Source organism: Melanostigma gelatinosum (assembly GCF_949748355.1).
Source record: "Melanostigma gelatinosum genome assembly, chromosome: 1".
NCBI classification, from domain to species: domain Eukaryota; kingdom Metazoa; phylum Chordata; class Actinopteri; order Perciformes; family Zoarcidae; genus Melanostigma; species Melanostigma gelatinosum.
In genome coordinates, this window is record NC_136634.1 from 14,545,018 (window position 1) to 14,688,786 (window position 143,769).

General features: G+C 43.3%; 9 protein-coding genes across 10 annotated transcripts in view; 7 read left to right on the forward strand and 2 right to left on the reverse strand.

Moving 5' to 3' along the window:
* The first annotated feature begins 5,322 nt into the window (after positions 1 to 5,322).
* On the forward strand, positions 5,323 to 9,485 carry LOC306782556 (armadillo repeat-containing protein 10-like). Its single transcript, XM_079275976.1, has 6 exons — positions 5,323 to 5,932; positions 6,227 to 6,372; positions 6,589 to 6,723; positions 6,818 to 6,994; positions 7,156 to 7,227; positions 7,366 to 9,485. Exons 1-6 carry the CDS (start codon positions 5,671 to 5,673, stop codon positions 7,615 to 7,617), a joined length of 1,044 nt encoding a protein of 347 aa, XP_079132102.1. The 5' UTR covers positions 5,323 to 5,670; the 3' UTR covers positions 7,618 to 9,485.
* Positions 9,486 to 10,816: 1,331 nt separating this feature from the next.
* Positions 10,817 to 27,218, forward strand: LOC306775606 (DENN domain-containing protein 5B-like). Its single transcript, XM_079266065.1, has 21 exons — positions 10,817 to 10,949; positions 15,080 to 15,189; positions 15,987 to 16,695; positions 17,294 to 17,481; positions 18,421 to 18,918; positions 19,084 to 19,315; positions 20,239 to 20,389; positions 20,863 to 20,953; positions 21,056 to 21,175; positions 21,277 to 21,429; positions 21,587 to 21,665; positions 21,758 to 21,833; positions 22,084 to 22,212; positions 22,314 to 22,435; positions 22,701 to 22,846; positions 22,941 to 23,059; positions 23,497 to 23,681; positions 23,857 to 23,939; positions 24,479 to 24,605; positions 24,853 to 25,027; positions 25,932 to 27,218. The coding sequence occupies exons 1-21, from the start codon at positions 10,841 to 10,843 to the stop codon at positions 26,113 to 26,115; spliced, it is 3,786 nt and encodes a 1,261-aa protein (XP_079122191.1). The 5' UTR covers positions 10,817 to 10,840; the 3' UTR covers positions 26,116 to 27,218.
* Positions 27,219 to 28,286: 1,068 nt separating this feature from the next.
* sinhcaf (SIN3-HDAC complex associated factor) lies at positions 28,287 to 34,483 on the forward strand. The gene is made up of 6 exons (XM_079277834.1): positions 28,287 to 28,397; positions 30,875 to 31,002; positions 31,121 to 31,220; positions 31,319 to 31,442; positions 31,594 to 31,744; positions 32,371 to 34,483. Exons 2-6 carry the CDS (start codon positions 30,875 to 30,877, stop codon positions 32,663 to 32,665), a joined length of 798 nt encoding a protein of 265 aa, XP_079133960.1. The 5' UTR covers positions 28,287 to 28,397; the 3' UTR covers positions 32,666 to 34,483.
* A 2,886-nt stretch (positions 34,484 to 37,369) lies between these two features.
* kxd1 (KxDL motif containing 1) lies at positions 37,370 to 39,610 on the forward strand. Of its 2 annotated transcripts, XM_079277521.1 has the most exons (5): positions 37,370 to 37,479; positions 37,768 to 37,873; positions 38,000 to 38,152; positions 38,238 to 38,284; positions 38,378 to 39,610. In XM_079277521.1, the coding sequence occupies exons 2-5, from the start codon at positions 37,776 to 37,778 to the stop codon at positions 38,629 to 38,631; spliced, it is 552 nt and encodes a 183-aa protein (XP_079133647.1). In that variant the 5' UTR covers positions 37,370 to 37,479; positions 37,768 to 37,775; the 3' UTR covers positions 38,632 to 39,610. The 2 variants fall into 2 exon arrangements, with proteins under 2 accessions (XP_079133647.1, XP_079133648.1); XM_079277522.1 differs by lacking the exon at positions 37,370 to 37,479 and having other exon boundaries at positions 37,489 to 37,873.
* Positions 39,611 to 40,079: 469 nt separating this feature from the next.
* ergic2 (ERGIC and golgi 2) lies at positions 40,080 to 44,119 on the forward strand. The gene is made up of 13 exons (XM_079275717.1): positions 40,080 to 40,588; positions 40,692 to 40,800; positions 40,887 to 40,933; positions 41,013 to 41,080; positions 41,241 to 41,281; positions 41,468 to 41,569; positions 41,720 to 41,812; positions 41,899 to 41,954; positions 42,112 to 42,210; positions 42,297 to 42,394; positions 42,489 to 42,651; positions 43,179 to 43,258; positions 43,400 to 44,119. Exons 1-13 carry the CDS (start codon positions 40,483 to 40,485, stop codon positions 43,466 to 43,468), a joined length of 1,131 nt encoding a protein of 376 aa, XP_079131843.1. The 5' UTR covers positions 40,080 to 40,482; the 3' UTR covers positions 43,469 to 44,119.
* Positions 44,120 to 44,522: 403 nt separating this feature from the next.
* Positions 44,523 to 118,881, reverse strand: magi2b (membrane associated guanylate kinase, WW and PDZ domain containing 2b; the record flags this gene model as incomplete). The annotated part of the gene is given in 23 exon segments (XM_079274031.1): positions 44,523 to 47,495; positions 48,523 to 48,661; positions 49,267 to 49,410; positions 49,516 to 49,735; positions 50,506 to 50,779; positions 51,256 to 51,441; positions 52,529 to 52,768; positions 54,023 to 54,215; positions 54,623 to 54,738; positions 54,858 to 55,050; positions 56,229 to 56,260; positions 61,599 to 61,767; positions 62,421 to 62,950; positions 67,994 to 68,176; positions 68,841 to 68,962; positions 70,112 to 70,169; positions 77,140 to 77,219; positions 77,691 to 77,827; positions 77,830 to 77,921; positions 80,373 to 80,597; positions 89,452 to 89,571; positions 102,918 to 103,034; positions 118,584 to 118,881. Coding segments are annotated over 23 exon segments (4,551 nt in total). The 3' UTR covers positions 44,523 to 46,812.
* LOC306781089 (uncharacterized protein) lies at positions 83,750 to 89,085 on the forward strand (the record flags this gene model as incomplete). Its single annotated transcript, XM_079273771.1, has 3 exons — positions 83,750 to 83,802; positions 83,900 to 86,528; positions 89,049 to 89,085. The coding sequence occupies exons 2-3, from the start codon at positions 84,007 to 84,009 to the stop codon at positions 89,083 to 89,085; spliced, it is 2,559 nt and encodes an 852-aa protein (XP_079129897.1). The 5' UTR covers positions 83,750 to 83,802; positions 83,900 to 84,006.
* A 4,838-nt stretch (positions 118,882 to 123,719) lies between the features above and the next one.
* On the reverse strand, positions 123,720 to 133,338 carry LOC306777972 (guanine nucleotide-binding protein G(i) subunit alpha-1). The gene is made up of 9 exons (XM_079269286.1): positions 132,870 to 133,338; positions 129,750 to 129,792; positions 128,581 to 128,722; positions 127,437 to 127,594; positions 127,184 to 127,312; positions 126,635 to 126,764; positions 126,359 to 126,512; positions 124,901 to 125,093; positions 123,720 to 124,807 (listed from the first exon to the last, which is right to left on the reverse strand). Exons 1-8 carry the CDS (start codon positions 132,985 to 132,987, stop codon positions 124,903 to 124,905), a joined length of 1,065 nt encoding a protein of 354 aa, XP_079125412.1. The 5' UTR covers positions 132,988 to 133,338; the 3' UTR covers positions 123,720 to 124,807; positions 124,901 to 124,902.
* Positions 133,339 to 140,273: 6,935 nt separating this feature from the next.
* LOC306786082 (muscarinic acetylcholine receptor M2-like) overlaps positions 140,274 to 143,769 on the forward strand; it is a gene marked incomplete at its 3' end in the record, with an annotated part of 5,456 nt that continues 1,960 nt past the window's right edge. Inside the window, exons 1-2 of the mRNA XM_079280721.1 lie at positions 140,274 to 140,327; positions 143,570 to 143,769. The exon at positions 143,570 to 143,769 is cut by the window's right edge and continues 23 nt beyond it. Coding sequence (XP_079136847.1) covers positions 143,622 to 143,769 — 148 coding nt within the window. The 5' untranslated portion in view covers positions 140,274 to 140,327; positions 143,570 to 143,621. The remainder of the gene's footprint in view (positions 140,328 to 143,569) is intronic.

The window sequence follows — 143,769 nt, forward strand, 5'->3', positions numbered from 1 at the left end:
TCCAAAGAATGTGTAGATTGCTTTTTCTAAGGACATTTTTATGAGTTTGTGTCAGACAAGATGACAATTGTATACCAGTAATGGCAGCAGCAGAGAGTGCAAACTGCCAAGTAAGATAAAGAACTATTGAGTCACACTCCAGTCACTGATGGATTTAATCCTGAGGAACAAAGTGTGCAATGTAAAACTATGAACCAGTGAAATACACAAACCTTTTTCTTTTTATTGATGAAATCATTTGAATACAACATACTGTGCACAGATGCAGGTAAAACCAGTCTTAAACTTACATTACCATCAAATCAATCATCAATATAATCATCAAAACTATTTCAAACTGTACAGTTGGCGCTCATTCAGTGAATAACTTTTTGAATTGAAATCAGTGGAGTTGAACCGCGGTTAATCATGTGTAACTTCAGAGGTGACTCGTGCTGAAAGCTTTTATCACAAACGGAAACTTTACTGCAACCAGAACAGCTAAAGGGGATCGTTTCCTGTGTGGGTTCTCATGTGTACCTTCAGATCTCTGTTGCGGACAAATCTATTACAGCAAACTGATCAGCTGAAAGGCTTTTCTCCTGTGTGGGTTCTCATGTGGTTCTGTAAAGTTGAACGCCGGTTAAAAGATTTCTTACAGACTGAGCAGCTGAAAGGTTTTTCTCCTGTGTGGGTTCTCATGTGGTTCTGTAAAGTTGAACGATGGTTAAAAGATTTCTTACAGACTGAGCAGCTGAAAGGCTTTTCTCCTGTGTGGGTTCTCATGTGCATCTGTAAATTTGAGCGCTCGTTAAAAGATTTCTTACAGACTGAGCAGCTGAAAGGTTTTTCTCCTGTGTGGGTTCTCATGTGGTTCTGTAAAGTTGAACGCTGATTAAAAGATTTCTTACAGACTGAGCAGCTGAAAGGCTTTTCTCCTGTGTGGGTTTGCATGTGTATCTGTAAATGTGAACGGTCGTAAAAAGATTTCTTACAGACTGAGCAGCTGAAAGGCTTTTCTCCTGTGTGGGTTCTCATGTGTATCTGTAAAGTTGAACGCCGGTTAAAAGATTTCTTACAGACTGAGCAGCTGAAAGGTTTTTCTCCTGTGTGGGTTCTCATGTGGTTCTGTAAAGTTGAACTCCGGTTAAAAGATTTCTTACAGACTGAGCAGCTGAAAGGCTTTTCTCCTGTGTGGGTTCTCATGTGGTTCTGTAAAGTTGAACTCCGGTTAAAAGATTTCTCACAGACTGAGCAGCTGAAAGGCTTTTCTCCTGTGTGGGTTCTCATGTGGTTCTGTAAATGTGAACGCTCGTTAAAAGATTTCTTACAGACTGAGCAGCTGAAAGGTTTTTCTCCTGTGTGGGTTCTCATGTGGCACTGCAAAGTTGAACGCTTGTTAAAAGATTTCTCACACTCAGAGCATCTAAAATGTTTTTCACCAGCGCTACATCTTGAATCACTGACCTGGACTTCATCAGGTTTCACATAGTTTAAACCTGACTGAGGTTCTCTGGTCTTCTTCCCATCACCACCCTCATCAGTGTCAGAAGAGTATCCAGTCTTCTCATCAGTATCTGGTTCTGGATGTCTATCTGGATCCAAGTTCCGGTCTGGTTCTGGTCCTCCACAGTCTTCTCCATCAGCTTCTGTTCCCATCTGTTCAGTTTGTCTTTGATGAAGCTGTGAGGACTGAGCTTCCTCTTCTTCATCTTCACTCTTCACAGGAGTGAATGAGAACTTGACTTCAGCCTCCTCCAGACCTTGAAGCTGCTCTCCTTCCTGACTGGTGCAGAGTTCCTCCTGTTCTTCTTTAATGTGTGAGGGCTCTGGGTCCTCCTGTTCTTCTTTAATGTGTGAGGGCTCTGGGTCCTCCTGTTCTTCTTTAATGTGTGAGGGCTCTGGGTCCTCCTGTTCTTCTTTAATGTGTGAGGGCTCTGGGTCCTCCTGTTCTTCTTTAATGTGTGAGGGCTCTGGGTCCTCCTGTTCTTCTTTAATGTGTGAGGCCTCTGGGTCCTCCTGGTCCAGACTGGAGCTCCACTCCTGCTGCTCAGAGGGAACCTCTTCTTTAACCAACAACAGCTGCTGGACGTCTGCAGGAAAACAGTAAACACACACAGAGGGGTTACAAAGACATTTTAGAATTGAGCAAATAGTCTCCTGGACATACACTTCCAGAGTATCACTAGAACCAGATAATACAATAATGTAATCAACTTATGTGACCATGAACATATGAACCATTTTAAGCTGCCAAATCCATGTGGTGTTATCAAAGAACAAACTTGTACTTTAAGTTCAACTATTTCCTGTCATCTAGAAGCTGAGAGAACAAATCAGCATACCTGCAAACTCATAAGAGGTGAAAGAGGGGCTCCGTATACACATCTCTCCTCAGTGTTTTGTGAGCCCTGTATCTTTACACTTTATTTGAACTTGTCCAGCACAGGGACGCATTCTCTTCACCCACACACAAGCCAGGGTTGGGCCACATTGTGTGTGAGAGTCCTGGAGTCTCAGGGATGGGGAAGGTGCTGTTCCTGCAGGTTGCTACACAATATCCCACCGACTAACCCGATTCACAACACAACTAGTTATAAGTTTTAAGCTACCACCTGCGTGTCAGAGCTCCCTCTTCGTACGGGGAGCGCGTGAGTGCCTCACCCGGAGATTCAAACCTTTGCTCTATGACACACGCAACACGATTACAAATGAACACACACGTGTTCACAAATTTCTCAAACAAAAGGTAAAGGAAAAAGCCCCCCTCCTTGTTCCAGAGGAGAAGAAGCATGCAGAGGAGAAGAGGCACCCCAACCCCCCCCCCCCCTCTCTTTCTTCCATCATTAATTAAGCAGGGCCGAATCAGCTGGTTGAAGTTTAAATCAAAAGGAATTTAATATACTAACAAAAGAAAATGCAGTTAAACTGAATTACACTATCAGGAGTAATATTTCATGAAATAGAGGCCCCATCCGCACCACAAGACAGACTGGTGTGTCCGCCTCATGGTCCAGATGAGGTCTGATTATCTCCGGGGATTCAGTTTCTTTGTCCCTCCAAAGTCTCTGAAATGTCTCATATTACACATTCCTTAGCCCATCGATCAGCTCAGTGATTGGCTGAACCCGTCGGACTTCAGTCGGCCACTTCCTTGACCAATTCACCACCCTTCTTGAAGGTATAGAAGAAAATCATCATATAACTTTGAATTGAACTTGAATTGAACTGAACACAAGTTACATTACGTGTTATTCTGGTTCTCAGCATCGTTTTTGGGAAATGACTATCAGGGCCAGACAAAAAAGTAATTAATCTCTCAAGTGTACCAAAAAGTGTACGACGAATTGCAACGGAGTCTCACTCCAAACTACATTAAAAGTTATCAGCCGGAACATGAACAGTGTTTGAGAGAAGAAATAAAGTGAACCCACGTGCTCTTTGTATCCGGATTTCCGGGTTGTGAACAGCGTCCAGAAGTTCCCGTTGTCGCTTATTCTCCTCTTTTGAACGAGAGAGTTCCTCCTCGTACCCTGCTATCGTTCTTTCAAACAGACCAAATATCTCTTCATGAGCCGCAGTTAGTCGCTGGTTGACTAAAGATCTCAACATTTCTACTTGACATTTTCTACTCGACATTTTCACTAAACCACAGAAAGTTTTCCTCCAGACGAACTCCGTTAAAAACACCGTTTACTCTCATTAAACTCTGACTAGCGCTGTGTTGGTCACTTCCGTCCCCGTCCGTCTGTTTCCAGGTAGCATACTAAGCTAACTTCAATAGCTTTATAGGCTACCAGGAGATTAGTTCTTCTCCTTCTCCTTCTCCTTCTTCTTCTTCTTCTTTCACTTTAATGGCGGACTAAAAACCAATGATTAAGGCGCCACCTACTGGACCGGAGTGTGTAACATCATGACTTTATGTCAGTTATCATTTAAACACAATAATAATGTTATTTATAAATAGAATGTATTATATACATTATATTATATAATAATATAAAGGTGGGGCCTGTTTCATGGTTACCTAAAGTTGAGCTGGTAAAAGTGCTCATACACATGATAAGAGGCCTGGGGAGCACAATGATTAGGGTAAGATGATGGTACGATCAAGAAAAGCCACCGGCAATCTAAAAAAGTACAGACAAGTTGTGAAGACATTCATGAATGTGTCGGCCTGTTGATCAACTGGAAGCAACTATAGATCGAGATAAGGATGTTGTTAGTTTGTGACTCCAAAGAATGTGTAGATTGCTTTATCTCAGGACCTTTTTCATCCTTTTTATGAGCTTGTGTCAGACAAGATGACACTTTTATACCAGAAATGGCAGCAGCAAAGAGTGCAAACTGCCAAGTAAGATAAATAACTATTGAGTCACACTCCAGTCACTGATGGATTTAATCCTGACGAACAAATGAATGTGGCACAGCCCTACCTAGAACATTTTCCACCAGCCGCCACTGCGTATAACCATGTGATACTAGCCCAGAGTTCAGCATATTCATCTAGCAAACTATACCTACCTTGGAGTGTTACAATAGCGAGTCTTATTTTATTCAATGTGTCCATCAGGCAAATTGGTGCATCCAAATGTTGTAAAAAAAACAACCCATATATGATATCATTTCTTTGTAATCATCCAAAATAATGTTAAGTGCATGGGTATTTTTCCAAGTAGGCCACTGACTGGTCGATACGTGCGATGCATTGAGTGGGCAACGCGCCGTGTAATGAGTGGGCAACGCGTACGGGCCGGTCTGACAGTAAACTCCCGGGCCACTTTTTCCCCCCAGTCCGCCCCTGTCCTGATGTACTGTACATCCATATTGAATACTTGTAGCTAATATGAACGTAAAGGGGCACTTGAAGATCTGTTAAATTGAGGAAATAGACAATGATGGGAAAGTTAACCAGAAGAGAACAGACTTTCACTCCAAGCAGTAACTTTGAAAGAGAACTTGAGCAAGTGAGCCACCAAGTGTCCGTCTCAAGGAGAGTCCATAGACTGTAACGTTACGTGTTGGACAACTAATGCGCTGCAACAACAGTGTGATGGGCAGTGAACACAACCAAGGATGTGACGCACACGCCTGTTCAGTCAACACATTGCTGATAACTGCGTTTAATGCATATTCCAACTTTATAATTAAAGCTTTTCTTCAAGTTAGCTCTTTGTTAATCACCCAGCGAAACATTTTGTCGGCCACTCTGAGCTGCCCGGACGCGTTGCCAGATTGGGAGGTTTTCATTTATGTGAACGGGTAAACATTGATTTGGGTGGATTGGGGGTGATTCAGGCTATGCTTGTACTGTCCGGGTAGTTTGTTACAAATCAATTGAAACTAAAATCATATTCCAGTTATAATTCCGTCATAGCTCTATGATAAAATAAGGCGAAGGCTCTAAACTTTGATTGGGCTTCTTTTTGCCAAACCTGGCAACACTAGCTGCCCCGGAACAGCTGTAGCTTTTCAGCAAACTTCTCCAGGTTTCACAACAATGACTCCGGCAACATTAGTCTGGGTGGATTTATTTGACGTCAGTGGTGGGTTGTCGTCAGCGCTAGCTAGCTGAGGAGCGGGTCAGTTAGCTGAAGAGTCGACCGATTAGACTCGCAACGTTTCAGAGCATCTGCAGCTTAACGTTAGCTAACAGCTTAGCTAACCTAGAGACGCAGCAGCAGCAGCAGCATGGGCGATGGAAGTGTTACTCCCAGGTTCGACAACATGAAAGCGTTGCTTGGACTAGTTGCCGGAGCTGGAGCTTCTTACGGGTTATACAAACTCATCAGCGGGGGGAGCTTCAAGAGAAACAAGAAAAGTGCTGCCAATGAAAGTCCTGGTGTCAGGAGGAGCAGTCAGCCCAGTGAAGTCACCCTTCAGCCGGGCAGCCTGCTGGCCAGAGTGTCTGGACTGGATGTTGTCTGTCCCCGACCTGTGGACGTTGCATCAGGTAATGTAAGAACCACAGAGCTCGTAAAGCGTGCACAGTAACTACATCTAAACCTGATTGTTCCAGCAAAGTCAATCTCCCAAGATCTCAAACTGCCCTGTGTGTAAACTCAAAGCACCCACAGTCAATCTCAAAATATGGTCACATTTTGATATGAAGTCAGAGATAATCTGGAGAGCTTTTGACTGGAAACAATAACTTCAGCTGGGTGGTAAGCGTATCCATGTCTCTTCCAGTGCAAACACTTATTTAATATCCAAACACGTTTGTGAAATGGTCTGTCCTGCTCCGTAGGTGAAATCATCCACCAGTCCCCTGGCAACCTGGAGCCACAGCACCTGAAGGTGCTGCTGTCATGTCTGCAGACCAGCAATAATCCACCCGACCGATGTCGGATACTACTCACGTTAGGGAATTCTGCTGCCTTTACTGTGAACCAGGTACAGTAGAAGTGCACTTTCTTAAAACCATTCTGCGAGCGAGGTTCGTTCCGATTGCTTCATGTAAAGTTGTACGGTATCGAATTAGAAGGTTATGTCGCTGATGTACTTTGTCAGTGGTGCCATTCAAAGTTCTGTATACTCTGTGACATTATGTGTCTCTTTTCAGTCATGTATTGTTCATTTTCGTGTTTCTGTTTGTTACTGATCCTCCAGAATCTTATAGGGGAATTTGAAGGGATTGATATCATAGCTGGTTTCCTCTCTGATCCGGTGGCAGAGGTTCGAGTGCAGACTCTGAATGCTTTAAATAATCTGTGTATGAACATCCAAAACCAGGAACAAATAAAGGTATGTTGCCTTCTACTGTACAGCAAGTATCATGCAATCTGCTGCTGAACATGATATCTTTTTGCTTACATATTCATGTCCATGCCTTTTATAGGTTTATGTCCCACAAGTGCTGGAGCTGATTGAGATGTCACCAGTGAACTCTGACCTTCAGCTTGGTGCGCTCAGGCTGCTGACAAACCTTTCAGTCACAGATGAACACCAACACCTGCTGAAGCAATCCATTACGCTCTTACTCTCTCTACTTGTCGTGAGCAGTGAACCGTTACAGGTTGGTGTCTTTTCCCGGTTACGCCTGGTTGATCGTCTTCACATTTTTGAATACCCTTTGAAACATTTGAAAAACTTGTAGCTCTTGGAAAACAGATGAGCTCAGTAGAGCTGTGAATGCAATATTTGATTAATTAAGCACTTCTAATATTTGCCTTTCAGGTTCAGGCTGTGAAAGTCCTTGTGAATTTGTCCTCCAATCCAGATATGATGGATGACATTGTTCAAGCGCAGGTATGAATAAAGGGATTGTGTAAGTTAGTTAGCATGGTTCTGCATTAAGAGGTCATCAAAACAAATAGATTCGATAAGTCAAATCAGTTTGAAGTCAAACTGTTGTGTCAGTCCAAGTTTTTCTCCTTTCTGACCAAGGCACCCGCTTCGGTTATGCTGCTGTTTGATTCACGTACTGCCCCTGCGGTGCTTCTGCGACTGCTGACGTTTGCAGGGAACCTGAAGGCCTGGAGGCCCTCTGCACAGGTGGCGAATGAGCTGAGGCGGAAGCAGGATTGCCTCTTCCGGGTCATGTTAGATGAGTCTTCCCAGCTACACGGCCGACTGGTCCAGCTGCTTTCACACCCAGATGTTGAGATTCAGTCCCAGGTGGCCCGCATCTTGACATAGACCGTCCGTCTCTGCACTCTTGATCCATGCACAGCTTTTGCTTCCACACATTTTGCCAAAGCCATCAAGCCATCGCCCTTCTAGTTCAAATATATATCTGTTGACATTAATCTTATAATAGAGATGGCTGCATAGCCTCCTGTGGGTGGATACTCAACTCCCCCTCTCTCTCTACATCTACAGTAGTCCCTAGATCAGTGTTATTACCACACATTCAATTTAATTATCTATTCCACCTCACCAGCCACTCTCCCCTGATTTTCACTTTCTTACACTACAATTAATTAATGAGCAATGAGTGGGCAGGAAGAAACCATTCATTCGGTAGAGAGTAAAAACAGGCTACCTCACCAAGAGTTTTCTTCTCATTGCCAGAGACTATGTTCCTTCAAAGATCCACAGTGCCCTTTCTTCTGAGAACATCACCTGCTTTCTCTCAAGACGTGCTCCAGGTGAAATTTCTGAACCCAAACCCACTGCCAAACGTTTTCTAGAGAAAGTGTCAGAATGAACCTGTGCAGCACGACCTAACTTTCTACCCTTCTGTGGGTCAGAGAGACGCTTAAAGAGGAAGCTGATGAGGTTTCTTGCCACATAGCATGCCTTGGAGACACTAATGAATGGCTGCACTGCAACTCCTGTCCTCGCTAATGTATCAACATGTTTAAAGATCATGGTCTTTATGAGTTTTTTATTAATTAATAGAATGTGAGAATCAGTGCATCATGACTTTGGAAGAGCTAAAGTGAGGTCAACATACAGGACGATTGGCCTCGCATTCTGTGACGATGTGAGAAGTTCAGTGTAGTTCAGACTAGCTGGATCAGATATCTGAAACCATTATTTTAATGGATTTCAATACATTTATATTTATTTGTAACATTTTGTTTTGCAGCGTTAGGGAAGAAATGTTTGTCAAGCCTGATGTTCCTTTCGCATTAAATAATGAACTCGGTCTCTTCCACACAGTGAAGCATACAGCGTATTGATCAAACGCAGGTATTGGATTGGAACTGGGTATCAGACAATGCCCAGGTATCTGTATCGGGACTAAAAACAGTCAGATCGGTGCATCCCTAGATCAGTGTGTGTAGGAAGAACTTTGAGTTGAAACACTGCCTCCCCTGCGTTAAGAAGAGCTTGTACTAGTGGCTGGGACACCTGATACAACCGAAGCAAACTTTGACTTCGAAGGTGTACCAGCCACAGGTTTGATCCGGGATGTACTGGTGCGGTTCCATCTCTCAGAAACACCTGTGGAGCTTCCTGGGAGGAGCAGGAGGAAGTTGCAGGGGAAAAGGATGTCTGGACTGCTATGATTGTTTCAGCCACAACAAATGTCGTGCAGATATGCAGCTTGGAAACGAATGGACAAAGCAGTCTAATAACAATTACTGTATATGGACATTTTTATGCACAGAATGATCATTGAATAACAGAGATTGAATGTTAAGTACAAGCCTTTTGTTAAATTATGCATTTTTCGATAAGGGCTGTAAGTGACGGATCCACATGTTGTCTAACTGGAGGACCGGAGTTGTGGACCCATCTGCAGATTTGTTGTCCTCCAAATTGCATGAAAGATGTGACGGTTATCTCAGAATATGATTTTTAATGCGAGGATTTCATGGCATGAGCCAGACCAGGTGTAAAGAAATGCTGCACATTTTGAAGTTTGGACACTGACTTTATTAAACACAAATCATAAATCTCTCTCAGGCAACATAGTTTACCAGAACAGATATACAGCAGGAGGCTGATTTACTTGTGACCTAGATTACCGGTATCATATTTATTTAATGAAGCTAGTCAGCATTTTGCTTGTAAAATGATAAATATGTTTGTGTCTGTTTGAATTGTTCAATAAATGCCCGATATGACAAATTATGGATTTCCACATCCTTATTTCTGCAGTTTACTCAAATATATTAAACTAGAGTCAGTCACTGAATTTGTGACGTGCTCGGCTGTTAGCTGTGAAACTGTTGGCCGTGTACATACAATCAATGCCACGTTAGAAACAAAGCAAGAATCGGGATTCCTGTCCAGGCATGATGGAGAGAATCTTACCAACAGGTAATTCATTCAGGGTGCTGCTGCAAGAGTCACTGCAAAGTTGAAGAAAAGTGAACACATTTTATTTATTCTCAGGTTGCCACTCAAGCTTCCAGTTAGTTTACATTACTGCATGTTTATAAACTTCAGTGGCCTCTGACTATTGTAGGACTACATATATGATTGTCAAACTTTATAACAGGTCATCTAACTGTTGTCAGAGTCCAAACTAAATATAGAGAAGACTAATTTAGTTCATAGAGGTATGCACCACAGAGCTGGAATACATATTCGACTGAGCCTCAAAGGGGCAATCCAGTTATTATAGCGCTTCCATGAAGTTGGAGGGTTCAAAAGAGACAGATTTCAAAAGACTGGTCAAACTCAAAGCAGTTATCCTGACGTCATTCTCTAGTGTGGGTCCACCTCTGATGCAACACTGTATATTTAGGTTAAAAACGATTAAAAAACCCAAAACCCACTTCTTTCAAACTCCATACCTCAAGTTTATAATGCAAGCTTCCTGTAAAAAATAAATTGAGGTCTCAAACCAAATTTTTAATTATTTTCTCAAACTTTAGAAAGCTCCTCTAGAGCCACACATACATGATACAACCGTGTGCACAGGCGGTAAACTGACCTTCATGTGTAGAACCGTGTAGCCTATTTACATCTATCAAGAATACATCTAAAGATCTATTACACGTTTTAATCAGCTTTCCTTTGCTAGTACTTTCAATTAAAAAAAAGATTAAAGATCTTAATTAAATATGCATTGCTGGTTGTACTGTGATATACGTTTTTAAATCCCTTTCACAAACCGTGATTTCTGTGCTGTGGGCGTGGATGATGAATTTGGACAACACCCTTTCAAATGAGGCTGATTGAACACCGTCGGTGATGCGTTCCGGTCTTTGTCTCCCCCCTCTCTCCCACAGTGCGTCCCCCTCCCCTTATGAAACAGCGAGATGACCATCGCCGGATCCTGCTGAGCTCCATCAGAGTCACAGAGTGCAGGCGGGCGGGCCGACACACCACAGCGCACGGATCAGGAACGCAAGGACGAGAGTGGGGGCGCAGAAACGTTTCGGATCAGCCGCATCAGCTATGAACATCCACAACGTGCAGTAGAAGTAAACGGAGCTCTCACACCAGAAACGCGTCGAGTATGAACGGGACTGCAGCGGCCACCGGATCGGCTTCTTGCCGCTTCGCCCACTATTTTGTCGAGTGTGGAGTGGACACGGAGACGGGCCTGGAGCCGGACGATGGAGCAGGTAGATGGTCTAGAAACGCGAACCAAACAAATCCACACCACATAAAAACACATCCGAGGACATGTCGTGCTTTATGTAACATATTTACCATTTCATGTAGGCCTGTTTGAGCGTGGAGGGGGTGACATCCATTGAAATAGAGGTTTTGATTGGACGCCACATTCCTCTTTCTTACAAAGCGTTGTTGACAGCATCATATCTGCGTGTAGCCTCTGTAGAATAGCCTATATTTAGGCCAATATTTTTGGCTAATACATTTTTTGGGGAGGATTTGTGTGTTTTTAAACACAGTCTAAAAAAGGTATATTTTTGAGTAGCCTTTAATGCAGATAAACAAAACACAAAATTCAAGATAATTATCATTTTACCATAAAAATGAAGCAAGAATTTAAAAGGACAATTATGCTGTATCCCCCCATATTATCCACCCTTTGTATTGTCTCTGCTTGGGGAAACATAGTAGCCTACAGGCCTGTTTATTGTGTTTGGTTCATATTTTAAAATGTGATTATAGGGATGTTGGTTTCTGCAAGTCATCCCCTGCTATGCCTGGGTGAGGAATATAGCAGAGAAAGGGAGGACAACAGCATCCTATCCTGCCCTTTAACGCTGGAGCACAGATGGAGCATCCAGGCAGTGGTTCATGTAACAGGACTGTGTGTGAGAATTAGCTCCCAGATATAAATAGTAAGAGATATACAAATATTAAAAGCAGTGGTAATCTATGTGATGGCTGGTTGGTCTGTTCAGTTCTTCATGCTCTCAAACAGAGATCCATTTTAAGCCAAATGCATCCTTTTCTCACCGAAAGCCATGAAGTGGGAGGAAATGGATGCTGGTTTGTAGGTGGATGTGGGGGTTGCCACGGCGATGACAGCTGCAGTGATGCTTGTGATGGGAAGCTTCTCAGCTGCTGGTTGTTAGAAATAGAGACATCAAGTGGCGTCGCTTTCTCCCTCACTGAGTTGTTGGCACTGAGGACAGATTCACCCAGGAGCCCCCAGGAGCCCTCTGTGATGTGTGTGTGTGTGTGTGTGTGGGGGGGGGGGGTGGGTCTTGGTGAGGAAAAAGAGGCGTGCAGGTGCACCAACACATTGAACGTCACTTCCAGGATTGCAAACAATAGTCACACCCTGTACTCTCCCTGTGTTTTTTTTGCAGCAGAAACATAGCTCTTCAGCTGTTAGCAGACATTCCTTTCTCCTTCAGCCAAATGCCTTTTTTTTTAAATAAGAAAACTGTATGTTTAGGAAGAGCTCTGTTCACGTTGGACTCTGCTGCAGACTAATTACTGCTCTAACTAACCAGCAGGTGCTTTGATATCTGGCTCCCTGCGGCGAGTGACAGCGCTGCTGGCTAAATCTGAGCTCCACCAATCTGCTTATGTAACAGCGGGTCATCTCAGACCCACTGCAGCAGGGGGCTCTGCTCGCCTTTCAAAGGATTTTCTTTCTCTGCGTTTGACTTTACATCCATGTTCTGTAAAGCTGTCGTCAAAAGCAGGAGATGTTTATTCTACCATGTGCACACAGGCGTTTGGATGTATGAGGTGATGCAGTACCTCTTTTTGTGTATGTGTACATTCGAGACTGCCTACCGAGAAACAATCTGCCCTTGTTGGCTTCTCAATGGATGCCACTGTGCTTTCTCCAGCCTAATCAAATTTCACGTGACGTTGCCTGTCGCCGGATGGCCGAGGCTTCAGCGCCCGACTGTCACAGGAGTATGACATCACTGGAGGGCGAGAACTCCCTGACCGAACATTTTAAAGCTGCGTCATAATGTTGAACTGATTGTAAAGAGATGTAATATTTGCACTTGTCTTGTTGTAGGCAAAAATTCCAACCTGAGTTATTTAATTTTTAGGCCCTCAATAGTTAGTTTTATCCTTTTATTCATACGAGCCCAGCACCACGTCTGTGTCTCAGGCTGAGAAATAAGTCTTTCTTGTTTTGTCACATGATTCAACCTTCAGTGAACGGACAAACCTGTAATGCAAAGACAAAACGGTTTAAAACCAAAAAGGAACAACTCGTAATCTGTCAGTGCCAGCTGACATTTGCTGTCATTTAATCTCTTTCCTGCTTTTCATATCTAGCCTCATCTGCTCATGTGATGATGTGATGAATGGGACATTGGGGGTAACTCAGCTGGTGAATATGACGGATGTCTATGGCCGTTCAATCATCCCGAATGAAGTGTGCCGGTTTTAGGGAAGAGGCACCATTCGGGGACATAAATCTTTGTGATGAATGTCTAAACCGCGGAATGAAAACGAAAAACGCTTATTTTTGTCCCCCAGAAACATTGAGAGTATTGATGTTATGGTGGTAGTGAAGCTGATGCAACAAGTTGATGAATTAATCCATTAGTCGATTGACAGAAAGTTCATCAATCTTGAACCAGAAATGCTCAACATGTTGCAGCGTCTCAATTGGGAGGATCTGCTGATTTTCTTTGAATTACTGTATGTGACAGAAAATCCAATATATTTGGGCTTTTGGACTGTTGGTCAAAGACAAAACAGGCAATGTTAAGATGTCACCTTGGTTTTTATTTAATTGCAACAGACATTTGTCGCTATTGTCTGATATTTTATGGACAAAATGATTAACCAAGACAATAATTGTGAGATTAAAAGATTATGAAAATAATCATGAGTTGCAGCTTGATGATATGAAGTATTCTACAACGCATGAGCTCCTACATGGTTTCTACTGTGTGTGTGTGTGTGTGTGTGTGTGTGTGTTAATGTGGTAAGGGGAGTAACCATGTTAATTACAGCCAAGTGAAACAGACATTTATCCTTTCATTGGAACACTGAAACAAGCCTCCCTCTGCCCTCGTGAATGTTGTCTGTACGACCTCTTTGGTGGGAGCCCGTGTCAGGAGGAGTGTGGGTCTTAATTGGGTCAGCTGATGAAACCCGGGGTGACGTACACCGCCGACGGGCTTTGTCTTGATGGCTGTCTTCGAGGCCACAGCGGAAAGTGCTACCATGGCAACTAGGCGCTCGATTGTGCCTCTCGGCGCCGACGCCAATTTGTGTCCTTAGCAAAGAACATTGACTCCCCCTCTCGTCACCGTGATCCATTAGCTTCTGTCTCCCACCCACCGGTCTGACTCAGTTTAACGTGAAGTGGAGCTCTTTCCTCACTCTGCCTGCGGCGCAGTTTCCTCTCTCGGGTAGCTGTGCGTCACCTCGTAGGCAGCTGTGCGTCACCTCCTAGGCAGGTGAGCTTCAGGTTGTTCCCGAATGCTGAATGAGTGCGTCAAAGCTGAAAGAGCAGACTAGTTACTTTGCCAATTGCAGTTGTTTTTGTTCCTGTAACGCAGTGATGTCGGTTGAAGCGGAACATGAACTCTTGAGAATGCATGGTGGATTAGTGAAATGGTGAGTACTGTTCAAGGGCATCCCCTTCAGAAAGTGTATGAATAATGAAAGCCCCTCATTCACCACCGTCAGTCCATTTCACACGCTGAATCATACGCACACACTTTATTTCTATCCTCAGCAGCTCCTCTTCCTCTGCTCGCGCTCACACACACTCTGTATGTAACTGGAGCTGCAAGCTTGAAGAGACTTGAGCCGGAGGGGGCAATGCATCAAACCTGTAGATTGTGAGTTTAATTGCATGCATTGCAAATTCAATCCTTTCATGTACACGTAGCTGTTATATAAATATCTCTCCTCCCTTATCCTGAGCCTGAGCACTTTTTATGTATGAAAAGCAGCATATTTTCTTCTCGTGCATCCTCTACAAGCCTAAAGACTTTCCTTCTGCCGAGTGTATCAGGGATGAGGGCTGTTGTACCGCTTTTCCAGTCTATCTCTACGGTAATGAGATGAGTTACATAACTATTGGAAGGGCTTTCCCTCTTTGCTGCAGAATGGACTTTGCTGTCAACAACAGATGAACTTCTTCTTTTTTTTCAGCCCGTGTCAGAAAAGGTCGCCTTGTTCGATCGTTACCATAAATCATAGCCGCTGTCATGTAGTGAGGTCCTCTGGTCTGTCCTTGACATCGCGTAATGAAGTCTGTCTCAGCAGAGACTGAGGTCAAAGACCAGTCTGTACTAATATGATACTGCAGTAACTCTCTTTCTCTCTGCGCCTGTTTGTCTTTCAGGCGAGGGCTTTGAGCAGAGCCCCATTCGACGTTCGTTCAAGTCCAAGGTTCTGGTGCACTACCCTGACAGCACGGACAGAAACCCCTTCAATAAAGATGCCGTCAACATGGTGAGATCTTGGACATGAACGCTCTTCTTCCTCTTTCTCTCACAACAGTGGAAATGGAAGCACGAGATGTGCTCGTTTGTAAGCGCACATGTTTTGAGGTTCTTCTAACCAGCGTGGATGAATTTTGTCACAAATGACAAAAGAGCAACAGAATAACAAAAACAGCATGGAAATAAAGTGTAATTGGAGCCATTTATCTTTGCTTGTTCGCTGCCTGTTTTAGAATATTCTCTTTTCTTTTATAACAAGGTGAGGTTGATGGATGCATAATCCCCAAAAGAAGTCTGCCAGCAGTCACCACAGTATTTTGTGTTATCTGTTTATGGTATCAGTAAAATGTGTGGTCTTATTTAACATTTTTAATGCCATTTTATTGGGTTTTCAGACCTGGAAACAACTGCATGCACCAGTAGCACAAATACAACAGTATACAATACTTGTCACGGGGTACTCAGACATATTTAACATTAAGTTACTTTCAATCAAATGTATAAACTTTTGTTCAATTTCATATTTCCTTTAATTCTAAGAAGATAGAATACTTTATTTTGTTGCTGGCTACAAGCTTAATGTTTTCAGATATCCGTCTCTTCTTGTTCAGCCTCCTCAATGTTCACGAGTTAAATTACAGCACACTTTTTTGGAATGCTATATTCTACAATGGCCTTTGTGGTTGTGTTTACATCGTCGCAGATGTGCTTTAGTTATGAATACAAAAAACAAGTGGATAGTCTCGAAAATCCACCACTACTGTCAGTTATTGACGTGATTATTTTTCTTCTCTGCTTCCTCCTCAGCTCTGTATGCCGAGGGGTCTCTCCTTCCGTACGCGGGCAGACGGGCTCGACCCTCAGTTTCACTCATTCACAATGTCTTTTGACGACGGTACACGTTCCTACGGCTTTGTCCACACCTTCTATGAGGAGGTGACCAGTGCTCAGATCATCACTGCTATGCAGACTCTCTGCCAGATGCACCACGTGGAGCGCCATTCAGCTTCATCTGCCTCCTCTCCTTCCTCCTCGTCTTCATCTGCCTCATCGCCCTCCACCTCCAGCATGGACTCGCTAGTGAGCAGCTTGGACGAGTCGGACACCGAGTCGCTGGTCTCTGCTTGCCTCGGCTGCGCAGGCTCCTTCGATCCGGCTCGTGACACTCTGTACGTGTCCAAAGCCCTCTGCCTCCTCACGCCGCTCCCTTTCCTTCAAGCTGCTCGAGAGTTTCTGTCTCAGCTGCACCAGGCAGTGACGTCTCACACAGCCCCGCCCCTCCCGATAGAGAGCTACATCCATAACATCCTGTACGAGGTGCCCCTGCCTCCTCCTGGCAGGTCACTGAGGTTCCACGGGGTGCAGGGACCCATCGTGTGCCAGCGGCCCGGGCCCGGGGAACTTCCGCTGGGGGAGTATCCTCTTGGAGAGGCGTTCTCGCTGCTGGGCGTGGACAATATGGTTCAACTACTTACCTGTGCACTTCTGGAGACACAAGTCCTGCTTTGCTCTCAAGGTAAGCTCACTATTCAGTTATTAGTTCAGTGCAAATAAGGTTGTAGTAAAGTCAAAGGTAGACATTGCTAATGTCATTAAGAAGACCAATTTTTAAACATTGTACCTTAATCAATGTTTTTGCAGTATTTAGTAACACCCATAGCAAAGCAGCTGTTTTTACTCACAACAAGATTCAGTTAACAGCATCACATAAATATAACTTCAAAATGTAAAGTACAGGACATAGCACAAAATTAAACAAAATATCTATTTGTTTCACAATTTACACTAAAACTACGCCACATGTAACCTACATTACCAGCCACAGTCTATGGTAACAACATGGTAGATGGGTTTGAGGTTCAATACTGTAGAGAAACTAACATTGTAACTCAATGAATGTGGAACATCCTCAGTCATTAATTGGGCTGTGCTCTGTGGCATGTAAACAGGAATATTTATTCAATAGTTTTATAAGCAACTCACGTAAACTGCTTAATCAAAAGACGTTAAAGGGGAAAATCAGTCCTTCCCTTTGAACTTATAGGTAATTCCTTGATGCTAATGCCCCATCTCTCTCTCTTCTCTCCCCTCCTCCTCCTCCTCCTCCTCCTCAGACTACCAACGTTTGATGACAGTGGCAGAGGGCGTCACCACCTTGCTATTCCCATTCCAGTGGCAACACATCTACCTGCCCATTGTTTCAGCACCGCTACATCACCTCCTGGATGCTCCTGTGCCATTCCTGATTGGTATCCAGCGCAGAGATGGAACTCAGCGATCCTCCCTCCACCTGCCACACGAGGTACGCAACTGAACGCGGACCTTCATCTGTGGTGTCCTGTGAACATGACAGTCAGGATTTCAGGAAGCAGACATTTCACTTCTTCAGAGGGCCCCTCCCCCCTTCACAAATCCTGCATTTTGATTTGAGTTCACTTTATGCTGAATGACTATCTCACTGAAGGCTCTTTGAAGTCGCTGTGCCCCAGAAAGGAGGCAGTTGAAAGATAGCCGGGGGGGTTGATGACAGCAAAAACACAGATCATGAGAGATCTAGAATAATGGGACTCGCTGAATAATTCATGAGAATTAGGAATCTCCACTTATTTCTTTAGTTGTGCCATTTAGGTGGTAAATTGCAAGGAAGTGAGAAATATTTTAATCACACATGTAGGATTTGGTTGGATTCTATTTTCTATTTTTTATTTCTCAATTAGACAAGGGCACAGTTTGACTCTAAAGGTCTAACTACTAATATTGCCGTATTTATTATTGATACGTAGGAAAAACCTGAATGCAACCGAATGAAAGAGATGATGACAAAACACAAGTAAGAAGTGAAGGCATTAACTAGGAGGATGAAGCTGCACAGAGTAAGAAGGTGTCTGTCTACATCAACTTCCCCTGAGGTTGTAAACTGACTGCCTGCGGTCACTGTTGAAGGTGGCGTTGCTGCTGACTGTGCTGTGCTCTACTGCTGCTTACAGAGGCAGTGTTTTTAAATCGGTGCCTATCTTTGTCACAAAGATCTGCACTTCATTGCTCAGCAGCTTCATGGGCACAGTTTGCGCGGTGAAATGCCAAGATTCTATTAATGGAGATCACATCTTCATAGCTGATCTTAATTGGATGGTAAAGCTCAGCCACTGCATTGTGATTGGTTAAACCTGTTATGATTATCTGATGGAGGAGCCATTTGAAAAGTAAGCAACTTTCTTTCTTGTCTCTTTCTGCTTCAAAGGCAAACCTGTGCTTTGTGGACATTGACAACCGCTGTGTCGAGGCCCCCGAGGACCTCCCCGTGTTTCCAGACCAGACCGAGTTAATCCAGGAGCTGAGTGAGGTACTGCTGCGTTTCGGGCTCCCTCCACAGGGCGGCGTGGTCACGACGCCGGCCACCGCCTCCCCTCGCCTGAGTAGCCTGGTGCTGGAGGACCTGATGGAGGACAGAAGGAACGGGAACCTCGGAGGCGAGGAGCTGGAGGTGCTGGAGAGGCTGCAGGCTCTGGCGCGGAGGTGCGGAGGAGAAAAGATGTCCGAAGGAGGAAAGACGCTGGGACACGTGTTTGAGGAGGAGGAGGAAGAGTTGAAGGCTGCAAAGCTAAACATTCAGCTGAGGGAGGTGTTTGCTGGACGTTTTGCTGCCCTGTTTGGCCGGTACGAGGAGTTCGTCATCCACAGCGCTCTTGATTTGGACTCCTGGTTGAGCAACCGAGAGGGGACGTTCAGCTTTGACAAGGTACTTCAGTAGCCGTTAATGCACAAAGATCGACTGATCGATTGAATAAAACTACTGCCAATTATTTCCACATACATTAAGATATGTTCGTGGGTTTTTGAAATACTTTGTGACTGACACATTATATACCTGTCCATGTTGTGTTTGTACTTGTCAATGTTTCAGGGTTCCTTCCTCTCAGTTCAGCCTGCTACCCACTTGCACTTCTTGTCCCGGTTCCTGGAGACATCCATGTTCTCTTCCTTCGTGGATGGGAAGGTGATATCTCGCTGGGCGGATAGAGAACCACTGCAGCAGCTGTTTGACAGCCGCCTGGAGAGAGAACGACTGTATGACACAGACGAAGAGGACTCCCGTAACTGTCGCTACAGGAAATGCACCACAGTCTTTGAATCAGGTACTGTGGCTGTCTTAGTATATCATGGATTAATGTGTTGTCTTTGTCTCTGCTTTATTTTCATTTGTCACTTAATTATAACTTCAATTATTACTTGCAGTCATTTGAAGAAGCTGTACATTTTATTGACAACCTATGACAAACCTAGAATAACTTCTGGATGTTTCTGCTGCCAATTTTTAGCATTAGGATAGTATGTAGCGAAAAAAGTAGTTTGAACCCCCAATTGGTAGATTGAGCAGACTGATGATTGAAGTGGATGCCAGATTGTCAAGAGGGACTGTGCAAATCTGTTGCCATCTGTCCTTCTGTTTGGGTTTATGCTGTATGTTGATTATGTTGCTATCCTTTCTGCAACCACCATTTCTTCTCTCAATTTGTAATAAGTCCTCTGCTTGAGATGCCTTGTGTGCCAGAACATTTAACTCTTCAAACAGTGACTAAGGGAAAGGTTTCTTAAAACGAAATCAAATGTAATTATCTGATGAATAGCTGAAGCACAAAAGGGATGGAATATTATTTGAGTGGGAAAAGACGGGTAGAGGTAGGGAATTAGAGAGCGGTGAACTAAAGGATACAGTAGGGGATGAGCATTATAGAGTATAAGCAGAGGACGGGGCTTTGTGTGACATGAAAACTGTTTCAAATCTTCTGCTTTGAAGTCCTGCCAACCTCTGCAGGAAATGCACTGCTTGCATCTCAATCTGGCTGCATCACTGTTCACATTCAGACTGCTTCAGAGATGTTGTTATATTACTCCATGCTGTTGTACACTGTTCCAGTCTCCCTTAGAACTAAACAAAATTCATAGCACTCGAGAACAAGATGTTCTCACTTTATCGTCACTTCCATGACTCGTCGTGACTTATCTACAGTAGATATTCCTGTTGGATCCGAACCTTTTGATGGGTTTGTCTCTGCAGCTCAGGTCATCGAGCACAGACTGCTGAAGGCTGACCACACAGCCATACACCCCCACCTGCTGGACATGAGGATCGGCCAGGGTCGTCACCATCCGGGCTACTTCCCTAAGCTGCAGGCTGGTGTGCTTGCACAAGGACAAAACACCAACAAGTGAGCCTTTATTTTCTGCTGTTCTTTACTGAGAATACATTACAATAGTGATTCCCAACCATGGACACTTGGAGCCCGGGCTACAAGGAGTAGCTCGACTGATTTAAAAATTACATTCGTGATTAAACCAATATATCCACATATTTTACGTGGAAAATAAACATCCAAATAGGATCTTTAATTGGTGTGACGCTGATCTTTTTGTAAATTTCTCTTCTAAAATGAATTAACAAACAGTTGATATAGTCAGCCTCAAGTAATTTAAAACACCAGGATACTTGAGGTCATCTGATGGAAGCTGTGTGGGTACGTTGGACAAAGAGGATGGGAACCACAGCATTGGAATATTACTGATGGTCATGATCTACTTTATTACCTACCAAAATACACACAGATATATTTTAAATACACAAACACCTCCCCACACACTTGTAATTGTGACTCTATTTTTGCTATGTTATCTGGGTGGGCAGGTGGTCTGGTCGTGTCACAGCATCTCGCAGGACTGACCTCAAGAGGTCAACTGTGACTGAACACTCGGGAGTGGACAATGAACACAGACCGGTCTGTTTTCTCTCACACACAAACACACACACACACACACACACACACACACACAGCATAGGATATTTGTGTCTGATATATTACCTTTTGTTTGTTTGACAGAAGCACACATTTATGAGGAAGAACCTTCGCCAGGCTCAGCTACTTGATTCGTCGCCTCAAGCGGTCACTCAGACTCACCGCGAGTTCGTTGACGGGCTGCTGAGCGAGTGTCGTCTGAAGGTAAGAGCTCTATCTGTGTGGCGATGGAGACGCTGCTGTCACTGATTTCTTCAATTGTTTGTCAAGGTGAATGCCACAAAATGCTCTCTGGCTTTTTTCAGACCAAACGGATGTTGATGGAGAGGATGGGGAAGGACGGCGTAGAACTGGGTCAGGGAGAAGCCAACATCACAGGCCTCCAGGAAAACACACTCATCCACGGTCTGTGTGACCTGCTGGAGAGAACCTGGGGTCATGGTCTGCAGCTCAAACAGGTCAGACACATCATTTAACATGCCTTATCAGCTCAGATCACCTAAAGAAAACACATGTGTGTGTTCCCACGTAAACAAATTCACAACATGCATACGAACACAAAGAGGTGACTGTATGAACAGGCTGAATATTGACTTGTGTGTTTATTCTGAACAGGGCAAGTCCGCTCTTTGGTCCCATCTGCTTCACTACCAGGCGGCCCGGGTGAAGACGGCGATACCAGCTGAGGCTCCAGGTCCGAGCACAACCTGACTGATTTGTTTCTCTTGTGTAAATGAGTGAGCTAAGAGTTGGATTGTCATACATGTTTAACTTGGTGTCTGTTAGGGTCTAATGGTTTGGACCAGAGAACGCTTGATGTTGGCACTCTGCTCCTGAGAGGATCGGTAATACAGGATATGAGGTAACCAGAGCAAACATACTTTAGTGTTGGAAAGGGTGGTGCATCTCTGTGGGAGAAATTGTACATGACATGTCTGTGTTTAAGGTATGTTTTATGAACAAATGTAGATGAAAAAAAATCTTTGCTGCTTCATTTCATCTTTCAAATAACAGATATTTTGGTTCAAGACCAGGGATCATCATTAGATGCAATTTTATGAGAAAAAGCTTAGCATTAAAGCTTGTTTTTTACTTATCTGTTATTCTTCCAGGTTCATCCAGACCATGAGTGAGGGTATGTCTGAGGTGGGTCAGGCTCGGGCATGGATCCACCTGGCTCTGGAGAAGAAAATGCTGTCCCAGCACCTTAAAGAGCTGCTTACAAACCAAGAGCTGCTCAGGTCGGAATTCACTCATGATTGGCTTTAATGACAAGTAGACAAATGGCTAGTGTTTCTGGACATCATTTAAATGAAGTCTCTTTCTCCTTGTCCCCTGACAGGCAGCTGTATAAACCTCATGCATTCCTGCTCTGTGAGGAAGAAAGAGAGCAGTTTCTGTTCCACCTGCTCTCTCTCAACACTGTGGACTACCTCTGCTTCACACGCGTCTTCACCTCCATCAGTAAGTCCTGTAAACAGCTAAATGTTAGACTTTACTGGCAGCTTTATAGCTTCTGAGGACACTGAAAGTTGCCTTTGGGCTGTGTCTCCACCCACTGACCTTATATACTTGAATTACACCGGGTATCCCATGGATTCACACAGACCTTTCAGACCTCAAACAAAAGACATGAAAACTGGACCAATGCTGTGAAAATCCTTTTTACTCTGAGTATTGTGAGACATTAATGAATGACACTTTGCTCTTGGTCTCTTTGTCTCTTCAGGTATTCCATACCGTGTTGTTATAATACCCATGAAGAAGCTGAGCATTGCAATGGCAACAGTTGACCCTTGGGTGTGTGTGTCGGGAGAACTGGGTGATTCGGGCGTTAGACAGATCCCGAAGAATACACAAGACATTTTCTTCCAGGTTTGTGTACACTCTGCCGCAGTAAGGTCACGATCACGCCGTACAGAGACGCATGCCTGGATATACTGACTGTGGTTTGTGCTTTTCGTTTCAGTGCAAGAACCTGGGCAGGCTGAGCACGCTGCAGCTGGGACAGGAGAAATCTGGCTTGCTGGCTAAGTGTCTGATTGACTGTGTGATGGTGTATAATGAGATCACTGGACATACCTACAAGTAAGCGTCTTATTTTGACCCTGATCTCTCCAATTAACACTGGCTGTGACCTCAAAGCACAGTGGCTAATTATACAAGTGTGTTTGTGGACAACAGCCTTTCCGTTTGATAAAGACACAATGACATCTGAATCATCCTGACTGTCAAATATTGGATGTCTGAGCCTCCTGAAATACTCCCATGAGAATCTTTGCAAGTTAATTTATTACCATGTCACTAACTGATACCAGCTGCTGCCTTGTATAAAACAATTCACTCTAGAGATACAAGTATCACCTTCGAGAATTGTTGTCAGTTATCTAAACTAAATGTTATTTGAACTGTACACACCCACTACACAACACAATCTGTTTCGAACAGATGGCTGTTACCTAATAATCATATCATAAATGTTTCGAAGTTAGATGATAATAGAACACGGTCTTCTTTCCTTTCAGGTTCCCGTGTGGCCGATGGCTCGGGAAAAGCGTGGGCGACGGCAGCTTGGAAAGAGTTCTCATTGGTCAGCTGGTGTCACCTGGAGGAGAGGAGGATGCCGGACGGTGGACAGGGACGCCTCCGGAGCTGGCCTCTCCTTCTCAGAGTGTGCGGGCAGTGCTGGAATCGCTTGGCAGCCGAAGCAGTGCGTAGTGACAAAGAACACATTCTTTCGTACAAAAGCTGACCTACTTGTTGATACAATAACAGATTCTGCTCCTGGATCACCTTTCTATTTAGCTCCTATCCACTTCCCCTCATGTCTGTCATCATTCATCCTCATGTTTCCATTTGTAACTTTTCTTGATTTATGTTGTCAGGAATACTGTCTGTTGAAGTACAAGAGGACATGAGGGAGGCAGCAAATAACCTTGTTAAGCACTTCCACAAACCCGAACAAGAGGTATGTGACTGTAAATAGTGAGTGTGCATAACACATTGAACAATATTATTTCAACCTCTTTGCTAACTAAGCTAAATTGCTGTGAAAATGGTGAATGCAAAGCATGTAATACAGCGATGTGTTATACTGTCAACCTCCGGCCGGCGGCCTGTGTTATTTTATCTCCAACATGGTTCGTTACCCCGGCTCCTCCGGCCCAGGCTTCATTTGTTTTGTTCGTTCATCAGAGGAGCCTCTCTCATCTCCACACCAAGTTAAAAGCACGAGACTTGATGGATCACTTTCGTTTCTCTGTAATGGGCCCTCCTATTCATTGAAATAACATATTCAGAGCACCGCCTTTAATGTACAAGCATTTGCGCTGTTCTGTTTGCTTCCTCTTAGTGAATGAAAGAAGAGCATTTTAGATTAGAAAATGAACAAATTGTTCTCTGCTGTGGAGGATTTTGGAAAAATGTAATATGTGGGGATTTACTGAAGTTGAAAGATGAGCCTCTTGCTTACAATGCCTCCATTAACTCCCACTTCTCTCATCCTAGAGGGGAAACCTGACAGTGTTGTTGTGCGGCGAAGGCGGTCTGGTGCTCTCCTTGGAGAAGTTCCTCCTGCACGGGCTCAAATCTAATCGTCTTTTCCTGAGGAATGTGTTTGTTTGGGACTTTATTGGTGAGTGCTGCGAGTGTGAGTCCATCAAAAGTGATGTTTTACTTCTTGCTGATGTCCCCATCTAGTGGTGATGAGTATACATTTCACATATTAAATTTCATGCAATAAAGGCATGATTGATGTGTTTTGTTAAAAACCAGTGTTACATCCTCTATCTCCACTGTTTGTCTTCTACAACCTAATTGTCCCTTATTGTCTGTATATTAATAAGTTATAAACTGACAGTATGACCAACTATTTCCCACAGAAAAGACAGTGGTTTCCTTGGAGACAGCTGATCAGATGGGTGGCCTGCACGGATCAACGATGCCAAAGGGTCCCCCTTGCGACTTACTTTGTCACTACGTCAATGCCATCAATGCCTCGCCACGAAACATTGGGAAAGAGGGAAAGTTTCAGCTGCTCGTCTGCTTGGGAATCAGGTGAGATAGCTTTATAATTGGACTGAGACGTATGTAATGAATCCAATTGAATAAGTCTAAAAACTTTGATTTGTAATCCTGATTTAAAACAGAAATAGGCAGTCCGTTTGAAAATACTCTCCCCACTGGAGTCTGTGATTTTAAAGCATCCTGGTCATTATATAGTGTTGGACACATGTGATATAGTTTCCTTCCTGAGGCCCAGAGGAAGCCTGCTGCAGCTTGACCACACTAACTACATTGAATATTTGCATACCATACAGCACAGGCAGGGAACGCGTCAGCCATTGTCTTCTCATGGTTGGACATGAAATGCAGAAAAGTTATTCATATCTGTGTGTTAATTTATTACAAGTTCAAAAAAAGAAAACGGAACATTTTGTTTTTACTAACTAAACTGAACTCATTTTAGCTTCAATTTTTCTGTTGGAAAAAGGTGAATATCAATTCTATAACTGACAACACATTTACAAAGATCTTTGCTTTCTCATGTTTCTGCATCAACAGAATGAATATTGATTGGTTTCAATCAAATCTAAGTGGGTTTGGATCTAGTCGACCAGTAAGGTCACATGTTTGTCTGTCCTGTTCTATTGCTCTTCTTATGTTCTGTCAATTAAAGTAAACTGCTTTCAAATAGTAAGAACAGTTTAGCAATATACTTGGGGGTGTATTGTGACCAATGCTCGGAACTTTAATCATATGACTTCTTATCTTGGCGCGCTGTGGACTGACATTGACGGAACACTGAAAGCATTGTTTCTTGTGGCTGAAAGCTGTTTTAAGAGAAAGAACATGCACTAGTTCTGTCTTGTAGTCAGCTGACTCACCTTTCAATTCAAGCCTCAACTTCATCGGGCCTTTATGGACCCATAATTGACCACTTACCTGTTCCTCTTCGCAGGGACCGGCTTCTCTCTCATTGGCTCCCCCTGCTAGCTGAGTGTCCCCTGACAGCGCGGACATATGAGGACGGTGCTCTGTTGCGGGACCGAGCTGCTGTACACTCCCTCTCCCGCATCCTGCACACACTCAATGAGTTTACCATTACCCTGGAGACTGCACTGGTCAAAGGAGTTGACCTCTGACCCTAACAGAAAAGCCCCTGCTCTGTGGCCTACTGCAGGAATGCAGATGGGTTAAAACATTCATCTTGCCGTCGGTGAGGAAAGAAAGGACATTTAGACACTTGAGAAATGTGACTTTTTCATCGACGAAGACAGTGGACCAGAGTAAGTCACTGGCAGCTCAAGCTCCAAACAGGTTGCCTTGTTCACTGATGTAAATGTCTTATGAACTGTATTTGCTTCAGGAAATAGTCCGATTTTTTTCCATGCTTGTTTACGCTGTGAAATTCTGTTTCCTCAAGGAGAAATAGAAAGTAATTCATTGTCCCACATTTACAGTAGCTATTCTCACGGCTCACACCATCAGATGTACCTGACCCTAGGACAACTATAACTCTCCTTCAACTGCTGTATTGCTTGAACTTTAAACTCAGCACATGCATGGCTAAAATCTGTTTGTTTGTTTTATGTGTTACTGTGTTGTGATCTGAAATATCAGGACTCAGGCCTTATTGTATGAAAAAAAACAAAAACAAAAAAAACCCTTGACATTCATTGGATATCTTATTAAATATATTCTACAAAGATAATGTTCCCATTTGATGATGTGTTCCGAAACGTTATAGTATTATGCTCTTGTTATGCTGTGTAACATCTTGCCTGTTTATAATTGTTCACTTCAGTTCGGGGGTTACTGAAGAGTTGTGCTCCTGAAATCCTCTGTTGGTGAAACACTGAAACCAAACTGGTGTCCTAATTGTGTCAGACGTCAGAAAGCTTCCCCCCCCCCCCCCCCTCATTGTAAACCTGTTGCTTCATTAGACCGTTGATATAATTGCTCCCATTTGTTATTATAGTGTACTGAACTTGTGGCATATTTTTCTGTATAAAGGCATCTTGTTTGTGTCTGTGAAACAGTAGATTCCACTATGGACACATTTGACTGATTATGTGGATAATAGTCATGCTGTTTGTTTCTAAACTGTTCAGTTGTCTACAGACAACGAATAGAGTGCAGTTTCTACAAAACTCAGTATTATGTTGTCACATTTAATTTAATAGTTAAAGAATTATGAAAATTCTGTCTCCTGCACTGTCCTGCGAGCACTATGTAACCACAATGACCAAGCCTCTATTATCATTTAATACAGATTAGAGAAAGCAATAATGAGTTGTTATTTATGAAATGTGTTGTCAAAGATTAAAGTTAATATTGACATAACTGACTTTGTATTGTTTTTTTTTAGCTATTCGCTATTCGCAAATCTATGTCTGAAAGGATATAGGATTCTTGTGCAGCTAAATTATTTTCAATTGCTAAAAGGTTAACTGTACATTTGATATTGGTCTAATTGCATCTCATATTGACAAAGAATTTGACTTTTATAGTGTGGCAAATGAAAACTTGATCAACTACTGTATATAGGCTACACTGTGTTTGCCCGTGTCCTCCGACAGATAGTGTTGGCAATGTCGCAGCCATTACAGTAAAACAGCCTCATACAAGCAATGCAATTCAATAGACCTGAAGTACAAGAAAAGTATTTATTGCAAAATTGAATAGCATTGGAGTGCTACTTCTATTTACTTTGATCATCAATTTATAATTCAAGCCCCCATAATAGACATTTTATCCACACTTATTTGCATGAAGATTTTTCCCAGATGACTGTATTACAGGCAGCATATCTATACATTCTAGTAAATGTTATCACACCGATGCAGTGTTATCTCACAGCCGCATGACTGGTTCGCAGTGGTTGTTGTTCTGAACTGATCACTGGATGGAGGCCATGTTTCACCTTCTATTTACCACTAATCTGCTGGTCCGCTGTCACGCAATTCAAATCAACAAAGCGCATCTCCCCGCAAGACTCCGAGAGCCCCCTAAAAACCGTAGGCCTCCAGACGGACCATCTGCCGCTCTGTAGTAAAACGACAGGCCCCGCCCCTCTGCTGACACTCTCCAATGCGCCATAGCAACCGGGGCCGAGCCCCCTGTTCCCGCGCAATGTTCCCATCCTTATAAGGCCAGTTGGATGCAGACGCACGGAGACGTCACGCGTCGTTTATGTAAATGCTTTGATTGAAGAAAAAGAAAAAAGCCTTCTGCCCTACTCTGAAATGGAGGTGTGGATACGACGCATGCGCACTTAGTCCACAACTATCCAGTCCCGTCCACAAACGCAGACATCAACAAGGGAGCGGGTTCCTGATGCGGGTTGATTTTCATAACAGTCACATCGCAAGAACGCGCTGTAAGGACCACTACTTTGAATCAGCTTCACGCAGCTTGCAACAAGGTAATGAATGCAGCCACTTTATATTTGTTGTAGGTCTTTGGAGCTTTAAGGGGTTTTAAAGACGTAGTTGTCTGTTCAGATCATTTAAAACAAGCTTCGAGTTGTGTCAGAACAATTGCTCTTTTGGGGCCTTCTGCAAAACCGACTAGTTGGTCAACTTGATGTGTTTCTCACCTTATAAACAGGTAAAGTTACCGGGCAAAGTGGGAGGACGGTAAGATGAACGCGTACATGTGTTTTAATAGTGTGAGAATAGGCTTCATGTGATTAGCGAGGCTGCTGTTGTTGTTGTTGGCTGTCGGAAGAAATCACTCCCTTTATTGCTCCCGAAACGTGACTAAAGTCGGTCATTGTGAGCCGTTATACGGTCGTAAATCTCCTCGTGTACAAGGTATTACTACGCACATTGAAGCTATAGTGCGCCTGCAGTCTGCTAAACATTCACGCTCGCTAAATAAACCAAGTTGAATCTCTCACGCCCACCCGGACCAGAGATGCGTCTCAGCACGCGGGCGCTGCTGTCAACAAAACAGCCACAGCAAACACAAAACTAATGACGAACGCGCTACGAAACTCAAGCTGGGCACAAGACGCGTCGTTTAGCGGAAAACAACGGCGAAAAAACACCGACTTTCAGAGAGCCGTCGCTTTGAACTTCGTGCACATGTAGTTGAAGGTGGACTGTTGCAGTGACGCGGCTGTGGAATAACAAAGAGTAAAGATCAAATTACACGGTTGGCTGAGAACGGCTTTACTTTACAATTAAAAAGAATATGTTTTGCTTCCGAAAATGTGTTCACCCTAGTTCATCTCACGACATTAAGTTGATGTTGGGAGGGAAAGTCGGGCATCGTCGAGCAGGGGACGGTCATCATAAAATGGGTGCGCATGAAGCAGGTCGTGTGGCATGCCATGCTTCCTCGCTGGAGTGGGCGGTGAAATTGGCGACTTGCACTTTTCTCTCGATGAAAACGCGTAGATTTCTCGGAACCTTCTCATAATTTGAAAAGTGCAGATGTTATTCACGCAAGTTCTAACAGTTTTAAGGAGGAATTTTGCAGTTTACTTTTAATATTACAGCTTTTGCGGAAAATCGCATCACACCCCCTTCTCCACACTGCCTCCGCCTTTGAAGTGTGTTGCCATGTTGAGTTGCGTCACGTACTGTATTCTGCTGCAGAGATCGTCTGCAGTTTACAGATGACAAGCTCGAAGGTGAATATGTGGTCGGCCTTGTAAATACGAGGTGGTTTATACTACAGGTATAAATTCACAGATTTAAATGTATGGTGTTGATTGCTTTATTTTATCATTTTAACACCCTGCTGATCAAATCTCTGTTTTAATATTGATTCCATCTTCATAATTTTAACTATTTTATTATAAGTCTGTTGTAGGCTGACCTCTAAATTGTGTGTTGCTGTCAGGGCTCTCATGCAAAATACATGTTTAATCTCCGTAAAGCACGAAACCGGTTAACTAGACTTATGACTTTAGTGGTTTTATTTGCTGGTTTCTGCAAATAAACTTTCTGCAACAGTAAAGCATACATATATCTATTTCCATGATAGTTTGCACATTTAAATCAGACTTTGCAGGGCCAGACACATGTATTTATATTTTTTACAGACTTTAATCATGTTTATCATACAAAATAAAGCATTTTAATAAATAATAAGGTTACAGTTTAATTATTAGACATTTACATTGTTAGATTTCCTACTGCTACCGATTGTCATACTGACATCTTCAGTCATCAGGAGACAGTTTTCTGGTTTTCATATGGCCCAAGGCTCTTCGATATAACCAGCAGAGTGAGAGGTCTTTAGTTGTTCCTGCTCTCTGTCTGCTCTCTGAGGCACCGCACTGTTCAGAGGACCCCGAGGACTGATGGCAAGAAGAAAAAAGAAAAAACAGTCTGGGGGGCGCGGCTCGCAGTTTTGCCGCAGTTCGGGTCTACATGTGCTGTGGAGATTACAGTTTGCCTAGCAACATAAATCATAAATTACGCGTGATTTCCCGCGGACACATTTATATTTTTGAATTTCCCTGCTTCTATTTTGTAGCAAATAAGCTTATAAATAATCTATCAAGTAACTTATCCTCTGCAGCCGGGAGAATCGGACTAGCGTTATGTGCGTGCTTATATTTTGAGTTTCCAAAATAAAGCGTGCGTCCTGTGAGCGCAGCATGTGACATGCTCTGTCTGACTGTTGACCTACTTCCCCCCCCCATGTGGGTCAAAGCGGAGAGATGCGCCAACATAATAGCTTTACTGATTTATTTTGTGCGTGTGCTCTCTGATCGTTACAAGACACCATATTTGTTTGTATTAATTCACATTGAGGCCAAACAGAAATAAAATATCACCTCTCTAAACCAGAGATGTATGGCTGCACCGAGTTACTGCAGTTAACACGCCATGTGCACCGATGAGAGCCTGGGATGTTAATATTTAAATATGTTTTTGTACGCAGATGTTTGGCTTTCATAAGCCAAAAATGTACAGGAGTTTGGACGGCTGCTGCATCTGCCGTGCAAAGTCGTCAAGCTCTCGTTTCACGGACAGTAAGCGGTACGAGAAAGACTTCAGGAGCTGTTTTGGGTAAGAGAGCTGAACACGTGAGGGTTGGAGAAAGATCTGCCTTCATGTGTAGGGTACACATACCTTACTGATCTGAAACATTCCTCCCATGGTCATTTCTTCACAAATTGTCTTGCAGACTGAGTGAAACGCGATCTGGAGAAATCTGTAACGCCTGTGTGCTCCTGGTGAAACGATGGAAGAAGCTACCTGTGGGAACCAAGAAGCACTGGAACCATGTGAGTTTGGATTGCCGTCCTGATATGGTTGAGCAACTGCTTGGTTGTGATAAAATACCTGAATGATGCAGACTCTTCTCCTATACCCCCCCATACAGGTTGTTGATGCCAGAGGAGGTCCCAGCCTAAAGATAACTTCCAGGCCCAAGAAGATAAAGTCCATCTCCAAGAAAGCACGGCCCATCCAGATCAGCAGGCTGCAGAAAGAGCTTAAAAGAAACAGTGAGTTCTGCATTGTTGGCATTCAGTAACATATTTATTCACTGAGCCTATTTGTTCCTGCAGAAGTAGATTTTTATTTGTCATGCACACCACATACAGTATGTCACACCTATTCACCCCTCCGTTGTTCACTTTTTGTTCTTCCCATCAGACTCTGATGCCCACAGCACCACCTCCAGCACCTCCCCGGCTCAGTCGCCGAGCTACAGCAACCTGTCAGATGACGGCTCCGACACTGAGCTCAGCCCAGGATCCAGTCGCTCCCCCGTTTTCTCATTTCTGGACCTCACTTACTGGAAGAGGTAAGCCAGCCAGTGAACCACTAGCTCTGACTCATTATTTAGGACTTATTGCAGCATGTTCGTGAAACTGTGGATTCTCACACGCTCAAAATGTAAAGGCAAGAGGTCAGTGTCTTAAAGCCCCTTCGTCCACCCACAGGTTTTTTTTCTTCTTTTTTTTTTTCCCCCACTGGTTAATACAAATTAAAGTCAAACCAGGAGTCATATTTATGCTCTTGGTCTAACACTATTAAAAGTGGGATGAGCTGCTCACTTTCTTGAATTAATGGCCCACTTTCAGTGTTTTTGCATGCTTTGGCCATTACCTAAACCTAATTTACATTGCTTTACTCTGCAATTTTAATGCCTGACGGCGTTCTGGGACCGACGCGTTGCCTTTCGAACAAACGTGAGAGCTGACAGTGTTCCTGAGTGTGCAGGAGTTAACCATCTTCTTTTCCATGACTTCATTGATCTGTATACTAAGTGTTAGTTTAGACAAAATTCACAGTAGTTACACTATCATTGCATCCTAATGCAGTGCTATAAATGACCTCAAGCATGTAAATCACTGGAACAGGCCCTGTAAGTAATGTGGCATTGCTTCATGGCTTGAATAGATACAACATATTTTTTGTTTTGTCTAGGCAAAAGGTGTGCTGTGGCATAATCTACAAGGGGCGCTTTGGAGAGGTGCTCATCGACCCCCATTTGTTCAAACCATGCTGCCGCAACAAACAACGGCAGCAGCGTCAACAAGAGGAGGAGGAGGAAGAAGAGGAGGAGGAGGAAGATGAAGAGGTGGAGATAGAGGAGGGTGAGGTGGATGTCAGCGGGAATAAATCCCAGATGGAAGAGGAAGTGAAGGAGACACCAAGCTGTGAGGAAAATGCAGGTCAGCTATGCGTTACTGTAACTCCAGTGGTGGAGGCCGGATGGTAAAGTCAAAGCCAGGCACAGATTTCTCTGAAGAAATCTTAGGGTGCCGTTTTTTTTTTTCTCAAGCACTTACAGAAAGAAGTTGCCTCAGGTTGCCTTCAATCATAAAGCAGCTGAAACTCCTTTGGTCTTCTCCATGATAATATGGAGGTTTGTTTATTTTGTTTAAATGGTAATTTATGAACTGTTGTTTTTCCACTTTGTCTCTTACTTTGTATTTAATATTCAAACCATCCTGACGATGGAACATAATCCTTGGTATTGTTGATTTACTTTAGATGAAATGCTGGAGCTCTAGTTCGTTACTTTAAAAGATTTGATTCCAAAACGCAATAGATCCACTTACTCACAAAGAAGGTGCTACTTGAAATTCATTACTCAACATTTCAAACGTACAGCTGAACCCATTCTCAATGTGGCTATTTTACGAGCTGACTAATATAATGGCATTACTTTTGCCGTTCTTTGTTAAGAGTCTCTTTTTTCAAATGGTGGATATCTCGTTTTGGAATGAATGACACTTTACATTGACAGAGCACAGACATGTACAGTAGCCCCTGTGTTTGTGTCTTCTCACATTGACATCCATTCCTATCAAAGAGTTTGTGTTTGTTGACCGTCTCTGTGTGTAAATATGTGAGTGGGTCCCATTTAAACAAGGCCTATTCACAGCTTCAACAGCAAATACACCAGCCTTAATGATGTGTGACTGACAGTGCTAGTGTTAATTCTGGATTGGTATTAAGCAACACAAGGAACACAAGGGACAGTATATTTAGTGTGGCCTCAGCAACACATAGTGCATTTTGCATGAATGGCAAGCGCACTCATCCAGTTGCATGAGTCTGCTAAAATTGCATGGCCTTATATGAACTGTAAATCTCACTTCTTATTTTTATATGTAAGAAAAAAAGGAAAAATAAAAGTTTCTCTCCAAAACAACACCACACAATACGACAGCAAAACACACAATCGGTCTATAGTCATTCAGCAATATCGATATCAGTGATTCCCGTCATTCCTGGGTCAGTATAGGTAAAATACTTTATACAAGTTGAAATTCTATGCCATTGCCTCTTGTATACCACAAATGTGTTGTGATATACAGCCTAATATTACTTTATTTATCAAACGAAAGCCAAAGCACATTGAAATTCACCCAATGTCAAATCAATGCAGGTTTTCCATGCACACTTGTGCTTGTCCGAGGTCATTTGTATGTATGTTTATGGTATTCTAAACAGAACACTAATATGAATCTTCATACATGTGTTGTTTTAGTCTGGAGCAGAGGGTGACTTATGTACATAAGGGTCTGGGTGAGCCATGTGGCTCTTATATGGGTTTCATTATTTATTTATTTCATATTTATTTGTATCACTGCTTAAAAGTGTAATATTATGAATTATTTTCATCTTTAGCGTACACGTAGACTGGTTTTGTACTTAAGAAATCGAATGTAATTCTCACGCAGGCTTTGTTTAACATTGCGTTGAATTACCGGTTGTCAATATTTGTGAAATGTTATTAAGTATTTATTTACTCATCAGTTGAGTTGCGTGCAACCTAACTTATTCTGTTCCATTACTTTGGATCTGTATCATGTAGACTGAAACGAATGATAGATTGCAACCAAACTGTACTTTCTCTCCTTTTAGCTGGTAGCTTAAAATGTTACAGAATTGTAGGATACCTAACTAGACTTGCATGTACTGTTGCTATGCATTTATTTAGCTTACACGTTAGACAAAGCGGTTTTGTATTTTTTATAAATCATGTACTTTTTTTACCTGTCCCTTAATAATAAAAGTAATTTTTCGAGTTTTCTGAAAGTATGGAGTTACTGATTTTTTGGTATTAAGGTGGGTAGATGGTTAAAAATGAACCATCTAGTTAGATTTGAAGTTATCTACTTTATTTCCTTGAAACAACCTACTTTCATGGCAGTGACAAATATCATGTAAGTGTCAGTGTGTGATGTCAGATAATGTAAAATAAGAAAGATAAAAGTGAATTTACTACATTTTAGAGTTTTATTATAAGACTAATACATACTGGATTCAAAAGGGAGAATTTGTTTACACATGTACCCAATGTTCCCTCTAATTTTTCATGTGTCTGGGCATACACACAAGCTCCCTGAGCACACTGAGGACCACTGTGAGCAACATCAGATGTGCACGCTGTGGCCACACACCAGTATCACACCTGTTCAAAACCTTGGATCATAGCAAGTTACATGGCTTATTAAAATAATCAAATTACAGCAGCAATTTTCACTAGTTTACTTTTAATATAAGTGATTTGACAAACTTTAAAGGAAAAAGACAAAAATCTTGTTGTTCATGAGATGTGTAGTATGTTTTATGTGAGAGTCCTGCTTGGCCATGGGAAGAGTCTTGCTTTGGCCTGTGTGAGGTCCTGTTGTGGCCTGTGTGAGGGTCCTGTTCTGGAAGAAATGATACATATACACCTTTCAGACATAACATTTTGTTCACATTAAAACATTCACATTTTGCACAATGACGTGTGCTGTAGCTTGTGATACAGTGTAAATTCCTGTAACTCTGTCTGTAAAATATGTAATTACTCAGTTTTTTATTATCATTTCTACTACCCATAAATTATCTAGTAGTAACATAATTTAATGATTAATATCCATAAGTAAAACATCTTAATAAATGTCACTAGAATATGCACAAATCTGACTTAAATTTTACCTTATTTTTCACGTCTGTCCTTCTCACTTCTCCAATGGTTGTACACTTTGTGCAGGTTGATGGCTTCGTCTGCTTCTTGCTTTGACTTAATGCGCATCAGCTGGTCCAAATGTGCCACTTCAAGACGATTTCTGGATGCTGTTTTGATTTTATTTTTAGTTTTTTCTGCTGAATGTGACGCTTGAGGTAGTCCAACTTCCATTCAGTCCACATTTTTCCCTCGGAAAACTCATTTGCTACTTTAGCTTCGCTGCATGTTTTGCAGAGTAGACCCTTCCCCCTCGAAAAAGAAAAAATCTCACCCAGTTTCACCGCTTGTTCTTCTATTTGAACATACTCCGACAGCCATTCCATCTTAACCACATTTCTTTTTTCCAATGGCTTGGTGAGTGGATGTGTCGCTGCCCGTTCGTTTCGCCATGATAAGGGGTTAGCATTTGCGTCTCGTAACTCCGCCGCACTGTTGATAGCTAGCTAACCTGCAGCGCGAATGGGCAGGGCAATAGTGTCAATGCTATGATTGGCTGCGTAGCGTAAGTGAACCGAATCGTATCATTGGCTGGACACCTGTCACTCACTGAGTTACGTTGCAAAATAGTACAGAAAACAAAATTATTATTATTATTATTATTATTATTGGTTTAATTGATTAGATAAGATTAGGACTAATATTAGATATTAATTAATACGTTTATGTTGAATTTTATTTTATGCGCTGCATAGATTTTCTTGTGCGCTGAGAATGTGCGAGCAGTGCGCGATTGCTCAAGCGCGCAGCTTAGAGGGAACATTGCATGTACCTCACATTACTTGGTGCAATTACACAATAATCCCTTTGCTTGAGATTTAAACACTAAGAAATATGTTTTGTTCATAGACTTTCAGGGTAGTAATTTCATGCATGTGACGGCATATGTAAAAAAGATTATACATATGTGTCTTATGTCAGTTTGAAAAAAACATTTGTTACACTGTGAATTAAAAAACTAGGATGCATGAGTTTAGTTTGACTTATTCAATTTCAATTCAATTCATTTTGTATAGCCCAAAATCACAAATTACAAATTTGCCTCAGAGGGCTTTACAATATGTACACGTTTGACATCCTCTTGTCCCGGGACCCTCACATCGGAACAGGAAAAACTCCCCAAAAACCCCTTTAACGGGGCGGAAAGAGGAAGAAACCTGTGGGAGAGCAATAGAGGAGGGATCCCTCTCCCCGGATGGACAGAAGTGCAATGATGTCATGTGTAGAACAGGATAGTGAATTACAACACATTCAATGTAATTACAGCACATTCAATGTATGACACAACCACGACAGGAGGCAAGACCTGGTCCAGGTTTAACCCGGATACACAGGAACCTGTGAGGCGAGAAAGCACAGACTGTGGTGAAGAAGCAGGTCAATAATGTGCATTAATGGTATCGGTAATATGAAATAGTAATGTGAGTAATAATAAAAGTGATATTAGCAGTTGGAGTCAGCAGGGCCATGGTAGGAGGAAGGACCTATAGGATTTAACATCCTATAGGTTTAAGCCTGGGATCCAAGTTTTAAACATTTGACATTTGAGAGGTCCCAGCAGGAACCTGTGAAGTTCTTCATTCTGATACTACAGGTGCAGATTTTCTCTCTACCTTTTAGGCTTTTGGAATTTTCCAGATATGTTTTGAAAAACTGATTATGACCAAGTTATTACATAAAATAGCATAGTCTGTATTATCTGTGCAGATAATGGACATTGGACATATCATATCCATTTGTTTATAAAAACAAATATATCTTTTACTGATATGCCTATTCATTCATGTATGGGTTTGAAACGTCACATACTTTCATTATTATTATTTCATTTGAAATCTGAAAAACAATGATAAAACAAGATTATATTTGTTAAAAATGTTCATTTACGATTTGCGCAGTTTTAAATAAAGAAATGGCACCGGAAACGCTGGTCCTATGACCGGAAGTAAAAAACATACACGGAAGTGCTTTGTTTTTGTTCCACAGCCAGCTGTCAGATGCCCCTTTAGGCTGCACATTTCCTGTTAAAGCTGCTATTGAATCAGCCAGAGGTCGACGTGGGAGCAGAGGTACCGAATATGAATGTTGTTGCTTCGCATGTCGGTCTAGCTCACCACCAGCTAACGGTGTAATCAGTGGGCCAGCCTGCTAACAGGGGGCTCCGCCGAACTGTTAATAAAGTTGTTCATCGTTAACCACGCCGCATTGAATTATCACAGATACACTTAACAGTTGGGGTTGACTGCCACTGTCCCGTTTCACGATTAAGCTTTCTTTATGGGCTCGTGGTTTTAATGATCGTATGGTTGAAAACTGTACATTATACTCGCATTTCTAAATAAAGGTTTGTTTTGCAGCCGTCATCATGGTGGAGCCCACCGCATCTGGCGTGTTCTGTAACAGGATGCTGAGCATGGTGAACTCCGAGGACGTTAACGCCATCATCCAGGCTCAGAGACACATGTGAGTGTCATGATTAGTTTAGCTTCATGAGCACTGATTAACATAAAACGGATGTGACAGTGATGCTGCCTTGTAAACTGGCACCTGAAGATAATTGTTGCTTTGCTGAATTGTTGTGAAATACAGGCTTGACCGCTTCGAGAAAACCAATGAAATGTTGATCAACTTCAACGGGCTGTCCAACGTGCGACTGCAACAGATGAACGAGCGCTTCCTGCTCCACACTCGCACCCTTGTGGAGATGAAGAAAGATCTAGACAGCGTCTTCAGGAGGATCAGGTAAGTCACTACCCCCCCCCCCCCCCCCAAGTGCAAACAAACACGCTCTCATTCAACCTCTTCCTATTGCCCTCTCCTTCTGCAGGACGCTAAAAGGGAAGATTTCTAAGCAGTACCCAGAAGCTTTCAGCAGTGAGTTGGCATTGACTTTTTGTTCATCATTTTACAAGCACAGTCAGCTTCATCCACATCAGCTTGTTTAAGATATTGTTGTTTTTCTGGCAGATATCCACGAGTCACCCATCCTGGAAGACGATGATGAGTTTGACCCAGTTCCCCCCAGTGCTGCCACAACAATCACAACAGCCACCTCGGAGCAGAGCACAGAGTCCTGTGACACAAGTCCAGATGTTATCTCACCCACTGTGAGCAGATGCTCTGAAGATCTCTCTCAAGAGCCGCCTGACACGCCCACCTCCGATGTCCTAGAGACAGCCATCCTATTGGACGAGGGTCCGGACTCTGTACCTGCAGAATAGAGCGAGCAGTCTGTGAATGATTTCAGCCTCTTGAGCTTCAACCTTAAAACTTTTAGCAGGAGGTTATGTTTTATATTTGAGTTTGTGTTGGCCTCTGCAATATCTACTGACTTTTCCAGTCATCGGTGTATCTGCTGAGAAGAGCGTCACCACCTTGATGTTAAATTGTGGCTATGAACTGTCTATGAGGATGCTGGATTTTTGTTGGCATGCTTATTTGTCCTATGCCTGCACAGCACTAAAATAATGCACATAATACTTGAAGTTGTATAGTATCTCACTATAGATGTATATCTTAAGTACTGACGGTAATACTGAGCAAAAGCCCTTAGAAGCACATAAGAAAAGTTTGACGAGATGCTCACCTGAATGAAGGAAGACATCTTTCATTATTTATGTCCTATGAAAGACAAAATGTAATGTTCTCAACATGAAAAATAGTAGATAGGGTTTGAGAGTAGTTACTACTGTTATTGTCATACTATTACAATAGTATCGTACTGTTTCATTGTTATTCTAACCCTGTTAAAACCAGGAAATATGTTAGTGCAGTCATGAATGTTTTCAGCAGCATTTAATCTGATGCTTTACTGATCCTTGCCAAGAAATTCTCTCTTTGTTTTCCACCTCCATCGCTAGGAAGCCAGGGGTTTAACTGTGTAGTCGTCAGTGATTCAGCAAACTATTTAAGGACATGTGAGCAGGGTAGAGGCTCTTTGATACAGGAGCTGGAAACCAGGTTGTGTGCGTGCAGGATCCAATCACTCCTCTCTCTCCATTAAAGAGCCAGTCTTGGTGTAAAAGGGAAAGGCCATCTTATAATGTACTGCTAATCGTTATTTATGCCATATTTGTAAGTCAGTTTTAATTTGTTTTTATTTGTGTATTTGAAAGATAATATTCTTGAGAAGCAAAGAGACAGAGTATGGTGATTAAAGTTAACGCTCCATAATAATAAAAATGTAACGAGAATAATTGTATTGACTCCACTGTCCAAAATCTATTTATATGGTGAATTTTCCCTTAATGTGAGACTTGGGATTGTGTCTATAAAAATGTCTTTGGCTCAAATATATGAACAATGTCTTTGACAAACGGTGTTTCAACAGTTTTTGGAAATGTGGGCTCCTAAATACAAATATCAACTGAGTTGAGAGGACCATGACGTGAGACAGGTGTAGCTATATGCCAGTTGGTGATCCCGTCGTGGCTAGAATCAAGCTTTTACTATCTCGTGACAATTTAGTTAGCACCGAACTCTACATAACGTTACACGAGATAACGTAAGTTTTGACTCTAAATTATCACTGAAAACGATTTATACTATATTTTAAACTGAACTGTGCTTCTGTAACCTGCAACCGAACCAACGGTTACCGGTAGAGGGCGCTACGGCCAAACGGGTGCCGTTTTTAATTTCAGACGATGGGGTCAAAGGTTAGTGTAGCAAACGTAACTAGCTGTTAGCTAGTCCGAACAACACACCTACCACAGGTAACTTACGACGTGTCTGGTGAGTTCTTCATGTTTCACTGTGAAAATAAGTACTTCAACCCTAAAATGAGCTGACGGTAGAATAACGACCCTAACACTTACACCAGCCGCCCGTAGGCCTGTTTAGCCGGCTATTTAACATAGCGCTAGCTGAGTAAGTTAACGTTAACTGCTAGCTCGGTTGCTAACAACAGCTGTCATGATCAACGTCAGCACAAACAACAACCCGCTGTAGACAGACTGAACGTTACACATTACTCAGCGGTCGTCCCCCAAAACGACCAAAGGCAACGAGCTGCTAGAAAACATCCACTTTATGAGGGAATCACCTGAAGCTACATCACCGCTGCTCCCACAATGAGGAGACTGACCAAGAAGAAGGCTCTGACTCTGGTGAAGGAGTTGGACGCTTTCCCCAAAGTTCCCGAGAGCTACGTGGAGTCCACAGCCAGCGGTGGGACAGGTACCGTGACCACAGATACTAACGTTACATAACTGTAGCCTTAACTTGGCTAATAACCCACACACATAACGATACTACAGTAACTCATGTTGATGCTCTCCAGTGTCTCTGATAGCGTTCACGCTCATGGCTGTACTCGCCTTCCTGGAGTTCTTTGTGTACACAAACACGTGGATGAAGTATGAGTACGAGGTGGACAAAGACTTCAGCAGGTAAGAGATAAACTAGTGATTACTAGGCTTCAGTCCTGTGTCCTAGCTTAGTGTGTTCACTAACTGCATCTGCTCTTCACTTCCAGTAAACTGAAGATTAATGTTGACATCACAGTAGCCATGAGATGTCAATGTAAGTACAAAAACAGGTGTGTTTCAGCTCCATCTGTGTGTTTAGAAAGGTGTCATGGATGTTCTTAATGTGAATGCAGATATAGGGGCAGATGTCCTGGATCTGGCAGAGAACATGGTTGCTTCTGATGGCTTAAAATATGAAGCAGTGAGTATGAGTTCCTTCAGTGTGTTCACTGTTTCCATTTATTTTACTGTATTGTAAAAATGGAATAAGAAAAAATGCATTCAATCCTGTTTTTTTCTTTGTGTAACAGTAGAGAAATTAATTTCAGCTTGTCTGACAATTGTGTTTTGTCAAATTTAAGGTAAACTTTGAGCTATCCCCAGAGCAGAGATTATGGCACATGTAAGTAACACATCTTAACATCTATTTATGAACACTCCCTAAAGGAAGGGTCTTTTTCATCCAGCATTATTTAGTTGCACAAACATTACAATCCCTGACCTTCATACAGTATCTACACATTCATTGTTTTTTGTCTATTCCCAAGTGAGATATTGTTTCCTTCATTTTCCCGTCCCCCTCTGTTAGGACCCTCCTGCACATCCAGGAGCGTCTGAGAGTGGAGCACGCTCTCCAGGATTTACTCTTCAAGGCTGCGATGAAAGGAGCTCCTCCTGCTCAGACTCAAAGGTACAGGATCCTCAAGATAAGCTTGTTTCTCTTTGGAGCTGCTACACGGTTGAACGTGTGATTACAAAGATAAACGATGACGCGTTGGAACCTCCCATATATTGTGATAAATATATTCCCACCACATCGTGTTGCTCCTCTTCCCCATAGTGACGACAGCCCCTCTAGCCTTAGAGCCTGCAGGATACACGGACACCTGTATGTCAACAAGGTGGCAGGGAATTTCCACGTCACTGTTGGCAAGTATGTATCTACATGGCGATTTAAAATTTAGAGATTAAACATTTTGCAGAGGCTGAGTGACCCCTGACCTTTTCGTCCCTACACAGGTCCATCCCGCATCCCAGAGGCCACGCCCATCTAGCTGCACTCGTGAGCCATGACAGTGAGTTCATATTGTTTTTTACAAATGTTCTCATACTAACAAGGTGATGATGTTCATGGTACATTAAAGGTGTGGTTGTTGTGACACATGGGAAAAAAAGCAGTTGTATTCACTTGATGATGATTATTAATTGTTTTGATTTGGCGTTGTGTCACAGCTTATAACTTCTCTCACCGGATTGACCACCTGTCCTTTGGAGAAGAGATTCCTGGGATTATCAACCCGCTGGACGGCACGGAGAAAGTCTCTGCCGAATGTACGTCTGCGTTGTCAAAGATCCATTTTTATCGTAACGCATGCCTTGTTGCTGAGCTAACATCTATATTTGGTTATTATCTCCAGCTAACCACATGTTTCAGTACTTCATCACCATTGTGCCCACCAAGCTGAACACATACAAGGTCTCTGCAGAAACACACCAGTACTCAGTCACTGAGCAGGTGGGTTTACATTTTGCACATCTTTGTACGTTTGTGTCGTATTCAGGTCTGTTGTTGTGATCAATATGTTTGTATTCCTCTTCACGCTCTGCAGGACCGAGTGATAAACCATGCTGCGGGCAGCCATGGAGTCTCGGGAATCTTTATGAAGTACGATATCAGCTCACTAATGGTCAAAGTCACCGAGCAGCACATGCCTCTCTGGCAGTTTCTTGTCAGACTCTGTGGCATCGTTGGAGGCATTTTCTCTACAACAGGTAGATAAACTTCACTTTTTACATGTTATCAGTATGAAACTGAACTTAGAGACTGAAACGGTGTGAAATATAAGTAATCCGTCACAGAGAACATTAATTTAGCCTTAGTCATTCATTCCTGCACGGTAATGTAGTTGTGAGCAGGGACTCTTCTGAAAAGCCTTCAACCAATTTGAAATCTAGACATCTAGCATGTAGTTACTGGGCAAAACATCTCCGCAGGTCTGCTTCTTTTACAGTCGTGCCTTAAGCCCCATTCGTTTGCCACAAAAAGCAGGACTAAAGACTTTCACTGTTATCCAATCTTGTCATCTACTTCAGCAAATCATCTTTTTAAAACTGAATTTAGGGACATTCTCCCAGGATTGATTAGAAGACGATGGGAGGAGATGACTTTTCCAAAGATGATTTACTGGCGAGCTCCAAGTTTAAATTGTAGAGGAATAATTCTGCTTGTGAGGGAAAACATTCAGTCTTAAACTGAGTATCAGCGGCGACAGTAAGTCTGGTCTGTTTCTCACTTGCAGGCATGCTCCATGGTGTGGTGGGATTCTTGATTGATGTGTTTTGCTGCCGTTTCCAAATGGGAATCTACAGACATCTTAAGGTGAGCCAATAACATGACCTTTAACCTTGTAGTCACTATTTATTTTAATATAACTCAAGGCTGTTTGGAAAATGGTAGTTGTACCCTTTTTTTTTTTCTGTTACTGTGATGATGATACATTTTTCCGTTCCTCTTTCTCAGGAGGCTCCTCTAAATGAGCAGGCAAACAGTGAAACCGTGGTTCCTACAGAAAACGACGCTCAACAATGAGATCCCCTACAACCGACTGTCAGCTCACCACCTCTGCCTAACCCTCTAGACAGCAACGTGATTCTGGGAACATGTTTACAAGTTGTTTTATTATGGAGTACGTCTTTGCTTTGTTCAGAAATATGTAAATATTTGTATCATTTTTAAAAATTTTATTGGGTGGGTGCAAGTTTCAGATGTGACTGTCCATCCACCGGTGAATGATTATCATCAATATTTACACTAACTGTCACTCTCACTGGAAATCTGCACAACGACCAAACGCTAATTATTTACACCATGTTTGTGGATCTGACTTCATTAAATAGACGGTGCCGCCCATGTCCCACTCACACAGGTGTTTTCACTTAGTTTGGCTGATTAGACCTGTTCTCAGGGCTTTGTGGTCGACTCGTGGAATGTTGATTGACAGATAAAACGTGATTCTGATTCCATCATGGAGGTCGTTGACCTCAGAAAAGTCCCACATTAGCTCTGCTCAATCTTGAGCTAGAAAACAGGCCTAATCAGCTCAATGAAAGAGAAGCCTGTGTGGGTGTGAGGGGCCGCTAAAGAGGAATTGTGTGAAATGAAGCGCTTCAAAGTTTTCAAGTGCGCTCGTTTGTATAAATATGAGGCTCATTTGTCAAATAAAATCCTCTTCAAACTTGATGTAGACCCATTTTTGATATTTAACATGTTTCTGGTAGAGTCTCACGTAGGGCTGCAACTAATGATCATTTATATTATAAATAAATGAATATGTAGATTTGTTTTTTCATTAACCAACTTAAAGTTCAGTCTATAAAATACTTCAAATGTTAGATTCCACAGTGCTTTTTGTCTAAAATCACAAAAAATATTTGAGAATTATCTGAAACAAAAGTAGAAAAACTTCACGTTTGAGGATCTGGAACCTGAGAACATTTACCTTTCATGAACCAACAATGAATCGATTGTCAACAGGCTCTCTGATTAGTCGATTGAGAGTCTCCCCTTCATGGTTACGAGTAAAACAATCTCTACAAATAAATATTTTACACCATGTCAAGAGTTTATTTGACAGTATTTCAGAATATCTTTCAGTAAACAAGTTTTTTGTTTTTTAGCAAAATGTAATATATCAGTACTGTCGCATTTCATAAAAATAGTTGTTCACGTCTTTGAAACTACAGTATCAATGATACAGTAAACCATATTTGTAGGAATACAGCTGTACAAGGTGAATAATACACAACACGACACAGTTATACTTGATCTCAATGGGGATCTATGAACGTGCCGTCCTTCACGGGCTCCAATAAAGCATTTTTTTCTGTTTCTGTATACAAAATCCCTCACAGCAGGCAGGGGGACGGCCCGGACGGAGACAGAGGGCCGGATGACACATCATTTCACCTTTTCTGAACGATGACATCTGTACATACAGTTAACACATTTCTACAGCCTAAATAGCATGTCGTCATGCTCCTCACTAACATGTCAACCAGTTAACCAGCAGGCCTGCACTGATGTGCCGTCGTGCTGCATTCAGTCATATTGTCACAATGCATCGTGATTCTTTTTTAAACTCTGCTCCTCCAGTAATCAAACGCTCTGGTGATTTATCTGTAATGAGAGCAAACATAATGTTGAGAGAAATGGATGATATCAAAATGTAGAAATGCAGGAGGACGGTGACTTCATCTCGGGTGTCTTGGTTTAATAGCAGCATGCCTCCACTCTGCCAGTATCAAAACTTAGCTTTGAATGCATTTGTGTTTCATCTTAAGTCTTGGGTTCAGATTCAGGTGCATTGGTTCCACCTGCAACGAAGCAAACTCAACTGATGTCCTTCACGGGATAAAGCTGAAATGAGGAAACCTAGGTCCACTGTGATAATGACCCTGTCTGGACAAACGTTCACAGCTCCACTCTCCCAGATGACTCTAGGAAGAGGATGTAATGCTACAGGCTACATTGTATCCCCCTTTAAGCACTAGGGGACCAGGGCAATCATTGACATTGATAAGAGTGCATCAAGATAACTGTATATATATACTGCTTGGTGTTAGGTCAGAAGAGAACAGGCTCCACAACTCAACAGTTTGCTGATATGTGTGCATGGTCATTAACATCTGTTTTGCATTCAGTTCCCAAAACAAATCACGACGGCAACAGCTGTGCATTAGTTTGAGTAAGGCACTCCGCCCCACCTCATAACCATCGGCCTCCTCTTCCCCACACCGATGCCCCTCTCCCACAGTGATGTGGTACACTTAGCACAGTAAAAGGCATAGAAATGGGAAATGGACTAAATCCTTTCGTGAGCATTAAATGAATACAACAAGGCTTATAACTCTGCACAATGACTGCATGGCTAACTTGTGATCAAGTTGTGTACATAACTCAGAACAGTATTATGAGTTCTTACTAAGCCAACTGTTTTCAGTCACTCAAAAGTCCAATTTGATGAAAAAAAGAAGATATTTTTGTCTCACATGAGTACCAACTGGTCAGCTCCACAGAGGACATCGTCTCTAAAGTCTACCTCTAAAAGACATGTGAGTGCCTGTATAAAGACATGGTGGTTTATATCCATGCACACGACTGCTGCCTCCCTCAGCGGTCTGGTTTTAGTGACTTGCACAGTCTTTGATATGTAGTAATAGACGAGGCCATGGAAATAGTGATCCTAAAATACTGTTCTGGTGTTTTCCTTTTATTTACAATGTATCTAACTACAACACTGCCTCAAAAACACCAAATGTACATATTTTTCACATCTTTACATTTACAGTATATGATATATTGGTAGGCATGTGAGATCTAACATATGTCGGGTTAACCAGGCTGTCACTTGGATCAGTGCCATGACCTCCAGGAGTGTCCGTGTCACTGCCTCCCCCTCTGACAGCTTTGTAGTCTCATTCTTCCCACTGCTTAGAGAAAATGGAGCACAAGTAAATTTCTTGGATGTACATTATGTCTCTCTCCTGTGAGGAACCGTGTTCCATCTGAGGTTAAGTTGCACTAACCAATCTGAGCAAGATACAGTCGGGCAGTTTAAAGGTACACGTCAAAAGCACAGCTCCACTCAGAATCACACATTGTTGCTCCAGCTGTGACAACAAATCCAGGTGTCTCCATCCGTTTTACACTGTATGTTACAATAGCTGTGAAGTTCCTCTGTTTTTAAGGTGGTGGGTGTAATATCTATCTCATAAAAACAAATGAAACATAAAATATGATTTCAGAAGTGGCTGGAGAAGAAAACAGGACTGCAAGAGAGGGTGAGGGAAATTTACTGCTTCTCTCAGACATCCGACGGTGAACTGAACGAGGAGCCAGACAGTGTGATCCAGTCCAAACCAGCAAGATCCATTCTACCTGCTTACTGTGGAGGTCCAGGACCTCAGGGTGCCAGGCAGTTTGTCAGACCCAGGGACGTTCCAGGGCCCGGGGGAGGCCGCTGCGCTCCTCGCAGGAGGATCTTCCATGGTTTTAGACGGGCAGCAAAGCCCACTGTGGCCACTGGCCCTCTCATCTTCTCTGGGGCACAGACCTCTGGACACCAGCCTCTCCTGGAGGCTGACATGTCCATCTCCACTGCCTAGAGAGGCTCCATTGAAATTCACACCAACATAAGGGTCCCAGGGCCAGACAGTGCTCATCGCCTGTGTGTGCAGGCCCTTTCTCTCACAGCAGGGGGAGCAAGTCTCCCGCTGCCTCTCTCTTCTTTCAACAGACCTCCCCAGGACAGCTTTGGGAGGCAAAGCACGAGGCTTTCTCTCGCCTGGTCCACAGTCCACCTCTCCAGGTCCCTGCCCCCTGATGATGCACTTCTGCTGGGTGGACCTGCCACCTGTAGCCCCTCTCATGGAGCTGTGGTCTGTCAGCTGTGGAGCTTTGTCTGCCATGCACACTGTGGCCTCTAGAGGGAGCTGATGAGGGGTGTCTGGGGCTGAGGCTGGATGGGATGAGAGCAATGGATTCGGGTAGGGTTCGAGGGTCACTTCCTGCAGGGCAGAGTGGGCTGTAGAAAGGGAATCCCAGGGGCCGGCACAGTCTGACGGGGAAGAAGAAAACATGCTCAGGTGGCCTGAGATAAAAGCAGAGTGGCACGAAGCAGCATGCACATGCACACAGAGATTGAGGAGAGAAAAAAGGCAGAGAGAAAGAAAGACGTCCACAATAATACAAATAAACACCGCATCCTAATATCGTATCAGGCAAATTTGCATGCAAATGTGTGTGAGCAGCACACACCTGACGTGTAGGCTAATCTACATGACGTGGGATAATATTCATTCAGTGCTTGAAAACAATCACCATTGGTAGTTGTGTGACAGACTGATTGTGAGCAGATTGATTTCACACAGTCTACTTCACAGCCCTCTTCAGGATGATACAATTTCATCTGGAGGGTCACTTCAAACCCTATTGCTGTCTTACTACAACAGGCAGACGCACCCGCGCACACAAACACACACACACACAAAGATACACACACGCGCCTGCTATTTTCCCATGCATACACTCATGAGCATGCATGCCGAGAGCAAAGCTACACTGCACACAGATTAATCAGTATGGAGAGAGAGAGACATGCAGTTTTTCACAAACCGTGTCTTTAGAGTGGCCCATTAGGAAGAAATAGGGGGAGCTTAGTGTGTCACCTTTCATGCACATGGAGAGGTTGGAAGGTACCATTCCTGAGGGAAGGCAAGTAAAAGCCTATACCAATCATTAGACTTAAGGCAGAGGGGTTAAAACACACAGAGGCTAAAGAGAAGGTTGCTATTCTACTGTTTGATCAAAATAGTTTAAATAGTTTAATTTCAGACGACAGTAGACAAGACTGAGGAGCGAGAGGTAAAATGCAGATTTATTTATTAATGCATGTTAATGTGTTCTTGAGTAAAACATACAGCATATTTGCAGGAAAAAGCCATTCTGGTTAAAACAGTAAGGTTGAACCTCAAATAATGAATCTTGCGTATGAAAGTGAGAAAGAGATCAGGTCAGAGGACTAAGGAGATAGAGTAGGAAGAGTTGGACATTTAGAGACTTTACTTTGTGCCGGGAAGACCCACCATATTCTGGCACCTGTCCCGTGCCTCGCTTCAGCAGCAGCCTGACCCGCCTGCCTCCCGCCTTGATGAGTTCAATGGCGCGGGCGTGAGTCATGTCCCGAGTGCTGTCCCCGTTAATCTCTATGATCTGATCCCCTACCTGGAGGAGACGCACAGAGCATAAGGTCGATGTCTGTCAGCCTTGTTTATTCACGGAGAGTTGACTTTTCAACACAGCCAACAGTCTTCTGTCGGTTGGTCGCTCCACTGGAGCAACTGGGGAATAAGTGGCATTAAGTGCCTTGTTGGAGTACACCTCAACAGGACTGGTTGAGGGTGAGCAGAGGGTCACTAGTCTGTGAGTACACGTGCACCTGCTCTCGTTCGCCCTTTCGTAATCTATACGCCATTCCTGTCCCATGAAGAAGATGGCGCAGACAGTAAAATACAGATTAGAATTAATAGACGGAGTGAAAGATAATAAGCATGTTGCAGAAGGAACACAGCAGGGTTGTCTTTTCTTTGAAAGGCAAAAATCGGTGTTGCATTCAATTTGACACCATCTTTAAATTCTGTGAAATAAATATATCACACACAAGCATGTTGTGTTATGTTATCTTAGATGGTCAAGATGGACAAACTGGCAATTCGCTCCTTCTCAGCACACGTCTGTGACTGGATTCAAAACAACCGTTCTCACTTGACAGCAATTCCAACCACCTCCCAAACAGCTTTTCAACATATAATTCCTCCATGTCATCTCACCCTCATCCTTCCATTACGTATGGCCGGACCATCTTCAGCAAGGCGCAACACAAATAGGTCCATCTTGTACTCTCTGCCCCCGCGGATACTGAAGCCAAAACCCTTTGCACTTTTCTCCAGCTCCACCGTAAAGTAATCATACTCCTGCAGAAAGAATTCAGACAACTTGCAACAAACCCACTGCAGACATGTGCACTTAATGCTCAACAAAGTTTGAACTTGAGCAGTTGGGTCTTGGTCCAGCTGTACCTGTGGTCTGAAGTCAGGAGGGATGCCCAGAGGAAACTGTGCCGCTGCAGGGTGCTGTCTGAAGTCCAGCAGACCAGGCGGGTGTCTGTAGTCCAGCGTTGGCGGCTGTCTATAGTCAGTAACCGGTGGATGACGATAGTCTACTGGAGGTTGCCTGTAATCAGTGAATGGAGGATGCCGGTAGTCAGGTTTGACATCCTGTCTGGCTTTAACCTCTGACCTGTGAGGAGAGAGAGAGAGAGAGAGCAACAGAATCAGAGGAGAAGTTTGTGCTCATTGTTTCTTCAAAACAATTAGAGCATTTTTTTGAAGAAGCATCAAAAAAGGAGGTGTCCGACCGCACACAACCTCATAATGTGCAAATGTGTCTTCTCTTGTGAGAGTGGTACGTATCTCTAACCGTGTGGAATTCTGTAAAGTAACATTGAGTGTGTGCAGCTCAGGAAGCTCGCCACAAAAAAGGATGGAAATATCACTCTCTGTCTTGAAACTTTTATCAAGCTCCCACATGTAGAATGGGCATCAATCCACAGCTCTGGGAGTGCTACTACTGATCTGAGACTCACATGCACACACACGAACCTATCCACACACACACACACACACACACTCACACTTTCATAGTTTTAACATGGAAGAGGGCCTGAACACCAAGTTCCTGCATTATAGAAGAGATACCCTAAAGTAAATTATTCACTGACACTGGAGGAGCTAAGTGGTGTTACGCAACAAAGTAGAAGCCAACCTGAGACTGAGAGTCTGACTGGGACAAAAGTTGTCTGCAGTCAGGTTTTCTTCTCAACTTACTGGCATGCAAGGAGAGCATGGCACACACTCATTTATATACACAGCTTGAGATCTGTCACCTTTGAAAACTCCTCGCTCCTTCTTCCTGTCAATTTTCTTGCAGTCACCAAGACACGCTTGAGGAATCTTACGAAATGCTCCTGCTGAGTACACACAAGAACATCGTTCTTAGCGCCGTCCTACCTGCCGTCATGGAGGTAGAGCTGTGGAGGGGGGCCTGAGGGCTGGCTGACCGGGCTCTGCTGGCTTCCAGCTGGTGCAGAAGGGCCAGTTACTGTTTGGCTCGTCTGTGCTGGTGTCTGGCCAGGCAGGACAGGTATTTGACCTGTCTGAGTGGCCGTTTGGCCGGGCTGGGTGCCTCCTTGGCCTGGCTGGGCTCCAGGGCTGGGCTGGGTCTGGGGGCTGTGTTTCTGGATCATGGGGCTCTGCTTCTCTGAGCTGGGGCCAGAGTGGGATCCTGCGATGGACAGAAGGTGAGACAAGATTTCACCTGTTAAAATGCTTCTGAAGAGAAGGATTTAGAACAAACAGACAAAGGAAACATGCACAGAATGCAGAAGACTGCAGTGTTGTTATCGAATGTTCTGACACCTGATTCATCCGCTGTACAACCTGAAGGGGCATTGCAACCTTTAGCTTTGTTATACTGCTCAAAATGAGAAGACGCTAAAATGTCTCAATGTCATAAGAAAAGGCCGTAGTTCATAATAACCAAGACAGTTGTGGAACACCCCTCTCCCTAACCGTTGCTCCTTTCTGGCTTACTGTAAAGTGCCTTGTTACTTCAGAATACTGATGCAAGTATCACGAAATATATTCATAAAAGACACGGCAGACAGACTTCAGCGTTTTCTTTTCTATCAGGGGAAATCTAAACATGCTGCCAGATGAAAGTGAAGATAATTTCTTTTCATGTCACACACAATCACTTACCCTCCTCTGGTATGATGTGCAGTGTGACTGTTAGCCCAGCATCTTTAATGAGCTTGACAATATCTGCGTGCGGCATGCTGATGATGGATTGTCCATTCACAGCCAGGATCCGGTCTCCCACCTTCAGCTTCCCACATCGGTCCGCAGGGCTGCCCTCGATGATACGGCCTATTTTATGGGGCACAGCTGGAAACAGGCAATAACAAGGTGGTTTGTCAAAGACAATTTTGAAGAAAGATGTTATAACACCACTGATGAAACTCACTTTTGTATTACACCATGAGCCTCAACTGTCATGAGACAGTTTCAAACAGTTCCAATGTTTGTATTCTTTATGAAGCACTGCCACTACACAGAAACACTTACATTGTTCAAACCTGCTAAGAAATATAATTCAAAAAATCGTTTTATGACAACAACATATTAACAAAACAGGTTTCGGCTTTCATCAACTCTTTTCACACAGATAGAAAAATACAGAAACCTGCAATCTCCACTTCAATCCAAAACATTACTGGACCCCCAAGCAGAGAAACTCCCGGGGGACTGTTGAACATCCTCCGTTACATCCTGAACTAATGTTTGATATTATAATAACTACTGTATACTAGATCCACTTGCGGGGTATGCATATTCCATATTCAGGTGTCGGCCAAAACTTAGAGCAGGATATATTCATATCAAATTCTTCAATGTGCAGTCAGACCATGCTGGTTCAAGAATCCCACCATCTGTTAAAAGATACCAGCTTCCTACCATATGTTTAATGAAGCCAAATCTGAGACTTTCAAAGACTCTTTTTTAATACTACCAGGGCAGGAAATTAAGACCAATCCAAGACCAATCAGATATAAAAAGTGAAACTTTCTATTTCAGTTTGATCCCAGCTAATAAAAGTTCTGAAGCTTTTATATGGGACAAGAAACACCACAAAAGCAAACTAATTGTTAAGGGATACCAAGCTCACTCGTTGTTAATAAATCTGACATAATGGATGTTGTACTTTGTTGTGACCCTGTTTCTTGAGTGGACATGCAGTGCAAACACACATTGTGAATTAAAAATCTCATATCTTATAAATACATTTAACATATTTTAAATACATGAAAAATGATTACAATTTAAATTATACTTAAATTGAAATAGTAGCAAAACCCCATGAAAAATCCCTCTAGGACAGTCACCACCCTTAGGATCCTTGGTCATCAAGTTATACTCAATCACCATCTGCGTTCAGTCACAACCTTTAGGGCTCCAGGCAGCAAAAACTCACTGATGACGGACGCGTTCTCCGGTCTGTTCAGGGAGCTGATGATGACAAAGCCGAAGCCCTCATTGTCCTTGCGGTGAATAACCACATCGCTGGTTTGCAGGGCGGATCCCTCTGGAGGAGCGGTGGCAGCCGGGACGACGACCGCCGGAGGGCCCGAAGCTGAGGCTGCATCGCTGCGTGGAGAACTGTGTTGTGTCGACACAGAGCCAGGGCTACGGCCATTCACAGGACACAGTTCACCTGGAGGAGAGGAAGCAAGAGAGGAGATGGGATGAGTCAAGAAGCAGATGTTACTGTAAAACATGACCAATTGGTTATTTATTTGAAAGCCTGTTTTAATATAAAGCATCTTAAGACGTACCAACTCGAGAAATTCCATTCTGCAGCATATATTGCATGCAAAGTGCACTTCTCTACTTCCCACAGGGACTCAACTGTGTGATCGGGCAGTATAAGATACTACCGGTATATATTAAAACTTGTAATGAACAGACATCAAATGCCTCCAAAAGCTGAACTAAATGAAATAGTCTCCCCTTAAAGGAGCAGTGTGTAGCATTTAGTGACATCAAGTGGTGAGGGAGCAGATTGCAACCAACTTCATACCCCTCCGCTCACTCCTACAGTTCCAAGCACGTCAGAGAACTACAGTGGCCTTCAGGTAACGTAAAAGCATGAAAGGCCGTCTCTAGAGCCAGTGTTTGGTTCGTACGCTCTGGGCTGATGTAAAAACATTGCAGTGCAACATGGCGAACTCTGTGAAGATATGAAAGGCTCAAACTAAGATAACAAAAACACAATGACAGTTTCAGGTAATTATACACCAATGAAAACATAGTTATGAATGTTATATTGCATCTCTGCTAATAAATTCCCTTAAATCCTACACACTGGTCCTTTAATATTCAGTGTTGAACTGATTCCCAGACCCACTGAAAACGTCTCTCCTCATGTTGTTTTACATGCCAGCCAGCAACGGTGAACACAAAAGTGTGTTTGGCCGTTACGTATCCACCGCATACCGTGCACAGTTGATCCCTCACAGGTCTACTAAACAGTGGTACACGTGTGTGTTGCTGCTCTTCTTGAACAAATCTAGTTGGGTGGTTTTCTATGCACAATAACAGGCTAAATGATCAGACTTTTACTGTTATTGGTCAAAACACACACACACACGCTTGCTAATGGCAATTCTGTGCACTGGAGAGGACTTTGTCTGTGGCAAATGGAGTAAATAATGAAAATACAGAGAAATACCCAGTGTTTCGTTGTTTTTTACAAAACATGCGCATACCACTACCACAGAAAAGACGTGTGGGAGAGAAGTACACACTGATCCTGCACACAGATTGTCAGCATGTGTGTCCTGTCAAAGTTGTTTTTTTTATTAAATTGATGCCAGTGAAATGTGCAGCACGTTCTCCAATCGCACTAAAGTGTGAAACAAACAAACACAACATAAAAAAAGAACAAAAACAAAAATCATGTCCTTACCAGGCATTTGCACTCTCCTTCTCACAGTCAAGCTGACTTGACCGTTGCGCGCGGCTGCGTGCATCAAGTCGATTACATATTTGTGCGGTTTCCCAGCAACCACATTTTTATCCACAGAAATGAGCTCATCCCCAGGTCGAAGCCGCCCATCGCGTTCAGCAGGGGTGTTCTCTATTATAGCCCCAATAACAATCTGTTCAAAGACAATCAATATTAGCAGCGTAGCTGAAGAGGATGAAACAGAGACACAGTCGAATCTCCCAGTAATTGCACTATCCGGGGTTGAAAACTCCTTTGGGTCATGGTAACATTTTTCCACCTTCCTATTATTCTCCTGCTACATTCTTCTGTATCATAGTTTACATGCCGTGTTACACTTGGACATGTTAGCGAGGCGTTACTTCAGTATGGGAGGCACTGAGCAGTTCGGACTGAGTGAAAGAGCCAAGGAGTGCTTTTGTGCAGGTGCGCGTGTGTGGAGTGTATGTTGATCAAATGTGTGTGACAAGATGAAGTGTGAGAGGAGGTTAGGTGCAGGTCGGATGAGGTTGGTGTGCATGAGGTTAAATATGTGTGTGGTCCAGCCCGTCCCATACGAGCCTTGTCACGGGCGTCCGGACTCACAGCCTGCACGGCCTCGTCTCCCCCTAGGATGCGGAAGCCAAACCCGGTCTTCTCTCTAAGCAGGTGCACCTCCACCTCTTCGTACTCTGGACCTGAGACACAAATAGCGACATCAAGGGTTGACTCTTTCGTTCATTTCAAATCGCCATATTGTAAGCCGTTTCAAGCAACATAATGCTCCATTTCCCATGAACTAAGTTCCAGTACTTACGTCGGCTCTCATAGATAGCCCTCGACTTCTCATAAAGGTCATAGGGGTCAGGTTTGTTAAGATCGAAGCCCTCGGTGGAGTCAGGCACAGACGTGCGGTGCTGTGGCTGGTTTGGGAAGGGTGTACCAGGAGGCAAAACTGGGCCGGACAGGTTCGCTTGGGGGCTGCCATGTGGATCCCACTGTTCAGGCAACTACGAGGAAAACACCAACATCAGTTGTTTTATTTAAGATATGGGGCCCTATTGTGACGGCACAACGACCAGGGCAGGCAGCGTGTTCACCGCTTGCTCTTTTCCTGACCTTGGATAGGAAGGCTTGGCCTTACTGTGTGGTATTTTGGTGCCCAGGTGAAAGGAGAGGCGCAAACAGGTGGGAGGTTCATTCAAATCAGCACGATGCAAGTTTCTGGTATTTTGATGGAAAACAGACTTTGTGTCGAGTATAGAAGTCTGAGAACCGTGTCTGTTTCTGGCACAATTGGTCTACAGACTCTACACAGCACGTGAGCTGAAGGCGTAGCACCTATGCGTTGAGGTGGAAACTTGCATGTCTTCGTGTAGGCTTCTCGTTGATTGACTGACTGATTTTCTTCATTATCTCAAAGGGAAGTTGATTGTGTTATGCGGGCAACATGCAGAATAAAAAACAAGTCACAGACATAGTCCACTCATGACGGACACCCAGTGCTGGCAACAGCCCATGTGTTACTGCACCATGCAGGTCAGAAAAACCACAACAGCAACAAACAGCTGAAATACAATTTAGCACTGACCTGCAGTGCAGACAAGATACAACAACTGAATGCAAGATATAAGAACTAATATTTGCACGTGTAGAAAAAACCCAAAATAATACAATGTGCAAACTCATGTCTTGTCACAGCGGCATTAAAATTCAATAAACTTTCATGAAAACATCATGCTTCTGTTACTCAATTGTACAATAAATAAAAATAGCTATTTGGCCATGCATACATATTCACAACTTAAATTGACATGAGATGAGATTCATCATGTCTGAATATTCTATCTAATACCATGAATGAGTAGTGATTGTATAAGCAGTAGCAGCTGCAGCTTAAGTAGAAATCTGAAGAGCTTTTCCCCAGCTGGTGAGGTGTGAGATCTGATGTGATCAAACCAATAAGCAGGTCACAACAGTCTGGCTCATTTCACAATAAAAGCAAAAGCCAAACATCTCTTCTCTGAGGCAACACGGCCTCGATGACAAATTCTGATCTTACACGCTTGAATCATACCTCTCTGCTTCAACAAACACATCTAACATGTACTCTCAGACTGTCTTCCTTTCAGTCAAACACATGCTCACCTACACACAAGCAGAAACACATTCGGTTCAATCATCGTACCTGTTTGGAGGCCTTCCGAGGAGAGATGTGGCCTGAGGAAGAAAGAGAAAACACTGTTTACATAGAGCAGACTGATATTCTGACGGATTCTTCCGCAAGAACAAAAATACAGACAATTACAACTATTCAGGCAAAAAACAACTTTAACGGAACCTATGTGCAGAGGATTTTATAAATGAGATGTTGGATACGATTGTTGAAAGAAATCTCAGCTCGCTGATTTCATATTCCTTCTGTTTTGATTTTGTTTGTGTAACTCTCACTAAATGGGTTTCGTTGTTGCGTTTGTTTTCAACATAATTACATCATTGGCTGTAGGCAAATACACGCACACGCGCACGCGCACACACAGCTTTCTCTACAAGTCGTATTTTATCTGCATGTAGGGAGCGTTCCACATCACAACAACAATCTCATCAACACAGCTCCCCTGTGAGTGCACTGAATCAAAGACGTACATCACATTTATGCTGCTGAGACACAAATACATACATTTACACATTGGTTGATCACATGCAATGGCTGCTTTGTATAAACATGCAGTTTGAATCTTTACACATGTGGATAACAATGCATCACTCGACTCCTGCAGCGTCACTGATGAATCCTTTAACAGCCGTGGGCTCTTGTAAAATGTTCTTCAGAGAATCCTGATATATTTAATATTTATTTCCTAAGAAATGTCAGAGAGCACTGGAAGAAATATATTTATGGAATTACTCTCCAACTACATCCGCCTGCTTTTTAGATGTGTGAGATGAAAGCCATGGAGCCCTTAGCCACGGAACTTTCTATCAAAATCAGTGAGCGAGGGGAGATTTAAGGGGAATTAAATACAATAGATCACTGCCAGTCCATGTGAGGACAAAATGAAAATTGAAATTTATTTATGCACTTTTATCCCCCCCCCACACACATATTTTCCAAACCCAGCCCCCCACTATTCATCTAAGTAACGCATCATTTTTGCAAGGAAATCTTTCCCATTTTGAAAATGAATGTCCCTGCTGTTACTTTGAGCGAGAAGGACACGAGAATATGAGGAAATACAACCCCTCCCTGTACACAAATGCACAGACATAAACATGAATGATGGTTTGATGAGAGCTGTCCTTGGTGCTGAAACTATTCAGCACTGTGGCAGCAGCAAAGGGAGGTTGGGACTAATAACCATGTTCTCTAGGGAACACGGGCCTTAAGGGAAGCCTTTAAGGAATACTAATAATTAATTCTCAGGAAACTTTCCTTTATGACCCACTGAGGGAAATGAGTATGAGCTATAAGGCAATTGTCCACTCATATTAAAGAGGAGCGTCTTCCTCACAGAGGCATTTAAGCTTCATTTAAATGCTAATACCGCTCATCGGCATATGTGCCGGATGTGTGGCGGGCTTGTATGAATGCTGATGAATTACAAATGATTGGTAGAGAGGCATCATGCGGTCTGGAGTCAGTGGTCAGACAGTCTGGCAGGCCGGCCTCACAGACTAGCCTGCTGAGTTCTGGATTGCCTTCAGATCAGCCTGATTGGCTTGTGCAGTCTGTCACCCTTTTATTCACGGCCATGATCTGCATTCTCATTGGTGCTGCAAAATGTCTCTAGTCTGCGGTTGGCTCCGCTTCAAACTGGGATGTCAGGGGACCGAGCTGTGAACACGACCAGAGCTCAGTGTAACTCTGGCAGAAAGCCCACGCTACAGCAGTCAGACACAGACACACACACACACACACACACACACACACACACACACACACACACACACACACACACACACACACACACACACACACACACACACACACACACACACACACACACACACACACACACACACACAGCAGAAGTGTAACACCCTGTCTGTTGCACACAAAGCACTGATGCTCTCAGTCTCATATCTGAAATCATGTGTGCAAACTAAATTCCTTTGATGCTCTGCACAGAAATCCTACATCTGTGAACACAAACAAGCTTAAGCATTCCTGACATTTTGTACATCTGAGTCACTGTAAAGGACCTTGTCCTGTCTTTCACCCTGCAGCGAGGAGAGCCACACACAGAGAGTCATGGAGGTTCCTGGTGTGTCAGGCTGAGTTGTTTGATAGAAACGGGTGAGGTTGGGGGAGATGGCCTCTTTGGGGGAAGGGAGGTAATTTGCACATTCAGCTCAGCATTCACAAGGATATCTACAGCAGGCAGCGAGTAAAGTTGAATCCAGATCGGTGGATATACATGTAATGAAACGTTAATCCTTGTTGGGAAATCTCATTTGTATGTTGAATTTCAGCATCCTTTTTAAATGGCGTGTCTGACAGTGAAACATGAGTGAATGTCTTTGCAAAGGTTAACCACCAGGTGGCAGATGTTGGCTCTGCATGGTCATAAGATGCTAGAGTCTCAGCTGCTCACGTACACATACACGTCCATGCATGCTGACATACATTTGTGCACATAACCAACTCAGCAGAAGTTATTAGCTTCCATGCAAGAAACTGACAGAGTGAAATTTGCATAACTGAATACATACATACACAATCAATTCACTAGGATGAGGCATCAATACATCTCCATGTTTAACAACGTGCTGTAAGACTGGAGACAACAGGACTGGTGTAAAATCAGCAAACCACCCAGCGGCACTTACATCAGATAGTCGAATGTGTCAGGATCACTAAATGTGTCTTGATGTCTTTGATTGCTTTTCAGGTCTGCATTAATAATTGTTGTCGCCATTCAATTAATTAAACCTGAGATGCATATGAGCCCGATTGTTTTCATCCCGAATGAAACACAATCCAAGATAAAGGAGCAATGCAAGGTGAGCACATCTATAATTCCTCTTTATTGTTCCGTTATCCTCTCAGAAACAATGCAGATTAACTCTCCACTCCTAGAAATGTATCCGTGCAAAGCTGCTGGATGGCACATCAAAAGCAAACAGCGAACTTATAAACTGTGTTTCTTTAAATGGCCAGAGGACAGATTGGTTTTTTGACTCTCTTAACTTTCATTCAGGCTACTAAACGGTGCTGTACGGTTCATCATTGTGGGGTTGAGTGGTGTAGGCACCCCGGTTATTTAGCAAGTCAAATTTTGACCCTTTGACCAGAACACCTTTTAGAGAATCAGTGCAAGAGCACGTCAAACAAATAAAGCTTTCACTGTGCAACTGAATTTCTTAGCAGGTGGACAATCTGGTAGAAAATTGCAGAAGAGTGAAAATGGCCACACTTCTCTCTCATTCCTCTTTCCTGCTACGTTATAAGTCAATTTTGATTTATTTTTTCACAGACTGAGGGCAAGAGAAAGGTACAATGCTGAACGTGGGCAAAAACGTAAAAGGTGGTGTCGAGAGTTTCATTAAAATGCAGTGCTTGTTACAGGAATCTAACATGTGACAGGTATAGTGGAACAACACCAGCCTAATCTAAATACAGAGACAGCCAACAATAAAAAGCAGTCACAATGCAATGTTGATGCTTAAAATGTAAGTGTGTGGAGGAGGAGCCATTGTGAGAAATATCTAGAAGAAGAATTTTCCAGATGGACAGAATTGTGTGTGGTCAATCACTCACAATACCGATATATATAAAGTAGGTGTGTTTAGAGCTTTTTGGTTTATATTTTCTCTTCAGCATCAATTAAAAATTGACAATTTATGAATCCGCAACACGGTGCAAATGCTGTTTGTTTAATCAAAGAGAGCGTTGTGCCAACCAGTGCAGCTTGTTTGCCAGCTGAAAGACACTCTCATCTCTCTCCAAAGCATTTTACAGTAAAATGACTGCATTTATTTTGAAGATGAGTGGCCCCAGTGGGAATAGAACTGCCTCCCCTCAGCAGTGTTGGTGCCATCTCTATCCACAGACCTGTACTGAACCCAACGGTGAGATAGACTCTTTCCCAAACTCTCCGCTGCATTTTAAATCTGCCCAGCTTCTGATTTGCTGTATCTTAAAACACTTTCCCTGTGTTTCTCCAGTGGAAAGCATTGATGACATATTGCTGGCGATAAAGCCACATTTAGAAAATAGTGACAAACACTTGCTATGATATCTGTTGACACTGTTCACTAATGTTTATATGTCTGTGTATGTTCTGCATGAGTTATCACATTTAATATACATTAAATGTTGAGTAAAGTGAGTTTGTCACACCCCAGAAAAAAAGTGATATCAACCGCCAAGCTGAATTCGAATGATTAAAACAATTTGGCTAGTATATAAAATTAGGTTTCAAAATGCTAACGAAATAAGCAGTAATCTCTGCTCTGAAACGCTGGGGACGTGGTCCGCTGAAGGGCCAATCTTGGCAGAGGGTTGATTACTTACGTACAGTTACAGACGATCTCAATGCGCAATGAGCACACGGACAGAGCCGGGACGGCCGGTAAAAACTCAGCCTCTCCCAGTGTGCCAGATGGATAGTACACCACTGCTAGCTCGCAAACTGTAGGCTGTGATACGTAGCTTGTAAACTGGCTACTTGTGAAACCATCCGGTCGAACATGTCGTCTCAAATCTCAGATTCTACTTTACACGGACGTTTCTTCTCAATGTTTCTTCTTGTGTCTCATAATATGTCCTGCTTGCTCCTGCAATGACCTAATCTCCCCAAGAGGAACATTAACGTTTTTCTTAACCAAAATACCAAAATGATTGGTCCATTAAAATACCATGAATGAGTGAACTTTTTAAGAGAACACATTTACTGTTATTTCAAAAGAAATGTAAAATAATTTGCCCAGTTTTGCACCAGACACACTTTTTCTTCTTCTAGCTTCTAAACTATTTAATATTCCAAAAATAAAATCTCATCTAAAGATTTGAATAAATTTCAAGTAAGGGGCCACTGTGATTTGAATGTGTTCAAAAATAGAACAGTCTCACAATTATCATAATCAAAAAATCTTCTGCTCTCTCGGCTCTCACTCTACTTGACTTAAGCTGCAGCTGGGGTTGAAGATGCACAGTAACATGATATTTGTTATATCGTAATCAGAAAACAGCTTATATTTAGCTGAACAGTCGCTCTAACACTGGACCCTTCTTTCACTTCGCTAAAATTATCTTTGAAAGGTACCAAAATGCCACTTGTGCTTTGATACCAATTGTACTGTCATCATGTTTTGCCACCACTGCTGACATGAAAAGATCAAAAACAATCACCAGGTCTAAAAGGGTTTATAGACGCCCTAACAAATTATCATCACATAAGAAATCCATCAAAAGGTACAATATAACTATCGACTTTCTGGACTATATCTGCTTTATCTGACACCAGTTGTGTTATCTACAAGTCTCCTTGTAGCCCTCATGAATGAACAACAGAAGGAGTGAAATTGTATTAGAAGTACAAAACAAGTCTCTCACCTGTCGCTCCTCTCTGTATGAGGAGAGTCGCCTCGGCTCCCACAGGACACTCTTTAAGCATCTCCACCACTCGTCCATGTCCGGCTGCAGCCACCGGTTGCTGGTTCACCTCCAGGATCAGGTCTCCCTCGATCAGCCCCGACGCTCCCTGTGAGCCCGGCTCCAGCACCTGCACCACAACAGCACAGTTCATACACATCACACAAATGTGACGAGCTGCCATTCAATTGTGTGGCTCCTTCCAGCTCACGCAAAGCTTTTAATGTCTAACACAACTAACCAACTTGGATTAGACTAAAGACATGCACATGGTATATTTTAAAAGTATCCATCAAAAACATAAAACGAATTATTTGTTCAAACAGGTGTTCGAGGTCCAGATGTTTTACTGGAGAAATACAACAGGGATGAGAAATAGAACCTGTCACATCATAACAACCAATCTTCTCTAATTTATCTATTTCTTAAAGACAGTTTTTTTTCATTCTGTAGCTTCTATAGGACAGTCGAGTCTTTCTATCGTTCATTTCTATGTTCGTAGATGGAAAAGTCTTCACATGCTCAGCTCACTTTGTTCTTATTATCTCAATCTCTTTCTACTTAAGGGCGTCGACTGAATTAAATTGACCTTGACCCGCAGTTTTATCTTGAAAGTCTAACTGAACTTGATCACTGAGTTTAGCTGACTACTGAGATTTTGTGCTTGAAAGAACACATTTACTTGAATCACAGAAATATCAAACAGGTCTGAAGCCTTTCATTTCTGGACCATTCATGGTCTAAAGTGAATGAAGAGTTGTACAAATGATCACGATACGTCACCTGTTTTACTCGCTGACCAGTGGGACTGTCGGCAATGGTAAAACCAAAACCCTCGGCCCCTTTCACCATAGTAACTGTCAGAAACTCTGGCCCCTGTGCTGGTCCTCCAGCAACACCTGCAGTCCCAGAGGAGGCCATGGACACGTTGTCGTCATGAGGCGTGAGTGCGGATGCGGAACCAGGTGTGGTGGGCGGCAGAGATGAGCCATCCAGATGTGTGTCCCCGGGGTGAGGGGCCCCGGCCTGGGTCAGAGCCTGAGGAGGAAGCTGGGAGCTCAACGACAGATACTCCAGGTAGGGGTCGTAGCTGCCGCGGCCGTTCACCACCAGGGGGCGATGCTCCAGGCCGATGGGTGTCAAAGAAGTGCTCGCTGCCCCACTTGGGTCCTCGGGGTCAAAGGGCAGAGGATAGCCTCGACAGAGCACGAGGGTTACGCTCTGACCGATCGGTACGGACTGGAAAAGCTTGACCACATCGGCGTGGGTGGTGCCAAGCACGCAGATGTCATTAATGTAGACAATGACGTCACCTGAGAAAGGAGATAGGAAGGACACACCACAGCTTCGGTCACACGCACACTACGGTACGTTACATATTACACAGACCACGTGATCTGGTCTCAATGGTTCTTCTGTAAACATACTGTGCTGCAAAAAACACAACTTGTCACCGTCTGTTGCCATGTCAAATCTCACCGGTATCAGCACATGCTGTGCAACACAGAAAAAGCACTCTGTCCCTCTCAAGTGTCACATAGGAGTATAATATCAGTTCACTGCCACTGGAGGCAAGCTGCAAGTGCATGTGGAAGACAGCGAGGTGAGAGACAGACAGGCTTGTCTTGGTGTGTCTCTGTGAATATGATCTGGTGCACGTTAGCATTACAGAGACTCAAATCATGTAAAAACCTCCAAAATCGAAATAAGTGACGGCTCATGCATGATTATTATTGTGATTATGATGTGGCATCTCCCTGTTGAGCTGGTGAGCAAAATGCAAATGTGTACCATTGTTTGTGATCTCGTGTGCAAGAAAAGTTGTCTTTGTCAGGTCACGCTCCACCTGGCTGGCAGTGTCTACCGAATTATATATTCATGTTTGCGTTACCAGGTTGGTCGATGCCATTTTTTCTGTTAACAAATTCTAACGAGGTGAAACAGCTTCACAAATGCAACACTTGATGCTCTGTCATCTCTGCTGTAGTTTGAATGTGCGGAAAGTTTTGGATTTCAGCATTAAAGTCACAGCCCCATGACAAATGCAGCCGCCTCAAATCCTCTATTTCATATTTCTGGAAGCACTCTCTGTCACACATGCAGACACGCACACTCCCGTGAGCATGTGAGCATACATTTCACACGCACAGTCATACGCAATCCCTAAGAGCGATGCCGCACGGCTCAAATGGGCCAGCTAATCTCAGCCAGGGAGTGCCTGTGTGACTCTGTGAGTGTGAATGTGTTTGCACATGCATGTGTGTGAGCAGCTCGGGCAATGTCACAGAGCGGAGAGGAGCAAGTTCGAGAGAGAGAGAAATCAGAACAGAGAGAGAGAAAAAGGGCTGACAGACAAGGATAGAGGGATGAGAGAGAGAGAGAGAGAGAGAGAGAGAGAAAAAAAACTAGAGGTAGAAAGAGAAAGAGGATGAAAATATACTGAGGCTGAAAGCAGAGGAGAAGTGTCAGATGGCATGGTTAGATAAGGAAGCATAATAAAGGGTGAGCCAGAGAGACAAAGAGAGAGATAGAGATAAAATAGAAAGAGATGGATTCCAGATATAAGAGAAACTGATAGGCAGAGGGAGAGACGTCAAAGCAGAGAGCAGGCGCTGAGAGTAGGAAGGAGGATTCCCACTCCGAACTGAGCTCTAAATGGACGGTTTAGGCACCAACCGTGCCAGACATGAGGCCAGCTCACAGGTTCAGAGCAGACACATGAAGCCTCATACAGTAGTTGCTTCTCTGAGCCTATGACTATAGCCCACTATGGCTTTTACCAACATCAGCTGTTTAAGGTTAGTCATAAAGTAAGGTGTGTTTATGTAAAAGTTTAAAAATCTATCTTTGTTACCCCAAGGTCTTATGGAACAATCTCTAGGTATTTTGTTCTTCAGGTAAGACTGTGAACTGATCACTCCTGGAGCTGATCCTAGTGTAATTTGGGGCGAAGGCAGGGTTCACCCTGGACAGGTTGCCAGACTGAAACCTAACGACAGACAACTATTCACGCTCACACCTACGGGTAATTTAGAGTCATCAATTGACCTAAGCTGCATGTCTTTGGACTGTGGGAGGAAGCCGGAGAACCCAGAGAGAACCCACGCTGACACGGGGAGAACATGCAAACTCCACACAGAGAACCTCTCTTGCTGTGAGGCAACAGTAAGCCATGTGAAACTTATGGATGTTATAGACTGTTGCTTTTATGGATCAAAGCAGAGACACATGTTGGGGTCTGACTATATGGCTTCAACATGTGCTGTGAAACAAAGAGTCAGGCCTTCCCTTTTGCAAGCAAAGGTTTCATCCTGATTGTGGTTTGATGAGCACCAAACCCCCTCTGAAGGAATTTCACATTAGGGTGTGAATTTCCCCCCCCCAAAAACTCATGGTTTCCTGAAGTCACCTGAATGCACCGCTGCAATCTCATTGGCCGAGAGCCAAGACAGCACCAGGACCCCTGTGGTTCAGCCACTGTTCAACAAAACTAACTGCAGCCCACAACTCAAGGCTTTTCCCCTTCGACCTCCGTCCAGCTAGGGAGCACACAAACGCTTTTTCCACCGATCAACCGATAACGTGGTGTATGCTTAATAATCGCCGACACTAACGATCGCTGAGATCGTTGGGGTTGGGTAGAAGTAGCGTGTATTCCGTGCTACTGTGATCTGTGCTGAGCGAGCCGCCTAGTGAGGTCGAAGCTGCGTCTCATCAGTTCAGGAGGTCAGAGCCGCCGGCTGAGACAAAGAGCCGCTGTTCTTGCTCCCCTGGTGCTCGAACTTAACCCTTCACTTTCACTCTGAATGTGTAATAGTACTCAGACTACTGACATTGTGAGTGAATACTAATTATGAGACTTAGTTTTATCGTTTGGTTATTGGTCCCTGTTCGCAGGGTGGTGCCCCGTTGTTATTAATAATCATTAATAATTGTTACTTACATCAATAATTCTATTGATGTCAATAATTTAGTTTCTTAGATGCTGATAACCCAAACACGCTCCTTTACGTTCCCAACACACAAGTATGAGGCAATTTCTTCGCACTTGAGGACAGTGGTGGATCAAGAGAAATATGAATGGTGTGGCAAGAGGGTGGCATGGAGACTTTACGGGGCAGAAATAGATGCTAATTTAATCACAAACAATCACAAATAATATTTGTTTGGAAAAAAACCCAAATGAAGATATTTTAACTCAAAAACATGACATTAGTGTGGCAAAAGAGCAAAGTATTGAATATAAATACTAAATGGTAGCATTAGAAATCAATAAATTCAAAGACTTTATCAATGAAAAAAATATATTTTGGGAGATGCTTGATGCTTCACTCGGACATCAGTTTTAAAAATTTTTTTGATTAGATTTAGTAAAACTGGGGTGGCAGCTGGTGTGGCAAGGCATGTTTTAGGTGTGGCAGCTGCCCCCCTTTGGAACCGCCACAGCTGGTGTATCTGTGTGTGACTGATTGTTGATAATGCTGTGACCACTGGTGTTAGTGCAGTGATACTGCACCTGCAGTGCCGCTGGAAAAGCCGTAATTCAACTCCTAATGAAGAAGGTATTGTGTGGGCTGGTGTCAGTTATAGCCAATCAAATCAGTTCCTCCCATTCCCATTAAAATCAGAACATTATAGTGCACTCACAGAGGACAGAGTGCACCGAAAGGAATCTGAAGTCCTTGTCTGGGACACACTGTACTGCAGGCACAAATATAGGGCACCCTAAATATGCCACCGAGGGCCAATGATGTCCCCTTTAGGGATAAATTGATATTTCTGGGAATACAGAATCATCTACCACTGAGTTTTTTTCTAACTTGTGCATCCACATGTCTCTGCAATCACTGATTATCAATGCAATTTTGTTCACATCATTAAGTTCATTTTACAAATTAAAAGAACGTTGTGTTTTTTAGCACTGATACTGATACCGTAGCTTTGGGTGTCAGCCGATCAGAGTACCGATCCGATTAGAAATGCGCTGATACCACTTTGATCAGAACAAGTACTTACATTTGAGTACTTGCCAATACAGAGTACCCATAGAAGTATTTAATAATACCGTTATAGTTCTAACAATTACTTTAAAATCATGTTTTATATACAAAATGACTGTCAAATGTTGACTTCTTGACAACATTGTGCATTCCTGATACAAATTGAGCACAGTTATTTGCAGTAGGGATGTTAATAATTAACCATTTTACAAAAAAAACTTTTAAGAGCGCCAGAGTTGTAGCTAACTTCGGGGGTTAACCCCTTCACTTTAATCAGTAGCAAGCTGACAAGCAAGACACAGGAACTTCAGTTGAGTTTCCTCATAGGTCTTAAAGGGGTTGTACCATTCATTCAACAACAAATACACTGCACTGCAATGTCCACAGCTAAAGCGCTGCTGTTATCTTCACACTCACAATTACACACACGCTATCTCTTTCGACCGACCACTTGCTAACGTTACGCCAGGCTTGCAATACAATGGAGCAAACCCTGACATTTGCACGCCAGGCAGAAACACAGCTGACAACCTTGCAGCTAAACTAATTGATGCGACGGAGACTAAAGTGGCTGCTTGTGTCCACGACAATGCACGCAACATTGTGGCTGCTAACTCTCCAGGACTTGAACTCCGTGAACTGGAAACTGCCTGTTTTGATGGATTAAACCTGTTTGTGCGTAATCGTTGCAGCTGGGCGGCTTATTTGGCTCAACTGAGCCAGCGATCGAAGCGCCAATCTTCCGATTGGTGGACGACCCGCTCTACCTCTAAGCCGCAGCCGCCCAATACGGAGGCATGGGCCTTCAGATGTTGTATGTCCGTCAATATGTGTTCATCCCTTGGTAGGTGAAGGCTCGAGGGAACCTGTGTCATAGCCTGTACTGAGCTTAATTTGGATAAAAGCAACAGTTTATTTTGGTTGACAACATCTCTAAAGCACATCAGGACCACAAATCATCATCCAATGGTTTATCACTGCTTTCTTTGTCAGACTGTGATTTTGGAAGTCCATTAGTGCGAGAGTTGGCAGAGAAAAAATTAAACTGCAGCACCAAATTGACTGGATACCGACGACTACTGCGCTCCCCTTGCCTTTTAGGCACGACAAATGTTGACAGAAATTGCCCAACAGGCTGGTAACCTGCTTGAATAAATCTAAAACTCTGCCAGTGAAAGGCCTTCACACTTGATCTGCTTTGGCAGGAAATGAAGGAAATTATGGTGCGGTATCAGAATAATGAGGCCGCGCTGAAGCATTTCTATAAACACAGTATTATGTTATCAGTGGAGACTTTTGTGTAAACCTCACTTTATTTCTCAACCATCAAAATGATGTGTTGGTACACATAATTACCTGTGTCCATCTTCCCATCCTGAGCAGCGGGTCCTTCTGGTATGACACTCTTCACTTGCAGGAACTCATCGGGCTCGTCACCTCCGATGATCGTGAATCCAAATCCCATGTTGCTCTTCTGCAGGGCTGTTGACAGGAAGTTCCCCTTCAGCTGGGTTGGGTCCCTCGTAAACAATGGCTTCTCTGAAGGGACAGAAGGTATTGAATTGTGATATTTGAGATATTCTTGAGATCTAGAAACCATGCACATTTGTTTGGTCACATTATGTTTGCTTGAAATTAAAGTTTGACATGATCTTTTCAGTGCTGAATCAACCAATTGTACATTTTTTCTGAACACAAAAGCAGCAATAAAGACACATTTGCCTTAATTCCTGATTAGATGACTCATCGAAGAGGTGCAGTCTCACTCAGATGAAGCTGTACATTATGTGCTGGTCTAGTACGTCCTCATACTCAGACTAGACCACTACGGGCCTCAGGGGGAGCATGTTCTCTGTCCCCCGCACTGCCAGCAATCTCCATTCGACCCTGTACATTGTCACATTGTGCATCTGCCCCTTCAAATACTCATGAAACTGCCCGTTCTATGAGAGACGCGTTAGGAAAATGATGGGAAAAAATGTACAATGTTCAATAGAAACAATCTGTACAACAGGGAGGATATACAATGAATAAACTGTATCAGCGTCCAGGGTTTAGGGGCCCTTGATGGCCAGAAGATGAAGGCCATTTGCCGGCGTGTCTTTCCTGCAGTCTTTGCATTTTCACTTTTTTTTTGCAATCTGTAAGTGTGACAACATGTTTTGAGTAAAGTACTGCACATACTCTAGTGTCCAAAGTGTACCTCTGTATATAGTGGGTAGTGGTAGAGCAGAGAGTCCCTGGCTCTGCATCTGCCTCTGTTGCTCCAGGCGTCTCTTGGCTTCCAGGACTGGGTTCTCAAACTGAGTCCTTCGATTGATATGACTGAAATTACAACGCATCATTACAAAAAGGGGAAAAGGGATCATTCAACGCGCCAAGCCAGAAATACCAATACCACAATGTAGTTCTGCATTCAGATCTTTACCAACGTTAAGAGGTGTTTTCAACTAAATGCACTTGAGAACAAAAAGTGTTCTTTCAGAACACTGGTGCCTTTCAGTGTGCGAAATGATTGACGCATTGAAACTCCACTGAGTAGTATTTTTGAGTCACGTTGAGTCAAATGACTCCCTGCTAAGAGAAAGGGTTGCTAGTCCTGCTAATCCCACTGAGAATCAGCAGTCCAGCGCTACAGCTCTCTGTCCAACAATAGCTGCTTTCAGCTCATTGTTTTCATGCATACGGTGATAATATGAGTCCCTTTAGCTCTAGACGTCTACACATTTAAGATGGTTGGTAGCTGCTCTAGCTCACAAAAGCCATGTGCAAGATATCTGGTCAACACAGATTGCAGCAAACCCAAACTAAAGTTCTGGTGAAGTGTTTATAAACACAAAGTTTTCAAGAGTTAAAACTAGAGATAACATGCCAGTGAATATTCAACAGCTGGAAGTGATTTTAGGCAGGTGTGTTTGCTAACATGATCCCCATAATATCTTGATGAGCTGGTAAAGCAAGGACAACTGCGCTGACCTGGTCTGACGTCTATATGCTGCCTCAATCTCAACAACACTACAGGTTTAAATGTTGTGGTGGGTCCAGATAGTGAAAACTCTAATTACTAAATTTACTTTGGGCTAGTTTGAAATATAGCAATACATCAAATCTTGTGATTTTTTGTCTTGCATTTAAATTGTTATTCCAAAGTAATTTGTAACAACAACCAAATGTTGTAAGAAATGTAAATAATAAGTGGCAAGATCCCAAAACTACAACTGTTCTTTACTTTGTTAGCTTCAAATGCAGCTAAGTGAATGCACGTCCAAATTAAACAGCACTAAACCAAGTATGAGAGATCTCTTGAGAGTCCATACAGAATTTCACTGTAAAATTTAAGTGAGCAGTAAGACATGAAAAATAAATGAGAATTTATAATTTATAATTCATAACGAGGCGTTGTAAACTATAGAAATGCATTTCCTGTTTTACTACAGAGAGGCCGAGTTAACCCAAGTCAGCAGAGAGACTTACTCTACGTAGTAGCTGCCGTAGATGGGATCATCTATCTTCTCCCAGCCATAGGGCAGCTCTGTAGAGTATAGGGAGAAAACAGACGTGGGAAATGAAGCCAGTTTATGCTGAGAGCAGGAGACGGAATGTCGACTACATTGAACCACTGAAGGGAGACAACATGAATCTCAGGGCTCACAGCTAGACGCTCCCAAAGCGCTCCTTTAATAGACAGACACCACTTCGATCTGTAGAGGTGGCTTCTTCATGGAGACACAAACCACAACACAGGCATCAACACAGAGCAGCGCAGGAGTAAAAGAGCATTTCAATCGTTTGACACATCTCATTCTGCCTTATCTTTCTCTCAGTCTTCTCTTTTTGTGAATTCATCCTCGTGTCTTGTATTAAAGAGTCGTATTCATTAAATTCATGACTATGTCCATGGATGGCTGGTTCTCACAGGGAAATAAAGCAAACTCGATGAGAGTGGAAGAATACTGGTGTCAAAAGATGACATGTATACAGAAAGACACAAGAGCTGACAACCTTGATGGTAGAAAAGGAGGTTTAGGTGAAGATAATACAAATAGTGAGAGAGAATAGGGTGTGTGAAAGGATGTGTTGGGCATTGAATTTGTATGGAAAGGAGTGTGAATGTGGAGGCAGGTGGGGTGGGGAGTTTAGTGGTGTGAAACAAGGCAATGCCATAACTAATGGCATTGCTAGGGCTAGGCATCAAACCTCAACATCAACCCAAATAGGTTTGTAGTGCATGATGATTGTCAAAAGTACCAAGTGTTTCCATTAAATGCCTGGCCAAATTTATAATCATGTTGAACTTTTTGTTTACACAGTTTTGTGAGGTACTTCCCGGTTTAAATCAAAATTATTATCGAAAGAAAGATCTACCGGTAATTTGGTTCTAATTATAGGGAAAATAAGAACATCCTTGAGACAAACTACTATTCACGCCATATATTTCAGTGAATATTGACTTGGCATGAGAAATTACCCATATGACAACGGATTTGTCTTATTTGTCAATTACAGACCCGTAAAAGAAACCATTTCCAGCATGTTTATAGTTCTCCAAGACAAGTATTGAAAAACTGTGACAAACGTATTGAACTAGCAAAGGCATAGAAACACCTCACATTTTCACTCTCACACACACACACACACACACACACACACACACACACACCCTCAGCTCTATTACTTTTACAATAATTTGGTGTGCGTGACACTGAGACCGTGGCATCATTCCCTCACGCTGTAATGCAATTACCAACAGATTTGTGATCTTGATATCAATAATCCATGTGCGAATGTGTGTGTCCTGGCTGCTGAGCATGCTGACTGTGCAGCCCAAGGTGAAAGGGTTGCATGCTGCAATTATGTTTGGTCTGCTTTACTGTTTGCTCAAACCACCTGCACTGCACTGCCATTACCACAGAAGACCCTTCTCGTCCTCGAGGCATTAAAGTCGGATGGATTCACACTTCAAACCACCTTAATTTCCCTCCCACTGTCCATGAGCCACCTTAAATGTCGGCCTAACTCGTCCACTACTCGCTTGCCCTCCTCCTAAAGTGAAAGGGAGACAGTTTCCATGGAAACCACCAGTGGAAGTCTCTTTTCTTTTTTTCTCGCCTGAGCTGAGGGCTCAGTCTTGTCTCCATTTCCTGCTGCTAGAGAGTGTTTGTGTGTGTGTGTGTGTTTTTATGCATTGATGGGAGTCTGTATTTGTAGTATGTGTGTGTGTGTGTGTGTGTGTTAGATAGCTGAACTGTGTTTGCGTGTCTGAATGAGTGTAACCGTCATCATCTTTGACACTAAATCAAACACCTCGTCATGCGTCTGTATATCATATGAGCACCGAGGGGCTTGCTTGCGTGTTTGGTTGCTTGTTTGTGTGTAGGTGTATTGGTGCCTCCCCTGACATGAAGTCTAATTGTGATTCCTCTGCATTAGATGACTCATCTACCCTCTCACACAAAGTCTCTTTGACCAACAGGCAGCCAGGAACAGATTCAATGAACTCATCCGACTCACAAAACTAACAACTCAAAAAACTTCTGATAAAAAAATAAAGAAATCTGAATTCGTACTGAAACTAATGATTGAGTCCTTTTCTCAATGAATAAATCATTTCGTGCAAAAAACGTCAGAAAATTGTTTTCAAAAGCCATTGACCATGTTGGACCAATAGTCCAAACCTCATATATATATATATATATATATATATATTTATTTCTGTTATCATAGAAGACTCAAAAAACGAACAAACATTCACAGGAGACACTGGAGCACATGCATCTTTGCCTTATCGTAGACATAGAGTCTACAGCCATGCTACTGGCTATGTGAAGCTGTGCTAAACGCTAATATGGTCACAATGGCAATGCTAATATTCTAATGTTTATCATGTTCATCATGTCAGTATGCTAATATTTGCTTATAAGCACTAACACAAAGTTCAGCTGAGGCTGATGACAATGTTATTCATTTTGAGAGTATTTGGTCACAAACCAACATTACGATTTTGACCTGATGATGGTGCTGGATGAAAATACGTCACCAAACCACCGTTGAATTTTTATGTTGATTGACTAATTAACATATCGGCAAATCGTTGCAGCTCTAACTATGACTGCAACTCTGTGTTGTGTTTTTGTGTTTTCACTGCCACAATAACAATGTGTCAGCTTTGAATCTAAATCTAGAAAAACATAGATAAGAAATAAAAAAGAACTATCCAGACAGAAACGAAGAGAAAGAGCGACCGGGAACATGAGAGTAAAGGGTGTTAAGAAATACAGAGCTAGACACAGCTCTGGCCCAAACATGAGTGAGTGTAATAACAGTAGGAGATGGAAGCAACCGAAAGGGAATAACAAGAGGGAAGAGGCATAAACGGCTTTGCTGAAATATTGTTAGTATGTCTGCTTCTTGCCGGAGGCTGTGCGACTGGCTGTAAATCCTCCAGGCATATGGGCAGTTAAAACAGCGCCACCTCTTCCTGCTGTTCCCTCCCCACACTTATTTCTTATTTACTCTCCTTGCAGAATCTGACATCCTTGCTTCCATGCATATTTCATCATTCAAAAACTACATGTCCATTAACGTGTGGACATGCTGAGCTGTTTATACTGAAAAATAGGAAGAATAACAGGAAGAATAATTCCTGGCAACTAAAACTGTTTCTGGAAGGCGTAAATTCAAAGGTGCTGTGAGAGGATGTGATGAGGTGTCATCCAGGACCCATACAAACGTTCTGCTGACATCTTTTAATTCAAAATCCTCTGCCAGTGGTGATCGCTTAAGCTTCCTTTAACCACTGCTTCCCCAAAGATAGGAGGAGGCTTCATACAGTAGAAAAACTGGACAAAAAGAAAGAAAGAATGAAAGAAAGACAGACAGACAGAAAGACAGACAGACAGAAAGAGGAGGAAATTATGGACATTTTGGCCCCTTTCACAAACATGGCTGAAGCTACTTCCCTCTCAGGGCACAGATCTGCATTGCAAGGAACAATGCAAACAATCAAAAAGATAATTTAATATGGTCAATCTCATACTAGTGTTGTCATTGCCATATCTCATTTTTGTCAGACAAGAAGACTAGACTAGGGACTGATCTAAGTTTTCAAAATACTAACTGGCTACTTTCCGCAGACAGCTGGCGTCTAAACATCACCGGCGTTGGTGAAAACCGATCTTTGCTCTGCCAGGACAAAGCTGAAGCATGTCAGCCATGTTTGTGAAAAGGGTTTGTGAATTGGAAACAGTAGTGCGTGTGTGTGCGTGTGCGTGTGTGTGCGTGTGTGTGTGTGGGTGTGTAGAGAGTGAGAACCAGTTTGTACAGAGCTGAGCGGTGTTATTAGAATTCCAGTCAGTTAGGCCTTTTACTGGGCAAAGGGAGAGAGTGAGAGACCGAGAATGGGAGAGAGAAAGTGGGAGAAAAAAGAGAGAGAGAGGAGGAAAATTGAATGGAGGAAGATTGAGAGGCAGAGAGAGAGAGAGAGAGGAAGACGTGAGGCGGAGGAGTGCAGGGGAGAACGGAGGAAAGGTAGAGAAGGTATTGATTCAGATCTTGCTCTGGTGAATCACATCACAACCTAATTCGCTGAACGAAGGCTGTGACAGCAGCAGGGATGTAAGTTCATCTCATTGTTATGTATCGGATCCCGCTGAACCACAGGAACTCCATTTTACTATGTTTGACCTCAGTGCTGGATATTTATGAAACCACCGTTCTTAATCTTAGCCTCAGAAACAACTTAACACACCTTTGCATCCCATGACTTAAAACAAACCTTAAAAGACAGTTGACACGCTGAACTGCATTTCATTGTCAACAACTTCAACGAAAAGACCAAAACAATGAATTGATCCTACATGCAAGTACTGCGTGCATATCCTACGCCTGACATGGCTTACTCCCCCGTGCCAGAGACTACCCTTGTTGTCCAAAAACTATTAAAAACACATAAATGAGTCACTGAGTCCCACGTAGATCCCCTTCTTGCTTGCTGATGCAAGTGACCCTGCTAGATATAGCCACAAGCCCGATACATCTGAGGGATGATGAAGAGCTTAGAAAAGAATAAAAACAATCTCTGCCACACAAAATAGCATTTTGTTTTTCAGAATACTGTTTCTCTCATCTTTGTTTTTGAGATTCACCTCATCAGACCTCTAAATCTGTGAGAGGAAAATCGCTCTTTGGTTCATCAGTTGCTCATGAGCAGATGGAAGGAGAGAACTTAAGTAGACACTGCTTGTTTTCAAGTGGTCACATACAAGCGGGAAGTTTACTCGCGGGATCATTTGTGTTTATTCGCGTCATTCGAGCTAGAGCCAGAGACGAGAGGTGATTTATCTCCATGGAGCCATTTATTTCCGCCACCAACCATGGAATAAATAACCACTGTTTCTGCTCTGTACTTGTTGTGGAAGTCCCAGATATCCCCTGAAACTAAACGGCATCTCGGCTGAGTTCATAACATCATCCGGGGGCGCTCAGTGAATTTCATCGAGGTGTATTCACTGTATCTAGCAAGTCACATGTCAGCTGGTTTACTACAGCTGTATGAACCCAAAATAACCAATTTAGCTGTGATTTAAATGCAATAAACGGACAAAAAGGGATGCCGGAATAACTACAGAATGATGTCGATTTGTAAAAAGTTTGAATTCATGTATTGTTCGTTCTCTCCGGAAGATGACAAGCAAATTAAAAAGCTTGCTTTCTCAATGAAGCTCGGAACCATTGGTGCAAGGCTTTGCTAACATTGTATCCTCCATTTCTGATTCAACAATGGATGTCAGCTATCTTGAATACGAATTTCGCGTCACGTCATTCATGTCAGTTCCCCAAGATGCTTATAGCGACCCAAAGTCTCCGCTGCTCAGCTGCACGGCAGAAGTCTCCCCAGTTTCTATGTCGGCGGTCCAAGCAGACGTCTCTCCGGTTCCTGCATTGACGATCCGGTCGACTCCAGCTCCACGTGTCCTGTTGGCGTAGCGGCCGACCCGTTACCCCGTTCCCGCCGGGCCGCAGTTTCCCCCAGTTCCTGTTGCTGCTGAGCCGCAGCAACCCCCTGTTCCAGCTGCCGCCAATCCACAATTCCAGGCCCCCTAGACCGAGTCTCCAGAGCCCCACGACCCAGAGACCCTGGCACCCAGAGACCCAGGCCCCCTAGACCCAGTCTCCAGAGCCCCAGGACCCAGAGACCCAGTCGCCAGAGCTCCGGCCTCCAGAGACCCAGTCTCCAGAAGGGTGACCTCCAGAGGAGCTTCGGCAACCTGGTCGTCCTCATGCCCATCCTCCATCCGGAGCAACTCCGTCAGTGTCTTCGTCATCTGGAGCAACTCTGTCAGCCTGGTCATCCTCCTGCCCGTCCCCTGGAACGGTTCTGCCCGTTTGGTCGCCCTCCAGAAGATTCTCTGCTTCACCCCCCCCCCCCCGTTCTACAGCTCCCCTGCCACTTTGTTGGATCTTGGTTTTGATTTAGTTTGTTTCCTGATATATTTTGACATTCCCTGCCTCTTGTGTCCTGTGGTAGTTTGACTTCCTGTCTTTGTGGTTTTCCCTCCTTTTTTATGTGAACACCAGTGTCGTATTAGTCGTCAGTCTTGCTCTGTTCCCTTGTGTTTCTTCCACCAATCAGCTTTCAGGGCGCCCTCGTGTCCCCCCACCTGTGTCTTGTTGTCTGATTAGTTTCTTCTGTATTTATAGTCTTTTGTCTGCTGGTGGTTGGTTCGTCTGCTGTGTTTCTGCTAGTAACCCTTTCGTGTCATTTTGTCTGTTGGATTTTCAGTTGCTCATTTTTGGACTCACCTGTTGAGTAAGTTTTGTTTTGGATATTTGTTGATTAAAAGCAGTGTATCATCCTACTGCTCCCCGTGTCTATCTGTATTTGGGTCCATCCCCAGTTGTCTTTTTGCCTGACGGTGACAAAATGAACCACTAACAATCAACTGTGAGCCGTTAAAATGTCCTCTGATTATTAGCAAATAACTGTATAAAACCTATACTGTAGGTGTGGACAGCTCAGCCAGACTGCTCCGGTCTGTACCTCTAACGCAAATGAACATGGTATGATAACCCAGGTATACCATGATGCCAGTATACCATGACAACCCTTTTATGAAGCAGATAAAAGAATATTGGTTGGAATGATTACATTCCTATCTACACATCCTGCACGATGCTCCTATGCCAGTGTTCACTTCACAACAACTAATTTAAAAAGGTCGATTTGTCAAGTTTATTCTCTCTGGATATCAGTATCAAAATGTGTGAGTACCATTCCCAAAACCTGTGGAGAATGGTGGGACCGGCCGCAGACTAACAAACAAATCAAACAACTGAGTATTTTGTGCTATTTTTCTTGAGGAGGGAAAACTCGGTGGAACAGACGAGAAGGTACACAGGCACTGATGACACACTCCCTCAAAAGATGAGCTTGACTCAGATGAACACAAACTTAAAGTTATCAAACAACAGAGCAAACAGGCAAACAGGTCGTCGAGACTCACCGTCTTCTCTGCATTCTTCTGGTGGCTTTGCTTTCTTTGCAAGCCGAGGATCCAGCCACGATGTAGTTTTGGTGTTGTGACTGGCAATAAGGAGAGAAAAGGGGCAAACAGAGGTCAGAGAAAGACACGGTAGAAGGAAGAAATGAGTGCAGAATATCACGAATGATCCATTAAAGAGAAACAAGGGGATTTCTAAGGGAAAACGAATGGCAATTAATCTAACTAGCCCTCAGCCACAAATTAGTAACGGTGAGAAAAAAAGGGCAAAAGTTTGTATGGGTGTGTGTGTGTGTGTGCGTGTGCATCCAGTATGTCTGATTAACAGCATTACGTGACATCAATTATTCAACACAGAGGCCAGTGCTAGAAAAGTTTACACAGCCGGCCCTACGTATACCAAGTAGGTGCACGTTGTGATAGAGATGCAACAATACTGATACTGATTGGATATCGGTGACTCAAAATGCTGGTTTGGTGACAATGGGCCAACAGGGTGTGGGATACCATCATTTAAATGTCAAAATGTATTTAGGTAGGATATTTTCTATTACTCTATGAAGTAGACCTCCCCCTTCTCGGTGTAGGCCATCTCCCAGTTGTCAGGCAGAGGACCGAGCTCTTCCTCATCTAAGTCTGGAACTTTGGCGGGGGATTTAGAGGGAGATTTTGGGGCCTCCTCCTCTTCTTCGGTGGGGGCTCGACAGAGGCTGGGGCCTGGCTGGACGTTTCTACAGCAACTTCCCCAGAGGCATCTGTGCTCTTGTCCTCATGTTCACTGGACTCTGTGGAGCAAATCACACACACACACACACACACACACACACACACACACACACACACACACACACACACACACACACACACACACACACACACACACACAGTTATGCTCACATGCTCTGTGCACACATGCAGTACACACACACCATGCATGATGAGTCAGAGCCAAGCCACTGCAGAGCTAAGAACCCCAGGAGAGAGAAGAGAGAGAGAGAGAGAGAGAGAGAGAGAGAGAGAGATGTGGTCTGAGGACACTGAGCATGAGGAGAAAACAACGTGGGGATGTCAGGGGGATGTCAGAAATGGAGAAAAAGGGACAGACAGAAACTTCAGGGGTCAGAGACTGTGTCAGATACACAAGGAAAGCTTTTTAGAGTGACGAGAAAAGCTGGTGGCATCTAAGTCAGCGGATAGGGAGCGTACGATAGTACCAAACTACGGTACATAATCCTATAATATTCCTACTGGGATTTTTAATACAAGTGCAACAGAAACAGAAAATGACAAGAAACAAGCAATCATACAGAGGTCAACTTATTAACAAATTTGCCTCTGACATCACAATTCTTTCAGAACAAATAAGAAAAGAAAGTCAATGTTCTTTCACAGTCCTTATTGGGGCTTAGGGTCCATATCTTTATCCATGCCTACTAAAAATGGTCCCCAAGAGACACTGAGCTTTTCAACAGAGCCGGTTCCATGGTTAGTTTTTGGTTTGACCGCAGCAAAGCAGGGGCCATCCCTAATAAATGTGAAAGTCTGTCAGTGACTGAGTCACTGACTGAGTCACTGACTGAGTCACTGACTGAGTTACCCCCGTTCATTGAGTGTTGGAGTTTCCCCATTGGTCGTTGCTCTTTCAAAATAAATAGGAGTGACAGTGGGTTGATGCATATGTTATAAGAGTAGCGTAGCTGTTTTAGGAATACTGTGTGGTGTGTGTGTGTAGAGAGAGCGAGAGAGAGAGAGAGAGAGGGAGAGAGAGAGAGAGAGAGAGAGGGAGAGAGAGAGAGAGACAGAGAGAGAGAGAGAGAGGGAGAGAGGGAGAGAGAGAGAGAGAGAGAGACAGAGAGAGAGAGAGAGAGAGAGAGAGAGAGAGGGGAGAGAGAGAGCGAGAGAGAGAGAGAGACAGAGAGAGAGAGAGAGAGGGAGAGGAGGGAGAGAGAGAGAGAGAGAGACAGAGAGAGAGAGAGAGAGGGAGAGGGAGAGAGAGAGAGAGAGAGACAGAGAGAGAGAGAGAGAGCGAGAGAGAGAGAGAGACAGAGAGAGAGAGAGAGGGAGAGAGAGAGAGAGAGAGAGGGAGAGAGAGATGGTGGATGAGCTCAGATCAAACAGGTGTTGGCAATCGGAGCAGAGAAGACATTCATCGTAAAGTTGTCAAATTGTCATAAATGCACAGTAAAGAATTGACAAGGTTGTGCATACGTTAATAATTGTCATGGGATGCAACCTAAGTCTGGTCTGTTTATCAATGGAAACCAATGCCTGTCCACTGTGTATTAGCATGTGACTGAAATAGGACAAAAACACTTTAGATGAGTAATCCAGAACAACAAATTGTTGCAAATCGCATGATTTTGTTGTTTAATGTATATCGAAGTACGCTTTAAGAACAAACATTACTTGGACCACGAAAGAAAATATCAGATGAACATTTAATATCCAAGAATTCACATAGCAGACACTACCGCTGACTATCACTGTAAAAAAATTGGCTTCAATTTAGCTCATTGATCATATGATATTGATCATATCATATATTGACACATATCAAGACATGCATTGGTTTCAACCTATCTTGTTTTTACAGGTGAAGTGAGGAACTCATAGACACCGTTCAAAACAGGCAGATAAGTCTTTTTTCTTCCCATTTTCCCCATTCTTGACGCAAGTCTTTCATGTGGTATCAGCATTAAATTACAGACAGACGCTAGTGGAAAGAATATGACACGCTACAACAACACAGACCACAAAGAGGGCTGGGGAAGGAGAAGGAAGAGGAGAGGACAGAGGGGACAGGACTACAGACACGAAGAAAAGCAAGAGAGGTCAGAAGGAAAAGGATGGTCGAGGATAGGAAGAGAGAGTCGGTATTAATAGAAACAAGGACAAAGGCCAATGGCGGGAGAGCAAAGACAGCAGGAGAAATGGGAGGACAGAGAGACTCTGGACAGAGATAATAGTGGAGACATAAAGGTGCCCTTGTGCATTCTGATATAGAAGGTTATTGAGAACCTGTGCAGTTCACTAACAAAGAAGAAATAAAAAGGAAAGGTAACAATTGTTATGACAACTGACTTGTTTATGTGGTTTTACTCAATCACACCAGTGAGACAGCAATCAATGACCCAGGGAGTTCAGGCCTTCCACTTCTCGTCACCTTAATATGATATTTTTAGATGTCACCACGGTCCTGACACTTGGGAACGGACTGTGTTTGAATCCCACGGTACCTGGTGTAATGGCCACCCCATTGCCGTTAACAACCGGGCTCTCCTCTTCCTCCTCCTCGGGCGGCTCCAGGCTGGCACGCTGCTCCATGTTGCTGACTGACTGGTTCCTCTTCCTCTTGCCCTGGGCGCTGGGCCGGGCTCCGGGCAGCAGGGCCTCACTTACATTCAGAGGAGGTGCTGCGGGGGATGGCTCCGCTGGAGGTTTCGGTGTGCCGTAGAAGTTATCTGAGGGCAGAGATGCACAGCAGCATTTGTGTTAGAGGCCACATGCACGACTAAGGGGGGATCTCAGGTGATGTAACACACAGCGTCTGGATAAATTATCACTTGGAACAGATGATTGCTTTTCAAAATGTAAGACGTAGCTGTCTCGACAGAGTGCAGCGGAGATAACTTAACTGTGCGTTTGCCTCGGAACTAATCATTTCTAATAAATCCAATCAATTTTCCTGGCATCATATAGTTAACTTATCATCCAATCATGATTGCCGTCTGGGCCTAGTCCTTTAATGATTGTGAATAAACAGGAAACATCACACAGTCTTCTAAAACACAACATTTTAGGATATAAAATACAAACCGGGGACATCCACAATAGAGCAGTGACTCTTCATCCAGAATGGTTTGTATATTTTAGAGTACATACATTTGAAGCAGACTACAGAATCTTTTAAAGCACAACATCTAACCAGACTTTCTAGTCTGCTTCACTTCAGGTTTCAATTTGCCGTGTGTGTTGGGTCAGTCTAAATGTAAATATGCTTCAGAGTGGACCCAACAGGACATGTTGTATTGTGAACAACACATACTGCTAAGACTCATGTAGCCTGTGATCTTAAACGTCGTTACGTGTGGTTCATATAAAATCTCAGCACATAAGCAAGTCAGCAAAAGTGTTTCACACAGATTCTTTTAGATTCAGTCAAGAAGTGATTTGGGTTTTGTGATGATGGACAGATCCACATTGAGATGCAGGACGATCGTCTCACTTTCCATCGCACGTTGCAGGGTTGAACACAACTTTAGCACTGCTGCTATTTTAAATTAGCAGACAAACTAGTTTACTTTCTCTCAAAGTGCAAACCAGCTTTCTAACTCTTCCTAGACTACAACTGTTGTGACATGGGCCAGTAGGTCCTGAGAAATGATATTACAGCGTTAGCGGGAAGTATAACGTATTAATTAGATGTGCGGACTCAATAATACCTAATTGCATCCTCAACAGCAGACAGTGTCCTTAATAGGCTAGGGGAGGATTTTAGCTTCTCCTGAGGATAAAAAAAACATCGTGAAGTCCTAAACCACAAAAATGCATATTTCTAAATATACATACAGCACTCTAAATATCTCTCCAAGGGCAGGTTTTTAAGATAAATCTATGTTTTGGAAGCTAAGTAAATCCTTCCACTGTGCTTTCTCTGCTTAATGGTGCACAAAAACCTATTTTAGAACATAATGATAGCTGTGCACTCAGGCTAAAACTACAGTGTCCTCGGACAATACATGTCGCCGTATTTATTTGTGTGTGATTTGTTTTTTAAGTTTAAAGTGTTAGTCATAGTCACTCAGTCATATTTACTACAAATGCAGAGAGAAAAGCAACTGTCTTTTAATATCCCACTTACATGACATAGAATATGATCTTGTTTTATCTAGAAAAATGACATTTTGAGTTTTGACTGAATACATAGCTTAGCAGGTAGAAACCGGACAAATTCATCATGAAATGGTAACTGCACAACCACCTGATCTGTTTAAATATAACCCGAGCTGCGTCATTCTGTCCATGTAGGTGCAAGCAGCTCTGTTTGGAGGCGCAAGCTCAAGAATAAAAGCAGAAATAACATTGGCCGTTTTTCATTCCACACCAACTGTAAATATCTGAGAATGGCTGAAGTACAGTAACAGTACAATGAAGAGAAAAGAACAATACATTAAAGTCCTTGGGGTAACACTTGAGATGGGAACTGACTTTGAAGCTTCTGGGATTTCAGTGCTGTATATATATATATATATATATATATATATATTGTGGCAGCCGGAGGGGCAACCCCAGAGGGGTAGTGATAGAGGGACGATATTGCATGACATGGAGGCGGAGCCCCCATGTCAGGGAATGGAAAAGAGCGCCAAACCACCATCAGCCCAACAAGCAACACCTGAGGAGGAGAGACGAGGGAGCGACCACACCCTATCAGAGGAGGAGGAGGGGACTACAAAAGGGCCCAGGAAACAGGAAACCGCGAGAGAGTAGGAGTAGAAGAAGACGCAGAAGTAGCCTGATCAACGAACCCCTTGGAAAAGACTGCCTTACCCCTGGATCACCCTGGAACGTCTGACTACCCGCCCGGCTCACGACCCCTGCCTGTACGACTACCCTGCTCCTGCCCGCGCCCTGGACCGTCTGAGGAATACCCGTTGTGCACCGACCCGTGGAATTGGACACCGACCCTCCCTCTGGAAAGCGGACATTGTGTGCTTGAGTGTCTATCCTACCTCTTTCCACTCTCTACCTTCAGTAAAAGCCTCACTTGAACCGTTTATCTGCCGACTGGTTGTGTTTATTGGTCAGTGTTGTCGTGAAACCCCCTGTCCACCCCGGGGGCTGTCACAATTTGGTGGAGAATGTGGGCACAACCCGGTTCTGGCAACGCTGACCGATAGACCAACCGACCCAGTAAGCATGGCCACCCCGGTGCCATTTCAAGAGCTGCTAGCGGGGCTAATCGCTAGCAACCAAGAAACCCAAAAGCGCCACGAACAAGCCATGCAAGTACAAATGCAAATCCTCCAATCCCAGCAGCAACAACAATACCAACAGCAAAGACAAATGGAGAAATATATGGAATTGCAAACAGAACGCGCGGATGCCATGCAAAGCGAAATCAAGGGCATGTTACAAAACCAACAGGAGCAACATACCGTGGAGAAAGCCAATCCAGCGCGCTTCATGCTCAAACAAACGGCAGCTGACGATGTTGAAGTTTTTTTTCAAATATTCCAGACAACGGCACTCCAGGAAAAATGGCCCGAAGAGCACTGGGCAGAGTTAATAGCCCCCTTTTTGATCAATGAAACGCAAGTAACGTATCAGGACTTAGAGCGCGCTGGAAAAGTTGACTTCCGGGTTTTGAAAGCGGAAGCGTTACAGCGATGCGGGGTCACGCTGTTCTTAAAGGCACAGCGATTTCATGAATGGTCATATGACGCCTCACTTTCTCCGCGAGCCCAGATGCATGAGATCAAAAGGATTACGACGGCCTGGCTACACGCAGAGCCAACAGAGGTATCGCCCACCGATCGCGTGGTCATGGACAAATACATCAGATCACTCCCGTATGAGGCAAAAAGATTGGCAGGCCAGAGAAACCCCCGCAACATCGAGGACCTGGTGGAAATAATGGAGGGTTACCAAGCAGCACAAGCTTTAGTGCGTGGGGGAAGAAACCAGACATTAGAGGGGCCCACCCGCAAAGGAAAAATTAAAACTGAGGAAAATAAATATGTGTCTCCCTCCTTCCCCCCAGGCTTTCCCCGACGTCGGCCGGCGTTTGGACAGGAAGAGAGGAGGTGCTACAACTGCGGCGAGATCGGGCACATCGCCTGGGAATGCCCTCACCGCCAGGACGCACCCATGCCCACGGCCAGTGAGGGGAGTCGCCCATGCGGCTTGATTACCGGATGCTGGGCCACTCACGAGGACCACATGCCCCTCACCCCTGTCAAAGTCAACGGCCGCGACGCCTCAGCGATGGTGGACTCCGGGAGCGCCATTACATTGGTGAGACCCACGTATGCTCAGTACCCGCTCCTAACAGGCACCCGAGCGGTCACGTGCATCCATGGGGAGACCCGCGAATACCCCACCACCGCCCTAGAGATCTACACGACAAGGGGTAGATACATCGGCACTGCAGGAGTCGTGGAAGGACTCCCCGTCGAGGTGCTCGTCGGCCGAGACCTGCCCGTGTTCCAGGAGCTTTGGCGCAGCCTGGTGGTGAAACCAGGTACGACCCCTCCCCGAAAGTACAAAAAAAAAGCCATCTGTGGGCTGGGGGAGGAGATCTCCACCGATCCCCTATCGGAAGGAGTCGCCAGTGCCGTGGCCCGGGCGTTGGTGGAGGCCACCCAACCCAACCCCGATGACGTCTATGCCACAGCCATCGAGAACGACGGACCCTCCAGCCCCAGTGAGCCCGAAGGAGAGGCGCCGCCCATCCCCGAGGAAGCAGATACCCCCTCCCTCGACGAAGAGGAGCTGGCCGGGCTGTTTCCCCAGGACCCGGAGGAGCCCATCTTACCCGGGCCCCTCACAGGGAGGTTTGGGACGGCCCAGTTGGAGGACCCCAACCTAGCCAACGCCCTTCGGCAGGTGGCCGCCGTAGACGGACGACCACTGGACGGGGTAAGAGACCTCCCTCCCACCCATTTTTCCATATATAACGGGCTCCTATACCAGGTAGTAATGAGGGACGGGGCCCCCCTCAGGTTGTTACTGGTGCCACGTCCTTTTATACCCTCTGTCCTACAGTTAGCCCACTCCCATCTCCTAGGTGCCCATCTAGGAGTGGAGAAAACCCTGGAAAGGGTGAGGGCCAGGTTCCACTGGCCCGGAATAAAAAAGGCCGTCGAAGATTACTGCCGGAGCTGCCCCGAATGTCAACAAGTGGCCCCACAACCCCATCACAGAAACCCGCTGGTGCCCCTGCCGATCATCACCGTCCCCTTCAGCAGGATCGGGATGGACCTAGTGGGGCCACTACCCAAGACCAACAGGGGACACAGGTACATCCTGGTTATTGTTGATTACGCCACCCGGTATCCCGAAGCCATCCCCCTACGCTCTATGGCCACCAAGGGCATAGCCAGGGAGCTGGTGATGTTGTTTTCCAGGGTCGGAATACCGGAGGAGATTCTCACCGACCAAGGGACCCCGTTCATGTCTAGGATCATGAAGGACCTGTGTGGCATGCTGAAGGTGACACAACTGAGGACGTCGGTGTATCACCCCCAAACGGACGGCCTAGTAGAGAGATTCAACCAGACACTAAAAAAAATGCTGAAAAAGACCATGGACCAGGACGGTAAGAATTGGGACCAACTGCTGCCATTCCTTATGTTCTCCATCAGAGAGGTGCCCCAGGCGTCTACAGGATTCTCACCCTTCGAGCTCCTGTACGGTCGCCGACCCCGGGGACTACTCGACCTGGCCAAGGAAGCCTGGGAACACCAACCCTCCCCCTACCGCACCATGGTGGACCACGTCGAGGAGATGAGGGTGAGGATGGCATCACTCTGGCCCATAGTCCGAGAACACATGGCCGAGGCACAGGCGGCCCAAGCCCGCGTGTACAACCGGGGAACACAACCCCGAGTGTTTAACCCAGGGGATCGGGTGTTGGTCCTGGTGCCCACGGCGGAATGCAAGTTTTTAGCCCGATGGAGGGGACCGTATGAAGTGATGGAAAGATTGGGGCCGGTAAACTACCGAGTCAGGCAACCAGGTCGAAGGCACCCAACGAAGATTTATCATGTTAACCTTCTCAAGAAATGGGTGAGTAGGGATGCCATGCTCTGTTTCTCTCTCTCTACACCCCCAGGAAAAACAGAGCCAGTCGAGGTACCCGTGGGAGAAGAGTTGACCCCCCGGCAGAAGCAGGACGTCCGGGAAATGGTGGATCGGTTCCGAGACGTGTTCTCCCCGGACCCCGGATACACCACACTGGTGCAACACCGGATAATCACCGAGCCCGGGAAGAAGGTAAAACTAAGGCCGTACCGCATCCCCGAAGCCCGCCGGGGGGCGATAGAGCGAGAGGTACAGAGTATGCTGGAGGCAGACATCATCGAACCCTCGACTAGCGAGTGGTGCAGCCCTATAGTGTTGGTTCCGAAACCAGATGGCTCAGTCAGATTCTGCAATGATTTTAGACAGCTCAACGCCATCTCAAAATTTGATGCCTACCCGATGCCCCGGGTGGACGAAATGATAGAGCGCATCGGGAGGGCCAGATACATAACCACCCTCGACTTGACTAAAGGCTACTGGCAAGTGGCAGTGGCCCCCGAAGACAGGGAAAAAACGGCCTTCACTACTCCCATGGGCCTGTACCACTATAAGAGGCTGCCGTTCGGTCTCCACGGAGCCCCCCCCACGTACCAGAGACTGATGGACCAGGTACTTCGTCCCCATCGAGAATACGCGGCAGCCTATCTGGACGACATCGTCGTACACGGGGAGGAATGGGGGGCTCACCTCCAAAGACTGGAAGCAGTCCTGAAAGCTCTGCGAGGGGCGGGGCTGACAGCCAACCCCAAGAAATGTCGCCTCGGCCTCCGGGAAGCTGACTACCTGGGGTACACCATCGGCCGCGGCTGCGTCAAGCCCCAGGTAGGGAAAGTCGAGGCGATCCGGGAGTGGCCCCGCCCCCGCACAAAGAAACAGGTACGAGCATTCATTGGGCTAGCTAGCTACTACCGACGTTTTGTTCCCCAGTTCTCTGCCCTTGCAGCGCCCCTGACGGACCTAACAAAAAACCGGCTGCCAGATCGGATCGTCTGGACGGCAGAGACCGAGGACGCCTTCGAGAAGCTGAAGGAAGCCCTTTGTTCCGAACCAGTGCTGGTGACCCCGGACTTTACCCAACCGTTGGTGGTACAGACGGATGCCTCCGAGACCGGGGTGGGTGCCGTCCTGTCCCAGCTGAGGGATGGAGAGGAGCACCCCATCACATACGTAAGCAGAAAACTATTACCTAGGGAAACAAGATACGCCACGGTCGAGAAGGAATGTTTGGCCATCAAATGGGCGCTGGGGGAATTGAAGTACTATCTGCTGGGACGGCACTTTACCCTGGTCACGGACCACGCCCCCCTGGTATGGATGTCTAGAGCGAAAGACAATAACGCCAGGGTCACCCGCTGGTTTTTATCCCTTCAGCCGTATGCTTTCTCTGTTGTCCACAGATCCGGGGCCGCTCATGGAAACGCGGACGCCCTGTCAAGACGGGACGCCCTAGGTTCCTGGAGCAGTCCTCCCCCCAGGTCGGATTTAAGGGGGGGGGTATGTGGCAGCCGGAGGGGCAACCCCAGAGGGGTAGTGATAGAGGGACGATATTGCATGACATGGAGGCGGAGCCCCCATGTCAGGGAATGGAAAAGAGCGCCAAACCACCATCAGCCCAACAAGCAACACCTGAGGAGGAGAGACGAGGGAGCGACCACACCCTATCAGAGGAGGAGGAGGGGACTACAAAAGGGCCCAGGAAACAGGAAACCGCGAGAGAGTAGGAGTAGAAGAAGACGCAGAAGTAGCCTGATCAACGAACCCCTTGGAAAAGACTGCCTTACCCCTGGATCACCCTGGAACGTCTGACTACCCGCCCGGCTCACGACCCCTGCCTGTACGACTACCCTGCTCCTGCCCGCGCCCTGGACCGTCTGAGGAATACCCGTTGTGCACCGACCCGTGGAATTGGACACCGACCCTCCCTCTGGAAAGCGGACATTGTGTGCTTGAGTGTCTATCCTACCTCTTTCCACTCTCTACCTTCAGTAAAAGCCTCACTTGAACCGTTTATCTGCCGACTGGTTGTGTTTATTGGTCAGTGTTGTCGTGAAACCCCCTGTCCACCCCGGGGGCTGTCACAATATATATATATATATATATATATACACACAGGTACTGTATATATATGACTTGGCACATTTATTTCCTTGTGATATTTACTCTTAAACCACAAAAAAACGCTCTACTTTAAAAAAAAATGTAACAAAATATATTTTGTGAATAAATGTTGAGTGAGAGGAAGATATGTTTTATTTTATAATCCCTCAAAGTGGAGACGAGTGGGGGTTTCACAAAGATGAAATACAGAGCGGTCAGGGGCAATGGGAGGAGAACAATATCTGAGCAAAGAAGAGAGAAGGGGGCAGCAATAAAGGACAAAAGAAGGATCAGCAGAAAAGAGTCCACAGACATTAGTTTACTTTCATCCCAGCAGGAGGCGGGCGGATATTAGGAAGGGCTCTATCACAGCTACTTCCTCAATAAGTATGTATACTTACACTGCTGGCCACCAAACAGAAGAATCACATTGTAACAAAATAAAAATGTGCAAACATGGGTGCATGTAAACAAAGAAACAAGTATGAAACGGCACAGGCCGCAAGCCCTCACCCCGTGAAAGCTTAAGAAAGAGATGCTTTGCAGAACATGAGGCAAACTGAGATAAGTTTAGGCCAGAGTTCCTCCTTATGCACCACACCAGCTTTTAAAATGCAACGTTCCTCTGATCCTGAATGCATCCGGTTTTGCCTGAAGGCATCTTGGCTTCATGCACAGTTCAACATCCACCTTCAGCTGTGACTCATCTCGCATCATCACATACGTAAGCTCTTATGTGTACCAAGCCCTGCACACACACACACACATTATTTTAACATGCATTCAAAAATGAGTTATTGCACCTCCAATGCAGCAACCCAGAAAGAGACAGCTTCCTCCAGTGGGAATAAGTAAACTCTGCGTTAAGGAGAACATACACTGTAAACATGCAGCACACACAATTATGAAAAGAACACGTAGAAAGAAACCACACACATACACATTTGCGTGAGTGTGTTCAGCAGCACATGCTCACAAAAATTGCTCCCGGGAAAATTCCCCATCTGTAGATTTATCCCTGACAGTGTAGCAAAGCAGATGCACTGACTTGACATGACTTGGAAATGGCAGTCTTCCAGATCTCTCTCTCTCTCTCTCTCTCTCTCTCTTACACACTCACTCACTCACACACACACACACACACACACACACACGCACAGAAGTAGTCAACCAGACGTTCAACAACCACCAGAGGAAGCTGTAATACGTGACTCTGTGCTTGAGACTCATTGTGTTTACTTAAGCTGTGCGTAAGAGCATCACTAGACACACGTGATCCATCAAGTAAATATATCTACAGAAGAGCACGAGATGTAAAATAGCTCTGCTGAAACATATGTTCCCATTTCTGCTCCCCGAGCACCCGTAATTGTCTCGCAGATGCAAAATGCCCACAGCACCCTCAACACTCACCTTCATAAGTTCCACTCTCGAGCAGGGCTCCACTTTGCTCCAGTTCCATAAAACGCTCCACACTCACAAAATTGTAGTCCACCCCCGGCACCTCCCCCTCCTTAGGCTGCCTGGTGGTACCTGCAGAGAGAGAGAGAGAGAGAGAGAGAGAGAGAGAGAGAGAGAGAGAGAGAGAGAGAGAGAGAGGGGGAGAGAAAGAGAGAGAGGGGGAGAGAAAGAGAGAGAGGGGGAGAGAAAGAGAGAGAGAGAGAGAGAGGGGGAGAGAGGTCATCAGAGCCAAATAGAGCACTTGAGAAGAAAAGACAGGAAGGCACAGAAAGAGACCAGGAAAAGGGCTGGACTGAAAAAGACGACAGATTCGAGGCTACAAAGTGTATCAGAGGAAGTGGGAGGAGAAAGGAAATGGAACAGAAGAGGCTGAGTGAGGAGTCATCACTTGTGATGGCCAAGTCCATTCACACAATTGTGTGTGAGTGACAGTGAGAGACTGGAGAGCTAGAGAGGAGATGGGAACGCATGATCAAACAGCAAACCGCCGTCATTCAGTCCCTACAAGCCAATCCAGTGTTGTTTCAGTAAGGAGCTAATCAATACACACTGTTACCAAGCATAACTCAAACCTCCTTACACAGCATACAATCCTCTGCCGATTGGATTATTGTCAAAACAGCAGGAGTGCAGCGGCACCACATCGCCATGCTGCAATTAGAGCCTTCCTACATCAACGCTCTCCATCAGCGCTGCACCGTCGAGGCTCGGCTGTGTGATGGCAGCCACGGGAGTTCTGAGTTTAATGAGGTGCTGTGTTTGTGTCTCTGCCAACTGGACTTCCAGCTTAGGCTCAGTGAAGTCCGCTGGTGTTGATTCCTGCTCTCTATTGATCATGCTCGAAAACAGTGATTGGCCAGGCCTGGAGAGGGAGTCCACTTTTACAGCTCAGGACTCACATGATAAAAGCTAAGTCGCATTGATCTGGCAGTGGCTTCAACCAGATCTGACATTTTGGCCAGTTGCCTGAATATCAGATCTGGCTGAAGTGTAAGATTTGTGCCGCAACGATCGAAGTGTGCAGGTCTACAGACGTGATCTGCAGTTCTGAAAATGCTGTGGAAAGCCAAAAACACACTTCATGTGCTCTGATATTAATGGCGGGTAAAAAAACACTTACTAGTATCTTCATGAAGTGTGAGCTGTGGGAGATAAAAACAGCAGGTGGTAGATGTGTTGTAGACACATTTTGCACACACACACACACACACACACATACATGAACAAGCACTGAGTGAGTGAGGGGTTAGTCATTTCGTGGAGTGTAGGATCCTCCAACTCTCCCAGAGTTGGATATCTTAATCATTAGATCTCTATTGATCGTCTGTCACCACTTTACTCCTGTAGTGCATCTAATGAACATTTCCTGCTGTATTTGCTTCACCACTGGGGCCAGAGACTGTAGCTTAGCAACACCTAATGAGTAAGAAATAAGTGATACCTGGCGATCAGACGATCTGTAGTCCGTCTATAAGGCAGCCCAACGCTACCATACCATACATACGTGTGCTCGTTTGAACCGATCTCTGTCAGTGTTTGTTTAAATGTGTATTTAAATGTGTACGACTCGACTGTGTCTCTTGCGTCTCTAAAATGGTGGTAAAGTACTCACTGTGCCAACAGTAATCCCATTTCCAAGATGATCACAGCTCAGTAGGACACAGCACCACAGGTATGACTGAGTGTGTGTGTGTGTGTGTGTGTGTGTGTGTGTGTGTGTGTGTGTGTGTGTGTGTGTGTGTCTCCTGGTGTGAGCCTCCATCCACATTGTACGATGTACTCCAACTCTGATCAACACTTTCATGATCAAATTTTCTCAGACATGTTTGGCAGCTTTGGACATGTTTACAGAATGACTGTTAAGGAACTAGCTGTGTCTCCGACGAACAATGTCTGATAGGTCAAATCCACAGACAGAGAGGACGTGAAGGGACAGTCAGGAGAGAGACGCAGACAGCTGTTTCAAGGCGCCTCCCCAGCTAACTTCAGAGAATTGTTTATAGTTTCTTAATATTTTTAGTGGTTTGTTCTTATTTGAACGCTCTGATTATTAAATATAATCCCATTCTTTGATTTTGAAATAGCCGTGTTGTTATTTATGAATTATCCTTTGTTTTGTTACCACATTTTGCTGCCACTGCGGCGATTCGACCGTGAGATTGGCAGTTGAATCAGGCTCCTTCGATCGAAGAGTTGAATCGTCGACTATTTACGGTCACCCCATCCCATGGAAGTTGTGACAGGCAAGATCAAACGATGAATCCAAAAACGAATTTGCCAATAAATCAATCAAAAAAATAACTGTTAGTTGCAGAATTAGTTTTCTTTACCATTTATTTTGTCAAATAATGAATTACACTGCACACAATATTTTATTTTCTATACTTGTTATGTAATTGGTGTATTGGTGTATTGAAATAAAGCCGTTTTAATATGTGGCTATTTCTAACAGAGTGCATGTCCACTCATTCTCTGTAAATCAGTGTCTGTGAAGTACCAGTTAGAATAATTCACACCTAAACTATTGAGGAGGTATTTTATTGAATTTCATTATATTATCAGGTTTGTATTGTTTCCCCTTTTATTCACACACTGCCCCACAAAGTTCAACAATACTCAAAGATACTATCATCCTACATTTACTAAAATAAATATCAGAGGGAAGACGAGCACCATGACCAGCACGATACAGCCCACTCGATGAACTATACTGCGCGTTAAACTGAGAAATGAGTCTCGAACAGGACCATCCATCGCATAGAGTGCTACTCTGAATACCGCAGCAGCTCAGCCAGCCAGGCGGGGCTGGTCACCTTCCACTTGCTACAGCGATTGATCTGTAAGATCAGAATGAAATTATTCTGCTGCCCACACCGGAGTAGGCAGAGCCTGCTGGAATACTGATGACCTGCCAATGGCTTTCTCCCACAGCTTCCTTCACTGGACAAACCAACAGAGCAGAGAGAGACAGAGAGGGAGAGAGAGACTCTTGTTGGATCTGAGCTGGGAATATTGATCGACTATCTGGCCTTGAGATAGGAAGATAGACCGACTGTTCCTCTTTTCTTGCTTCCTTCAACATATGTCTTCAGTTCAGTGTATTTTGTCCATATTCTGTCTGTACAAAGCCACACAAACTCATAAGCAGAGCTTTAATATATGAGCAGAACAAGCTGCACAGGTGCTCAAATTAAGAAATGGCAGCAGACTGCACTGAGAGGAGGCAGTGACGCTTCCCCTGAGCCGAAGGCACTGCTGCTGTCGACTATTGATTGGATGTCGTGCTCTCGCTGATAAAGGATAAAGTCGGCTGTGAGCCAAAAATGGTCTTTGTATTGCAATCATCCAGTGTCGCCGAACTTCTCAGAGGTGACGCTGTGAGCAGGCGTATGGAGCGCCATAGAGATTAATGGCTTCAATGACTTAAATCCATGACAGCATGGAAAAGCTTTGGAGCTGCTACTTTAGGGGGTGAAGACATTCTCAAACCATGACGACAGAGCGCGACGGAATATTTTCACATCGGTGGGAGTGAGTGTGTGTGTGAGGGAAAAAAAGAGAAAGAGATTACATAGAAACATAACAAGGAAATTCCATTTGGAGGAAAAGCTAAAATAGCTGATACATTGAAATAACTCAGCTGGGTGTCAGACGATAAGAGGACAAAGACCTTTGCTAAATAATAGAGTGGCAAGCAGAGACAAACACAAAGGGACAGCAGAGAGACAGTGAGAGGGGAAAAGCGTGATTGGCTAGCCTTGCTTTGCATTCACAGAGGCTAGAGAACGTGCGTGTGTATTCATGTTTGTATCATTAGACAGGAAGTCACCAAGTGGGAGAAGCAGAGCGGGGCCGATTCAGAGCTAAAAATAGACTATCGATGGACTGATTATCATAATAAAGCTCGGGGGAAGGTAGTCTCGGCGGTCTCAGTGAGTACGTATGGGAACAAGGAGGTGAGGGTGCAGGAAACCAAGTGTGTGTTTCATGCTTCACATGTCATCAGAGCCATCAGGCTGCTTTGGCAGTTTGAGACCAGGGCTACACTGAATTAGTAACTCAAATTATGATCTGAAAGGTGAAGAAGCGTGATGCACTTTCATGATAATCCCCAGGTGGAATGGATGAGGAGAATTCAAACGTGCTGGTACAGATGTGCGCACCTGTCCCTGTGGGCTGAATGTATGTAACCTAAGAATGCTGTACATGGTGGAAAGAGACACATTCATCTTTTGAAGTGCTTGTCTTTTCATCTCAATTGACATTTAATCATGCTGGATGCTTTGGTAGGTTCATAACTACATGAGCACATTGTGCAGCTGAGCACAAATCCCAGGGTGCTTAACTATTTCCTATTTTTCACCTCCTTGTGTTCTACGGATTACACTCCGCCGCTCTGCCCTCCTTGTGTTACACGGACTACACACGCCGTCAAGCTGCCAGCCCTCCGGTGTTGAGCCACGGGCTCCACACCGTCGATCTGCCACTCGGGTGTCGGACCACGGGCTCCACACCTTCCTGTCTTAGTCAGGCTACATAAAACCTGTTTCCATTGACTTCTGTCTCCTGTGGTCTTGCGTTTGGGTCCTACTCGTGAATTCCCGTGACAAGCAGAGTGTTTGTCTCTCGCACCTAGCACACTGCTGCTTTCTACCCATCCATCTTATCAAATTGCATTCCTCTATTATCCTTTCTCATTCTCTCGTTCCTCTTGTTTCCAATTTACCTCATTGCGCTTCCATCCATTTGTTCCTCTGTCTGTGCTCTTTGTCACCATTACTCCCTCCCTGTCTTTTTTTAATCCGCTCCCTCTCCCCCTTGTTATCATCCTCTCTTCTTTTGTCTCTCCTTCAAGCTCCGTCTCACATCTCATTCACTCCTGCCGTTAACCCTTCCTCTTCCTTGTCCTTCCCAGTTTGCAGACATGTAAGTGTGACAGCAGGTCTATTAGAAGGGTATGATCGAGCACACAGTCATCCTTATTTACACTACAAAGCCCAGGCTGCAGATTCAGCGATGCAACACTCTGACAGCAGGAGCGTCTGCTACCACGACAACCCGTCAGTGCCAGGCAACGCAGCCTTGCCATGGTAACAAGCCGCAACATCTATATTTGCTGTAGAAAAATAATATCTATGCCGGGTATGACACCCGGCCGTTTTGCATACACAGACGTTTTCTAGTTACAGACTCAAAGGTCTTCAGCTTGAGCTTGTTTGCTGCAGGTCTGTGCTTCCTCGCACTTCATCAATCAATTACTGTCACAGCTCGGCCACTGACTGACACTCACACCTGGGAACCTCACAGCGATTCAGACGGTTTATAAGTGGAAAGGTTTGACGCCAATGGGGGCTGAACCCTGAGAGGAAGGGGGACTTGGTTATTCAGTCCGCCAGTGTAAATCACTCTCCGGACGGTTGTGAGATTTGGCGCTATACAGTGTATATGTATGTATATATATATATATATATATATATATATATATATATATATATATATATATATGAGAGAGAGAGTTTAGCCCTAAACTCTCGCTTAAAGAGTTAAAAGCAGATTGTTGTGATACAAACTATCTTCCAGAGCACTCTTCAGAGACAGCTTTAAAGCTTTAAAGGCTGACTGAGCTGAGATCTGGTCATCTAGTTTACATACAGCAAGTTGGGCTGGGCAACATATCAGTGTACAAAGTAGAAAACTCATGAATGTATTAATCACTCAGTAATTTACATTTGCTTGTTAAATAATTTGCCATTTTATGGGGGTCAAGAAATAGCCTGGCACATAACCTTGCCCCACCACACGGCAAATTGTTTTTAAATGTAGTTTGTTGTTCACCAAACAGACATAAGAACAGTGTCAATCATGTCATTTAACTCTTGGCAAAAAAAGCAAATAAGGGTGTTTCTATTTTTCTAACAAGGTCTATATGACTTTAAACTACAAAGTTCAAGGAATTGTGCAGAATTATGAGTGCTGGGATGTGTATCTTTATCAGTACAGAAGGAATTGTGTCTGTGGCATCAAGCACTGAAAACTGTTAAATATTCTTTACTCATTCTTTAATCAAGTGCTAAAATGTTAAGTTGGATTATTCAATTGACAGAAAATGGATCATTAACAGTGTTGACAACCATTTTGGTAATTTATTAACCAAAAATGTCATTTAAACATTGGTTGACTCCTGTTTTTTAAATGTTAGTAATTGTATCTGTATACGGTGCGTTTTGGAGATTTGGTGACAAAAAAGAAGTTTTAACAATTTTTAAATATCAACTGGGAAATTGTGATCAGCATTTTTCCTGTTTCCTCACATTTCATAGACTAAATGTTTAATCAATGATTTATACAAGATTAAAAAAATCTAAAGACGAATATTACTGATCATTATTTCAGCCCTACTTTGTTCAGGTGTACCCTAATTTAAAATCATATTTCTGTTATTGTACTGTTTGCGTTAAGTCAAAACTACATATGGTCTGAGAAGTTGGGTTCATTTTCTTTCTAGGGTTTAAGTGCACGCTATGTTTGTACAGAAGGGATTTTCGATTGAATGAAAACGAATGGAAACTCCTCCAATGGAAAACTCCTCCACAGAAATGAAACCTGGTAAGCACAGAGTTAATTCAGGTTAGAAACAGATGCATCAAGTCTGGAGTTTCATCCATAAAGTGTCCGTCTGTCAGGCCCACTAGTGGCTGTAAAGACAACTGTGTTGCTCAGCGGGTCAGCGTTAGCAATGTGTGTGTGCGCGTGTGTGTGTGTATTAAGAGGTTAAGATTGACCCGAGTAAACAGTCGAGCTCTCTGAGGTGTCAGCGCTTACTGACTATCACATGACGGGTCGCTTGCTGAGCACCTGACTCATCACTGCACATTCATCTGATCTCAGTAGCACTGACAGCGACGTGGAGCTAGGATGGCGAGGAGGTAAGACTAGAGACAGGAAGACAAATGTGAATATAAATATAAAGGACTTCAGGAGAACCTCGTTTGTGATTAGCTGCTGAGGGAGAGGATCACCTGTACAGAGCATGCAAAGCACTTTACAAACATAATCAATTCATTAGTCATGTTCAATATTTGCGATTTTCACTGAATGAAATTCATATCATTCCCTTGCAGTTTCTTTCATGTGGAACAACATTAATCCAGTGTGCCAATCAAACAGCAGGGAGCACAGAAGCACATCAAAGCATGTCAGCCAGCCCTTTAGCAGGAGCAAGCCAGCAGGAAAATCACCCCTTTAAGGAGAGAGTCCCTGGGGGATGATGTATTTCTCGCTCATAGAGAGGCAAGCACACACAACCTCAACAGAGAATGGTGTGTAACACTCATTATTTATCAGTTCGGCCTAATAAATCTCGGCACGCAAACAGAATAATCAATGCCTAAGTGTATAAAAACATATTGTGCATGTACATTCACAGGAACACAATCAATTTGCCACAGAAACACACACATAAGAAATGAATCTTTTCTTTATCACCTCATCCAACTTCACTGTAATATAATCATCATGACAATCATCACTCCTCTTCCTCTCCCATCATCATCAGTCACAGTATTTATTCAGGGTTAAAGCCCACTCACATTCATATCTCTTACTCTCAAAGGTATAAACAGGATTGAAGAATACATAACTAATGAATGTGTTCCAGCTACAAAAACATTTTTTTAAACTGAACCTACATTCTTGGTTAAATTTCAGAACACAAATTTGGATGCAAAAATCATATATTTTTCTTCAGTGGGCAAAAAGAAAAAAAGAATTACACACAGGTGGTGTGGGACAAATTGGTAGCTCACATCGTCTAACTTTACTACAGCAGCACATAGGCGTGCCGGAATGTCTTCAAAGTGTGACACACATTGACCAGCTGTTTTCATTTACCTTTGGTAACTGTTTCACAACTATTGAAAGCCATTTACTCTGAACTTTACGTCTACAAAGACGGAAATTAAATGTTTTTGACAAGTTTTGACGAAAATGTGTTTCTACTCTGAGCAAGCATTTTTCAAATCCCAGTTCCCACTTTCAAAACTCTTCACACAAATGCACAACAGCGATCTAATGATCAAGCCATGACATCTTTTTTTTTAAACAAATGCAAAAGTTTCAAAATCATTCAATAATTTTAGCTAAAGCACAAAAACCAGCATCAGCACCGTCTGTGCATTTCTGCGACTAATTTGCAAATATTTGTGTTCCAATGCTGAGACAACAAAGATTATCAAGTGTTTATAGAGAGAAACTGCTCATTGGCGTTACCGTGCACAGATATGTGCACCGATTAAAAGCATAGTCCAATCTCAGATGGAAATTCAATAAGCAGGGAGATCTTTGAAATCATTTGGGAGCTGGACCATGCAGGAAATAAACAATGAATCAGACAAGAGAAGAGATTCTCACGCAGTCATTCATGGAGTCTCTCATGCGTCTACATACAGTCTGTATACCCTAGGTTGTAACATTGTTGAGAAATATTGACAGCATTCTGGTAGTTTGATTATTTGGTTCATGCCAAGCTGTTTTGTTAAACTGTATGATGGCGCAGAGAGCTGTGTGAAGCATTTCGTAAAAGAGAACTCCAAAATGAATAACAGCATGCAAGTCAACATTTTGTCGACAGAACTGTGCATTCAAATCTCCTGCATGTATCAAGGTTAAAAGGTGTCATCTCCTCCCATCATCAGGATAGCCATCTTCATTACTGCAATCATTACCAGCCTGACCTGCTGACCGATCCTCTCAGCCCTATCACAATAAGCACCGTGGCCATGTTCCTCCTCAACATCTCCCCCTCTCTCTGCAGTCTCCAGAGGAGGGTTCCCTGTCGGAGGCTGCAGAGCTGCAGGGCGGCATGCGTCCGGAGCAGCGGATACGAAGTGACAGAAGCTGCATGTATTTGTAGGCTATCTTGGAGAAACGTGCTGCTCGCTGTTGAAGCTATTTATAGAGCCTTTTACTGATGCCTCTGAGTAGTGTGGAGAAGACGGTTCTCTGGGGAATGACTTACGAGGCTCCCTCATATCTCCCACCTCCCCCATTCAACGCACGTCCACTCTTTTACTCCCTACTCTGCTCTGCTGATCCCTCCAACCTCTTTCATCCACTCTCGCCTTCTCAATTTCCATCCTCTGTTCGCTCTCTTCTTCCCAAACCTCCCCTGCCGATCCCCTCATCTTAACCAGCTCCTCTTCCTGTCTTCTCCACTTCTTCCATCTTCTCACAGAGCCTCTTTGCTCGTGTCCACATTTCCTCCCCTTTCTCTTTCTGTGTATCTCTGCTTCCCCCAAAATATGTTCCACATCTTCAGCCCTATGTCACTGTCTTACACTCTCAGTTACATTCCTATCAAAGAGAGAGAGCCGAACCATCAGAAACTCTTCTCTAAATTCCTCAACAGCAGGTGCTCCGGGACAAGAAGAAGAAGAAGCTCATCCTCTTTGAAGTGGTCAAGTAATCCCTGTGAATGAAGTGAAATGGTGGTGGCACACTTCTTATCTTAATGGCTTAAGAAGTAAGAAAGACGATCAAACTGACAATCTCGTAACATATTTCAACCTGTAAACTGTGAGGCCAATCTGAAGTTATATTCCCATCCCTCCCAAATTCTCAGAAAAAACAGCCAATCCTTGAGCCAAGTGATGTAACAGGATGCAGGAGTTGACGTTAGCATGTGAGCCTTCTAGCTGTATGAACATGCACACACACACACACACACACACACATACGTCCTTCAATATGACAGCATGCTGTGATGCAGAGTGGCGTTCGCTTGTCAAGCTGACAGACTCGCACTGACAGCATGGTCAGAGCGATGCAGACACTGGAGAAAAACACTGATTCTGTAACGCTCCAAACCACAACAACAAACAGCCTGCCGGGGACGATCAGAACCATCATCCCTCTTTTCTAGCCGCCTGATGCTGTGTCACTTTGATGGTTGAGCAAAGCGAGGCTCCAGAATGCGACCAAAATGATTTTGGTGAGTGAGATCAAATTTCAGATGTTTGAGTCCATGATGCCATTATCATTGATGTCCCCTCCGGACAGGATACACCAGCCACTGTCTATTCCATTCTAGCCTCCAAAGTCTCGCACTCGCGAGGATGCTTTTGCGCTCGCTCTGCGCGCTTGTATCACATACATACTCCTGTTTTTTATGTGCGTGAGTTGAGAGTAATTAAGCATGTACGTAGCAGTGCACAGAGCGTGATGCGAATGCATGTAGCGGAACAATTCAGCCGTCACCGTGTTCCACAAATCAAACGGCCTATAGCTGATTATTTTAAAAGTCCAAATGAGAGAGGAGGAGGCTGATGGGGGGGAGATACAAAGATATGTTCTGACTCAGAGGCCACTGGTGACCAAAGTGACTGAGCCGTGCCATTGATTCATACCAGCTGTGAAAAAAGCACTAAGATCTTTGACGTACGTAAACGTAGGCCGACTAATTCTGTGATTTAAAAAAACATTCTGTCACAAATATTACTTAAGTAAAAGTATGTTGGTATATAATCAAGAAAATGTACTTTGTACGTAATAATTCTCAATATGCAGTCCAATGGGCTCTTTGTTACACATACGATAATATTAGATTATTGTTATTATTAATGCAGAAACATGTCAGATGTATTTTAATGTAGTTAGAATGTTTCTGTCTGAAATGTAGTGGAGTTGAAATTAGCATCAAAATTGGCCTTCAGTACAATAATGAATTACGTTCCACCACTGATTCATAGCATGCTGTAAGAAAACAGTGTTACCAGTGGAAAGGCTGGTCTGGAGCCAGGAAGTCATGCAATGAAACATCCTCATGCAGTAGATGACCTGCTGACCAAAGGCAAATTAAATCACATTGCTGGGATTCAGCCGCATTTTGTGAATCACTGTAATGTCACATGTATTTCAAAGCTGCTGGGCAGGAGGTCTATGAATCGGAATTTTCGATAATCTTCATTACACTGCATCAGCTTTATCAAGTGATAGGCAGTTAATTATGGGGATGTCATTAACGCACACATCACAGAACAACTGACTTTTCATTCCCACAAAGGGCTGCGAGGCGGCTAATTGAAACGTGGTGACGAATAGGGCTGTCACAATCATGAACTTTAGTTGACGATTGCCATACAAATAATTGGCAATTTGAGATTAATGATTTAATTGTCTTATTGTGTTCACTTTATACCACAGTGGTGCTGTTGTTTGGATTTGCAACTCGACCTAAATCCTTTTCAATAGCTGCTCATCGGAATGATGCGATCATTGGCAAAGGTGTTCATTCGTCATCAGATAGTTTGCTGAAACAATGTTTCACCTCGGGCTCTGCTGCACATAGATTTAGCTTGCTGTAAAGCTGTTGTGTAGGCTGACCAAATGTAACACAAAGGTGGTTCAAGACAATAGGAGGAGGCTTGACTTTATTTTCAAATGTTAATATGAAACAGAGAATCACAAAGCCTGTATTAACTGTTCCTGATTTCGTTGTTTTGCCTTCAGGGTTGAAGTTGCTCACGTTGCACTGTCCATTTACCACCGGCCTGCTCTGAGCGTATCCACCATCACTCTCTCTCTTTTGATTCACCATACACGCGTACTATGCACTATTTCTAAACTGACCCACTTCATTCTTAAAACACCATGTTTCCAAAATATTTTAATTCGAAATATATAATTAAAAAAGCTATGGAAGCGACAACTCCAGCATAACTTTCCCCAGAGCTGTCAAACACACTGCTGCACCCATAGGGGAGACTCAAGAGAGCTGTTATGGACACCTCTCTGTCATTATTTTGCTTTCCAACAGCAGTAAGATCTAGACAGCCAAGCTCTCTTTTTACATGTTTGTTTTTTCCTCACGTTGGAACTTTGGGCTCAGGTAGACTCTCTGTTTACCCAGCGTGTACACATCTAATTGACTTTCCTTTTGTTGCCACATTTGTAACATTGGCATTAAGTTCCCTTAAATAGCGGAAATTCAAAGGTTGTACAAGATGATTGTGGCCAGCTATAATCGCCATCAGGCGGTTATAGAATAATTCCAAAATGCCCAGTGGCGAAACTATATGGTTTATGGTACCAAAAGGGGCCCATAGCGTGACAGGGCTGAAGTCTGTGAGGAACCTCAGCCGGTCCCCATCACCTCAGCTGTCACCATGTCAGTCCGCCTTCGCTGCACTATTACATAGCCAACAAGCAGCGATGGATAGAAAAAAGCAATGGGAAGGAGAAGGAAAGTGGATTGTCTGGAGTTAGTTTTGTAATTGAAAGTGAAAATGTGATGGTGGTGACCAAGAGAAATCAAAGAGGCAGAGGAGGGAGAAGCAGGGGGAACATGAGAGAGAGCAAAGAGTGATAGCAGAGAGATGAAGACGACAGGAGAGAGGGAGGGAGGAGAGGAAGGAAAGAGAGGCTCAGGACTGTGCAGCTGTGGGAGCGTATCAAACAATCACTTCTGTGTCAGCGACTCAACACACCGGCAGAGGACATCTAGCATAGTAGAAGAGCTCAGCCAACACAAGAACAACTATCTCTGACGTCAAAACCGAGCTTCGCTTTCTCTGTTCGCGAACAGCCAGAAGGCCGGTTGATTCAACTCAACCACCTGAGTTTAAAAAAACACCTATGGCTGAGTTCACAGAGGATTCTGAAAAATGTCACATGAGTACAAATCCCTTTCACGAACATCAAATCACAGTGCAGCAGTCCACATGGCGCATGAAAGGAGGAACATGTGTAATCTGCAGAGTCGAGCATCGGAGCAGTTTCGGGTCTCCAGAGAAGCTGATTCACGAGCTGCTTGTTGTACTGAGAGCAGGTGGAGCTGCTGGGGACAGCATCCCCTCAATGTAAATCACGACAATGACATCGTTGCCCAACAGGCACGCACACTGACATCACGATGTCAACACAGAGTCCACATGCAACACACAGGCATGATGTTCATGTGTGAGGATTTGAAAGATGTGTCTTTTATTTGTGTAAAACTATAAGAGACTTGAACGTACATCGTAGAGAGTGACGCGGTGTCTTTGTGTATCTGCATGTGTGTTGTGCATGTCTAGCGTGTGCTGAGGGGGAGGGGGGGGGGGGTGTAGGGCGTCAAGGCAACGCAGGCCTCGAGACAAGAGGGTGGTTGCCGTGGAAACCTCAGGCTGAGAGCTTAGCAGCCAGACGATTGACTGAGAGGAAGGAGCGATAGACGGGCAGAGACGGAGAGAAAGAGTGTGATGTAAAAACACGAGGGCAACGTCCCACGGGCAAGGGACCACTAACAAAAGAGAGAGAGAGAATTCAAGAGAGCTGGAGGGTGAAATTATGTCTATGAAAGAGAGAAAAAACAATGACAAAGAGATCAAAGAGGAATGAATGAAAGCCGGAAGACAGCAGAGAGGCGGGCGATGTGGACTCACAGGGAACGGTGCGGAGGTAGAGGTTGTCTCTGATGATCTGCTGGTGGTCGTGGTCCACTGAGCCCTTGGAGAAACGCAGGTTGAGGTAGTGCCGCAAATCCTTGTCAACCACCCCACCTGAACACAAACACAGGAAGAGAGAGATTAGAGCTCGCTTTCATTTGATAACAGGACACGCAGAACCTACAGCCTGACCTTTGTGTTGGAGTAATATCCAAGTATTTCATTGCGTTTGGTTTCAAGATTGGCTCGAGATCAATTGTGATGCAAGTCACACTGTATTGGAAACAAGTGAAAGGCTCTCACTCCACTGGAAGAACGAGCAGCCTGCCCACTAGGCCAGTCATTACACTCATTCTGTGCAACTAAAACACGCTCAAACCCACAGAACATGAACATTAAAAAAAGAAAACATTATATCCTGCTTCAACAAAGAGTTGGTACAAGCTGATACAGAATGCACAGTTTGTCCCAACTGTTAGATGATTTTTAACTCCTGAGGAGAAGTAAAGGAGGAAAACTGTGTGTTGAGGGTGTTAAAGAAAAAAGCAAGCTTTTCTTGATACAAAAAGAGACAAAATGGCTTAATCAGATTGAAAGCTTGCACTGATTTTCACACCAAAGCAAAAAAAGCAGAGTTGACTACACGCGCTGAGGTAAACACACACACACACACACACAGATCATGGTAATTGTGTAAACCAGTGATCCCATTGGGGCTAAATATGCGGTGTCAGCAGGTTGGGTGACAAAGGCCTACAGAGGACAGAAGCTCACCCCCCCCCCCCCCCCCCCATCTCTGCCTGTATCTTCCTGAAACACAGTAAAATAAGTAACAGACATAAGTGAAGGCAGAGGGCAAATATATCTGTGCTGCACACACGCTGTATGATAATGTCCATGAATTGTTTCTCCTCCCTTCATCCCAAACCAAAGAAGCCCAGGAGGATGAGAGGAGGAGAACTTATTTTCCACACAACAATCGGTATGCGTGACTATCACATCAGACAGCGGGGGGGGGGGGGATGAGGTTACATGCTGGGCATTTACAAATGAAAAACATGTCACTTATGCATATTCTAGCGACCTCCTGCCAAATTTAATTGACAGCGTTCGGCCTACCGGTTGAGATTATGCAGCGCGTACCGTCAAAGAGAACATACAGCGTACCGTCGGAGAAGAGATTCTTTACACCGCACACAGACTTCATATGTTGCTGACACAGCTGACTCTGTGATTTTGCAGTAATGAATCCTTTTGGAATAACATCTGATGTAAACTGACACCATTTTAGCGAGGCTTCGAAGCATTGGGAATTGATTCACAATGGTTAGAGGAAGGGAGAGAGGAAAGGAGAGGAGAGACAGCCAGAAAACAAAGGAAGACGGGATGAAATCTTGATTTACATTATCAGGACTGTCGCAGTTCTCAGAATGGTAAAAAAATAAATAATCACATCATACAGCTATGTGTTCAGGCATAGGCCATATATTTGACATGCACAGACACCGACACACACACGTATTTATACATGCACACCAACACACACAGACATATGTGCAGAGAGAGATGGATAGACGGACAGAGTGAAGAAAAAGGCAGTGCAGCCCAGGCACCTCATCAGCAGCTGGCCCAGATGTTGACAAAAGCAGTCCTTTCTCCACAGGTATACATCCACAGACAGCCTGTCCTCCCAGGCGTCCTCTAGCCTTGCAACCAACCACCGAACATCTTCTGCTGAAACCTCACTTTCCTCCTTCCTGCCTCTGCTTCTCCACCGCAGTTCCACCGTACACACTCGGCACCTGGCTGCAGCCGATGTTAATCCCGGAGAAGACGAGGACGAGGGGGAAGGGAGACGCAGAGAGACACGGAGAGATGTAACGAGACGACGACCATCGGGAGAAAAGAGAGGAGAAGGAGATGTGCCAGTGGGAAGCCGGGCTCCAAACGACCTGCCAGCCGATTGGCCAGACTGCTTCCACAGTCCTGCAGTGGCCCCTATCTGCTGCTGCTTTTACTGCACTGGAGTGTTTGTGCATTTGCATGGTGAATGTGTGTGTGTGTGCAAGAGACTGAGAGAGAGATATTGAGTGAGAGTATAAAATAGATGTTTTTGTGTATAAAAGCATGTGTCGATGTGTGTCTGTATTTCTGAGTGTGTGTTTGTGCGAGTGCACCCAGATGCTCCCTGATATTCCTCAAATAATCTGTTTGTCGCCCACCAGATGCTCTCCCTGTTTGACCTTGTGTAAACATATCTGAAGAGAGAGAAATACTGTGAAACGCAACAGCAGCATATGTCACACTGAGGTAGCGCACACTCATACGGGAGGGATGAGAGATGAGCTCATAGCTGCAGACGCCAGTGAAGATGCCTTGAGCGCCGTCTCGGGCAAGGTTTGGTCTAAATACAAGGAATAAACAAACACCGACACAAGACACACGCTCGTGATATGAGCACTCAGATCAGAGCACCGCTGAGTGTGGAGGAGGATGTGTGTATTTACAGAGGCTTCATAGGTATAACTCGTCAATTAGGTACATTTAGCAAGCTCGAGAGTAAATCTTGATGCAGTAAACATCAAAGTCAACTTGTTTTGTGGCGAGCTGCTTCAACAAAGCGGGAAACATTCTGAGGGAAAAGTATTTTACAGATGTGCAAAAAGGAGTCGCAAGTCAAAAGGGAAACAGGGTGACAGCCACGATCAATCACAAACTCATCAAGACAGAGAGTAATCAGCGAAGCTTCTGCTCAGTGAAGCACTACATTAGGCCATGCAGGTCACATCGTCTCCTGCTACATCAACTGCTGGAACTCCCTCCACCACAGCAGCCTCCGCCGTATCAATCAACACATGCAATGGTACAGTGGGTCTCTATGGGCTCGTCTGTTGAGTTTATTTGTTCAATATCTCAGAGTGCGTGTCTGCTCTGTTACTGCTGGGTGAGTTAACCGTGTTTATCCTGCTGCTTGGATGCAAATGTGAAAGCAGAGTCTGTACGATACAAGCAATGCAATAAATGGTTCCGACCGCGTGACAGTGAACATCAGGAAACGTGTCTTCAACCGGGTACAGCTTTCCATTTTTCCAAAGAAAGCCTGGGAATCAACAAGACATCCGTTTTACAGAGAGTGATGTATGGATGGTTTCTGCCATATCTATATTATCGAATGCCTTTGTTTGTTGCCTGAGGCACAAATAAGAGGCATCTTTATGTTTATATGGCAGACAGCTCCTGACTTACCTAACACACCACTGTACAAATGGTTAATCAAGGTTAATCATTTCATTATCATCTACGATCAATGTGATTTCAGTATATGGGGGGAAAAAACATGAAACACCAACATACTAAAATCATTTTATTGTTTTGGGCATTTTTGCTCTCAATTGTTAGTATAGAGTGTGGCTGAGAGGCAGACAGGAAATGTGGAAAGAGAGATAAGGGGGGACATGAAACAGAGGTCCATGCCTCCACACGAGCAGAGCATTCAGCCCGGTGTCATTATACAATTCAATGTGCAGCAGACAGGTAAGAGACACTCGTATGAAACTCACAGCAGCAACTCTTCCATTTCAAATGAGAACACAGTAAAAATGAAACAAATCCATCCCGAACAAGAGCTATTAGATTAGAGAGGATCATATTTAGCTCGTTGTTATTCAAAATAGTGTACTGTGAATATCTAACCCTAATCCTAAATTTAAGACCAAACCCAAACTAATGCAAATATCTTGTTTATTTTTTTACATTGTTTAAACAATTTACACATTCACAAGTTGTCGTTCATCTTTCCATCTTTGTGGTTTACACAGATGAAACTACAGTGCACGGATAATAAAGATGCAACGCAGCAGGCCTGATAATAACAATCGTACTTTCCTCCCAGAGATAAATACATTGTTAATCCTGCCCTTCGTGCCCTTCGTGCCCTCAGCAGTTCAAGATCACACTACCTGTCACTTATCAACATCACACTGATTTTATTCTCTCCTGCTTTGTTTCTTTCATTTATTCAGACGAAGGCATGATTTTTGATTGTAATACTTTGACCTACTTTGAGTTTATGTTTGGCCAAGGTCTCAATCTGCCACTGTTATGGTAGTGTTGTGATGTTTGGCTTATATTCTTTAATTATTACACTTTATTTGATAATAATAGCACTTACCATTGGCTGTTTATACCTTAGATTGCTCTTTTGTTTTTGACCGTGGATTTTTGTTGTATGATGTAATTTATGTATTTCCGTGACCTATGGTGTTGAAGGTCTGCCAGCAAGGCAGACATCCTTTGTTGTATTATTCCAACAATCACTTCTTTCATTAATCATGCAGTCTACACAATTTCAAAAGTTCATGGAGTCCAAAGTGAAGATGTCTTTAGATGTATTGTTTGGTCCAACCAAAAATATTCAGTTTACAAAAAAGAGAAGCAGCAACTTCTCATATCTGAGAAGCTAAAAAACTATTTTACATTTGTTCTGCTTGAAAAATAACCCAAACAATGAATTCACTTTCAAAATAGTTGACAAATAATTTTATGCTGATAAATTGCTAAATCAACAGTTTTTAGCCTCACTGTAATCGGAACAGCTCAACACTAGATCTGATCGAAAAGCCAATATCAGAAAAATGGTTTGATTTAGGCTGACAGACCTACTCTATTCTAACAAGGCAGAGCATAGAAGGAACCATAGACTGTATATAAGAAGTGGACATAGCCACTGTGACGTCACACACTGGTTTAGGGACTACAGTTTTGAAGCCTTGAGTTTGGAATTTTGTCCGTTGCCATCTTGGTTTTTGGCCGTAGCCATCTTGTTTTTTGCAACCAGAAGTGACACTAGAGGGCGGATCTACCCTGCTTTATCATCTATTTTACTCGTGTAGGACCATCATTTTCAAGAAAAGTTGAGACCATAAACTCATGTTCACAATGTTTCCTGGGGTAATAAATCAAGTGAGAAGTAGAGTCGTATTCTCATCGACTTCTATACAATCAGACTTCTTATGGTGTACGTCAATCTCTGATGGCCATTTGAAAGAATGTGAGTTTAAAGGTACAGAGACGATTTAAAATATGGACGTAGTCTCTGAGAAGTCACCCATGTGTTTCCGTTGTGAAGGTAGGGGGCATTTCTTGGCATTGGCGACACTCCCTAACTCGAAAAACGGGAAAAGAGGTGGATCATCGATGGAGCTGAGGCAGCCGGGGTGACAGCAGAGCAGAATTAGCATCCTGATAAGGCGCCCACCTGTCACTCAAAGAGGCCACACCTTTAATTATGCCTAACTTTAAGCCTTAATATAATTTAAACAGGTTAGATACATTCAAATGCACCCACGTGCTGTTGTCATGAACAGTGGAATTATCTCTAGAGACCAAAACCATTTTGTGTACCAGCAAACAACCCTGAAGTCGCGCCTCAGGAAGACATGCTGGCATGCTAAGTCTTTCTGTCCATGCACACACAGCAACATGTTCATACACACTTGCAAATGAAACCTCATAATCAGAAGAACACAAAAAGATAGTGAGAGTTAAACATGGTGCAACATCCTGTCAAAAATAGCTAGACACGGAATACTTATGCTTGACACATGAACAATCTCTCCTTTGCCTCTAACTAAAGCACAGATGCACCTGACACATACCACAAACAAACACCTGATCTGATCCAAGCGACAAAGACACAACATGTTACTCGTTGGAATAAATTGTAGGGCTGTCTGGCCAGTTAAAGGCCAAGATTTGAGCTGATGGACGGGGGCGTCTGTGGAGAACGAAGGTGAAGTGGTGCTGTACCCGAGTGGTTGTCATGGAAAACAAAACGGAGAGACAGACTTGCTGATCGATAGCTTGCCTGCACTCCCACAAGAGGTCATACAGAGCAGTACCAAACTGCAGGGCGGGAGTCAGCGCATCAACTCTGGACTGGAACACACGTACAGAAGAAAAAGGAGGAACATGTCTTTGTCTGCTTTCTCATCCAAATTCTAAAAGCTACTACAAACACAACATCTTCAGCACCGGGGTCAATGACGGACACTGACATACATAATCATCATAGCAAACAATGTGGCATGTCAAAACACAGGTGTAACGAATGACAGTACTAATTGCTGCAGTGCAATAATCAACGTGACTGGAGCCATAAGAGCGACACAAACGTAGCAAACTAACTTAACCACAAAAAATAGACTCAAAACTTAACATTTAAATGAATTAAACGTACCTTGTTGCCACCTTCGACTGGCGCCAATTAGACTCTCCAATTGTTAATTAGGAGACGCAATTTCCGAGCTTCGCAGTATTTCAATGTCACTGTCAATTTCCGTTTTCAAACTTTCAAAATAAGAGCGTAACTAAATAAAAGCCAGAGTAGAAAATAGGCTTTAAAAACACAAACTTTACATATATATGGTGTGAAAGCAGCTATGTATGTGGGTCATTTACAAATATGATTTGAATACAATTTGACTTGATTCCTTTTTTAATAAGAATCACTGCTGTACAGTTCATTGTATTGCTTGTAAGTTTAATAACCAGGACCCAATGCACAATTCTCTATTTTGTGTGTCTTTTATTTCATTACATACACTATATACAAACTGGTATGCATATATGTCCATTGTATATGTATATTGAGTAATTTAAGCACAAAAAGAAATCCTTCCGGATTAATAAAGTTCTGTCTTAGGTATTCTCTAAAGATATCCAATTTCCCTCCAGCCACTCGTGTCTCCTCTCCGTTGGTCCTTAGTCCCATCTCCTTTGTTTCCTCATCCACCTCTTCAGTCGTCCTCTTTATGCTATCCTGCTCTGAGCTCTGTGTGTGTGTGTGTGTGTGTGAGATGTGTACCGTGTGAATTATACCGTATATATAGTGATAGTTTCTACATGTGGGTGTATGCGAGGCCATTTAGTTGTGGATGAAGTATCTGTTTCCAGTACCGCTAATGACGTTATTACAGCAGGCGGCAGGGCTCATTATTAATAGTAAATGACAGCGCCTCTCTCCTAAAGGTCTTAATATTGATCCCCCTTAATGATGACGTTCCTCCATGTCTTTCTCCACAGCACCGCAATCAAGGCCAGACACACATTTACATCCTCTGAGTCACTATGAAGAGAAAGCCCACATTATAAATGTGACTTTAAAATCAAAAGATGGAGGTTATAAGAATTTCCAACCATAATATTCCATGTACCGTCCTCCTCCTCCCACAGCGAGCAAATTAATTCCTCGTCTCCTTGCACGTCTTTGCTGATGAGACACGAGGAGGTGGGTGTTTTTTGTGTATGTGGTGGCTCCTCTTTTAAATGCGGCCATATGGAGATGTTTGTCACCCCTAATTGCACTATCTAGTTCAAGCTGCGCTCCTCACACAACGAGCAGGATGCATCTTAATTGGAATTAAAGCAACAGACTTACTGAGAGCTTCATAAAATGAGGAGAGAGGATGGAGAACAGTCAAGGAATAAAACTCTGGAGGAAGGGAAAATGAGTGTGTGGGCTGAAACACTTTATCTGTTCTCTAGCAGTGAGTAGCAACAATTGAGATCATAGGAGCCTTAAAGACAACAGAGAGTAATGAGAAACTTATTGGTTTGCGGGTGCAGTTGTCAATAACACAAGGGGTTAAAACCAGCAGGGATGTGTTCAGAGTAAAAACAAAAATGAGTTATTGTAGCTGTGGCAGAGAGAACGCTGCCCTCTGAGGATCATAATGTTTCTCCTCTCCAGTGATTCATTTGAGTGCAATGGTCTAATCAAGCCTGTCTGCATCACTACGGGCACCTTTTGTGCTGCTTAATCCAAACTAAGATGTATTGAATTGTAGAACTGTACTATCCTGACTTCGCCTTTCTTTTCTTCATCACATGTTAGCATGAACTGTATGAACAGCACATAAAGTCAGTGAGAAGAAGTGGCCATCACTCACATCCAAACAAGTCAGGTGGAAAACGTCTCATAAGCTCTTCACCAAGCAGACGTTCTGCTCTGACTCATTCAATTCTGACCACCATGATCAAATACATCGCTCCAAACATTTGCACTGTTACCAGAGAAGCCTAAAAATGTATTACATGATTGTAAACAGCCATTTGAAATGAACGTTTTCATATTGAGGCTACTCCTAAAAAGCTGGCCATGCAGATAGCTTTGGTTTTATTGGCCTAGAATTGTGTCTCTGGTGCCAACAACATTATAGGAGAAACATCAGCAGCAATGTTTTTTGTTTTCAGAAAGTGTCCCCGCTCCAGAGATACAATGTGGACCATTTTCTTTGGAAAACATTTTTTCACCTCTATTATTTCAGTGTGGAGGCTGACACCTCAGAGTTTGATCGAACCCAAACTATCTGCATGGATACAGATACCACTGAGTGCTACTAAAATGTTTGGGGTTTAAGCGAACCTGCCGTTCAAGTGGAAATCTTATACCATGCCGATAAGATAGACACAAACAAGGAAACATACAACATACAACATATGTTCATGTAGTTCCAGCTGGATGTTATAGCTTTAGTACAAGTATTATTCAAGACAGACTTAACTCAGAAGAGAGGCTTTGGTCATAATTACAGTCACCAGTCTCCTTGTGACATCAGCAACAGCATTTATAGAGCGTTACGGAGCAGTTCAGCACTACAGACGGCGACAACTGAGCGAATGAGCGCTAAAGGTTTAGACCTTTACTGATAAAATACTGAGCAGTCAAATGAACCGCATCATCTCTGAAGTGTCAGTGCAGTGAGGGAAGCTGCACTGAGTACTAACTGATTCGATGGTTACTGTCCTCTGCTGGTACGGAGCATCAACTACAGTGATGAAATGATCCTGCATGCAAATGAAGCACATCAGCTGAGATTTCTTCCAGCAGAAGCTTGCTGCTGCAATGAACATGATTATGTCAGCAGTGCAACATATGCAGTTTATCTACATCAGTCCTAATATGTAATGAACTGATGCACCTATTATATGAGGTACAACGATGAGGTAAATTCAGGTTCAATACATTATCCCTTAATTTTGGGATAATTTGGGAGGATTTTGAAACAGTTGAGGTGCTGTTAAGGCCACAACTTCTGGGCACAGGGAGAAATCGCCCCCCCCCCCCCCCTTGCATCTAATTTCACCAAAACATCTGATGTAATGCTGAGATGACACACAGAGAGACGCATCAACAACCTTATCATTTCCTGTTGTTCCCACAATAAACATAGTGTTTACACACACACACACACAGAGAAAAACATCATGAATACTCATAAGAATGTGGTGTTTAATGTCAGCCCAGATGAACTGCTTTTCTTGGCAACATACTTGTGTGAATTACTTACGACCTCCTCACACACTGCATCATAAAGTCACATTGCCATGGTGATCCATCAGTGAAAGGTCTGTGCTTCTGGAAAACCCTTTAAACCTGACTCTTTACGGAAACGATAACTGTTGTTCAGGCCAAAATCTCCAGCTGAGACTCAAGATCGCAAGACATCTCAACCAATCACAGGCCACTATTACCAAAAGAAGCAAATGCATGAGACAGTTGACATCATTGTGGTTGGTCGAAACTGATCCGATGAGTGATGGACAGCAAATTGTTTTGACAAAACCTCCCTTCAGTCATGTCTTAGTCACACAAACATTGACTCGACACTTCACATGCATGCAGCACAGTCCCATGCAGTATGTCCATGGTGAGGAGAATTACATTGACCTAATTCACTTAACTGGACCGGTTAGATATTTGGTCATTGGCTGGCTCAGCTTTAGTTTGATCCTCTGAGCCGTGCCGCAGCAGCTTCTAGCCTCAATAAAACCGTCCTTCGCTTCTGACAGAACTCATCTCTTGGTGAGTTATTAATACCAACAGAGCAGACAGGATGTTATGCACTGATTCTTCAAGCTTTTCATCAACAAAGCGACACGAGAGGAGAATAAGGTCACCGTCGCTCCCTCCGCTCCATCTGTCCCTCCGTACTGTACCCACATTAAGAGGACTGGCACGACATGGACAGCCGAGTCAGGAAACTTGACAACTTCAAACAATTCACGAAGGTCTGCTTTCTAGCAAATGCAAATTATACACCAATTATTTCATGGACAGTGAATCTGAGATTTGTGCTCATATTTACTGCTGGCTAAGCTCCTCCCACTTACTGCGTTTATCCAATCTTAGCTTAAGAACTATAACGAGGCATGGGGAGCCGAGGCCTAGATGTGCATGCAATACTCAGGACGTCAAGAGTTTGGAGGATGGTGTCTTTTTCCAGAACCAAAAATTGCAAGAGAAAGGTGTATGAATAGAGTAAACGTTAGCAAGTCCGACGAACTAGATACACCTTCTACCTACAGTATTAACCTACTTCCAAAGGCAAGGGGCCTAATAATAGCTTTATTGTGTTATTTTGTAGGGTTACAGACAAGAGAAATGGGAGCTGAACCAATTTATCTGAATTTAGAGTAAATATGGCAGCTCTGTTCTGCACTTTGTTTGGGGAAGCTATATGCTCCCCCACTCCCACCAAAAACGCGGTTAGATATCGTGACATTTGCCAAACTCATCAATTATTCCTCCTCAACAAATCCTTACCTATGCTGAAGTAAAGTTTAAAAATATGAATATTAAAGCATAAAGCTGACCACTGTTTGTTGTCCAAGGTGGGTTTTTTCAGTTGTAACGATACAAACATTACAAACAAAGTTTATGTTTGAATGAATGACATACGACTTGCAGCTTAACGCTCAGCCTAAAATAGCATTACAGTTTCGCAGTATATCGTCAACGCAGCCACCACATGCATATCTAAGACATTTTTTCACAGGGTTTTAAAATTAACATTAATTAGCAATGATTGTGGTTCTGATACTGAGGTGTTGCCGCAGTAAGGGGGCTGTGTACAGTCATAGGAATGGACAAGGAAGTTACAATTTAAAAGACTAATTAATGTTATTCATCTGCTTAATTCATGTTTACAGTTTCATTGGTAAATAGAGAGCTCCTTAACCATGGCCTATATAGGCTTTGGCCGAGAGCGGCTGCACAGTGCGACCGAGGCCGGCTGTGCTCCACTTTTGATGTTAAAGGGCATGTTAACAGTTTGAAATCATGTTCTTTTTCCTTCCGCATATTGTTCTCATAAACTCAGATGGATGAAACATCCTGAGGTCTTTCTCCTCCACACTCCTCTCTGAGAGGCAAAAACACAATTTGGAAAGAACAAACAGGCAATATCAGTAAGCAGTGACATGTTTATGGCTTTAAGTCTGCATTTCTTATCCACGGAAGGGAAAATAGCGTTTTTTATGTTCTTTCTCTTCTCATGTCAATCAGAACATTTGTTGTGGATTCATCCTGGGATGACGGCTCTAATGTAATCTGAATGAAAAAAGGTTAAAAATAGCTGACATTAATATTATTTATATCACTGTATTTGCACCATAGCTATTTATGACAAAATATTCATGCCAATGAAAGGCAACCAAAAAGAGGACTGGGTTATTTATAGCTTCAATACTTATTTAATTGTGAGAAATATTGTTTTCCTTTTTTCCAAAAACGGAGAAGAAGCTCACAAAACCAAAACTTATGAAACCATTCAAGCACAATGTCGTGTGAACTGAAATATGTAGCAATGTTGCTTAATTAGGGAGAAAGGAAAGACAAGGTTATCACCATCATATTGTGTCCATTGTGCATTAGTCATTATGATAAGTTGGCACAATGAAGACACATCGTTATTTCTTTACTTTTTAAATGAGGAATCTGCTAAACATAATCTGAAAACATCACAAGACGGAATTTTCTGTTTTCCGAAGTGTGTATTCTCACACCTTCACCATACTCTTCTTTTGAAACTCCACCTCCCTTTCTCACTTACACACACGCACACGCACACACGCAGACTCGATCACACTTCTCTCCATACTGTTCTAACACCTCTCGACGGTTATGATCTTCATGGCACGTTTAGAAATCTGCCTCACTGAGCCCAGCAGCCGTTTTCACTTCACTCCTGCTTGGTGCTGATGGGGAGATGAACACGGACAAAAGATGTTTACCACATAATCATACAAACAGATGGACAGAGTCAGTAACTCACTTGGTAACCAACAAGAAAATCTATAACTATGAATGTTTTTGAATTGCAAATGCGTTTGGAAATATTCTTATCATTGAAGCTCAAAAACAATCCTTTCAGTAGAGTGTGCATGTAATGTTACACTGATTGCTGTCGTGGGCCTTTTTCACAGCAGACGTTTTGACTCGTCAGCAGGAACAGCACAGGTGTTGCTCTGTTATATTTAAGTGTCCCAGTAAGTCGCGACAGTGTGCCAGTGAGCATGTGCAACACCAGGACCCTGCAACTGAAGCAGCTAAATAGAATTTAGCCTTGATCCAGTTATTCCTTTGCACCTGTGCTCCAGATAATAGGATGTTAAGGTTGCAGAGTTTTCCTTACATTAATATACAAATTGTTTTGTTTTGTCGGTGAAAATGTTGTGTTGTTATATTGCTGTACTGCCGTTAGTTGAGATTCATTTGCAGCACAGCCATTTGCATGACAGAGAACTGAAACCCTTGACACACACACACACACACACACACACTCACACACAGCGGGAGAATAAATAACAGCCCTCTTGAGATGGAGAATCAAACATTTCTTTCCTGGCAATTCTACTCTCACATTTAAATAATGTCTCTGTAAAACAACATCAACTGACTGAGTAATTGATTTCGTAGTTAGCTACGCTAAAGTTTTTTTCTTTCTTCCCTTCATTGAGGATCAGTTTAACAGAGACGAAAAGACGAGAATTCAGACACCAAAGATATTATCAACACTTGAAACAGTTTTGGTCCAAAAAGAAGAAGAATGATTTTAAACTTTCATTTCGTTGATGTGCCCACAGTGTTACATGGTGAGAATACTGTTGGAACCATTTTTACCAACAAATACCGTTCGATTAGAATTTGTTTTCCAGTCGAGGAGTGACCCTCGATCATAATTGAACCGCATGGTACTTGCATTTGCGATATGTATCTAAATATTTGGGTAGCTGTTTTCCTTTGGGCTTTCTGCGGTCTATTCAGTGGTTAGATTGAAGAGGTTTAAACTGATCAGTCAGTCCGTAGTATGTTCAGCTGATATTCCAATGCTGCCATCCCTAGACTAACCTTCTATTTCTATTGTGACGTTTTACGAAACACTTTGCGAAAGCAACGCACCTGATAATATTCCAGCTTGTAAAAGGCATTATTGTGTACTTGACACTGAAACAGGAATCGGTTGCTTTTTAAATCTGCACACATTTTGATGCTAAGCTTCCGGTTTCTTTTCCCAATGACTGCTGATTTCTTCTATTATTATTCCTCTGTTGCTCAGAGGGACCTTTGGCTCTTTCTACCCTTTCAATTGTCAGTCTGGATGTTTTGTTCTCCATGTACAAAACATAACTTTTTTTGCAAACCCAAAAAAAAATACAGAGTAGTCCTCTCAGCCATCTGACTGTAACAAATCAAGCTTTTGTGGGAGGTGATACCAAACTTTTGAACGGTATAGTGTATGTAGCACAAGATGTCTTTGGACAATAGTGGAAGATACTCACACCTGCATGTTGTGCCGTGCAAGGAAAACTTGCCAACTCAGAACTATATATTTTATATGAACATTATCTTGGGCTGAGAATGCAGCAGTACCACAAATAATTGAACAGGTTTGGGCCAGTAAAAGCTGTATGATAGTCCCTTCCTTACAAAGAAAGCAGTATCCCGTATGTGGATGTGCATGTTCCCTGAAATCTGCGATGAGTGCAGATGAAACGGTGTGTGAGAGGAGGTCAGGGCACAGTCAGACTGTGAGCTCACTTTGGAGGTCCATCAGGCCGTCACTGTTGTACTCCCTCAGGGACGGAAGGGGGGTTTCTAACTGACTGAAAATAGTCTGCTAAAATGTGTAAATGTGTGCGCATGTTCGCATGGGCAGTGAGACACGATTGTGCACCCAGACAGGACATCCGGCTCTGATTTTGGCCGTGTGTGGCCTCTGAGCAGAGCGATTGGACTGCTTCTACTGTAGAGGATTCCTCAGCGGGCCACAAGCGTGTCAGCAACTGTCTGCAAGCACACTGCCATAAATGCACTCTGCTCTCCACTGGGTAGAAGTCAAATGGACGAATGACAGCAAGAGATACAGACAGAGCATGGATATATATATGGCGACAACAAGTGCAGAAACAGCAGAGTGCTCAAGGACGTTCAAAGACCACGTTCAGCTGTGTGAGGTGGGTAGTTCAATAACCAGCTTCATGTTTAAATGGATAAGAGAGGAGGGGGTGGATAGATACGTGCACATTAGCATTTAACCCCTCACACATCACAGGGCAGTACTCTTACACTGTCAGTGGCTCGAACTCAATAATCAATCGCAGTGACGCAACCCCCCAGAAACACTGAGATCGAGAGAGTCAGGCAAAGAGTGTGAAGACAAATCCTCTGTGAGCAAACTCGGCATTGCCAATAAAAAAAAAAACTGGTTTGTTATATTCTCTTCTCGTGTCCCAGAAACAAGCCACTGTAATGCTCATTTCATGGCTGAGAACGCAGCCCTTATAGCCACTTATAAGGACTTAAACTGAGCCTCAGATGGCGTGATGATAACTATCTCCTCCGCTCTTCATACAATCCGATGTTCTCGTCGTATAGGGACCCTGTCTGCTTTTACACTGGCTGACAGAAGCAGGTCACTCAGTCAACACTGTTGCCATAAATCCACTGCTATGCTCAGAAACATTCAAACAAGCCTCTAGCTTCAGAGGCCACAATAATCACACATAACACTGCACCGGCTGACAATAACAAAACACTCAAAAGCTCCTCAAAGCATGACTGGAAGAGACCTGCACAATTATTTTCCACTCATGAACTCAGGGACATTTCATAATGCCAACAGGCAGCACTAAAAAGGGACTTTGTCAATGTTTGATGGCTCGTGAAGTGATGCAGTGTGTGTGTGTGTGTGTGTGTAGGCATTTTGTGTGAAATGTGTGGGGCGGGAGGTAAAGCACACCAAGTTGACCACATATCTGATCAGCATGAAAGCATTTGGCTACAAAAGTTACATTTTCCATCAGTGCATAATTATTCTGCAATGAGACAGAAAGTGTCTGTCTGAACAGCAGCAAAGAGAAAAACATTGCATCCACGGCGCGGGCCTGTTTGGTTTAACGAGCTCTGTCCTCCATCAAAGAAGAAGAAAACCGCAGGCTGTGGCGCGATGCCTAAACGGACACACCCCCTCCAGGCTGTGGCATCGAACCAGCGACACTGTGATAAACAAACGGCGGCTGCTCCCGGCTTCCATACAGGCTAATCATTATAGCAACTGATCCTGGTGGACTAAACCAATCATTACGCCTCGTAATTATAACAAACAGGCCCACGCGTGGGTCTGTGCTTTGTCCCTTTAGTGCAGACTGACAGATGACTGCACAAATGGCATCTTAATCAAACCATGCAGCGACACACACAAACACAGCACGCACGCACACACACACACACACACACACACGCACACGCACACACACCCACAGTCCTCCCCGCCTCTTAAATCAGCGCTACTAGCCCCTCTCGTGTTCACCGTATCTCACCTTGCTTGACACATTTGAGGCGGACCGGGTCTTTGCAGTGTTTGATCACGGCCAGCACGTCCCGGGTGGTGAGCCCGGCCACTGGCATGTTGTTGACCTCCAGCAGCAGCTCATCCTGGGCCAGTTTGCCGCTCTGGATCAGTCCCTTCCCCTGCTTCACCTCGCCGAAGTGGGGGAACTGGCCGATCTCCGCGCCCCCCTTCAGCTCGAACCCCAGCTCCCCGTCCTTCCCGCGGGTGATCACCGCTTCGTGGACTTTGTTTGTCCAGTGGTTTTTCTTCTTGAGGCTCTTAGACATCGTTAGGGCGAGTTATTCACCGCGGACTGGCCCATACAAAAGCCTCCTACCGTCTCATCCCTGCCTTTGTGCGACCGGCTGCAGCTTCACGGCTCCATCATCACCGGTGCACGCGAGGCGCAGTGTCCGCTCGGCGAGCCGCGCAGTCGGGCAGAGGGCTGCAGTACAGCACGGCGGCGGATGAAGAAATAATTGTTCCTGTCAGACACACAGACGCAAGAGACAGATACTAGCGGATGACCCGGATGTGAAGCCAGAAGGAGGGGAGAGATGAATGGTTCTGGTTCGGCGTAAAAAGATGGAGAGGAGGGGAAATAACAGGAGGCGCTTCACTCCCACTACACTGCCAGAGGCGCTTCCTCGGGCTCACTGTGATCACACGCGGTCACATGCAGGCGGAACGTCGTTGTACACTACATTACATACACCTCACCCCATATTAGTTATCTGCAATTATTTTGGGGGGATTTGGGAAATAAAAGGCTTAAAACTGCACTTGTTCCTCTTAAAGTCCTAACGTGCAGCATACTAACATGTGACACCTTTTTTTAACAGAGTGCAGAGACTTTCTGGGAGTATTACTTTTAATATAACATACAGCATGCAATGCTGTATGTTATATTAAAAGTATGTTAAGCTGGTTTACCAACAGGGCTAAATTGGCAACAACTTCTCCGGGCCCCAGACCCTTCAGGGAGCCCAAAGGCTCAAACTTTCGTTTGTGGTAATTATTGTAAATTGATCGCAAGTTTGTTTTTAAATTCATCCCCCACTTCAACGTTTTACAGGTTTACTCTATTAGCATCTTGCAATGTTAGGGTAAAACAAGCAGCACACAGCATGTGCACTTGTGGTATTAAATTCACCCTGTTCAAATTGGTCAAAGTTACATAATTGCTATGATGACATGAATCCATGCTCAACAAAATATGACAAATCCTTTTGTTGCCATTACTTTTTCATGGCTGCATGACTTTCCGAAGCGGGTGAAGTACAGTTTCATTTAATATTCAACACATAAGTCAAGAGCTGCTGAGATCGACTGAGGATGACAGTCCCTCCATGCCACTCTCAGCAGTGCCTCTGTGTGCGTGTGTGTGTATGTGTGTGTGCGTGTGTGTGTGTGTGTGTGTGTGTGTGTTTTAGGGGCCCACATGTGCTTTTGAAGTGTCCTCCCTACAAAACTGCATTACTGTACACAACCCCCTGTGCATTTGCAACCAGTAAATAATCCATGAAGAGCAGTGGATTCACTTTGACTGTCACTTTGCTTACTTCAGTGTCTTGGCATCAAGGTCATCGTGCTGTACGTTCTGGTCACAGCAAACACTTTGGACAATTCTAAACAGATGTTGCTGCAAACTAGATGATTATTGGAGCCTAACCACCACAGTGAAGAAAGAGTTCTGGTATAATCCAAAAAAACTGGCTGGATTAACAGATCATACACCAGGAGGGGACATTATTCCCTGCTGTGCTTAATTTGCGCCTCTGCTGGTGGATGCCAGAACTGCAGCTTCAAGAGGCCTGTAGCCTGGATTGAGACTGAGAGAGTTCAGGGTTGAGGGATTATATCCTAAAGAGGACTCAGAGTCTGCAGATTTTCTCTTTTAAATGACTAGTGTACTAAATCGTGAAATCAGATGATGCTTCCTTCAAGTCGAATAAAGATCTGGCACCTTGTAGCTTTGGTTGCATAAATATTTGTGTGCGTGCAGGACACTAAATTCTTCTCTTGTGCTCATCTATCTACATCTGGATCAGAGTATTTCACTATTTTGGAGCTTCCTTTGTGAAAAGAAGTACGATAGAAGAACAAAAAGAAAAGCCATCAGCTGTCGAAGCTTTGAGCTGGAGCGTCTAAATTTGGACTCACTTCAAGCAACTCGTCGCCACTCTAATGTCCTCTTGACAGAATACAGCAGTCGCTCTCGGTGTCTGTGTGGCCACTCACATGTGGACACAGCCACAATGCTAGGAGGTCGTGTGCTTACATGAGCCCCTAACAGCATTATGAAGTCCTTTGATCTACTGGTATGCAATAGCGCGAGGGAGAAAGATAGTTTTGAAAACAGAGCATGCTTTATCGTTGATTTGTCTCCATCAAATCTTTCTCTTTCTGCCAAAATATTAATGATCCAAAAACAAAAGTTGTTTTATTGGGTGTGATTGTGAGCGCCATAAGCATCCGTAGAGGCCCCCTCAGACTGTCTGTGACCATATTTGTGAGTCTGGGTGGGGGAGGAAGAAGAAAGAGAAGGATATTGCTTGATGTCATCATTATAGACAGAAAGTAATGAGCATCCTAGAGCAGACTGCCAACAACAGAAGGCAAAAATACAATAACACGAGGCAGTCTGCGCACGCAGAGGGGTAATTTCAATAGAGCTTATATGGATTTAGCTCACTGCCTCCTTCGTTGACTCTCTGCTTTGTGCATTTGCTGTTAGGTAAGAAATGCACACTAAGTTGTTTTCTGTTGCTCGGCAAAGACAAGGGGGGGGGGGGGGGGAGTGGGGTCACCTTCACACAGACACTCATTCACTTTCAACAGAGTGAATCGCCTCCTCCCGTCTTTGTGATCTTTATCTTGAGAAAACAGACTGCAGACAAAAAATATTTGCGATTCTCCATCATTTTAAACTTTGAAGTTAAACAGCACAGTGGCAGCAGTAGGAAACCCAGGGGTGTGTTGGACTGGAGCAGCAGTTAAAAATCAGTTTCAAACATGTGCACACACACACACACACACATGCATCACACATAGAGAATAAGTTAATTAGACTGAATGGCTTTAGGGAATTGGCGACTAAATCACATTGGCTTTTTCTCCAAGCTCACAATGAGATTTAATTATGTAGTGAAACTTGTGATGGAGTACACCTGCAGAAAGTTGAGACAGTCTCCAAACCAGAGCCTGACTCAAAAAAACTGATAATATGAGCGGATCACAAACACATATTGGTATCTGTTCAGAAAGGTAGAATATATGTTTGATAGAAACACTGATGGCATTACGGTACTTTGTCCACCATTGAATTTATTTTTCAGATATCCTCTTATATTTACCTACCATACAGACGTGCTGATATCGATGTGCATTTCCAAAAATGTTGAACTCTTCCCTTAAGGGATCCTTACTGTATGTTTGTGTAAAGAATATATATATATATATATATATATATATATATGTATATATATATATATATAGAGAGAGAGAGAGAGAGAGAGAGAGACATCCAAACATCTATATCAGCCTCAAAAACCCAGCAGCCTATCAGTTAAACTACAATCCTAGCCTACATGGACACATAGTTATCGTATAACATAACACATAAGTTATGATTTCTATCTCTTCTAGTCGTCTCAGGTGTTTGCCTGATATGAGCTGGTTGTTACACATCGCTTTCAAAGAGCTTATTTAGACAACATATAAATGGATTGGATTCCAATTGCTTTGCCTCCCTGGTCAGCTGCAGTCTGCCATCATGTGCCGTTTGATCGCAATCACAATAGAGTCATCATCCTCTTTTCTTTCCTCTATCCTAAACCACACCTTCATTTTGAAGAAGCTTCATATCCACACTCTTTGATTTTCCTGGGAGGGCTTTGGGGATTAGCTAAATTACTCTGCAGTTAGCTTTTAAATCACACGAGGCCTCCCAAAAATAGTGTCCTCTCAGCTAATGCCTAATCGTTGTGCTTGAGCAGCGATGGCTTAGCTAAATCTGCAAGACAGGAGTCTGCCTCGTCTCACTCATTTGTAGGATTGTTAGTGGCCACCATCATATGGAAATAGAAAACGAGTGGAATAGGACAGTTGTTCTGATAATCCCATCACTATCTCTAAACTAATTCCTTTAACGGTTGATCGGCTCATGAGTGCTGGAAGAGATTCTGGGCCTCAATGTTGCTTTAAATCATCACAGCTTGGAAGGAAATCACTCATAGTTCAGGACTAATTAGTCCTAATCTTGGGGCGTTTCCAATGGAGATTGAATACAAGAGACCAATACATCTTAGTCGTGAACAATCGGTGTTAATTATATTAAAACTGGTGATTAGATTTTCCTCAGCTGTCTCCTTTGTAATCATCAAGCAGCAATCAGGCTTTGTCATTACATGCAGTTACGCTACTGGACCGCTAGAGGGAACTATTTACTGTTGAACTGTACTAGCAGACGACTTTGAATCCTGAACTGGGTTTTAGTTAATTGAAGGATGCATATTAAAGTCTCTCTCCCCTTAAACATATGTCGAACCTTTACTATGCAGAGTGATTTCATGTGCAGTTTTAGACTGAAGAGCCGTTTTCACATTTATCTGCCGAAGGAGGAAAGTTTCTCTGCTCTCACCTTAAATCAGAGTTTGACACGTTTGAGATGCTTCGTGACATCACACCTAGTTTGGTTGAAATGAAACTTACCAAATGTGATTTGAGACTTGCAGGACAAATACACTAAAACTTCTCAGAGAAGTAGGAGACATCTTGTGACCAGCACATGCGCTTATAGACACTGTACTCTGTAAGGAGCAGCTTTTATTTTAAGAATTTGCAAGTAGCATACTGGATTATTTGTCTAAAAAACAGACAACTTATTAAGCCGCGCAGAGTATTTCTGAAAGTCTTTGAACATCTCTAGAGGGGATCTGTTGACAATATTCTGCTCGTCTATGGATGCATTCATGAATTTGCCCCCCCGACAACTTTCTGCTGCTCACTGTACCAGACATTAGACAAAAGCTGCTTTCTGTACTTCTGGAAATAAAATGTGATATTTGGTATCATCACATCTCTGTTATCACACAAAGAAAGTTGAGAGAAACACTCGTTTGTTGCATAAGTTGCCATGGTTTTACCATAGCAGCTTCTTTTTATTAGCAAAATCATGGAGATTAGTCCACTAATGTGCCCATCCAATGGAAACAGAGGGTTGGGGGTCTAGGGGGGGGGGGGATATGTAACTTGAAACCATCACACACGATCAATAACAGTGCACCCAGCCATGTCTCCGTCTGTCTATGCACTGAATACAGATCTACACATGGTCTTACTGTCTGCTACAAGGGCGCCATTGGCATCCTCTTTTCAAAGCTTCTTTGCTTCTTGATTCAATAAGGAATGTTACAGTTCGTAGCGGCACACCAACAACGCGCACTCGTTAATTACAGAGAGTAGCTTCTTTTTGGTCGCTTAGAAAAATAAAACTTTGAAAGAGGATGACAAGTAGAGGAATAAAGTCCCTTTGTTTTATATTGTGCACACGTTCTCTCACACACACACACACACAATCACTCGCGCCGGCTTTTGGCCTCAATCAAAACAAAGCTCCCACTCGCAGCACACATGCAAATCACACACACCTCTCGCAGTATGTCAGAGTGAATTGGTCTACAGAGTGACTTGGTCTTGTTTGGTTTGTCCAAGGACGCAAAAAATGATGCGACAATGAAAGCATCAGGAAAAGAATAGTTAATATGAACTCGGGGGCAGAGGGGCGGCTTGGGAAGAGTTCAATGGTAACATTTACCTAACATCTAACTCAACAATGATAAACACACTGCAACTAACGCATGCAAGGCACAAGGACCTACAAACAAGACAAAGTGTTCATTCATGGACAGAAAAAAAAAAAAAAAAAAAAGTCAAGGCCCCCCTTTTTACCGTATATAAAAATTTCAAATAATGACAATAAAAGGTAAAATGAGCACATTTAAAAAAAAACTGTGAAAAATCCCCAGCCATAGACAGTCGTACAAATATATTTTACACAAGATGTTTTTCTACACACCGTCTTTAAAACTTTTAGAGATGAACATAAGTTAATAAGAGGTTAAAAGTGACATTCTCAGCAGGGTCCACGAGGTTCCCTCCAGTCAGAGTCCCCTTGAATAAAGTCACTCGGCATGCCAGCAACCAGGCTGCCTGAAAGAAAAGAGGAAAACAAAGCGATTAGAGGAGAACAACGCGACGGACCTCACTGTTGGCCCGGCTCGTCCGTGAAGCGGCAGGCGTTACCTTCAGAACAGGCCACAGTCCTTCAGGTTGTTCTTGATGATGACGTCAGTGACGGCATCGAACACAAACTGCACGTTCTTGGTGTCCGTGGCACAGGTGAAGTGGGTGTAGATCTCCTTCGTGTCCTTTCTCTTGTTCAGGTCCTCAAACTGGCACTGAATGTAAGCTGCTGCCTCTTCGTAGGTGTTGGAGCCTGAAGGAGGACGAAGACGACACAATTAGGAGAGAAATAGAGCACGGAAATGTCACAACGAAGAGTTTCCTCAAATCAAATTTGAGCCCTTTATTTTTTTCTTTGTAACATAAGACAAATAAAATAAAAATGTATCTAACACATTTTACATACTAATAATTAAAACCCAGTAGGTAAAAGCTAAAATGGGACTTTTATTTCTGAAACCAAACATTTTTAGTCATTTGATAATAAGTAATTATTTGAACATACAGTACACATGGATAAAATATCTCATTATGATACTACTATGATCTCAATAATAGACATAAAGTAACTGGATGTTTATCAGATCTGTACAAGTAGAATTCAAGGCAGAGCTGTTGTATTGGGTTGCATTAGGTTGTAACGGTGTACCGTTACTGTTTGTTGGCTTAACATTGTTTTTTTAAATGTACTTGACTGCAGCATAAGTATTTAGCAAGAGCAGTTTAACCAGCATGCCACAGAGCAGCTTCACTGACACTTTGCTCTGTTTCATCAGACGACGGTGAGATTTGTTTTTGCTTCCGCTGCATAAAAACACACAATTTAAAAAAAAGTTTGTACACTGCCGCTGAATGATATGAGGGGTCTGCTGGCTATTTACATCACAGCTTAACAAGTAAACATTATTTATAACAGTTCATACAAATCAAATGTGGAGAGATTGTTTGTTTTTTGTTTTACTCGTACGGAATTTTTGTCGGTTTTAGATTTTGATAAGATACATCTGTGAAATCTGAGTATAAATAAATCCAACAAAGGACACATTGTTAAAAACATGAAGCAGCCTACACAGTTCAGGAGCAGAGGAGGATAAAGACACATTTCTGTGTCATCTGCAGAGACTGCCACGCCTTAACACTAACAGGCAAATATCACGAAGAGATTATTATATTATGTAGAATGTTACATGTGTAGCATTGTTGGAATGATTATGATGGCAAAGGTTTGTAGAAAAATGGCATTATACTACATGTTGCCTTCATCTCATGTAGTGTCCCGAAGTCAAAACCAATAAGATCTGCAAAACATAATTTATGAATAAAATCTATTTGTTTCGTTGCTAAAACCTTTACAGCCATTGAATTTGTCTGACTGAAGACTTAGGATGTTATGGACCTGCCGACAGCCACTAATAAACCACTAGGTGCGACACCAACATACAAAGTACAGTATTTGCATGTAAAACACACCTGCTCTGCATCGAGAGTCTCTGTACTGTGTGTGTGTGTCTCCCTCACCTGCATATTCTGGGTAGCAGATTGTGAGAGGGCTCTTTTTGATCTTTTCCTCAAACAGGTCTTTCTTGTTGAGGAAGAGGATGATGGAGGTGTCTGTGAACCACTTGTTGTTGCAGATGGAGTCGAACAGCTTCATGCTCTCATGCATTCGATTCTGAATGAGAGAGAGAGAGAGAGAGAGAGAGACAGAGAGAGACACACACACACAGTGGTAACCAACCAGAGAAGCTGAACAAATAAATGAACCAGGCCGTGCGTATGTCGGACGGGTCTAACCATCTCCTCGTCCTCGGCCAGCACCAGGTCATAGTCACTCAGAGCCACACAGAAGATGATGGCGGTGACTCCCTCAAAACAATGGATCCACTTCTTCCTCTCTGATCTCTGTCCGCCGACATCAAACATTCTGCAGAGACACCACAGATATAAATGATATACCACACAAACGAGAGGTCTCCCAACATCCGGTCAGTCGTTAATAATTCCACATGTCAGTGTGGCCACGTGTTTTACCACAACTTCTACTGTGGCTTTACTGAAGTGTAGACCACTTTATGACAATAATACACCAGCTTTTTGATCTTCAGTGCCGGTTCTGCCCAGGTGGCTGTAATTGACTGCTTTTAGAGAGGCAAACAAAACGACTAGGTAAGTGACATGCCTGTCAGTGTCAGGATTCTGAATGTTTCGCCAACCCACGGCAACAGCAGTCAATGAAAACAACAGCAGACCTTTTAGAATCAGTCAACGAATCGGAGATGTGGGAGGCGACGCGGAGTCATCATACAGTTAAGTGACTGGACTGACTGCGGCAGTTGCACTCACTTGAAGTGCAGGTCCTTGAAGGTGAAGTGCGTTTCCACAATACCAGTGGTTTTGACTCTGGTCCTCAGCACATCCTGTTGGGTGGGCACATAAGCACCGTGGGATATCCTGTCCAAGTCGTTCAGGTAGCTTTGGAGCAGAAAAGAGAGACGGATAGATTAGAAACATTATACGAATGTTTGCAAACTAAGAGTTGAGAATGTTATTCTGCACAGCCCCGCAATAGTTCCTGTATGTGGTGCAGTCCACTCACTATGCTGCAGAGTCATTGAGCTGATACTCCCGGGAGCGGCTGAAGCAGGCCTGAACGCCTCCATCCTTCCACAGCCGCTGGATGACCCCGGCTAGCTCGCCTGTCATGAAGCCCTCTTCTGCCGAACCTGCCAGGACGAACAGCTGCCGCGCATCATCCTAACGAGACAACGCCCCTCCAATTACAGCCAGGATCCACAATTTTATTCATATATACACATAAGACTGCTTTGCTAGGGAAGAGTTTACAGTGCATTCAATGTCAAAAGATACAAAGATTTCTTTGAACATTTGTTGCATCATCAATTACATTAGATTTGGTTCAATAATGTATTAATCCTAACGGACCGAATTTGGATTAAATCAGTGGCAATCATTTTTCATGAAAGCACAGTAGGAGCTCTCTCTAAGAGATGAATTAAAGATGAAAAACAGTCCTTTTAACCATGACACTTTGCATGAAATTGAGTTTGAAAAGCTACACAGCAGTAAGCAGGTCAGCGGCCAAAAAACAAATATCTGTAAAAGCATACAACCAACAAGGAAAAGCTTTGGGTGTAAAATTGGTCACGATGACAGGGCCAGGCCAGTCACGCTGAAGCAATGACTAAACTACTTGGTATGCCAGCGAAACACAGATTCACAAAATGAAAGTCTGTTTTAACAAAAACAAGAAACGAAAATGACCCAAACATTTGCAAACATTCGTATAATGTGCTGTATTTATTTGAAGCATGTCGCGCTAGTAACATACAAACTCACTTATACAAAACACCAAACCAATGAGCACAAAGTCAACAAAAACCAAAGGAAACAGAAATGTTGCTGATTGTTCCTGTAAAACTCTGTCCATGAACAAGCACACACAGCAGTGTGACCGTGTCAACTCAAAGACCCACAGACAGCTCTCGCATCAGTAAGCCTCTGCTTCAATGAAGCGCTCTGAATGTGAGACTAAATCCTTACCAGCTCTGTCTGACCTGCTGCAGAGGAGGAAGTGAGAAGAAATTAGCCTAGTAGGGAAGGTTGACATATGACTAACCAGTCGTTGCCCTCATAGCACTGACCTATATAAATGCACAGAAATGCAACCCGTACTGTCGCGAGAGCTGTGTAAATGCCAGCCTTGATTTTCTCACACTCACCGCTCTGGCTGCATCGGCAAAGTCAATCTTGAGGCGTCCCATCGCTCTGATGATGGCGATAATGGACTGGATGGTGTTGCTGTAGACCACGGCCTTGTACTGTTTACACTCTTCCTCTGAGTAGCCCGCTTCATGGATGATCCTGGCACACAACCAGAGGGCATTAGCACTTTGTCTCCAGGTAGCTTTTTCATGGATTTGTTCATAAAATAGATTATTATCGGTCAACTGGCAGTTATTGGCTGAGAATAGATTGTGTTTTAGGACAAAACATACAGCTACATTGTTTAGGTTTATGGGAAAAATGTTTAAAAAGGGAGGAGACTACATTTTTGTCAAACTGAGAAATGTTTCGCATCCACAAATCACATTTATGGAACCAGACTTTTGTTTTATTATTTACAATTTGAAATGCCTTTTAAATCGTGTGAGAGACGGAGGGTAATACTTACATCTGGATTAAAACTTCATCATCCTGATTTGTAATGAGACTTGATTTTTTTTAAGAGTCGTGTTTAAACAGTTCGTTTTTAATTATACCTAGTAAAACTAAAATAATATACTCATTGAACTTTTATTAGTGTCGCATAGCCAGAGCTTTCTCCACAGCGCTATGTCAGCGCTAAAGATAACACATTATCATTCGGCTAATGGTGATAAAATGATCTGGCTTGTTTAAAATGATTTAAATCAATCACAATGGTCTTGGGTGGCACGAAGCACATGGAGCAGCAACGGTGTCCTCGCATTATTCATAGCGCAGATAGTGAAATATGTGAAATATGTGGCCAATGGCAGGAATAACCTCACACTCCACATCCGGTGAGTCACACTAAAAAGACTGACACTACGATTTGCTAGAAATCCAACAACGCCATGCGCCACCTTTAAATGAATATAAGAAATGTGTTATTCAACATAATACATGCCAGTTATAAAGATGATAATTAGGTGTCCAATATCTCAATTTACTAGATAAAAATGCTGACTGTCATAGTGTGGGGAAAGCAGAATAAGTGAACAAATGTGACAAGAGTGTCTCACCTGTTGATTGCTAATATCACAGCTGTGTCTAGTGATCTGGTACAGTTATAGTAAAATGTGCCATTTGTTTTGCAGTTAGTCATAGGGACTGAAAAGGTGTTAAATGTTAAGGTGTTGACACTTACTTCATCTGTTTGACAATTGTACTTTTCCCAGACTCTCCAGCACCTGAAACAGAGAACAAATTGAACATTGAATTATAGTGGAAACAGTTACATGATGTGAATTATTTTAAGTACAAATCACAGATGTCAGACAAGTAGGTACAGTATTCACAAACCCCTCCGACATGAGCCTTCTATATCTGTGTGGTCTCAGAATACTTGAAGGGATCATTCTGGTTTGAGTGCATTGTCATGGCCCTACTGTCATTAATGTATGCACCGTGTGAACAAACATGTCCAGACCTAACAACTAAGTAAAGCAATCAATATGTTGATGTGCAGCCTTCCTGTCCAAACACGACAATCAGATGCTAAATTTCCGAGATATAATGGCAGCTTATATCCTGTCAAGTACATAAGTGGGTTCACTTTAAGTTGCAACACATTAGAGGCTACGCAGTCACAGATAATGCACTGAAGAAGGGTATAAGACCCTGTTTCGCCAGGTCACAGTGTAATTGGATTAATTAACTGGATCCTCCGTCAATGAGATTACACAAAGCTTAAACATCCCTGGGTTACAAACCAACGCTGCATCAGACTGGCCGGCTGGACTCAGAGCTTTCAGATGCTTCTCATACAAACAATATGATTGATGCGAGATCAACATACGACACAAGTAAAAGTTAAGAAATACAAGAAACATACAATTGTGCAAGCCTGTGATCTGGTTGAATAAGCCAAAAAATGCATTTGGTATATAGTCTCTCATACAGCTCCAACTCCCTGTGAGATACAGAGCATGCATCATGCTGAGCACACAACATTTTAATTACCGTACCTCTGAAGGGACTCTCAGCTCCCTGGTGGGGAGAACTGTTCACCAGTTTATCGTCCCATATGATAAACAGCAGGGATGCAGAGCTAACATTGCTGCAAAGCTCATGACACACTGAACTTTGATTTACAAACACTCTCTCACACCTCACTCAGCTGATGAAATTGAGGGGCTTAATAAGGGATGGAAATCATGGCCAAAAGTAGAAGAAGTAAAATGGTTCAAGTTTATGGCAGAGCTGGGCTGTTTGATAGGACCAAGGAACACACATTCCCCTCGAGCCATGTGAGACGCAGACATCTCCCCAGTGAACAATAAGCACTGTGCCTCTCCTCTGTGCTGCTTTTTAATGCTCCGGTTGGCGGAAATGCCGCAACACACAAACAAACATCAATCTTTATGATTTGCATTTGTGCATCCGAGGCAGTCCTCCCACTCAAAACATACGTCTCAAGAGCATGTCAGATGCAGATTACTGGCTTATTGCAAACACCCCCGATGGGTTGCCTGGCAGAGCTGCTATAAGCATGCAAGGTAAGGCTGCATATCTCTCTGTCTTGCTAAGAAACACAACACACGGTATATATAAATTTAAAAAAAGACATCGAACAAATGTGAAATGCATGCATGAGACATACGGTAATTGCCTCGTCAGACAACAAATCCACAAACTAATCCCTGACATCTCATACAGGTGCTGGTGGGAATCGTGACAGGGGGGGAAAACACATTAACCATGAAAATTCAAATCAGGTCCGTCTCAAATGACGCACAGACATACAAGAACCGACTGCTGCAGCTGAGCGTTGTAGAGTGTCAGAAAACAGACCTGTGATGACACACAGACGTGTCTGAGCAGAGTTCGACTAAAAAGACAGATTACGGTTGCATTTTTCGAAGGAACTGCTTGTAGACGGCATGATCCAGGCAGCCCCCCAGCTAGCATGCACTAGCCTCCTCTGTTGTGTGTGTGTATAGTTGCCACAGATGCTTATTGCAGTCAGCCGGGCCGCAAATGTTGCTATGCAACCTCTCGCCTGTCTTTTCCAGACGGAGACAGCCTGCAGTGGTCATCAGCTACCAGGAAGAATAGAGAGGTGTGGCTACTTTCCTAAAACATTTCCAGAGAGCACTGAGATGCAATACTGATATAGGGATGTGCTCATCTGATTAGATTAGTCGTTGTTTTAGCCTTCTATGACTTGAATGATGTCTTTTAACAACAAAACACAAAGGATGCATTACAGTTCAGCGATCAACATATTCGCCTGTTTCAGCTGCTTAAAGTCCCCGTCCTATTGACCATCGTATTCAAATGACCACACTATCAGATTACCTCATTTAAATTAAATAGAGTAAGAAATCTCTATTAGTCATACAACTGATGTCATTACATTACTAATAAAATGTAATGTATATTTTAACTCATAATTGCAAATCTGTTTTTGTTAAGCCTTACTTTCAGCTCTGGAGTCAAGAGAAACAGACAAGTTGACCAGATGGTATGACCTCTAAACCCACCGCATTAATCGATATTCTCACAAACGCCAATGTTTACGTTGCATTGTGGGACATTTATTCATAATTTGCCCCAAAAACACGAGCTAGTGTCTTCCAGTCTGGTAGACTGTAGCAACAGAGTGACCCGGCCTAAAGTAACGTTAACGCTGCGTTAGTGTTTATGTGATGGGTGGCTACTGTAATTTCAACTGTAATAATGTAGACAATATGTAATACGAACCACAACAGTTCCGCCATTATTGGACGGGCAGTTGAAAATATATAATCTCAGACACTGGTTAAGGTTAAACTGTCCATGAGCGAACTAATCCAAGCTACCACTGGTGCGCTAACCTAGCTCAGGAGCTAACTGATTAGCTAAATTAGCTTACTGACTTCGCGATGGGAAGTAACGCCCAGCAGCTACTGTGGGAACTAACGTTAAACTAATCACTCAGATAACTGATCGATAGTTTATTGAATGCGCTGATTTAATTTGCTGAGGAGAAAAATAAATAAATCAAGCAGCACTAACTTTATAGCTAACTGAACCACCCCCCATTCATGAGAAGCCCCGAAATGTCTCAAACTACCACTTTTGTGTTTCCTCTAACTTAACCCCGCCATGTTATTTAACGTGGACGTAGCTAGAATAAACGTATATTTTGCTAATTTTGGTACAGAAACACGTTTTAATATGTAACAGGTTGGGTTTAAGTTTGCATCAGACGGTGGGCATTAGGAAAGTCCCTTTCCAGCAAATAGACAGAGTCCCTCCGTCCATCCATCCATCTTTCTCTCACCGAGCAGCAGCAGCTTGACCTCCCGGGCAGCCTTCTCTCCGTCGTCCCGCAGGTTCCTGTCGATCATCTTGCTCCGCTCCTGCGCCGCCTTGTCGTCCGTGCTCAGAGTACATCCCATCTTCCTTTAAACTGACCTCCGAATAAATACAAAATGCAGACTATAACCCAACTGTAACTAGGAGTGAAACAACACGCAGAGGCTACCGAGCTAGCATCTAGTGAGGAGGAGGAGGAGGAGGAGGCGGTGTGTGTCTGGTCTCTCCAACACTTGAGATTCAAACACGCCCTTGCACTGAAGCTTCCGATTCCACGGCCAAGACTCAAATTTTTGTGAACCACAACGTGCGGCTTTCACGACAGCTGGCTCTCCTGGTTGTGTATCAACTAACGTTCGTAACCCAAAGGGCTCGATCAAAGCCAGAATCATTCACAGAAAAAGAGTAGACGGCAACAAATTGTTCGCTTCCTGTTCTTCGCACATACCTGTGAAATGCGCATGCGTGACAGAGCAACAGGCTTCTTTTAAATGTTTAAGCTTCTTATTTCAGTCTGCTGTGAACCATTTACTCCAAGAAAAGAAAAAAGAAAACACATGCAAACATAGGCAGTATCGAAGTAAAACGTATGGAAAGTCAAACATTTGAGTTTCTTTGAAAACAATAATAAAATGGTGGAGAACTTGAATTTTGATTTAGTTGACTTTAGTCGTTTACACAGACTGCATATGAGAAGGTCGTCTAAAATCTCGGTTTAGTCAATTTGACTCTAAATTTCACAATGTTGACTTCGGATTCTTAATTTAATGGATCCAAATATAGATTTTGTAGCCTTGGCCTTTCTTATAATGTTAACTTACTAAGTGAACATTTCTACTCAATAATGTCAAAGCTATTTAGAATTAATAAATCAAAATATAAACTTGGCGTCTCAAATTCTAGCCTACTATGTCATACATTCGATTTTTATCTCATAATTTGTATTTAATATTCAAAATATTGAAATAATATGTCATCATTTTGACTTTGTGAGTCAATATTTTGACTCACTATCTCATAATTTCTATTTACCACAAGTATTGTTGTTTTTACCCTACCTAACTAACCCTTTTAATCAGTTATTTACTTCTTCTGGTGGGCTTCTGTGGATTTCTGACCAGTTTTTAGGTATTACAGTATACTGTATTTCATCGTCATATAAAAACAACGATCCGACAACTAGACAAGCAAATCAGCAGCAATTGCATTGGGGCACGTTTGTTTTGGATGAGTATGCAACACATGAGTAGGAGTGTGTGAGATCAGTGATGCATGCAGATTTGCATTGCAAGGCTCTGTCATGAGATGCCAATCCTCAGTAACATGTTTGCATGTGCAGCTCAGACACGTACTGCACAAACAGAGAGACTTTCAGTGTTGAAAGGTTCTGCTATTTGAGAATCTGATGTATTTAAACAGAGTAAGTAAATATACATGTGATGTACAAATTACTTTAATTTCTTATTTCATTTCTTTCACAAGATTTACTGAACATCTCATATACAAATATATTATATTTGTCATTCCAACTATAAGAATATCTAGTTGAAAGGAAATATTGTTGTTTACAAAGAGATGGAGATGTTGCTCGGCTGGAGAAGGCCTGATGTCCTTTAGTGCAGGGCATCCCTGTCAGGCGATAAAGGGACACAAACAAGGGTTACACCCTGTGGTTAAGCCAACTCCATCACCACATCCAGGAATTCAAATGACCGGTGGATGAATGTGCACCTGCAATCTGCAATGACAACATGAATAAGTCCTTTTCAAACGATTTGATTATACATGAGATGTTTAAATGAATAAAAACATATGTTCATGATGCTCATAAAAGGACCACCCAGTTTCCTGAGTTGACTGCATGATCAGCATAGACACACACATACGGCGCAATATCAAATCAAAGTAAAATTAATTTTCATGCTCTGTTGCAATGATCAGAAATACTTTGACCTCAAGTGAACCGTCATATTATTGATGGTTTTATGGATGAATGGGCTGGGGAAGGGTTGAGTTGTGGTCAGAATTCATCTCCTCATTTTACATATGATTTCCATTGCAGATGGCCCTGCATTATGCAAACTAAAGAGCCATATTTCTTCCCAATCCACTCTAAGTGAATATGGAAAGATTTTCATGTGCAACACATGAGCAGGAGATGAGAGGCCATCGGGTCAACAGAACAAAACCCTTTTCTGATAATGAAACCACAAAACACTTTGTACTAGGTTTTCAACTGAGGATGTGGTCGTTTTTATTATTTTATTTCGGAGTGGAGAGGGGTGTGCATTATTGTTGCCACGACACGACCATGCTGCATCACCAACAAGCAACAGGAAATGTTTTGACTCTTTAAAGCGACGGAGTCTCGTGAGTGTGACATGAATGGTGAACTAAATGAGCAGCTTGTCAGCACTCTGATGCGCCAGAATTATTCCAGAATCTAATAACAGAAAACTGACTTTGGTAAATCAGCTATCTCTGAGCACAAGACCGAAACCTGTCACAGCATCGCCTGGGACGAGGTCAGAGACATCGACCAGGAGTCAGCGGACGGCTGGAGAGAGATCAAGAAGGATATTCACAAACTATTCATGACGCCATAAGCCATCCTTTATTGTAAACAACTCCTCCTGTTGCCCTTATATTAATTAAGCCCCATACTTCGGTCACATGATGACAACACAGCCACCTCCATGACAACTGAGCAAACACCTTCAGCTGATAGAATAAGATGCAGTTGAAAGCCATAGAAAAGCCTCGAAGTGTCCCTTGAGTTAAAGGGGACATATCATGATTTTTGTGGGCTGGCCATTGGCTTCCCTTCATATGTTTCTTGCAGGCTCATTAGAATTTAGCAGACTGGGGTTTATCTTTCGGGGGTTTAATGAGACAGGCGCTACAACGAAGCCTTTCAGACAGAGGGTGAATACTGGTATATTCAGACAGACAGTATGAGAAAATCATGCTTTTTTTTCAACATTATAGCATGTAAACATGTAGTCGAAACCGATAATACAATGAACCTTAAACTGAGTATGATAAAGATAGATTCAGATTTTAACCTGTGTTTTTTCTTTGCTCTGGAGCTGGCTTCATTTATTCGAAGAGAGACTTTGAGTTGCAAAGGGATACAGGCTGGTTTGATCACCTCCAGTTTTAAGGTTTTTTATAAGATTGGTTTCAGTTTTCACATTAGTTCTCTTTATTGTTCACATCCAGTCAGATGCATGCATTGTTTGACTCGCTTTTAGTTTGCCACATATACTCGAAATATTTTTTTACACACTTTATATTATATGTTATTATATTAAACAGCGGATGATGGGTGGCATGCTCTGCACGATAGTTGTCTGCAGGTCTGTGAGGCAGAGGAGAGACTACACCGTGAGGTTTTAGAGAGAGAAGAGGTAGACATTAGTCCTCAAGATGGCAGCAGACTGTAGGAAACCAATCAGTCGGAGACAGAAATATGACAGCTCGTGACCATTGGCTGAAGAAGTGACTTTTAAAGTCAAAGTCGATGGCTTTCATCTGTGTTTTCATGTGTTAGTAGAAAGATGATTCGAACTGCATGTTAATCTTATTTACAGACAAATGATTCACAATTGAATTGAGTTGGTGTCAGTTGATCCTCAGAAAGATACAATTTGTCACTATTATTCAGTTCATAAAAACTTCACCACATGGAGTTCAGTTTATTTATCACTCCTCAGCCTGTGAGCGTGTTTAAAAGAGACATTTGTTGCTTATAGTTTAGAGTATCCTGCTAACCTCCTCATCTGTCACAGCTGAGCTAACCGCACTGATCTAGCGATAGCAGCGTCCCTTGCTACACTGTGACAAGAGTGTTTGGATGAAGCATTCGTTAAATTTCACTTTTTAGCGGCTGGCTAGTTAACTAGCTATTGTGCTGATTCCATCACATGACTACATTTTGAGAGAAAGACATATTTTCGTCAGTCATTTTTCAAAAAAACAAGACATAAAAAAATCAATATTAGAGACTAAAAGTCAGGATATCTTTTCCTTGACCATTATGCTTTTAGTCTGTGTTTTTAGAACAACTTTACCTAATTTCTTGGGTAGCCCTTTAATACAATTGATTAGTGTTTCTATTTAGTTTGTTATCACTCAGCTACAGCAGAGAGAGTTTAGGTTTTGGGCCTTAAGCACTAAAGCAACATTTGTGAAGCAAAGGTTGTGAATTAAAAAAATATGCACGAGGATAAATCACAGTGTCCTTTCACCATGATAAGTAATGGATTTTTGCTGCCTACCGGGTAAATCTTATTGTCTTCTAAATGTTTAGTGTTTTGTCTTTCTGTTGGAAATAAGCCAACAGTCGAGCTGTAGAGAAAAGAAGAAGAGTGTAGTGCTGCTGAACATTATCATCATTCATTTGACGATGACCTTATTTCACAAGGCAGTGCAGGTTGCAAAACGTGCCATGTATGATGTGAGAGAGGATGTTTTTGGAGTTATGTAGCCATATTTATCGTTTTACTGAAAAATAAACCCCTGACGTTCTTTTAAAAGCCCAAAGGTGTCATGGTCCTGGGTTTGTGCTTAGTCTGTTTCCTGTTTAAGTTTGAAAATTCACTCTCCTCATGTGTCACGTCTGGTTTTACTTCCAGTATTTATGTTTCCCTGCCTTTGTGATCGTCTGCCCCGCCCTGTTCCAAAGTTTATTTGACAAGACTTACTGTTGTTCTGAAGATTTTTCCAGGATCCTCAAAGACTGTGCTAACAATCAGGGCTAAAAACGATTCAGACCACCAGTCTTTACACATCCAATACTGTTTCCTTATTCAAATAAAGATGGCAACCGAAAGTGACAGATGTCTGTGTTCAATTTGTGCAACATAAAACAAAATTAAAACGTTTTGTCATAGGCTCTATTTGTCAGTATGTTACTTGGTATTATCACATATTTTATTGCAAAATAACGTCACACAAAAGGAGCAAAGAGAAATGTTGGATTAAAAACATGTTTTTACCATGCAGCAGAGGTCATCAATCTAGAGTCTTTGCGGATTCTGCATACGTTCAACGACCTTTTGGGGATCTCAAAAATCGCAGGTTATTTTTCGAAAATACTTATACGCCGCTCTGTTACTCAAATCTAATAGTAATGCATTAGACACACAAACGGGCTCATTTATTTACAGGTTAAATCAGTGCCAGTAGTTGCCTGAACACAATGATGAATTCTAGTCTTTGATGAATCTTCAGAGGATTAAAATGTCGCGGTTTGCTCGAGGCCCCGAGAAGAGTTACAGTAAACGTCTGTGTCATCAGCATTATCCTATTAGCACATGATACAGTGTATAATTATGTGAGCAAAGAAAAACAGGCAGTGTGACTTTGAAGTTTTCTCTCTCTCTTTCCGTTACACATTTTCTTATTTCCGCATCCTTTTTTTGACAGAAAGATGCACCAATGAATTTCATAAAGTACACGGATGTTTTGTGTGAAGTGTTAGGTAGAGGGCTGCTATTCTGCGTGGCCCTTCTCCATTCAAACAGCTGATGTTGCTCCAACTAGATGACCTCATTTCCTTGCAGCCTTGGGGCTTCGCTTCATATGAAGTGAAAAGAGCTTCATTGTTAGCCGTTTTTTATATTCCTCATGCACATAGAGTGGTGGATGAAAATGATGGTGTTCCCTTACTGTGAAGAGACTTATATATTTTGAAGGACTGATGGTTTGGGACTGTTGTGCTTACATGGACAAGAAACAGAGGAAGTCAGCAAATGTGTGTAAATAGAAGAATGATATGAGACATGAAACGGCAATGGAAGTTGTGTGCAAGGGGTGATGGCTTTTATAATTTATGGTGCTTTGCAATAATATACATTGCATGCCCTGCAGCACTGTATCCTTTAAGGTTTCTGTCTGTCCTCCTTTTAACCCTAAACACTATATTACACTTTATAAACACTTTATAACCTGCCATGGTGCAAAATTATGATAATATGTAAGTGTTCGAAATCTCAATTTGCAGCTTACTGTTAAGTAAACTCTTGAGTGACCATTATATATAGGGGTGATGAAGGAGTGAAAAAGGCAGCGACCTCTACTAATATTTTTCAACTGTTTCGCGTTGTTGTGCTAAGCTAAGCTAACTGGCTGCTGGCGGTAGCTTCCTATTACCGTACAAACGGGAAAGTGGTATTCGTCCTCTGATCCGACTCTCTGCAAGAAATGAAATAAGCGTGTTTACCAAAATGTCGAATTGTTTTACCATTCATATCTTACTTATCCATATTACCAGAGCCTAATTCAATCTATATTGAAAGGTCTGTATTATCATACATCAGAGTAATACTGTTAAATATTTGTTTTTTTAGACATTTAAAACTACTACAAGTAATAAGACATGTCAGAATGTCTTGGAAATTGGAAAGAGGAGCTTCAGGCGACAGGAAACCAAAGACACACAACGTTAAAAGCACACATGTGGAGACACACATTCAAAACCTCATATTGATTTGTGTTCATGACAAATGGGGAAACAGCAGAAGAGGAGCTCATGATCGTGGATGCACCGCAGCAGTTTTCTACAACACAACTGCCCTCACATTAAGTTCATACAATGACAATATAATACTTACATTCAATTTACAATAATTACACAGAGTATAAAATATGCAGAAGTCTTACAGTTTACATTACATCCAAACAAAGTAACAGACCAATGCTGATGTGATCATTGTGCCATAAGTCTGGACAAGCACAATGAATCATCTCATATTTTCTCATATCAAATCATCGGGTCCGTCTGATTGCACGCTGCTCGTGTCATTTGCAATATTGTTTCGTGGAGATGGACCATTATTCTTTGTAGTAATTCCATCAAAGTAAGGTCATCCACCAACTGAGGCAGACTGCGTCACGGTTTGGTTAAAAGGTCAAAACAACAGGGTCTTAAAGGTTAAAGTCCTGCGGCAACAGAATAACAGTGCGACCCTTTCCTTTTGTCCTCTTTTTAATCGTGTTTTCCCATTTCATGTCACATCACAGCCAGTCAAACTTCTCTCCACATCATCAGCTACGGCTTTTGTAACTCAGGAGAACTTAATGAGTTTGCGCTGGAGAGGCCAGTGCTTTCCATGGTCCTGAAGCAAACATTTCTCTGTCTCCATCTCTTGTTTATTCAAATTTGCGACCCTAGCTTCAGGGATGCAACACAACTAATAGCCCCCGTAACCCCTCCCTGCTGCCAGTCTCTCTTTTTGTCTCTCTTCAACACACACACATACGCACATCCACACACACACACACTGGTTCTTGTCAGAGGAGGAGCGACATCAACGTCGGGTTACTTTCTGCCTCTCTCTCTGCTCCAGTGTGTTAACAGAGGTGAGGGTAACATGGACCAAACTAAAACAGCTCATCCATGTCATTCCCTGCAGACAAGGTAAGAAAACATTTCTCTGGATTTGTGCCAAACTACCACAGACAAGGACATTTCTTTACATACTTATTTAGAAAAGGACCCTAACTTAAGGAACACTTGGAGAATATGTAGTATTAGTATATTTCAGAAATATTTTTTTATTTACCTACTTTCTTATGCTGTAAAGTAGAAAAAGCTTAATTTGAACAATGCTGAGTCAAATGGCGGCATTCTTGTGAGTCATATTGATTTATAAAAAAATGATCCACTGTAGAACGATGAAGCAATATCCAGGGAACATTAAAATATTGATGAAAAAGTCACGATAAGACAACACAAACAAAAGGAAAATTCGAGGATTACAATGTGATCCATTATTGATTGAAAGGAGGATGCTTCTAATAATTGAAGAGTATAACTGGGTTTTATTGTTCCCTGAGGCTGTTTTGGAAATGTTTATCATCATTGCTGAAAGGTTTCAATCAGCCACCAGCACCAGATCCCGTCTCTGGATTCCCCGGTCTCCCTGCTCCCGAGGAATCCCCCTGATTACACAGCGTTTGTGTTTCAGAGGGAAACTAGATTTCAAACAGCTTACCTGAAATCATGTTTTTTTAATCTTTGCTCATTAACTATCTTACTTCTGCCCCCTGAGCTTGAATCGCCTCTCTTTTAAAAATATCCATTTTAACTCCCTTCTTTGTGTGTTATCTCTTCTTCACACTATCCTCTTAGATTCATTCTGTAGTCCTTCTGCACTGTTCACTCTGTGATTTGTTTTTCATTTTCTTCTTCTTTCTGGCTCCATGGCAGTGTGTCATTGAATATTCAGTGTTTTTTTTCTCTTCTGTCTGTTACACCGCTGTGCGAAGCCAAAGCTCAGGTTGATGTGAAATTTCCCACTCTTCAGATTCAGGACTCACTTCTCTGAAATCACAACAAACCTGTGTGGAAAACCAACTGAACTAGTGCAACAACCTCAGGAAGCTTGGTTCAAAATACGAAGAAGAAAAAAAACATATTCGTCAAATGTTGCTTTTACAAATTAGACAGTGTGTGACCTCAAACAAGGCCTGAAACTAAGTGTATGTACTGTATTTGTTTGGTCTTTCTTTCATTCTCATCTGCATACATGTGTATTTACAAGCTTTGCAGTTGCTGGTTGAGTTCAAATCCCATCTGTGCAAACATCCAAAATGATGTTACAGACTTCCCGTTTGAAATATGTTTGTCCTGAGAAAATATATTAAACATTAAAATACATTTATGAGATAGGAATCTTTTTTTCAATTAAATAATGAAATACTACAACTCTTTGATCCCTGTAGTCGTTAAATCTTCCTTTTGATGAAACTGTGTAACGTACACTCTTGTCTCTGCAAACAAGCCCCTTCTCATCCGCCAATAACTGACTCTGCAGCGGACTGTTGTATCGTTCATGATATCAAAGACATACAGACTTTTTAAAGCCGAGCTCACCCGACCAGATGAGTACTACTCGAAGCTTATTACCGGTACAGCTGTTGCAGGCAGCATCTGCTGGATCTAATTACTATGTTTCTGTGCCTGTCAGAGAAATACTGTTTGCCTCCCAGACTCTCTCCAGTAGCCCTCGATTACAATTAGGGAGGTCCAGTAATGTAGGTCCAGTAATGTAGGTCCAGTAATGTAGGTCTTATTAGTGTGAATGAAGGGAAGAAATGATGACGGACTTGTGAGCAGGTAGTGATCTCCCACTCTGTTATTAAACAACTTCACATCAATCACATGGGAGCATCCTCACACAAGTTTATTAGACAGCTTGTTTATATATGCTTATGTTGCCTTGCCTATATATACCTGGATATATGTATATACCTGTATATATATACATACATACATACTGTAAATACACATATAAAAAAGACACATAAATACTATTCAAACGGATTAAAACAAAGTATATATGAAGATTAAAAAAATAGCTAAAATACAGCAATAGAGATGAATCAGTAGAATAAAAAGTGTGACATTCGGCTGTTTTAGGAAACCTCCTTAAAGATTTTAATATTTGAAACGACCGGTTTGTCGGATTTGGTGGTGGCAAGCGTCGTAGTTACAGATTACAACCAACCCGGTAGCACGGGTATGAAGGGCTGACCATGTGCACACACATCCTCTAACCCTGACACTAACTCTAACCTAACCCTGATTCTTGAGCAAAAATCTTACCCAGTAACATTAAATTCACTATGAGACCAAAACGGCCTAACAAGTTAAACCTAAAAATCACAGGCTGTCAAAGACGAGGTCCTGAGAATTATAGCTGAACTAAACATGCAAACACACGCTCTTCATCATCTGCGATAGAAAAGGCCCGCAATGGGTCTTTGATGAGTAAGTGATAGAGTTAGAGCTGCTGTAATGAAGTTTCATCTGGCTGTAAGAGCAGGAAGGAACCATCTCTCAGGTACAGTATGATGTTATCAAGTGGCCTAATGGAGTCACTTACATGGTTTTAGCAGTATGCACCAACCTTCATGGTCTCAACTAAGTGTCTTTACATTGATTTTCTGATCAAAATACATCAGTTAATCACATTGCTATGGTGCGTATATTGGTCTATATCCTGATGTTTCTTGGTTTTTAACATAACAGTAACTGTAATGATACTTTGCCTTAATTGTGGTGTTTTGCTGTCTGTTTGCTTGCCTGGGGACATTTTGAATAGACAACCCATTATATATACAAAGGAACAGGGGTTAGATGCCTTTATGAGAGCCTCTATTTTCAGCGTGGGTAGAAATCTGTCTTTACACACACTGAAAGAACAAAGAGATGTTGTTAGGAAGTGAATCCTTTATGCCTTGGTATCTTTATACAGATTATCACAGATTAGAAACTCTCAAGGGGCATTTTGTGTCTTTCAATTGCTCTGTAGAGGTGAGCAGCTGATTTACAGATAGAAGATTACACCGACCGTGCAGATTCCAAACCTCCTAATGTCTTGTTTCCGATATGAGTATGAGGGACACTGCAGTATAATTTGAACACAGCTGCTGCAGCCCATATTTGCTCACCTGTTCATCCTTCACATCTTGGCAAAGCCATGAGCTCAAAAACACTCAAACACCTGCAAAGTGTTTACACACTGAAAGCTACGCATGATATCTGTAACTGTGCAGACAGAAAGAAGCACACACAAATATGAAAGAACTGGCATCACAAAAAGGCAAAAAAATATTTGAAGAGGCTGAATACGTCATAATCTTTGTGTTTATCAGGTATTGTACAGATATGATTTGAGCCTGAGACGGATTTCCAAAACCAGCCAGCATGGAGACTCTGAATTCCTCCCACACCACCAACATCAGCAGTGGTGATAACAGCAGCCTCTCCTCTGGAAGCCCGTACTCGACTGTGGAGATTGTTCTCATCAGCCTGGTGGCTGGATCTGCGAGTCTGATCACCGTCATTGGAAATA

Excerpts from the sequence above, each read along its gene's own strand:
- sinhcaf (XM_079277834.1), top strand. The coding sequence starts at position 30,875 with ATGTTTGGCTTTCATAAGCCAAAAATGTACAGGAGTTTGGACGGCTGC. Across the intron at positions 31,003-31,120 it reads GACTTCAGGAGCTGTTTTGG|ACTGAGTGAAACGCGATCTG; the intron begins GTAAGAGAGCTG and ends ATTGTCTTGCAG. Across the intron at positions 31,221-31,318 it reads CCAAGAAGCACTGGAACCAT|GTTGTTGATGCCAGAGGAGG; the intron begins GTGAGTTTGGAT and ends CCCCCCATACAG.
- LOC306782556 (XM_079275976.1), top strand. The coding sequence starts at position 5,671 with ATGGGCGATGGAAGTGTTACTCCCAGGTTCGACAACATGAAAGCGTTG. Across the intron at positions 6,724-6,817 it reads AAAACCAGGAACAAATAAAG|GTTTATGTCCCACAAGTGCT; the intron begins GTATGTTGCCTT and ends TGCCTTTTATAG. Across the intron at positions 7,228-7,365 it reads ATGACATTGTTCAAGCGCAG|GCACCCGCTTCGGTTATGCT; the intron begins GTATGAATAAAG and ends TTTCTGACCAAG.
- kxd1 (XM_079277521.1), top strand. The coding sequence starts at position 37,776 with ATGGTGGAGCCCACCGCATCTGGCGTGTTCTGTAACAGGATGCTGAGC. Across the intron at positions 37,874-37,999 it reads ATCCAGGCTCAGAGACACAT|GCTTGACCGCTTCGAGAAAA; the intron begins GTGAGTGTCATG and ends TGTGAAATACAG. Across the intron at positions 38,285-38,377 it reads GTACCCAGAAGCTTTCAGCA|ATATCCACGAGTCACCCATC; the intron begins GTGAGTTGGCAT and ends TTTTTCTGGCAG.
- ergic2 (XM_079275717.1), top strand. The coding sequence starts at position 40,483 with ATGAGGAGACTGACCAAGAAGAAGGCTCTGACTCTGGTGAAGGAGTTG. Across the intron at positions 41,282-41,467 it reads GAGCAGAGATTATGGCACAT|GACCCTCCTGCACATCCAGG; the intron begins GTAAGTAACACA and ends CCCCTCTGTTAG. Across the intron at positions 42,211-42,296 it reads GGAGAAAGTCTCTGCCGAAT|CTAACCACATGTTTCAGTAC; the intron begins GTACGTCTGCGT and ends TATTATCTCCAG.
- LOC306777972 (XM_079269286.1), bottom strand. The coding sequence starts at position 132,987 with ATGGGATGTACTCTGAGCACGGACGACAAGGCGGCGCAGGAGCGGAGC. Across the intron at positions 127,595-128,580 it reads TTGCCGATGCAGCCAGAGCG|GATGATGCGCGGCAGCTGTT; the intron begins GTGAGTGTGAGA and ends TTGTCTCGTTAG. Across the intron at positions 126,513-126,634 it reads TGGCCGAGGACGAGGAGATG|AATCGAATGCATGAGAGCAT; the intron begins GTTAGACCCGTC and ends TCTCTCATTCAG.
- LOC306775606 (XM_079266065.1), top strand. The coding sequence starts at position 10,841 with ATGAACGGGACTGCAGCGGCCACCGGATCGGCTTCTTGCCGCTTCGCC. Across the intron at positions 20,954-21,055 it reads TGGACAATGAACACAGACCG|AAGCACACATTTATGAGGAA; the intron begins GTCTGTTTTCTC and ends TTTGTTTGACAG. Across the intron at positions 21,666-21,757 it reads GATACCAGCTGAGGCTCCAG|GGTCTAATGGTTTGGACCAG; the intron begins GTCCGAGCACAA and ends GGTGTCTGTTAG.